At 37.4% G+C, this 104,825-nt stretch overlaps 1 long non-coding RNA gene across 1 annotated transcript; it reads left to right on the top strand.

The window, feature by feature from the left end:
- The first annotated feature begins 2,485 nt into the window (after positions 1-2,485).
- LOC123790425 (uncharacterized) lies at positions 2,486-88,505 on the top strand. The gene is made up of 2 exons (XR_006779083.2): positions 2,486-2,683; positions 87,228-88,505. It is a non-coding gene; the product is annotated as an uncharacterized LOC123790425 (long non-coding RNA).
- The last annotated feature ends 16,320 nt before the right edge of the window (positions 88,506-104,825 follow it).

Below are 104,825 nucleotides of genomic sequence, written 5' to 3'. Positions count from 1 at the left end.
TAGTATGAAATCAGTACTTATGGAGTCTATTTTACACCTTTCTTCTCTGTATGAGCCAAAGATAGGAATATATTTAGAAAACTACACATTTTAGAGGGCTTAAGTGGAGCATTAAAATCTTGTTTTGGTTAATGCAGCATTAAAAAGGGTAATTAATTCCTGAGCCAGAGATCCCTTTAAGGTAAATTTGAAGTGGGGAATATGTGTGTTTTATATATTAGGTGACCTCTCAGAGTTTCTGTGATTCCCTGGGTCAATGTCTATTTCAAAAAGTGAAAGTAAAATTTGATATTAAGTTGTGACAAAACCCAAAAGTTGAATTGTGTGCATTTTCAGAGTATTGCTTAAGTGTTAGTAACGTGCTTAGGTATCAGTAATTCTAAACTGATTACAAATATAAGAATACTACTCTAATTTTAAGACAATAGTTCATTTTCAGTCAGCTGTTATTCAGATTGTTGATGGTATCTTTAAGCTAAAGTATCCAATATAACATTCTGACACTGTCAGAAATCTTATATTCTTATGCCCTTCCTCAGTTTCTAGTTGTCTACAACTCATGTCAATTGTAATAAATTATTTTGATACTTTCCACATGTGCTTTAAACAAACAGTCAAGTGTCTGTTTCATTTTTATGTGAAGGAAGTAGGAGTCAATCTTCAATGTTTAGAAAATATTCTTCATAACTTCTTTGAAAAGTATATATTCTATTAATTATGTTTATCTTTTATAATGAGCTTCTACCTTCCAGAGTAGCTTGAACAAACTTGAAATTTTTCTTTATTCCTTTTTTGTGCTCTTTGGCTAAGGAAGTAAAGGTCGATTTTTTTTTTTTTAATATTCAGGACATAAGTAAGAACATATAATCATTAAAAGTATTAAAATTCTACATTAAATATTAAAGATATTGGGGTACCTGCATGGTTCAGTCGGTTAAGCATCCGGCTCTTGGTTCTGGCTCCAGTCATGATCTCAGGCTCGTGGGATTCAGCCCTGTATTGGGCTCTGCACTCAGTGGGGAGCCTGCTTGAGATTATCTCTCCTTCTGCCCCTCCTGTTCCACTCATTTGCTCTTTCTCTCTCAAGTAAATAAATCTGTTTTAAAAATTATAAAGAAGATATCAACAACTATAAGTAATTCACAATGCTCTTTTCTGATCCTGTGATGATTAATTACTCTTAGAAACAAATATTGCCAGTTAATAAATTTGAACTGAAGCTTGTGATAGGATGATGTCAGTAGAAAATAGTAAAACATCTCAATCCAAAAATATCATTAAATATCCCAACAGAGAAGATCTTGGTATGTCCTTGATTGCTTATTACATAACGGGAGAGGCATCTTTGAGAAAGCAATTTCATTTAAAAATTCACATTGCATCTTTTATTATTCACCATTAACAGTTATGTAGCAAAGTTCAGAGAAATGTGATTAATTAAAGTGAGTATAAAAAATGGCTCTAAACAGTCTTAGGAGTGATCCCAGTGAAAAATCAAAAGAGAGGAGACCATTTTCATATTTATAAAAATCGAACTGAAAGCAACTTGTATTTTATTCTTTCCTAACTCAGAGAGCAACTTGGAAGAAGGACTTCTTCGGTTTAACTCTGGAGCACATTTAGAGTAAAATGTACTTTGAGAATTTACATTTGATATCGCTGAGCCTGTAATCAGCAAGCCCTCTGCTGTGATGACATGATGTTCTTGCTTCATGATTTTATCACTTCCTGAAAACAAAACTTGCAGTTTGGCTGTGGGAACCTATTTGCCCTTTCTGCTTGTGATGTTGATGGCACTGTGTGGAGGCTGGAGACCTTTCCAGTCCTCTGACCAGTAGGTACCTGTCAAGGCCCCTCATTGTTATTGGTGCTAATGTGTGGGCCATTCAAGCCCGTTGAGCAGATGCTGGAAATAGAACTTGCTGTTAGTTTCCTTGACGCTCTTTTTCCACTAAAACACACTCACGGGATTTTTCTTTTTTAAGTTTTTTACACTATCATAACACTATACTGATCTTTGAAAAGAGCCATTTGGGATTTTCAGGGACCTCTGGTCAGAGAAGAATCGTGTGCTTTCAAAGAGAGGGAGAGAGAAGGTAACGTTTATTAAGAAACCACGTGGGGTATCTTACATTCACTGCATTATTTCATCTTTAGAACAACTCTTGTCAAAGAAAAATCGCACTGGATAGGTTCAACAGGCAGGGACGACAGTGCAAGGCAAGTGCAGTAGGGGTCAAGATTCTAGCAATAAGGGAAAAAAGACTGAACTCCCCCCACCCCACCCCAGCTGAAAAGGCAGACAAGCGTTCTGCACTGTGGTGAGCTGGGGGGGGGTGGGCAATGTGATTAGACCATCTGTTTGGGCTGTTTGGTGCTTATTGAAATTAGGTTCCCCAGGCCCCACCCCCCGCCTCCGGAGATGCAAAGTTAGGGGCACAGGTGGTGTCAGTCTTGATTATGGTTCCGGAGGAGGGCTCTAGATTGCGGAAGACGTGCCGCGTGGTAAGACTGGCAGGAGGCAGGGAGAAGATTCCCATCTCAAAGGGCAGAGAACGAGTTTATAACTGAAAGTTGTCTAAAGGACAAGCTCTCCGAAGACGGAGTGCGGTGGTCAGGAAGAAAGCTGTCAATAGTTTGGTCAAGCTGAGGGGAAGCTGCTGCTATCTTGCTCATCTGGAAGGTAAATGTTGCTTCCTCTTGTTACAAGACCCCGGGGCTCTCGGAGGTTGTTTACGTGCCCTAGGTCTCCCAGGTGTTAAGCGTTAAGAGTTGTGACTCGCCCCTAATTCTCATCTCCTCCCAAACCCGTGTATTTCTTTGTAGGCAGTTCAGCGTCATCAGAATGCCAGGCAGGAGAACGCTGGGCATTAGGAATCTTGCATTATTTTCTTAAATAATGGCCTAAAGCTCTCCAGCTCCTATAGGGAAGTGATGATCTCTAAGGAGGTTTGCGTTCATTTAAAACTGTCGTGTGCCAAGTGTTCTGTAGTTTTCACCAGTCTGAATGTTTTACGGGCTTAAAAGCAGACAAACGTTAAGGCAAGAGCCTCCCCGTCTGCCTGCCTGTTGTTCTGCTTTTCTAAGGAAGGCTTCTTACGGCTGCAAGTAATTCTCCCAGGATGTTTGCTAAAGAGCTTGAGGAAGTGTCTAGCGTTGCCTCTTACGTTGCAAACCATGGATAAGACTCAGGAGTAGGCGCCATTTTTGATAAGGGCGAAAACAAAAGGAAAACGAAAGGAAACAGATCTTAATAAAGGGACTTGTCTTCGCTCAAATCATGAGAGAAACAAGGTAAGACACAGTTTTCAGGGGGCTCCCAAGGGTGAGGGGCCATTCTGTGGCATTTCCAAATAAGGCTTGGTGGCTGGGAAATCATCACTAGGCTCCGATTCGAGGGGCAGGTTATAAACCAATGGCCCAGGGAGACTCGTGTCTCCTTCCCAGTTGGCTCCTGATAGGTTTTTGGCTCCTACGAATGGAGGAAAACACTGATGTTTCTCTGCACAGGATCAGCATCCGTGAAAATATTTAACGTTTTCACTTTAATAACTTTAGTCTTGAGTTATAATTTATCCAATGACAGCCGGCTATTTTGTCAGGGTTTTTGGTGACAGTGGAAGACACCTCTTTCCCCCTCAGTGAAATCTCTTTTTGAATTAACTGCCAGGGTCAGACCTTCACTTTTTCCTGGTCATGAATGTACTGTAAGAAAAGGTATTCATTCTTCCTTGGTTTTAATCTTAGAATAGATGAAAGACAAAAATATCCCCCCCCCCCCCCCGCCACCTCCTCCTTTTTTTGGACAATAAATGCATTAAACGCTTAGAAAATTCCAATCAAGTGCTCTAATCATGGCTATCAGTTGTTTATTTCATCTTTTCCATAAAATGGTGATTACTTGCTTTTCTTCTCTGAAAAGGGGTCATTTTCTTTTATAATAGTACTAATGAACTCCTGGTTGGATTCTAATTACCAGGAAATGGTTTCCTTAGGATACTTGGAGAGACATTATCTTAAAAACATCTTTACTTGAATATGCCAATGTTCTGGTAACCCTCAGACAGGAGAAGTTAAAAATGCTATTATTTCAAAAAGTGCTATTATTGTTGTTAAGCAGATAAAATGGAAAGTGTAAAGGAGACACTTGTAATTTTATGAGGTACAAGGAGCCATTTTCAAGGACTGTAAACCCCAAGAGGAAGATGATTGTGGGTTTGTATGAAGCATGTCTATTTCAAAAGAACACCAGAATTAGATGAAATGAACATGCACAGTTAGAATTTTTTAAAAGTTTGGGGAAATAGAACACAGAATTAAAGAAGGTACAGGGGCATTATCAAACGCATTTAGTTTAAATTATCCTGTAGTTATAATGGTATCCTCAGGCCATTCTTAATTGATTATTTGCAAACAATGCTAATACTTTGCAGTGAGATTTTTCAGGGAAGAATTTGATCATTGTCCCAAATATCTTCCGCATTTATTTTCAGTCTCTGGCATTCCTTTAAAAAAATCCCCGTAATTGTATTTCATTAGATATGACCATCTCTTTCTGGCAAAGGTTTTACTACAAAGAAACAGTTTTGATTAACACAAAATATTGAAATAGAACCCTTTGATCTTAGCTTGATATTTCAAAAGGAGAGTAGCCAGCTTTAACCAGCATAAGTTTGGGTAATGGTTTGTTTTCGAATTCACAGTGCTTTGCTACAAGTTGATATACTGAAGGGTTTTGAACTTAGAAAACGTTTGTCATTCTGAGAGCAAATAGAAATTTAGAAATATCAGAGTTATCTTGAAATAAGGACACAGTTTCTCTTGCGTTAGTAGAGTCTGAATTACAAGTTCTTCCAGACATAATGGTATAAGTAACAAAATCTTTCCAATGATATTTTCCATTGTGCGTTTTGGAAGGGAGATTTATAGTTTACATTTCCTTGTACAGCTTTATCCTTTGAGATGATTTCCTCAAATGAACTACAGGATTTCTGAATTTTCAAGGATAAACTTTCAAAAGTAAACAGACTACAATTTGATGATCAACAGAGGGGATGGGATATCACTTACTTGGCTACATGGTTGGGTTTAGTCCTCACTAGCCCATCTGCCTCCCAGATCCGCATGGTTTTCATCTGGCCTCATGTCTTCATAATCACAGAAACGACATAATCACATGAAGTGCAAGACACAGCGCCCACCTTCTCCCAGGTGTGCTCTGTCTCATTAAGAGATGTCTCCGTAGCGCTCATGACTACTATATTCGTTTCCCATTGCTGCTGAGACACATACAAACTTAGTGGCTGAAAACACGAATGTATTGTAATCCCTGTAGTCAGAAATCTGAAATGGGTTTCACTGGTCTAAAATCGAGTCAGCTGGGCTGTGTTCCTTTATGGAGGCTCCAGAGGCAAATTCCTCTGCCTTTCCCAAGTTCTAGAGGTGGCCTACATTCCTTGGTACCTGATCCCTCCACCATCAAAGCCAGCAATGGCTGGGGAAGTCTCTCACCTAGGACGACTTTGACCCTGGCTCTTCTGTCTCTCCTGCATGCATTTAATGGAGTCACATGATTACCTTGGGCCCACCTGCATAATCCAGAATGATTTCCCATCTCAAGGGGCATTGAGGAGCAATTACTATTTCCTCTGAAATCCTGATTCCTCTTTTCCATGTAACCTAACATAGTCACAGATGCCTGCGATCAGGATGTGGATATTTTTGGAGGGCCATTATTCTGCCTACCACAATGACAATTCGTTTACTTACTGCTGACCTGTTTTTCGCTGTTTCCTCTCCCTGGAATATTAACTCAGTGGGTGGTAATCATGTCTGTCTCTTGCTAGCGCTCAACTACTGGTTGCATGAAGACTGAACACATGCATGGAAAAATAAAAAGTATCTAACGTGCTGTTTGTTAGGGTTCAGGGTACACGATGAATACTGCTCCTCTTACCTGTGTTAGGAACCATTTGAGATTTACATGAAGGTCCAGCACAATGATAGCAAGACGTCACCTTTATTACTGATCAAAGCTAGAGGAGAGGTCTGGGCCTATTGTTCTGCGGATCTATCTCTTTGGGATTGAAAAGACTCAGCACCCAAGTCTGCAGCAGTGAGGGACAAAGGGCTGCCTCTGTTTCTGGTGCAGACTCTCTTCTGCTCACGACCTAGTGCATGAGAATACGTGTCTGAGCAGAGAGACCTGCAGAGGGGAGGCAGCTAAGCCAAGTGTGACTGTCCCCTCTTCCAAATTCACATGAAGATCATTCAAACTTCTTCTCTTAGGGAAGAATGAGGGACTGGCAGACTGAGGTCAGGGGTGTCACTGCGTGGAGTCCCTCCCGTGGCTGAAGTGAGAGGAAACATGCTTAATCGTCAACCTTCATTCAACCCCGTGTGCACTCTACTGCTGTTTCTCTCCTCCCCTCTCTTCCCCTCCCCTTTTCTTCTTTTCTTCTTTTCTTTCCTTATCTTTTCTTTTCTCCTGACTCTATGTCAGTGCTCTGTGGATTAGTCCTGACTGGGCTATTTCCAGGGTCCTGAAAATGCATCCTTCTTTTAAAAAATATTTTATTTATTTGGGGGGGGGGAGGGAGAGAGAGAGAGAGCATGTGCAGGGGAGAGGGAGAAAGAAATCGAAGCAAACTCCACACTGAGCTTGGAAGCCTGGCATGGGGCTTGATCTTACGACCCTGAAATCATGACTGGAGCTGAAACTAAGAGTTGGGTGCTTAACTGACTGAGCCACTCAGGCACCCCCTGAAAATACATTCTTTAACCTAGTTTCATAAATGTACCTACAATCTATACATACTTATACATTATAACTTGCCTTTCAATGGCTAGAAAAAGAGTATCTTGACCAATCTAGATATGCTTTCAGATATAGAGTAACGTTTTATAACATAAACAAGAAACATTAAATATAAAAAGACTCAGAATTAATGTCATGACCTTTGTAGCTCTCCATTTAAAAAAAAAACTATATAATCAGGGGTACCTGGGTGGCTCAGTCAGTTGGGCATCTGCCTTTGGCTCAGGTCATAATCCCAGAGTCCCAGAATCAAGTCCCACATTGGGCTCCCTGTTTAGTGGGGAGTCGGCTTCTCCCTCTGCCCCCCACCCTACTCTCATGCTTTCTCTCTCACTCTCAAATAAATAAATACAATCTTTTTTTAAAAAATTAAAAATTTATAAAATCAATACAGTATAATATAATAATATGATATAATTAATATTTTCCTGGAATCGGGATGTGGACATCTTTAGGGAGACATTCTTCTGCCTACCATAGTTACGATTATTTTACTTGTTTGTTCATTTTTATCTGCTTCCTCCCACTGCAGTATCAAGTGAGTGATAGTGTATAAGTGGGAAATGGGAATTCAGAATCACAAATCTTTGGATTTCTGAACTTAAAACCCATATAATTAAACCATTGATATTATGGAAAAAAATTGGAATCCAAAAGACATTCATTGATTTACTCACATTGCCACAGTCCCACAGTGGGTCAGAGCTAGATGCTGGCCTTTCTATTCAATGGTTTTTTTTCTACTTAACTGTGTTGAGTTTCTTTCTATCTCGTCCTCACTCCTCCCTCCCTCTTCCTTCCTTCCCTTCCCTCCTTCCTTTTCTTCTTTCTTTCTTTCTTTCTTTCTTTCTTTCTTTCTTTCTTTCTCTTTTTCATTCTTTTTCTTTCTCTTTCTTTCTTTCTCTCTCTCTCTCTCTCTCTCTCTCTCTCTCCCCCTCCCTCCCTCCCTCCCTCCCTTCCCTTCCCTTCCCATCCCATCCCATCCCTTCCCTTCCCTGTTCTGTTCTTTCTTGCATGTAATATTTGGAGATAAATAATTGAATTCATAGGATATGGATAGTATGAAAATTGTAACATTTATGTATGTACTAGAATACATAGGAGTATACTTAGAGTGATATAGTACCACCTGAACACGCCTTGACTTCCGCAAGTCGTCTTTTTCTAAGCAGTTGTCCTATACAAAAGCCCAGATCCCATGAGAAAACTGCCCTTGGGCCAAACATTTGACATATTTTCAAGATCCATGAATCTTCCTAGTGCCCCAAGGATTTGGTTCATAATTATAAAGAGTAATTTTCTGACTGATAGTCTTGTTTGTTCAGGCAATCACTTTTTTCTTTGTGCTAAATATGTCTAATATTATATTATATCCCAATATTAAGTCCACTGAACAAATGGCCCAAGAAATAAATGGCATGTGTTATTATATTCGATGATGAATATTGAACAACTTGTTAGAATTTTTTTTTTAAGTCAAACACAAGTACAGAATGTAAAATATGTAATTGGAACTGATTTAGTCTCTGAGAAAGGAAATGTTATGATAAAAATACTTATTTTTTGCCTGAATTGACTCGGGCTGTGGGGTATAGCAATTATATTGGTTTACTGTGTCTAATCTTCTGAAAGTCACAGTCTTGTTAAACTTTTGAACCCCGCATTCCCTGCCTTTAAAATAAATTATAGGACTTTATTATGAGTACACAAAGCACCAAGGAAGAGCCCATGGAAGCCGTTTGATTTCAATATTTCATATTTATGTCCTTTGTGGCTCACTGAAAAATACAGAAACATCCACATGCATGTATCCTATTTATGACCTAATTGGGTAATAAGTAAGCTCTAAATGAATGTTTCTCACAGGCATTCATAAGGGAAAATCAAATGAATATATTCATATTTATGATAATACTTCATAGAATATTTCATATGATTGCTATTGAGGAAGGCTGTATATTTGTAAACCCTTTATAGACGTGTTCTACAATTTTATTTCTGAGTGAATACCAGATCATTCTGTGTTATCATGTTGTTCTTACCACGTTAAAAACATAAAGTAAAAAAAAAAAAGCTGAAAACCATGGCTGTGTATGAAAATCAAAGTAAATTAAACGGCTTGGTTTTCTCTTCATGATTCTTTACCTGTCAGCATTCCAGAAAATGCACTATTTTTTGAAATTGACTCCTGTTGACCCTTCTGATCTGTTTTCAGATGAAGAGTAAACAGAGTAACAGGGAAGTGTTTCTAAAGTGCTGCTTGATTCACATAGGCCTTCTTTCTGTCCGGAGAATAGACCCCAGAGCCATCTTGCTCCCCTCCAGCCGCCGTGCACCATGAGAACTTCCCTGCGTGGAGTTCTGAACATTGAACTGGCTCTAGGTCTTAGCAGCAGCAGTCAGCCAGCCTCCAAGACCTTTCATCTGCATCTCTATCACAAATCAAAAAGAAAGAGCAGGAGAACCTAGTAAAAAGCAAATCAGAAAGTATTCCAACATGAAGAAGTGTCCATCACAAATGGAAACCCTTAGAAGCCTTTTTTCCACCTCATATTCTCTCACATCTTTGAGACATTCATTCATTCAAGTATTTGTTGGGCCCCTTTTCATCCAGCTCCTCAAGTTCCTCCCCTTCCCTGACTGTGTGACCGGCAGAGATCTGTCTTCCCACCTATGCGAACAGTCCTCCCAGGCTTCATCATAGACTTCTCTTGATGGTGGAAGCTAAGTGAATTCCTCCATTTTTGCTTTTAACTTTTATCACTTTTCTCTTTATTTCCATTGGTAAAAAACCAACAGCCTGGTTTTCATGGTCTATTCCGAAAACCACCGTCAGACCCCTGCAAAGCATGAGCAATCCTCTCAGCATTTGTGTGTTGTTCCCCCTTCCTTCCCCAACTGCAACACCAACGATAACCTCCTGAAGACAAAACCCCTTCTTACAGTCCCTTGAGTCACCAGTGACTGGCACGATTTGTGGGAGGGATATAAGGCTTGATACCTGATTGTTGAATGAATAAGGAGAATGCCCGAGTGAGTAAATGAATCAAGATTCCTGAGAATTTTCTCTACCCGGCAATGTGCTAAGAGCTGAAGGTGAGCAAGATGGACGTGGTTCATGTCCTCAGAAAATTCACAGTCTAACAGCAATTTCTGTGCCATATCACTCATCATTTGACAATTATTTTGATGGTAAAGTGTTTTATTACGATGCAGTAATGAACATCTAAAAATGGTTTTTCTGCACTAATAATTTTGAATAGCTTTCCTGTTACAGAATCAATGGGTCAAAAGGTATGAACACTTTAAGTTTTAATTATTTGTTGGCTCCTCCACTTTTCATGTAAAATAAGAGAGTTATAACTATTGACAGATTCTTGTTTATACTTTTAGCCAGAGGAAAATGTTTTCTTGAGGGGTATATTGTTGTTGTATATATTTTATTCCTGGTCAAATCATTCTTCCTTTTTCCCCAGTTATCTTTGATCATTTATTTTTGAAAACCTCTGAGGGAACTCATGGGTAACCTGACAAAAATAATGATTTGATTAATAAACTCAGGTGGGACAGATAGATTTGCATAGAAATCAGAAAACTGTTTCTTACACCTGTGTATTTTCAATTTTCTACTTAGCCTCTGGCTGCAAGCAAAATTTCAATGCTGTCTGTCACATAACAGGCTCTTTCTGCTTGGTAATAATCAAGAAAGATGATGACATTTGATAGGAAAAGAACCTGAAATGAGCAGTGTGCAATATTTCCTTTGTGAAGAACTTGGTGTAATATCCTTCCTCACCTGGTCTCCACTACTCTGGGCTCTTTATTTGAAAAATGAACCACACTATTAAGAATCAAGAGAGTATTCATTAAATTTGAATGTCAGGAAGGGAACTTTATAAGCAACTTTTAATGTTTTATCCTTTCATATCTAGATCAAGACAGAAATAGCAAGTTAGATTTCTTTTTATATTTAACTTGTGCCTTACACTCAGTACTGCAAATATGAAGCAGCAGAAATTGAATGTTCTGCTTTTTTCCTTCCCTAATCTAGAAATTTATTGTTAATAAGACAGAAGATAAGTGCCTTGTGGATTTAACCCATCGTCTTTGTAATACATTAGACTTGCTAGAACCTTGAACACTGGAAGTTGATGTTGTAATTGCTTATTCAGAAATCCTATAAAGTGGTTTTCTTATGCATATTTTGTAAATTTTTCACCTTCTGCATTGAAACCAGAGTTAATTATTCACTTAGAATATTTGAGAACTTGCTCGGTAAAGTGGAAAAATCTGTGTTCCGTCAGAGATATTTGACAGCAAATATCAGAAACCTCCAACCAATCAGGTATAAACAACCAAAAAATATCAATTATCTTTCATACCAAGAAGACATAACTCCAGGGATGGTGGTTCAGGAATCAATTAATAAAAGCAAGAAGCCAGTTGTTGTTTTTTGGGGTTTTTTTTTTTTTACCCCCTATCTTTCTTGTGTCTAGCAAACTCTCTTCGTGGTTACTAAAGCATTTCTGCAGTTAGAGGTATCACATGAAACTCAAAAGTTCTCTGAAGAAGGAGTGGTCAACTCCTCCTTGATTCTTGTTTAAAAGCTTAATAAACCTTTTCCAGAAGCCACCCCTTACTTCTCATTAGCCGGTGTTGTGCCTAACCCCTCTGCCTAAAGCAATCACTGGAAACAGAAGGGAATTGTAATGTTCAGCTACAATCCATGGTTCCCCCTGGACCAAGAGAGCTGTCACCTTCCCTTGGATGACACAGTGTATGAGGGGCCACCTGGAATGTAATCAGGACCCTCCCCTCAAGAAATTATAGGGATTCAGCTCTTGTTAGGCAACACACACAATGTCACAAATTAAACTAGGGTCTGGTCCTGGAAGATTTTACAGTCTAGTGCGGGCAACGGATGATAGTAAAGAATTGTGAACCGTATTACAACGTGTATCCCCGAGAGAAGTGTGTCAGTGATGTTATGGAGGTTATGAAGAGAAGCGCCAGAAAGGGGTTTATGATTTTAGTTGGAGGGCAAAATAGAGCTAGTACAGCTAAGAGGCGAAGACCCGAGGACAGATATTAAAACTATGCAGTGATCATTGCATTTTAGAGACTATGTCATGGTTTTCCATTTCTCACTCCATCCAGTTTGGCGGACTGTGAAAGGTGTCATGTAAACTTATTTTCTGTTGCTTCAGTCATATTATCGTTTTGATTTTCCGATGATTTATTGTTCCCTGTTTTCGTGGAATACATATCTACAAGTAAGGGGACTTCCAGAGGTTCGTTATAGCCGTTGACTTGTTATTTCAGATTGCCCAGAGTAGTCGGGACGGCAATGATGGTAGATGATCGCGATGCTATCGTTGGATGTGACAGCGCTGTGCGTTTGACTGTGTGTGGTGCCAGATGGGTTGTGGAACATAGTTTATTCTGGGCTTTTGAATTGGTATACCAAACCTCATTAAGCATCGTAGAGGATTTTAACTTCATTAAGGTAACTGTCAATTATGTTGCCACATACATGCTGGAAAATTTGTTGCCTTTTTCTTTTTTTTTTTTTTTTTTCTGTTAAAGTATCATAAAAGGAGAGAGTAGATCTGATGACATTTTGGATGTGGAGCCGATGGGAACATGATTTACACTCATTAAATCCATTTGCAAGTAGTGCTATGATTTGAGACATACTGTACAACAACCACCAAAAAGCCAATTATTGTCTCATGCAATATGCGTTCACCATTCCAGGTGAGGCGAGGAAGGCAGCGTGACAGTTCTAAGAGAAGAAATTGATGTAGTTTTAATTAATGGCACAGATTCAGTAAGTTTGTTTAAAAATTATTTTATCTTTATCTCCCTTGTGAATTTGTGTTAGGTAAGAATGACCTACCTGCTTTCGAATTGATTTGAAATCCTTAGAGACCGTATAAAATTCATGTACAATGAAGTATTGATCAAGTATGATCTGAATTTGGAAGAAGTCATGGCATGTACTGATTAAAAAGTAAAGGGCCGTATACAGAGCCCTGTATGTGGTGGAGGGTTTGTTTTTTTACCAATTAATTGCTTAGAAATGGGCCCCAAAGGGGAAATACTTATTGTATATTTTATTATTTTATTAGTGTTTCATTTTGCCAACTGGCGGCAGGAATAAAGTAGTGATTTGTAGCAATACACTTAATACTCTCATGTCCTATCTCTTGTTCTATTAAATGGGGCCTCTCTCTCTGTGAGTGTGTGACGCCAGAGCCAGAGAATATTCTCTAGCTTTTCATCCTTGATTGTTTTATGTTTTCCTCTTATCTTTTTTTTTGTATTTCTATCATTCCTTTCCTTTTCTTCACCTTTATTCTGCCATTTTCTTACCCCAAATTCCAGTTTATTAAATTTCCTTTTGATCCATTACTCTCTCTTTATCTCTTCCAAATAAAAAGGCATGCATTGTTCTTCTGCTCATAGAAGACATTTAAATTCTCCCAAGCCTTTCATGGGGTTTGATTAATGAAATAGAGAATCATATAATCATCACACATAGATAACAGCTATGGTCCTAATATCACATAACTGGTTTTAGTGAATGGTCTTGGTCTTGGCCAGATTTTTGTTTGCTTTTATCGATTTGTAGGAGAAATAGTATTCGAGGGGGGGCAGGAAGGTCATCTCTTATTTCTCTTTTCCACTTTTTGATCAAGAGTTAACAAATAATGGACATTTAGAAAATAAGAAATAAGTTTCCTGAATAATTGATTCCAAATCTCTCTCTCTCACACACACACACAGATTAAATATAATGCCTGACACATAGTACTTTTCACAACTATCAGCTATAAAGTTTTACTAAAAATAGCATTTAAAGAAACGTTTAATGTGTGTAATCTGGTCATATTATGGTAAAGGATGGGATACAATTTCAGATTCTACATAAAACACATTTCGAATGGTCACATTCCTTTTTGCAACACTACCCTTCCTTGTAGTTCAACCTGCAAAAGGGTTTTTATAGAGTCATATGATAATCTGAGGACACGGAATCTAAACCTAATCTGTAATTTTTAATGTTGTATTTAACATAGGGCTCAGAGTAATTTAATAGATGGTAGTGCCTAGAATCACGCTCAGTACCTGGCATGGATTTGGCACTGAAGTTCTGTTTGTTGATTCTCTAAATAACCTCATAACAACTTGATTGATGCTATTACTCTCAATGAAATCTCCTTTTATGAAACATAACATTGGAATAATTTCTCTGTCTCTGATTAGTAATTCCAGGAAGGAGTGGATGGAGTAAATCCTTGTATTTTCTATGAGAGATAGTTTTTCTTAGTAAATTAATACTACAAACAAGATTTCAAGAGGTTAATCACAAAAAGAAACATTTTAATAACTTTACCAGCTTGACTAGCAGATAATGTGCCGATGGAAAATATTTTGTTTATTAAATAAAGCAGGTGGGACAGCACTTGTGTTTGTCAATACAAGTCATTTATATTAATATTTGTGCCAGTAAAGTAATAAGATTCCTGGTTTTAACATAGACCTGAAATTCATACCCTATAAATTAATCAAGTAGTTATCACAGTTACTGGTCACTAGTAAATTTCTCTGTGATTTTGATTTCCATGATATTCCAGGTTATGCGATTCTTTAATTTGCCCCTGTGATGTCTGTAGTTTACCCTTGATCACCATGAGTTTAAACTTCACAGATCCACTTAAACATGCTTTATACACACACACACACACACACACACACACACACACACACTGCAGTGCTACAAATGTATTTTCTCTTATCTCTTTCTTATGATTTTCTTCATAACAATTTCTTTTCTCTATTTTATTGTAAGAATACAGTGTATAATACATAAAAGAAACAAGGTATGTGTTAATTGCATGTTTATGTTATCAGTAGGATTTCTGGTCAGCAGTAGGCTATGAATAGTTACGTTTTTGGGGAGTCAAAGTTCTGTGTGGATTTTCAACTGTTCCTCACCCTGCCATTATCAAGGGTCAATTCTAAATTTATTTGTCTAGCACCTTGTCTTTTTATTAAGTTATCGTTTGTAAATGTTCATAGTAGTCTCTCTTTCAAAGTGGAGTTATTTCAGGCTATTAATTTTACTTCATCCTTGAGATCTTAAATTAATTATATTAATTCATTGGTTTTTAAATTTTTTTTGTACATGTGAAATAATTGGGAAATACATAAAAGTGTGGTACAAAGAAGGGCAGGAGTTGAGGTCCTGCTAAGGTCATGACTATCCGATCAATGTCACTCTCATCTTCAGGACCCTGAGCTCTTGGAGTGTTGCAGATTTAATTGATTCATTTTTTGTTTGTTTGTTTGCAAGACTTAGCCCAGAATCTGGCACATACTAAGTCTTCGGTAAATATTTGTTGAATAATAATTTTAAAAAAGGAACAAATCAGAAGCAGGGGTTATGTTTGATCGATTAGAGCAGAATGAACAAAACAGCCCATAATGTTCACAAACTTCCAGAATTTTGATGTGGCTGAAAGAGGGGGTTGGAGGAAGTACCATGAGAGAGAAGCAAAAGCAGCGAGTGGCATGATGAGACCATGAAGGCTCTTGGTACTAATGGGAAAAGCTAGGATTATATTCTATAGGCAAGCACAGAGTTACTGGCAGAAGATAATAGGATCACATTTTAATTTGGGGGAAAAATCCATCTGCTGGTAATGTGAAAGATAAAATCAGGATGTCAGTGGAAGGAGGGGGTCAGATACAAAAGATAGATTAACATGGTAGAATCTACAGGGTTTTGAATACGTCATACACTTGGGTTAAGGAGACAAAGCCCACTTTGCAGCACCCGATGTTAGGATTTAGGACATGATAGGAAAGGCCATTCACTGGCATTGGCATTGAATCAGGGAGATCAGAATCTGTGGCTAGAGAACCACATTATCATTTATTGTTTGAATTGTTACTTGGATGTCTGGTCAACCAGATTCAAACAAGTAGGAAAACGAGTGTGTATTATATCACTCTGTCACCCATTTCCTCTAGGACGATACATTTGCACCTATAATTCTTCATTAAATATTTGTTTAGGATTTCACATATCAGCACATTTTATTAGATGCACATTATAAGCTTGAGGAAAGGGGAAAAGAACTGTGTGATTGAAGTGGTATATAATTTCCTCTCCATTTTCCATGGGAGTAAACAGATGATTACAGCCAAGAGTCTCAGCAGAGAGAAATAAATGGAGTTAACTGTTATCTTTGCCATATTGTCTGTGAAACAAGATGATAGAAAAATCCCCAAGTTCGCTCAAGGGTTTATGGCACCAACAGATGGAAAAATCTTGAAAAAAAAAAAGTGAATTAAGCCGTGTTGCATTAATTATAGTAGAAATCAAAACCCCAGTATAGTGTTTTCAACTTTTCAAAGTATGTGAAAAGGATCAAATAATTTTATTTTGCTAAAGAGGGTGATTTTTATCAGCAACCTCTTTGAAAACATCACTTGATTCCCTAGGCTAGTCTAATATCATATAACGAGCATTTAGTTGCAATTTTTCTGACTGGTTTGTTAAATAAGTCCCTTGTACTCATGCCAAATATCTCCCTTCTGGGGAATTTGTCTTGACGGCTAGGTCATTTCTCCACAATCATGATGTTACTGTACTCTAGTTCACATAGCTGTGAAATGAAAACAAAGAATCGGGAAATTTAAATGGCCAATATTATGCTTTTTAAGTATCATTATGTAACTAATTCATGGATACAGCAACTCTTGTACCAAAAAGCACTGTATTCTTTCATCATGCAATTAAGGGAAATACATAATAACCTGCAATTTTAGTAGATACACAAAATCCTGGACATTTAGTTGCCTGAGACTTTCCAGCAATTTCTCAAATTTCAACAAACCTTAATCAGATGAGTTAACAGCCTGACCTGTGTCTCAGGCACTATCCATGCACTGGAGAAACAAAAACAGATTATCATATGGTTCTACCCTTCAAAGTCTATGTTAAAGATGTTATTTTAATATTTCACACATACTTAACTTTCAATATTGTCAATGCTTTTTTAAAACTAGGAATTTGTATGTTCACTTGAAAATTTACATTTAGAGTTCATCCTGTGGTAAAAGAAAAAACTTACATTTGTACATTGCTAGTAATAGTTTTCACTACCAATTTATTTCATATCCTCATTGATTTTGTACTTACAGATATAGGTCTAGATATAGAGGTTATTTATCATCAGTCTGTGTGGGATGTTGATTAATGTCTTTTACACCTCCAAGAGGAAATGTTCCTTTTTAATTTTTTATTTATTATTTGTTTATAAATTTATTTACTTCGGAGAGAGGTAAAGAGAGAGAGCATGCACCAGCAGGAAGGGCAGAAAGAGAGGGAGAGAGAGAATCCCAAGACTCCCCACTGAGCATGGAGCCCTACGCGGGCTTGATCCCATGACCCATGAGATCATGACCTGAGCCAAAATCATGAGTCCAGTGCTTAGCTAACTCACCTATCCAGGCACCTCTCTTTTTTCTTTTTTCTCTTGTGACCGAATTTGTGTCTTGATGGCAGAAAGTTATATGTAATAAGTTTATAATCAGAAATATCTTGGGGCACCTGGCTCAGTCACTTAAGCATCCGACTTCAGCTCAGGTCATGATCTCAGGTCCTGGGATCAAGCCCTGTGTTGGTGCCTGCACCCAGCAGGGAGTCTGCTTGTCATTCTCCCTCTGTCCCTCCCCCCACTCATGCACACTTTCCCTGTATCTCTCTCTCAAATAAATAAATAAAATATTTAAAAAGAGAAATATCTTGAAGACATGAGCTGCAGAAAACTCCAGCCCAAGTTTCCCCCCACCCCACCCCATCAGGCCTCTGGGAGAGCCCTGGAACACTCCCATGCACCCATCACCCACATCCTGGGTAGCAAAAGCAATTTTTGTCCAAACGGTGGAATTCTCAAGCTGTAGTGACGACCTTCTCCCACTGGGCTGTGATTGCCTTCATGGCAGGAATTATTTTCACTCTTCTGAATGTTCAAGGTCTTAAAAAAAACAGTGTGCAAAGCCGGTGTTCAATTATTTTTTTTCTCAAATGAAGGCCTGAGTGACTATGACGGTGGGTAGGCAGAGGAACACCTGTCATCCAAGGGAGGGAACCAGCAAGCTCCCCCTGCAGCATTTCCTTAATTCAGCCTCTTCAAGACTCCAGAGTTGTAGATGACATCTAGTAATCCAACATTCCGGAATGTCTTGGGAAGGAGGAGAGGTTTATTATGCCAAACACATGTCTTTGTACTTGGTACTAAATTTGTTCATTTCATGGGATTAAAAGTGTTTTTACTCAGTTCAGTATTGAATATCATGTGTAAGAAAATGCCACAGGCTTCTTGTGATCTTGGTAGTTCTGATAACGCTTTGAATATAAAACATAAGGAAAGTTGAGATATAAATAGTTCTTTTTTTGCTCAACAAAAGAAAGTCAGAACAAAGAATTATCTCCTTCAGATTCAAATAGTAGTAGTAATTATCTCTGGGCGTCAAGAAATCACAATTGCACTTTTCCTCTGAATGCCTTATGTGGCGATGCAGCTGGGGGTGAGCGTAAGGGCTGAGTTGTTTAAAGGTCATGTGATTGGGGAGCTGTAATATATGCAGAACTTTCCTTATTACTATGCAATATATGGATTTTTATTAAAAAGATATATAAGAATGATAAAACTTAACCAGTTGTAAACCAAAACCAAAATCCTACCATTTTCTCCTGGCTCTTGGCAGACAGAAATGGCATGCCAGTGGGCTAGAGCATCGGTCGTTGTCCTAAGTAATTGTTTTGTTTCTTATATTTATTAGTAGTTCTTATTTTAGCATGTTTAGTAGTTTTCGCACTTCATAGTTGAGTATGTTTTAGTAGTTAATAATGGCTTGGAGAGGGTAGATGGTATGTGAGTGCTTGGCATTGATTTTAGTCTTTGGTGGGTAGGCTAATGGAGAGGTCTATCAGTTGCCCTTCCTGATTGACATCACATATCCACTCTACAGGAAGGAAGCTTTCTGTGCCTAGTTCTCCTACAATAAGGCTGAATCCAGGGCTGTACAAAGTCCAAGGGCTCCTTTGAGAGTCTCCATGGCAAGCTACCTGGTCCCTCTACCCACCTCTGCAGGAGCTTTGCCACCACTGTTTCTAGGAAAGTAGCAAAATGTCCTTCCCATTTTGCACATTTGTTCTCTAAATTCTTCCTGTTAATTAGGACAGTGGCTCAACAACCCACAAAAACATCTCTTGTGCCCCAGAACACCAGTGAAACTTCTCTTAGGCAAGATCACCAGAGGTATCTTTATTGCTAAACGATCAATGTCCTGGCTTGAAATTGTCTCCTTCCTTGACTTCTTAAAACATCACCCACTGTTCTTTCACTTTTTCCTCCTTTCTTTCTTCACTTTGCTTTTTTCTTGCCAAATTTATCTGCATCTCCAAGATTCTCCACTTGCCCCCTTTTGCCATCGACTGAGGACTTCCAAATTGGTGTCTTCGGTAAAATACTCTCTTCAAAGTTCCACATCTGTGTGCATCTTCTTATTATATGACTGCATCTGGGTATCCTGCAGGCAACGTAAACCCGATGTGTCCAAGATAGAATTCAGTCTCCTGTCCACAAACCTGAACTGTTACTCTTCTTTGATACCTGTCAGATACCCTTGCAGATACCCTTTGTAATAAGCCATGAAAAGATCGCTTAAACACTTTAAATAGTTTATCTGTAACATGAGAACAGTATTTGCCTTGAAGAATTGATGTGAAGATAGGTAGTAGATTTGACAAATGCCATTGTTTAAAAAATAATTGTTATGTTTAATGATCCAAATTAAACAAAGACTTTAGGTGTCCATACATGGTACAATATGGAGACAAATAATAGAATAAGTTGACTAGTAGAGTCTTAGAATATGCTTATTTTAAAGATTGTATTTATTTATTCGAGAGAGAGAGAGCATGAGTAGCGGAAGGGGCAGAAGGACAAGCCAACTCCCCATTGAGCAAGGAGCCTGACGTGGGACTTGATCCCAGGACCGTGAGATCATGACCTGAACCAAAGAGCAGAAATCAGTTGCTTAGACCAACTGAGCCACCCAGGTGCCCTTTTGTAAGTTTATTTTTAGAGTCATTAAGAAAACTTATAAATACATAAAATGTCTCTTAAAGATTAGGCAAGATGGCAATAAGAATACAGAAAAAAACTAAAAATAATCTAAATGTCCCAAAACAAGATTAGGTTATCTTGGGGTGCCTGGGTGGCTTAGTTGGTTAAACGTCTGCCTTCAGATCAGGTCATGACCCTGGGGTCCTGGGATCCAGACCCGCATCGGGCTCCTCGCTCTACAGGAAGCCTGCTTCTCCCTCTCCCTGCCTCTCCCCCTGCTTGTGCTCTCTCTCTCTCTGTCAAATAAATAAATAAAATCTTTAAAAAACAAACAAGCAAACAAACAAAAAAACCCTATAGATTATCCTTTGGTGCCATATGTGGCATATGGTAAATGTGGTAGAAAGATGCTTGTAATTTAACATGTGAAGAAATTATGGTATAGAATTACATATATTGTTTGATCAAATTTGCATAAAAAGAGCATTGCATTAAAAAATTTCAAAATGTGTATTATAAAAATATATGATACCTGAGCTAACTCTTAAAGTTCTTTTTATTGTTACTCGCTTTTAGAATTTAGAAAATCAAGTCAAACTGGTAAAGCAGCAGTCTCTGATCTAAAAACAAAGTAAGTATAAATATTTAAACCGGTTACAGTATTTTGAGATAGTAACAATAAAAATCTTATTTTTTTTCAAAATGACTTTTTCACACAGTAGCCTGGAAACATTTCTATCTATATCTATATCTAAATCTATATATGAAAGAAACAAAACAACAAATGATTTTTCCTGTGTTGTCCTACAAGGAGACCGTTTTTGAGTTGTTAAATTTTAATGAAACAATTAGGAAGCGATCTTAAGGGGATAGTTCTCCATTGATGGCAAATCGTACTTGTCAGATTATACTAAATTCCCAGATAGTCTCCCCATTTAAACAATAAAGAAAAGGGGATAATTTGGAATCAACTCTAATCTTGAGCTTTTCTGGTTTTGTTTTCTCTTGGGAATTCATGATGGCTGGTTCATGATGAGCATTTACCCAGACTCTAAAGGGAAAGTCTTGATCTGTCTGTCACGCTGAGCGGAGTGTTTTGCCACATCTGGGCAGCTGTAACCTGCCGTCCAGGTGTTCAAGTGCCTTATTTTTAATGTGTTTATTCTCACTAAATTCTTATAGCGCCCATCTATTACTGTTAAATCATTTATTAGTGTTTCTGTTTGGAGCCTACGTGTATTATTTGAGGATCTTAGAGCAAAGCTATAAGCATTGTCAGAATGAATAACTGAAGCTTTAATTCAGTGCTTAGAGAGCAGAGAATGCCCTGAATACCAGGTGTTCTGCACATTTATGCTTTTCCTCTACCTCCTCAAAGCCATTTCATTCCAGCAGATGCTGCAGGAGACTGTTCTCTCCTCTTGCTAAAATCAGCGGGGATCCCACAGCGTGTTTTGCAGATTCACTGCTCATGATTAAATCCTTTTGAATTCTAAAGTGCCCCAGTGTAAAGCTTCCTAGAATGTGGAGAAATCCATCCAGGACTGAGAGATTTGAACATGTGAATTGACTTCAGGTACAGATGGCGTCTTTATTTATTTATTTATTTATTTATTAGCACCTGAAAGCCAATGTTATCATGAACATAGTTGGTTTCTGAAATTAGATATTTCTGGATTTCTATTTAGATTCTGACAACTCCAGCTACGTGGCCATAGGTAAATTTGTAAATCTCTCTGAGCCTTTGTCTGCCCATCTACCAAAGTGGCAGAATAACACTGATTTTCCTAACATAATTTTGAGAAATAAAATGAGCAGACATACGAAAGCATTTACTGCTATGCATGACAATTGTAAGATGCTCACCCATGGTTTTTGTGAGTGTGTGGTACACAGCCAACATGGCGCTAATAGGTGGTTCAAGCAGTTCATTCACTGGGGTTTGCATATTTGTTTGCTTATCGTCTGTCTCCCCTCCATAAAATTATGAGCTTCGTGAGAGCAAATATTTTGTTCAAACATTGATGTTTGACTGAATCAATATATGAATGAAATGTCATCTGATTTAAATCTTAAAGCTGCTTAGTAAATGGCCACATGATATAAGTAGAGAGGCTCAAGGGGTGTCCTTTATGAGGAAGTAGCATAAGCAAAGGCAGGAAATGAGAAACAGTACAGTATCCAGGGAGACCGCCCTGAGTTTCCTATGGCTGGGATGTGAAGGATAAGGTGGAGAGGAGCAGTACGTCATGGAGGGGTTCGTGTGCCCTGCGAAGAAATGAACTTTAGTCTTCAGTGACTTTCAACATCTGCTCTGCTGACGCAAATGAGCTCCTCAGACTACCTCACAATTGGCAAGGGGGTGAAGGAGAAGCCCTGTGGCTAGGGCTTTATCCTACAACCCCTATTTTTACCCCCAAGCCCCAGGATAGGGTGCCAGCCATAACTGTTTTTATTTCCTTAACATATTTTGAGTACTATAGGGTTTTGAGGGTTTTTTTAATGATTTTATTTATTTATTAGAGCATAAGCAGGGGGAACAGCAGAGGGAGAAGGAGAAGCGGACTCCCCGCTGAGCAGGGAGCCCAACCCAGGGCTCCACCCCAGGACCCTGGGATCATGACCCGAGCTGAAGGCAGATGCTTAACCTACTGAGCCACCCAGGCACCCCAAGTTACAGTTTCTTTTTTTATAAATAATTTTACTACATTATAATAGGTAGAAAAATAGTATTTTAATGGCAACTATGGAGTATTCCATGCAGGGGAATGGTATGGAAACATTTATATTCTTATTAGCTCACCCTAGCAGCTCTCTGAAGGATACATTTTCAGGCTTCTAAGGTAAATAACAGAGTGAATCATAATACAATGAAGGTGGAAAACACCAGAGGTACACATGCACTGTAGTAGGAAGATAGGGAACATTTAAAGTCCTACAGACTTGGAAGAGCTTGTGGAATATTCAGCTGGTGTGTTCAACTAAAAGTTAGGTAGATGAATCTGAAGCTTGGGGAAGTTTCTGGGTTGAAGACAGAGATTTGAGTGTCATTTACATAAAGGCAAAATTATAAGAGTAGATAAAAATAACCAACAAGGTTCACTAAGAGATCAGTGGGCCTAGGGTGGATCCTTGGAAATCATTGGCTTTTCACAGACCAGGGCAGGATAAGGAGCTCAGCGAGGAGAAGAAGATATTATAACCAGGGCACCTGGGTGGCTCTGTTGGTTAAGCATCCGATCTTGATTTCAGCTCAAGTCATGACCTCGGGGTTGTGAGATCGAGCCCCGCATTGGGTTCCATGCTGATCACACAGCCTGCTTCAGATTCTCTCTCTCTGTCTCCCTCTGTCCCTCCCACACCACTGGCACTCTTTCTCTCTCTCAAAAAGCTTAAGATAAAATAGAAGAAATTGTAATGGATGTACCAAGAAAACTATGACAGTTCCATTCACGGCAATGGAAGCCACGAGCATGATGAGTTTAAGAAAGGATGAGTGAATGTGAAATATAAGATGTTTGTTGGATTTATCCAATAGGGAGTCAATATTACAATCATACATATGAAAAATTTATCTACCCTGAGATGGTCTTTCTAGCACTACTGTATTATCTAAATTTGACATCTCATCATGTTTAGCGGAGGTTTGTTCTTTGATTGCCTCCAGACTCATTCATGTCCTTACCCAGACTGAAAAGTGTTCCTATGGCGATCAGAATTAATCCTTTTCTCTTCTATGAAGATGGAAAGATATCATTAAAACATAAGTTATCCCAGAAAAGAGTAGCCTTAAATGTGAGCCCTTTGGGCAGATGTTTAGAGTGTGGTGTTTGGATTTCACAATATTTGTGGTTAAGTTGAGATAAAAGACATGCTTCATAAATCAGTAGCTCTAAGGACCTAGCAAGAATTCCTATGCTTGCATCTAATAGAACATTTCCCTTGAGAAGAAAGAGAACTGTATTGATAATAGATATGTGTGTTCAGAAGTCTGTAGCAGGTTAAAATGTGTTCTACAGTCTGGATATAGAGACCAAGAATTAGGGATTGGAAATCTTCAGAAATGTTCTTCAAATATTCTTAAGTCGTACGAGAAGCCCTGAGTATAATGATTTGGACTGCCACTCTTGTGAAGTTTGGGGGATGCTGTTTCAGTGGCGGGGTGGATCTGGCTCACACCAACTCATAAAAGCTGATGGTCCCCACCCTTTCTCAACTCCCCATTCAAAGATGTCCTGTTGATCGCTTGAAATCAGCTGTGGTGGGAGTGTTTACCCCTTGGAACATGGCAAAGGCAACACATCTTTTATTTTTTCTTTTTGTTTTTCCTTTTTTGGAGAGCTACTTATTGCAATAAATGTTATCAGTACTTCTCTGATGGAAGAGACAGGTCAATGCAATTGTCATTTATCTGCTCCTTTTGTAGTGTTCTTCTTATGTCCAACTACACTGAAACACAGTTGCTCAGGGCAAGTGTGTACATTCTTAATTTCCGGCCAAGGTGAAGCTGAAAATGAAAGCACATTATGCTGTGAATAGATAGACCCAATTCTGTGGAATGCCCACCCATTCATTATTATACCATATTGATATATATGATCACGTTTGATCCCATGGTTCCGTGGAACTGTTGTTTCCATTATAGAATTTGTGCCAAATTTCTGCCCGTATTACTGAAAATTATTGAATTTTTTTCTTGTAGAAGTTTGAGCAGGTCTGTAATTATGAACAGCTTTGGACCTATGCTCAGATCCCTAAGAAATGACTTCCTTAGTAGCTTTGTACACAGCTGGGAAGCATCTATGACTTTCCCAGCATAACGACCACAAAAACCTTTTGCATCCAGATTACATAGCCTTCCCACAGTTTTCCTGAACTGGTAAAAAGGTTCTGTCAGTTGTTGTTATCAGTTCAGTTCTTTCTTTCTCTCTTTTTATTTTACAGTGTTTTTAATGTTTCCTAGGATTGGGGGGGAAAAATGAAGCCCTTTACCATGTTAAGTGCCTTTACTATAGCTTAAATACATTAAAGTATACTTATAAGTTAAATTTATTTCATTTCAACCTACATCATCCCTTATTTAAAATTGAGTGTGTGGGGGGCACATCGGTTAAATGGCTTACTCTTGATTTCAGCTCAGGTCATGATCGCAGGGTCCTGGAATCGAGCCCCTGTTGGGCTCTGTGCTCAGCATGGAGTCTGCTTGAGATTCTCTCTCCCTCTCCCTCTGTCCCTCCCCCAGCTTGCTCTCTCTCTAAAATAAATAAATCTTTAGAAATAAATAAAATTATGAGCGTGTGTAGCAGGGGTAGATTCTCCTAATTCATTAATAAAGCTGTCAGACTGATTTCCTTTTGTCTTCCAATCTTTTCTTCATTCACCGAATTTTAAAATTACTTCTTTATATTTAGAGCTCTTTTTGTGAACTTCTAAGTAATGTATTAAGGACTAAATAACTTCACTCTTACATTTTCAATTCAAAAGGATTTTATTTTCCTTTTTTAACCACCTGTGCCTCAGTGTCCCTATTTATAAATGTATTCGCCTTTAAATAATGTGAAGTGTTTGAGTTGAGAATCTTCCAAGCACTTGTATATGGATTCTTAGAATAACAATTGAGCACTTATTTGGGGAAATTAGAGTTTGAAAAAAAATAGTTATTTGAGGAAATGAAGGTTTTCTCCAAGTAGCTATTTCTTGACAGTTCATTTGTGACTAACTCATAGAAATCTAAAATTTTAAGTGTTGGAAACCTCATAAAGGTAGTTATTCAGTGGTAAGGCGTGGGTTTATAACCTCTGGGTTTTTTCCTCCCACATTTCAAATCAAGTTCCTTAAGAATTTGTGTTTGTTTAGATTCTGAGACCCACACAAGGGGAAAAAAGAAGGGAAAAAATGACCTCTTCTACCCTCAGAGATAGAATAATTAAAATGCACTGAATTTTAGTATTGGTCTTTGTGCTTTAAAAACCTCTTGTACTTCTAGCTCTCCTTCCCTGGCTTAGCCTAGTTACACAGGGCATTGTGCAGAACTTCATAATTCAGAATAGTTTAGAAAAAGCAGGGTTGGCAGTAAAACAACAGGTAAAAAGAGTAGTTCGGTTTTGTTTTATTTACTTGGAAAGCCAGATTTTTAAAATGATGAGAATACATCCAACCCAGTGTCCCAATCACATCGTTGGGGGCAATTTGAGAAAGTAAGTGCTCAAGGGTCATGTATTTGTCTGGCTTCTGCTGGTTACACACTTACATCTCAAAGGATAGATCTTTCTTTAGGAAGTATGCGGTTGAAGCCCTTTTGACTACCCAAGATAATTCAAATGTGTGTTTTTAAAAGTTTCATCTTCAGAATATCTAGTCAACTAATGATCTTATACATGTATACTAACTTAATATTGATGTTGAGCCATATATTGTAAAAAAAAAAATTTAAAAGAACTATTGGCGATTGATTCAGGAATTAGCAAATACAGGAAGGAAAGAAAAAGCCCAGGAAAATGCCTTTGAGGGCGAACGGTGTAAGAATTGAATATTAGGGAAGTACAGAGAATCACAGAAAAGAAAAAAAAAAATGACTGGAAAGAAAGAAAACATTTTCCATATAGAAAATATAGTATTTGTAATTATTACAATGAACAATTATTGTTATTTTTTTAAAGCATTGGGCATATTAATCGTGTATCTACAAGAGCTCCTGGGAATAGCTGTAGGCTGATCTTCTCTTTGATTTAATAGGCCAGTGAACTCTGCGATCATGTTAGAAGGTGGGTATCAAAATGAGGTTGAAATGGCAAGCCTGGTCTCAGATGCTCCAACCCAGGTATGATCTCCTCAAAATACTTAAAAATATATTCTATTTGGAAATGAGTTTAATATCATTATTTTATACATTCTTTTCTCTATCAGAAGTTTGTTTTTGACTTTTCAGGTCATCATACTGACAAGACTGCTCCCCAGCTTTGTCCACCTAACAAACTTGACCACATCGTCCTTAGGACTGAAAGCAAGGGAATGATTTTGCATAAGTTAGAAAGCCCTTTCAAGCTAGAACTGACCTTTTATGTCTCAACCGAAACCAAACCATGTAAAAAATTCATGGGCGTGCAGCTTATCTTAGGTTTTACTTCTTAAGCACAGAGCTCAGAATTTGGCCTATAATCATGGTAGCTGCATCTGGGTACCAATTTGATTTGACTTTATCAGAGGGTGACTGAGTGATCTGTGTTCAGTATCAATAATTACAGCTTTTAGCAGACATTTCCTTCCTGGAAGAGGCTATTTAGCAAACAGCAATGAGCAGAGAGACAGGGCCACCTCCTGAGACCAGCTAAGATCAAGGAAAAAGCACTGACTGGATCGAATGCTGACCTTTGCAGAGGGGATCTGATTCCCCGAATATTTGTGCAACTTTATTAATACCTGCATCTAAAAATATTATTTCCATACTGCAGGAACACCCCTTCTGGGCACCGGCAAAAAAATAGAAAGACTAATAAGGCATCTTTCATGTCTTCAGAGAACATAAATAGAAATAGAAATAAATAGAGGCAAGCAGTAGCAAGTGGTATAATTAGGCAGGTATAATTTTGGTAAGCCGAACTCACAGAAGTTCGCAAAGGACATTGGAAACTAAAGTTTCTATGGGAAGTGTTACGCTAAGTATGCATCAAGAAGAATTTTTAGTAAGGTGCTTATAAAAAAAACATGCTTTGTTTATTATGAGTTCTTAGATGCCTTTGTAAACATACAAAATGTTGAAATAGGAATATTGATCTGCTCTCCCCAGATGACATGCATCTCCATATGGCTCATCAAGGCTTGTGTGGCCATTAAAAGGCAGGGCCGAAACTGCAAATCACAAGACCACATACAGTTAAGGGAGAAGAGAATGGGTTACGTTTCTTTGTCCAACTCAACGCTGAGAGCAAGTTTTTAAAAATGCAGTTGTCAGGTCTGGGTTGTATGCATAAAAATCAATTTCTTAGAACACTGAAGCATAAAGTTGGCGCCAAAACGAAGTGTACAAGTAACCGAGAGTCTATTTAGATTACTCCCCAAATTGATCTATTTTATATTGTATGTGTGATATCATACAGTGAGTTTAACCTTGTCATTGGAATACTTAGTAAAAAATCTCTTCTGTGTTGGCCATAGGATACAGAGATCTTTGTCTCCCCTCTCATTAGAAAAAAGCAAACAAACCCAAAAAACATTGTAAGAAGTAGGCAATTTAATAAGACAATAATATCTTAATTATGTTTAAAGATATTTGGATATTTCATGTTGTCACCCTTCTGGAAATTCTGAAATTGCTCTCAGTTTTGAGAAAGCAATATTTTCTGCAAAGAAAGCCTCAAATAAATTATTAGAAAAACGAAAATATTCTATGTAATAAAATTGGAAATGGCAGACTCTTGATCTACTCAATTATTTTATAGCAAATATACTGACATGCTTAAATGGCCCTATTATAATTATTTATATTATAATTGTGTTATTATATTATTCTAGAAAAATATCCAGGATTTGAAGTTTTGACTAATTGAATGATAGCCGAATGACTTCATGATTATTACTCTCCAAATTGTGACAAGATCGTTGAATCCTTAGAGGACTTAGATCTGCATTTTTCACTTAGTAAGATGTTGTGTCCATTTGAGCATAAGCGGGAATGGTGCCCTGATTTTCTTTCTTTTCTCTTAGTAGCTCATTTTTTGAGTATTTTGTGTAGTCATATAATGTCTGTGAGGTTTCCCCACTCTCAAGTTAGAGCTTGTCTTTTGGAATTAGTAACACTTCAGATTTATGTGGCTTGGACTTTATAGCTTTTGTATTTTGTCGTCTTGGTTTAAGAGACCACTTCTGTTTGAAGGTTACTAGTAAGTTAACACAGACCACCTTCTGGAACTTTCTGTGTTCATATTTTTACATTTAAAATTGTTATTGGAAAAGATCATACTTTTTCTGTTATACTGCACTGACATCTTGGTTAAAAATCAGTTGACCAAGTGTGTGAGTCCGTTTCTCGCCTCACTATTCTGTGCCTTTGGCCCTATTTCGTAACCCTGTACCAGTGCCACGCTAGCTTAATAACAATGGTTCTGTAAAATGGATTGATACGCAAAAGCGTACGTCGTTGATTGTGTTCTTATCTTGCCTATTCTTAACCTTTTTCATTTTTTTTTTAAAAGATTTTATTTATTTATTTGACAGAGATAGAGACAGCCAGCAAGAGAGGGAACACAAGCAGGGGGAGTGGGAGAGGAAGAAGCAGGCTCACAGCAAAGGAGCCTGATGTGGGGCTCGATCCCATAATGCCGGGATCACGCCCTGAGCCGAAGGCAGACGCCCAACCGCTGTGCCACCCAGGCGCCCCATCCTTTTTCATTTCTGTATAAATCTTAGAGTCAGTATTTTTTTAATCACCTCAAAGAAGACTTCTGGGAGTTGGGGGCAATTTCCTTCAATATATAGGTCAATTTGAGGATAATTGACGTTTTTAATAGGTAGTTTTCCAATCCAAAGCACCAGAACCCCTCCATTTATTTAATTGTTTTAAAAATTTCTTTCATAATATCATGTAGTATTCTGTAGGATCCTTGAAGATTCTTCCCCATCAGATAGATTATGCTGGTAATATAAATGACATATTTTGTAACTAATTTTTTTCTCATTTGTTATTTCTCATATAGAGAAATACAATCATTTTGTATGTTGACAAATTGTCATCTTGCTAAATTATTTTTAATAATTGTTATGTAGATTCTTTTGTTTTTCTGACATACACAGTCGCATCATCTGTGATTTATAAAAGCTTTATTTCTTCCTTCCCCATCCCTATGACTTTTATTTCTTCTTCAGCTCTTGAAAAAGTTTGGCCCTTCAGGACCATCTTGAATAGTAGTGGTGATAGCAAATAGTTTTGTCTCCTTCCAGATCCCAGAGGGAAAGTATTCAGTATTTCATAATTAAGTTTGATGTTTTCTGTGGGGTTTTTGTAGATATTTATCAGACTTGGAAAGTGCCCTTCTCTTCCTTTTTTTTTTTTTTTTTGCTAAGAGTTTCTGTTTGTAGTCATAAGTGAGTGTTAATTTTTTTCAGGTTACATTTTCTTTGTTTATTGAAGTGATCCTCCCTCCTATCTTAGCATTGGTCTGTTTGGTCTTGTTCATTTATGTTGAAGCTTTCTCAATTACTGTGTTTTAATGCATTGCTTTAAAAAAACAGAAAGCTTGAATGTTTTTGATACAATGCACATTTTGTTCAAGCAATGAATAAGTTAATTTACATATGCAATGCATATATTAGTTCGTGATTCTGTTTTTACTGCTGCTTATATTTTCAGTATTTTATTTTTACTTTATTTTCCCCATGAGTGCCTTTTATAGTTTGTGTGTGTGTGTGTGTGTGTGTGTGTGTGTGTGTGTGTGTGTGTGTCTTTTGCCTCAGGTTATTTATATTAAAGACTTTTAATGTACACAATATTACTATTTAATTTCCTTTCATTTTTAATGCTGGCTACCACTTGACCACTGGATTTGCTAATTATTATTTTAATTTTTGGTGGTTTCCTTTTATAATTTGACAAAAAAGATTGAAGCCGTAGTTTCTTCATATATTCAGTGCCTATTGGTTTTCTTTAAAGAAAATTTAAAAAGTGAATGCATCCAAACTGTTTTCCATCTGTATTTGTTTCCTATTGTTGCTTTAACAAATTATCATAAACTTTGTAGCTTAAAACAATGCAAATTTATCTCCAGGCTCTGGGGTCCGCAAGTCCAAAATCAGTCCCACTGAGCTAAAGTCAAGGTGTCCACAGGGCTGGCTCCCTCTGGGCTCTGTGGGAGACACCATTTCCTTGCCTTTTTCAGCTTTAAGATGGTGTCCACAGTCTTTGGGACACGAGCCCTTTCCAGCCAGCAATGGCATGAGTCCAGCCTCTGGTAACGTCAAACCCACCTGCATACCGAGGATAATCTAGTCCGTCAAAGACCCTTAATTTGAACACATCTGCAAATCCCCTGTTTGGTTCGTTGTCATGTAAAGGGATGGTTATTCTATCTATCACACCTACTTTCCTTTTTTCTTCCTTTAATACTTTTTTCTCAAGTATGGGTATGTGGTTTATTTTCAAACATTTACCTGTTGGAGGAGGTCATGGAGAGGGCGTGACCTCTGATTGACCTGAGAGCTGGACCAGGCCATCAGAGGCTCCTCACCCCCTCACGTGTCTTTGGAATGTACATTCTGCCACTGTTTCCACCATGGGAGCCCTTTTCAAGGACACAGCATCGAGAGAGCAGTACGTTATTGAGACCACCTGGACATTATATGCAGGTGAAGCCAGTTAAGTCTTTAAGATTCTGGTTGACAGGTGAGGAGAGCCACTTGTGCGGCCGTTCCAGATGAGCAGGGTAAGGAAGTTGCCTGACTTACTAAACCTGGTTCCTACCAATCTAGAGTGGTCCAACTCTTTCTTCCGTCTCTCCTTGCTCTCTCTGTGCAGAAGCCAGTTTCGTATTTCACCAGGGACACTCCACAGGTTGGGAATGAACACTTTCCTGTAATCCTAGTTCTCTAGTTATTGGATCTCCCCTTTAAGTAAAAAAAAAAAAAAAAAAAATCTGTTTTTTAAAAATATTTTATTTATTTGTGAGAAAGTACAAGCAGGGGGAAGAGGGAGAGGGAGAAGCAGACTCCCCACTGAGCAGGGAGCCCATGACAAGGCAGGGCTGGATCCCAGGACCCCAGGATCATGACCTGAGCCAAAAGCACACACTTAACTGACTGAGCCACCCAGGCACCCCTCTGTGTTTCTTTTTCGTTGTAATTAGTGAAATTGAATTTCGTGAAGTGTTTGTTGGATTGTTTCATCCAAGAAGGTCTCACTAGTGCTCATTTCCTAGGTGATTTCTTTTTGTTTGGGGATGTGGGCTGTAGTTTTTATTGTGACTGTCTGCTTGGTTGGTACCATAGTGTTGAGTCAAACTTTGTTTCCTTTAGAATTTCAGAGTTGCTGCTCTAAGGCGGTCTGCATTTGAATTAGTAGAGAAGTCTGAAGATAGCCTGATCTTTTTACTGTTCTAAGTGACTGCAAAATTTCTTCTTCCTTGAATTTCCATTACTTAACAAAGGCATATTTCATTGTTGATGATTTTGTATCAGAATTTTCTCCTAGAAAATGTTACATGCTTTCATCTTCATTTTCAATTTTTCTAGAATTTCAGGAAATTTTTCCTCTGTTTCTGAAAAGCACTGACTTTTTGTTGATGGATTTGCTCCTTCAGGAAGATCAGCTATCCTTGGGTTGATCATCTCTGACTATCTTCCATACCTCTAGGCTTTTCCTTATTTGCTCTAATTACTTTGTTTTATCTTTGGTGTTCATTCTGAATATATTCCTTTTTCCTGTTTGTCAGTAAAACATTTCTCCCTTGCATGTTCTTTCCCTTTCTGCACTGAATGCATTTACTCATTCAGCAATACTATGACGTTGGCCCTGTATTTGTTTCCTGACTCTTTAAACTCTGTTCTCCTCTCTTCCTATTGTTTTACAATTTTATCTTTGAGGTATTAATTAGAAATATGTTTTCTATTATAATTTTACATGTAGATTACCCCTTCATTTTCTTCTAAAATGGAGCTTATGATATTTTTCACCTGGCTCATTTTTAACGTGAACAATTTGGCCCACACTTTTTCTTCACACTGACGTTGTTTGTATAACTTCATTACACATGTTTGCTTTCTCCCCTTATCTGACTTTACTTATCTCAGAACTGAGCTCCCCTCACTGTGTGTTTTCTGTGTGGTGGAGAGAAGGGGATTGCAAATCGTGGTGGAGTCAGAGTCAGCTGGGATGAGGTAAAACCTAACACTGAGTTGTACTTGTTATCCCATACCTCAGTCATTTTACAGAAGTTGTATCCTAATCCGCACCAGAACATCTTCAGGCTTTCAATAGCACCTATGAATTTAGGGCAGAATCCTACACTCTTGGCATTTGTCGGAGAGAAGCTGCCTATCTAGCTTTAACCTTGTTCCTCCCTGGTTTTTCCAGAAGTCTTTTCAAATCCTCTATAAGCATGAGAGGATGATGACTCTGGCAGTCGGATTTTACTCCCTGTGTTGAGTCTAGAGTGGACTGTAGATACTTTAGCAGGTTTCTGTGCTTCTTACCACACCAGAAATGTCCTTTGTTTTTTTCTTAGGTTTAACTAAATTCTTGCTTATTCAGGGGATCTTACCTCTGGGTGTTTGAAATGTTTCTGCTTTTCTCCCAGCAAGAAAACCAAAACTATAATGTCAACAGTGTTTTCTTTTTCTGAGATTCTTGGTCCTTTTTGAGCAGCCTCCACACTTTCTCATTATGCTCTTTCCAACCATGTATTTCTAGCTGGACTTTTTCAGGATTTTGTGAAGTCATTTCTCTCTCCCAGTGCTTCTTACTGGGCTGTTAAAAGTCACATGGCGCTAAACCAAGATGTGCCTTGGAGAGTATTTTTAAAAGCCTTCTCTTTCTCTGACTCCCACCTCTTGGTTTGATGGCCTCTGTTGTTTTTGTGGAAGTTTGTTTGTTGGCTGGTATGTTTTGTTTTGTGTTTAGCCTATTTGCAGTCAAATTTTTAGGTTTGGAGACAGAGAAATGTTAAGGTTTATCCTAATTCTATTATGTTTAGAAGTTCATATTTAGACTTGTTCAGTCTTTTCTAAAAGTAGTTGTTCTTCTATTCAGTTATATTATTTTTTTGTTCCTTTGGATCATTTCCATATATATTTGGTACAGAAATTAGTTGGTGTTTGTAATTTGCATGGCCCAGGCAACCATAACTATAATTGACTTTGGCTTGAAGGTAAAGTTAGTGAAGCTCATGAGATCTGCTTCCAAGCCCTGGTATTCTAGTTAAGCAGGATTTGAACCCAGGAAATAGCTCTCTTCTGAAGTTAAAATAGATTTTCTGAAATGTACAGTCCATTTCTGAGGAAGATAAGAAATTTGGAGACACAATAGAAGTTCAGAAATACTGTTTGGTGAAGCATATCTTACTAGGACTCCTTGAACAAACTGGGAACTAAATCTGGGACCTCCCAATTTTGATGACCATTTTCCCTTAATTTCTTGGTGTTCATCTTTGACTACTTTCAGATGAAACATTGGATTAATGGTTTGCAGCCTTAACTGTGCACTGGAATCCCCTGGGAAGTTTTGCTGTTTGTTTGTTTGTTTGTTTGTTTGTTTGTTTTTTAAAGATTTTATATATTTTGAGAGAGAGAGCATGCACATGTGTGAGCGGAAGGAAGGGCATAAGCAGAGGGAGAGAAACTCAAGCCAACTCCGTGCTTGGCACAGAGCCCTACACAGGGCTCAATCTCAGGATCTTAAGATCATGACCTGAGCTGAAATCAAGAGTCAGACACTTAACCAACTGAGCCACCCAGGTGCCGTCACCTGGAATGTTTTAAACACAATAGTGCCCAGACCCTAGCACCAGAAATTTGGTTTCAATTTGCCTGGGGTAGAACGTTGATAGTGGTATTTTTAAAAGCTCCTAGGGGTGTTTAATGTGCAGTCAGAGATGAGAACCATGTGACAGAAAGTCAATTAGGAGGAATACCCATTTTCAGGAGTGAAACTATGGGAATACCCACTTAACACTACGATGTTTCCAGATAAATGAAAGTAAATTACTTCCCCTTCACCTGGAGCCACATGAGAAATTACATTGATCTCACCTACTGTCCAGTGTAGTAATTGAATAAAAACACCTTCTTCTGGGAAAAGCAAAGCAAACTATTCTTAGAAATTTGGATGGAAAATATTAAAGTCTTATTTTTACCCTCTGCTCTCTTTGAGGTAATTTATCAGAGTTGCTGAAAGATCAATTTCTTCAGTGACTGTTCCATACAAAGCTTGCTTTGGGGTTTGCTTGAAATTTGCTCTAATAATGCAGAAAGAGTTCAAAGTTAAATTGAATATTTAAAATCCCTATTTTTTTTTTTCCAAAAAAGAAACCAAAAGATATTTAGGCTTATGCTCAGAGACTGTCCATTTGTGTGGGGCTAGAGAGAAGTCTCTAGTCTACATTCACCTGTTAACCTACTGTGCTACTAGAAAGTTTACTTCATGAATGCTCTACCCATTCAAGGTTTTTGTTTGTTTGCTTGTTTGTTTGTTTAAATTAACCCAAGCAGCAAATTAAATATTCCAACATTTGCTATGCTGAGAACCAATGCCCTTTACCAGACTGGAGCAAACAGGCCTGAATTTTCAGTCAGGTTCTATCTCCTGTGGAAAGCTTCATCTTCCAGAAGACACTCCAGTGTTGGTAGACTTTATCAGATCAGTGATTCCCCAAATGTTCTAAGACGGCCAGGGGGATATGTCACTGTAGAAGAAGGACAGCATCACATGCTCACTCAGAAAGCTGCCCACTGGCCACCTGTCCCCACATAGACAATCTCACGTTCAATTCAGCGACATGACTTCACCAAGAAATACAGCAAAATGTAAGCATGGCATCAGGTGGTTTTTGGAGCTAAGGAATTGACTCTGTTTTCAAGAAAGAGAGAAAGCAGGGAGGGAGCAAGGAAGGGAGAAAAATCATTTACTGTATCAGACGTTTTCCAGAGTGCTATTTGTAACTCATATTGTTCCATGGATTATTAGGCCTAACTAATTACAGCCATTATAGGTATATTCAGTTTCAAGAAAAAAATATTGACATTTCATACAACCTGTTCCCCACATTTTAAGAATTATTCATATTTTTGAGTCACCTAGGTGGTTCGGTCATTAAGCGTCTGCCTTTGTCTCAGGGCATGATCCCAGGGTCCTGGGATCCAGCCGCACATCAGGCTCCTCCGCTGGGAGCCTGCTTCTTCCTCTCCCACTCCCCCTGCTGTGTTCCCTCTCTCGCTGGCTGTCTCTCTTCTGTCATATAAATAAATAAAATCTTAAAAAAAAGATTTATTCATATTTTTTAATTAATGTTTAAGAATTACATGAAGTTAAGTGATTTATCATCAGTTGCCATCATATATTTTCTACATATTATCAAGTAATTAAAAAATGTGGATGATCCCCGTACTATCATCTCTTTATGAGGGGTATCTTTGGTTAATATGTTATTGAATGGTTAAACTCTCAGGAAAGATGGAATCATCAAATGCCAATCCATAATGTTTCCCTTAAGAGAGTAAAATATTCAGGGCACCTGGGTGGCTAAGTTGGTCACCTGGGTGGCTAAGTCGATTTAGCCACTGACTCTTGGTTTGGGCTCAGGTCATGATCTCAGGATCATAAGATCAAGCCCTGTGTCAGGCTCTGCGCTCAGTTCGGAGGCTGCTTGAGATTCTCTCTCTCCCTCTGCCCTTTACTCCTGCTCACACATTCTCTCTCTCTCTTTCTGAAAATAAATAAATAAGATTTTCTAAAAGAGTAAAATATTGAAATAGAAAAATATGTTGCTTCTTTCCACATATTTTTAAATCAATCCTGTAAGTTTCACAACACATTGAGACAGGAATGAAGCTGACACTTTTAAAGCAGCCAAGATTGAATCACTTTAATCTCACTGGGCCAAGTGTTGGCAATTCTCTCCCAATATCTGTCTTAGTTTTGGAGAACTCAGGCTAAAATACCATGTACATCTCTTATACCTTTATTCCTGCCACGTAAAATTCATTCTTCCTTGCATTCATTCATTCTCCATATATTTTCTGTGTGCCTGGTACAAACCAGAGACTGTAGTAGAGAGCCAGGAAAGTACCTGTTCAATGTGGAGAACATGGAATAGGGAGGGAAATAGCCACGAATCAAATAAAAGCTCAGATATGTAATGTAAACCTTGAATAATGCTGTGAGAGAAGAATACCAGTTCTTAGGAAGCAGTTGGAAGACCTTATCTCAAGTGGAAGTCTGGGTAAGCTTATATGAGGAAGTGCTATTTGAGCACAGATCAAAGAATTGAAGAAACACTGATGTAATGAGTAGCCTGTCTGGCAGGTAAATGAGATGTGACAAATCCTTGACGTAGATGAGAATGTGAATGGGGAATTACAGGGACTGAAAGAAGGCTCATGTGGCCAGTGGGCAAAGAGCAAGGGAAGGGTGTACTAGGGACCATGAGAGAACAGGTAGCAATCTAGAACTGTCAGAATGGAAAATTTACTTTTATTGAAAGGAGGTGTCTGAAATGAAATAAAAAATGATATTTTGTTGTTAGGGTTGCTTAAATGTTACGATTTTACAGCTTAATTTTTTATCCCAATTTTTAAAAAGTCTAGTACAATTGATCCTTGAACAACGAAGGGGTTAAGGGTACTGACCCCCGTGCAGCCAAAAATTCATGAATAACTTTTGCATCCTTAAAAACTTAACTCTTAATATTGTACTGTGCCTGGAAGCCTTACCAATAACATGAGGAGTTGATTAACACATATTTTGTATGGTATATATATATATATATATATATATATATATATATATATATATATATATATATATATGATATACTGTATTCTTACATAAAGTAAAAGGAAACTAGAGAAAAGAAAATGTTACTAAAAAATGATAAAGAGAAAATACATTGTACTGCACTTATTGAAATAAAATCCAAGTATAAGTGGACCTACATATTTCAAACCCATTTTATCCATAGATCAACTATATTTCTATTGTGTATGCCACTACCAAGTGGCAGTACTGGGCCAAAGCTTTCCTCACACAGGTCACATAGTAAGATATATAGATAAATGTAACTATAGATAAATGTAAGAACAGTTTCCTCTTCGATACATTTTACCTGTATCTATGCAGTATAGCTAAATCAGTGTTCAACAGATTTTCATAGAAAACATCAGAAAAATGATTACATATTTCAATTTAAAGGTCTCATGATATCCTTTATATTATCATAAGCATATTCTAATTTTTCTTTACAACATATACTGATTTAAATATTCTACAGCTCATCCTGTTTCTAGTAATGTAAAAAAAAGTTTTAAGAGTTTGTATTGGCTTTCTATTTATCTCTCCCTGCATTTCATCATGACACTAAAACCAGAAACCTCTACTGACATCTATCTTCTGTAATTTATTGTCTCCAGGATAAACTGTTTTTCAACCAATTAGTGAAATTGCTAAAGAAAAACTAATGTTTGGGCATTAAAATATGGTACTCCCTCAGTGCATGGTAACGTTGGGAAAGCAAAGTTCTAAGTTTTTTTTCTTTTTAAAATTCTCCTCGGATTTTTCTATAAAGTTTATTGAAAGGTGTAGTCTCCTGCTGAAGGTAATTTTTGGGTTCTACCCTTTCTAGGTCTTGAAGGTGTTCGCGAAGAACAGATAAACACATACTCGCTGGACATGTTATTTTAGCCCATTATGGTGTTAGGTGGTGGGAAAAGAGTATCAAGATAGAAGCAAGTTGGGGGGCGCCTGGGTGGCACAGCGGTTAAGCGTCTGCCTTCAGCTCAGGGCATGATCCCGGCGTTATGGGATCGAGCCCCACATCAGGCTCCTCCGCTATGAGCCTGCTTCTTCCTCTCCCACTCCCCCTGCTTGTGTTTCCTCTCTCACTGGTTGTCTCTATCTCTGTCAAATAAATAAATAAATAAATAAATAAATAAATAAATAAATAAATAAATAAAATCTTAAAAGAAAAAAAAAAGCAAGTTGGATATATTAAGAATCATGCATGAGTTTTTTATACTTGAGATAGATCTAGACAGTTGGGCAGACCTTGGCTGGCAGTGAGCAAGGGCAAGAACACAGCAGATCTGTGAGAGAATTTCTCCAGTACAGAGCTGAGGAAACAGAAAGGGGTGTGTGGGGCTGGGTGGGGGGGGAGCAGTGAAAACACTACCGAGACCGGAGGAAGATGCATCCTGAAAGTGACGGGGAACCAGGTTGGGTAAGAGAAGAGTCTGATGATAAGAACATGGGCAGTGCCACCAGCAAACCTGAGCAACGTGTTAAGTACATTACAGATTTTTGGAGAAGGCTGACAAGAAATTGGGACAGGATGAGCATCAGTTTAGAAAATGCAGTTGGTGTTGGATTGCAGAAACCAGAGCATATGCCGGGGCTGAACACTGGGTGTCTGCATATACCGGGCGTTGGCTGCCTATGTATGTACTTGCAGCAGCTGACTGATGGACTCATAGCCGAGCTTTGAGAGCCAGGATTTTATAGTATTTATGCATTTAGTATCTAAAATTAGATCACCTGGGTGTAAATTCTGGCTTGAACCCTTACTGTCTGTGTGATATTAGGCAATGCAGTTTTTTTTATTATTTAAATTCGATTAAATAACATAGAATGTGTTATTAGTTTCAGAGGTAGAGTTCAGTGATTCATTAGTCTTATATAATACCCAGTGCTCATTACGTCACATGCCCACCTTAATGCCCATCACCCAGTTGCCCCATCCCCTCACCCCCTCCCCTCCAGCAACTCTCAGTTTGTTTTCTATGATTAAGAGTCTCTTATGTTTGTCTCCCTCTCTGAGTTTGTCTTGTTTTATTTTTCCTTTCCCCTATGATCCTGTTTTGTTCCTTAATTTCCACATATGAATGAGATCATATGATAATTGTCTTTCTCTGACTGACTTACTTTGCTGAACATAATATCCTCTAGTTCCATCCATGTCATTGCAAATGGCAAGATTCCATTTTTGATGTGTATGTGTGTGTATACGCATGTGTGTGTATGTGTGTGTGTGTGTGTATGTATGTATATCACATCTTCTTTATTCATCTGTCAATGGACATCTGGGCTCTTTCCATAGTTTGGCTATTGTGGACATTGCTGCTATAAACATTGGGGTGTGTGTGCCCCTTCGGATCACTACATTTGTATCTTTGGGGTAAATACCTAGTAGTGAAATTGCTGGCTCATAGGGTAGCTCTATTTTCAACTTTTGAGGAACCCCCATACTGTTTTCCAGAGCAGCTGCACCAGCTTGCATTCCCCCCAACAGTGTAAGAAGGTTCCCCTTTCTCTGCATCCTCACCAACACCTCTTGTTTCTTGTCTTTTTAATTTTAGCCATTCTGGCCGGTGTGAGGTGGTGTCTCATTGTGGTTTTGATTTGTATTCCCCTAATAGGCAAGGCAGTTTTAAATTCTATGTTTGCTGTTGTGAGCACTAATGATAATTATATGTAAACAGGTACAATAATAGCTGGAACACAATGAAGTCTATATAAATATCACCCACTTACTATTAAATCGGCAGCAATGTTTAAGTAAATAGATAAATTTAAGGAAGGAAAAAGTAGATGTAATCGTACAGGTAAGAAAAAATCACCATCTGAGGTAATGACTTTGAGTTTGAAATATTGCGGGTGATAGAAATAACATGATCGACAACTGAATTTTGCTCCAAATTAGCAAGTAATGTAGACAGATGACTTCTGTTACCCACTCCACCTATGAAAGATATAGAACCGCTTTTTAAAAGTTCTTAAAATCCATTACTTTTGAGGTTTGTTGATGGTGGGAGTTAAAAGAGAGCATTTACCTCCTGGGCTTAAAAATATTCCATTCTCGGAGAATTGAGAAAACATCTGAATGACAGATTGTGGGGAATGGGAGAGATGCTGGAATCAGAATATGATGGACAAGTGTTATTCTTGTAATCTCAATGGAAAGTCAAACCAATAAACCCACAAAAAGACCTATGCTTGATGTCACTTGCATCTGAAGTCCAGAAGATATTATCAAAAGGATAATTTCTGGAAATAAAAAATAGAAGAGAAAGCAATGATCACTAGAGCCTAGAAAGGATTGTCTAAAATAACATGTCCATTACAACTGTTTTCTTTGGCATCATCGGGGGGGAAAAAAAAGATACAAGGCATTTTTACAAAGTTTCCTCCCATTCTTTATAGACAAGGTACAGACCTATAATAGAGATATATATGCTGGATTTATGGACTATTAAACGGATCAGTAACTGGCTAAAGTTGCAATTGCTTTCAAATATTTGATAAAGAAGAGGGAAAATTAGTGATTTGAAGAGGTCTCTGGGGTGGCATTCAAAGTGAAAGATGAAAGCCATAAACAAATGGAACTCTTGATTTCAGAGAAACATACGTAACCAAGCGGTCTAACCACGAATGCATTGCCTTTGCTGATCACGGGTTTTGTTGTTGCTCGGGTTTTTTGTTTGTTTGTTTGTTTGTTTCGCATTGCTGATTATGTTTAAATAGAATGGGCAGGCCTGGATCAGGAAATCATAGAGAGTACGGCATGGGTATTTGCTGTTTTTGCCTGCCCAGCATGCATATTCCATATTCTTGCACAGTGACAAAGTTTTGCTTTGAGGAACTAATCTGCTTTCTCGGAGAAGGTCTAGAGAGGCTGCTAATAGAATGTCTTCCAGTCCTGGCTAAGTGGGCAACTCGATGCAGATCAGTCAGAATCTCTTTAGAATTTGGGCTGCCGGAGATGGGATCTTTTCATCCCTTGAGACAAACACAGTGGAAACTGCCCATGAGTTCTCCGAGCTGGATACTCAGAGTTGATCTATTTTTGCTTCTTCACAGGTAGTAGCTTTTCAGTGTCTGTTTCTCAGGGACACTTTTCACTTTTATAATCACTTCACAATACTGCAAAACTGTCCAGATTTGCTTTCAGTTGTTTAAAACCTCAGGATCCTGGTTAATACGCTGGTGTCAAGCGGCACATTCATGATTGAGCTAAATCACTGTTAAAATATCTTTCTGTCCAGACAGCCTGTGATTCTCTGATTTAGAAAAATTTTTGCCTCTTTGCAATAGGAAAACAATGATAGCAAAAGAGGGGAACCAGAAAATTGTTGACAGGTCGAAAAATCCCAGCTGTATTTTCTTCTCACTGTGAAATTTTATGGAATTAATCGTAGTTACCTGCTATCCAAGCTTTTGAGATTTTTATTTATGTAAAACTTCCTCTTGGGTTCCAGTGTCCTGCAGCTGTTCTGAGTTCGATCTTGACATCTGATTTGTACAAATGATCCAAAAGCCTAACACAGTGATTTCATGAAATTTGACATTATCTCTGTCATTGTCGGCTTCAACAAACGAGCAGTCACATTTACACTGCAGGCCAACGGGACCCTGTCACTCAGGAAAACAAGTGGGATTTCCTACCTTGAGACTGAATTGATTGCCTGGACCAAATAGTGAAGGATTCTCCAAACTGGAGGCTGTCATCTCTCCCTCTATCAGATCTGTAAGACGTTGTCTTCCTGTACTTAAATAAGTCATCCGGATGATTATTGGACTTATGTCAATGCAGTAGATGCGAAGCAATGCACTTGGGTTTCACTGTGTTAATATGCCCTTTGTTTCTACTTCTTCTGTCTTCTGCTTGGCTGAACCACACTCTGTTAACGGACCATTGCTGGAAGTTTTATTTTATTTAAGATTTTATTTATTTGAGAGAGAAAACGCACGCACCCATGAGTGAAGGGAGGGGCAGAAGAAGAAGCAGACCCCGCTGAGAGCAGAGCCCAATGTCAGGCTCCATCCCAGGACCCTGAGATCATGACCTGAGCTACAGGTATACACTTAACCTATTGAGCCACCCAGGTGCCCCATTGCTGGAAGTGTTAGCTCTTCAGTTATCTGACTTCATGCATCTGTACAGCTCCTATTTTGTGGGAGTCATCTTGGCTTCTCCCAGTTCTCTCCTTAATCCGTTCTCCATTTTGGTCCCTGTTAGTGATAGATCTTTAGTCATCTATATGATTAACGTATGGATTATATATGAATTGGACCAATCAAGTTTTCTAACTTGGGGAAAAATATATGGAATATATTCTATTTCCTCAGGGTTTTCTTTTTCGATTTGTTTGCTTGCCAGAAAGTTAGATGTCCTTTTCTCTTATAATTCTTATGATGTCTATTAAGTTTTCAATTAATTTTTCTTTCCTATTCCAAGTATGGACTATTTCATTGTCTATTTCATAATCCTAAACTTCTACATACCTTTCTGGGTTGTTTTTTTGTTTGTTTGTTTTTGTTGTTTTGTTTGTTTTTTGGCGTTTTAAAATGAAGCAATATTTAAATGTAGACATTCTGTGTGTGTGTGTGTGTGTGTGTGTGTGTGTGTGTGTGTGTGTGTGTCTTCATATGCAGGCATGTGACTTTTCTATTACATTCATCTCAGATTTTTTTTTCTTTATTAATTCCCTATTTCAGTTCCTTATAGTTTATTTAGTTGATTTTTTTCCAATGAGTATTTTTTTTAAATATTTTTCTTCTTTAGAATTAAAGATTTTTGTGGCCATAAATTTTTCATTGATTTTGCTCTCCTCTATTAGTATTGCCATGAATTATTGATTTTCTTTGGTTTTTATATTGTCTGTGCTTACTATTTTTTTAATGATTTTATTTATTTGGGAGAGAGAGAGAGAGAGCACAGGTAGGGGGAGCAGCAAGCAGAAGGAGAAGCAGACTCCCCCCTGAGCAGGGAGCCCAATGCAGGGATCCATCCATCCCAGGACCCTAGGTTCATGACCTGAGCTGAAGGCAGATGGTTAACTGAGCCACCCAGGCGCCCTGTGCTTACTATTTTAATCTCAGCTTTGAGCTAAGTAATTTTTTTAGCCAAGTAATTTTTATGTTTCTTAATTTCTAAAAAGTTCATTTTTGTAACTGGTTATTTCTAAATTTTTATTTTTTATTTTCCAGTTATCAGAGAATGTGAGATAGAGAAACTTCTATGATAATTTAAAAAAAAAATTTTGTAGCAAATTATGTGACCTATTTTTATAAAGTTTTTTTTTTTTTTAACGTAAGAGTGGTGGACTTTCTTACCTTTCTTCTCAAACTTCTTTGTAATAAACACTTCTGACTTGCATTACATTTTTCCTACTATATCTGTTTAATTCTGGGGAAAAAAAAATGTGTTTTCAGACTCCCAGATAGGGGCTTATCTTTAAGTTTTCTTAAGAGTGTCTTCAGAGAGCAGAAGGTTTTTAATTTTTATTAAGTCCTGTTTATCAACTGGTTCTTTTATGAATTATGGTTTGGGTGTATACCTAAGAAAGCTTTCCCTAACCCAAGGCCACAAAAATATTATCTTACACTTTCTTCTAGAAGTCTTATGGTTTTAGGCTTTGTAATTAGTAATTAGTAATTTCTGTATGTGATACATTGTATGGATTGAAGCTTTTTTTCTTTATTTTTCTTTTTTTGTATTGGCTATCCAAATGTTCCAGCACTAGTCATTAAAAAGACCCTCTTTTGTATCTTTGTGGAAAATCTATTATCCAAGAATGGATCTGCCCCCTATTTTTTATCCCATTGATCTATTTCTCTGTCTTTACACAAATACTACATTGTCTTGATTATTATAACTTTGTAATAAGTCTTGAGATGTGGTAGAGTTAGTCCTGTAACTTGGTGCTTTTTTTCCTCCCAAAGTTATTTTGGCTATTCTAGATCTTGTGCATTTCCATATGGATTTTAGAAAAAGTTTTAAAATTTCTCCCATAAAGAGCTCACTTAGATTTTGATTGGGATGGCATTGAACGTACAGGTCAGTTTGGGGAGAACTGGTATCTAAACAACTTTGAGTCTTTGCAACTCTTGAAAATGGTATGTTACTCTATTTATAGAAGTCTTTTAAATTTCTTTCAGGAATATTTTGTAATTTTCAGCCTGTAAGTCCTGCACCTAATCTGTATGATTTACATCTAAGCGCTTTACTTCCTTTGGTGCACTGTTTGTGTTTGTTTTTTAAAGACTTAATTTTCTTAGGGATGTCTGGGTGGGTCAGTCAGTTAAGCATCTGCCTTCAGCTCAGATCATGATCCTGGGGTCCTGGGATCAAGTCCCAAGTTGGGCTCCTTGCTCAGCGGGGAGCCTGCTTTTCCCTCTGCCTGCCACTCCCCTTGCTTGTGCTCTCTGACAAATAAATAAATAAATAAAATCTTAAAAAAAAAAAAAGACTTAATTTTTTTAGACCAAATTGGGTAAAATTAAGAGGAAGATACACAGATCGCCCCTCCCCCCACTCATGTATAGCTTCACCCACTATGCACATGGCCCTTTGGATGGTATATTTGTTACAGTTGATGGACCTATATTGACCTATATTTACCCAAAGTCCATTGTTAACTTTAGAGTTCAGTCTTGGTATTTTACATTTTAGGAGTTTGGGAAAATGTATTGCAACATATATCAATCATTATGGTATCATACAGAGTATTTTCACTGCCTGAAAACTCCTTTGTGCTCTGCCTTCCTCCTCCTTAACCCCTGTCAACCGCTCATATTCTATGCTCTGCATAGTTTGGCCTTTTCCAGAATGTCACATAGCTGGAATTATATGGTATGTAGCCTTCTCAGATTGGGTCCTTTCATTTAGTAATACGTTTTTAGGTTTCCTCCATGTCTCATGACTTGATAGCTCATCTCTTTTTAGTGCCGCGTAATATTCTGTTGTCTGCTTATATCACCTACTGAAGGAGACCTAGGCAGCTTCCAAGCTTGGGCAATTATGAATGAAGCTGCAATAAGCATCCACGTGCTGGCTTTTTTGTAAACATAAGCTTTCAACTCCGTTGGGTAAATAGCAAGGAGCGCCACCCTTGCTGGATCATATGATAAGAGTATGTTCAGTTTTGTGGGAAATTACCAGACTGTCTTCCGAAGTGGCTGTACTATTTTGCATGCCCACCACCAGTGAATGAGAGTTCCCGTTGCTCCACCTCCTCGCCAGCATTTGGCGTAGCAAGTGGCCCAGACTTTGGCCGTTCTAGTACCACTAGTGTGGTAGTGTCTTAGTGCTGATTTAATATGCATTTCCTTGATGACACATGATGTGGAACATCTTTTCATATGCTAATTTGCTATTTGTTTATCTTCTTGCATGTGGTGCTTGTTAAGGTTTTTGGCCCATTCTTACATCCTGTTGGTTGTTCTCTTATTGTTGAACTTTAAGAATTATTTGTATATTTGAAATAAGAGTCCTTTATCAGGTGTGTCTTTTAAAAATCTTTTCTTCTAGCCTGTGGCTTAGCTTACTTTCTAATTCTCTTGACATTGTCCTATCAGAGCAGAAGTTTTTAATTTTAAGGTAGTTTACCTTATCAATTATTTCCTTCATGGATTATGACTTTGGTGTCATATATGTGATTTCATTGCCAGATTTTTTTTACATTTCATATTTCAACCATTTTAGTGCTGATATATAGGAACATGATTTGAGTTTTGTATATTGGCTTTGTATCCTGAAAACATGCTAACCTCATAAATTAGTCCTGGCAGCTTTTGTGTAGATTCTTTTGAATTTTCTACAAAGACTTTTGTGTCATCTTCAGAGACGGATTTATGTCTCTCTTTCTAATATGTATGCTTTTTATTACTTTTTATTGCATTATCTGGGACTTTCAGTACAGTGTTGAATAGGGGCAATAAAAGACATTCTTACCTTAATCCCAATTTTAGAGGGAAAGTACAGAGTGTTTTGCAATTAAATATAATGTTAGTGGTAGTTTTTGTTCAATGCTGATTAAGAAATTTTTTTCTATTTCTACTTTGCCGAAATATTTTTTATTATAAACGGATGCTGAATTGTCATTTTCTACATCTGTGGACATACTCATATAGCTTTTCTTAGTATGTTAATATGGTAACTATTTATTGATTTTCAAATGTTGATTTTAAATTTGATTTGATTTTTTGTTGAGAAATTTGTGTCTTTGTTTAAGTAAGTCTCTAATCAAAAGCATTTATTAGGTCTTGATATTGAGGTAAAGTTGGCTTCATTAATGATTTAGAAGAGTTTCTATTTCTTCTACTTTTTGGAGAAGTTTGTATTAAGGTGGTATTAGTTTTTCCTTCAGTGTTCCATGAAATTCAGCAGTGAAACCATCTGGGCCTTGAGTTTTCTTTGTAAACTTAGCTAATGGCTACTGCTTCCCTCCAATAGTCACTATTGTGGGTAAACTTCCTCAGATTTTCCTGGTCTTCCCTGGTGCCTTTGTGTAGAGAAGTCCTGTTAGAGTGTTGGAATGCCCTTTGTCTACAGCCCCAGGGACTTCACAGTCTCATGCTAGCCCATACTCACTGTGGCAACATGTTTGAAAGAAAAGAAAGAAGAGGAAGGAGAGGGGAAAGGAGGGGGGAAGGGAGGGGGAAAGGAGGGGGGAAAGGAGAGGGGAAGGGAGGGGGGAGAGGAGAGGGGAAGGGGGGGAAGGAGGGGAAAGGGAGGGGGAAAGGAGGAGGCAGAAAGAACCTCAGTCTTCTTACTGGCTTATGTGTCATCTGGCAGCATGTGTTTTCCTTAGGCGACAGCTCATTTCTTCCTGCAGGTGCCTGTCTCCCTTTCAATTTCAGGATAATCATTCACCCTGTGAGTTCAGTTCTCTGAAGATTTCAAGTATTTAACTTGCTGTTTGTCAATTTTTCTCTCATCGTAGTGGTGCGAGCAATGCTCTTTGCAGCTCTAAACTGAAATGTTTTATGTCTCTGAGCTGAAACTGGTAACCCAATACTATAAGCTGCTGATACTGTTTACTTAGAAGATCATCAGAACATAGAATATTTTTTGGACTCACACATATAAAACTTACTTATTTGGCTCAAGTATCTATTAATACAGAATATTTCTTAGAGGCATTGTTTTCTGCATTAAGAAATTTATTTATTTATTTATTTTTATTTATCTATTTTAATAATATTTATTTTGTTATATTAGTCACCATACAGTACATCCCAGTTCTTGATGCAGAGTTCCATGATTCATTACTTGCATATAACACCCAGTGCACCATGCAATATGTGCCCTCCTTAATACCCATCACCAGCCTATCCCAATCCCCCACCCCCCTCCCCTCTGAAGCCCTCAGTTTGTTTCCCAGAGTACACAGTCTCTCATGGTTCATTCCCCCTTCTGTTTACCCCCCCTTCATTCTTCCTTTCCTTCTCCTACCGATCTCCCTGCTATTTCTTATGTTCCATAAATGAGTTAAACCATATGATAATTGTCTTTCTCTGCTTAACTTATTTCACTTAGCATAATCTCCTCCAGTCCTATCCATGTTGCTGCAAATGTTGGGTAATTGTTCTCTCTGATGGCTGAGTAATATTCCATCGTATATATGGACCACATCTTCTTAATTCAGTCATCTGTTGAAGGGCATCTCGGCTCCTTCCATGATTTAGCTATTGTGGACAATGCTGCTATGAACATTGGGGTGGATATGGCCCTTCTCTTCACTACGTCTGTATCTTTGGGGTAAATACCCAGTAGTGCAATTGCTGAATCATAGGGTAGCTCAATTTTTAACTTTTTAAGGGACCTCCACACTGTTTTCCAAAGTGGCTGTACCAACTTGCATTCCCACCAACAATGTAGGAGGGATTCCCCTTTCTCCACATCCTCTCCAACATTTGTTGTTTCCTGCCTTGTCCATTTTTGCCATTCTAACAGGCGTAAGTTGGTATCTTAGTGTGGTTTTGATTTGAATTTCCCTGATGGCTAATGATTTTGAACATTTTTTCATGTGTCTGTTAGCCATTTGTATGTCTTCATTGGAAAAGTGTTCATATCTTCTGCCCATTTATTGATTTGATTATTTGTTTCACGTGTATTGAGTTTGAGACGTTCTTTGTAGATCTTGGATACCAGTCTTTTATCTGTAGTGTCATTTGCAAATATCTTCTTCCATTCCGTGGGCTGCCTCTTAGTTTTTTTGACTGTTTCCTTGGCTTTGCAGAAGCTTTTTATCTTGATGAAGTCCCACAAGTTCATTTTTTCTTTTGTTTCTCTTGCCTTTGGAGATGTGTCATGAAAAAAGTTGCTGTGGCCGATGTCAAAGAGGTTGCAGCCCATGTTCTCCTCTAGGATTTTGATGGATTCCTGTCAAACATCGAGGTCTTTCAGCCATTTGGAGTTTATCTTTGTGTATGGTGTGAGAGAGTGGTCAAGTTTCATTCTTTTACATATAGCTGTCCAATTTTCCCAGCACCGTTTATTGAAGAGACTGTGTTTTTTCCACTGGATGTTTTTTCCTGCCTTGTCAAAGATTAGTTGTCCAAAGAGCCGAGGGTCCATTTCTGGAGTCTCTATTCTGTTCCATTGGTTTATGTGTCTGTTTTTGTGCCAGTACCATGCTGTCTTTGTGATCACAGCTTTGTAGTATAGCTTGAAGTCCGACAATGTGATGCCCCCAGCTTTGTTTTTTACCTTTTCAACAATTCCTTGGAGATTCGGGGTCTTTTCTGGTTCCACACAAATTTAAGGGCTGTTTGTTCCAGCTCTTTGAAAAATGTCATTGGTATTTTGATCAGGATAGCATTGAAAGTGTAGATTGCTCTGGGGAGCGTGGACATTTTAACTATGTTAATTCTTCCGATCCATGAGCATGGCATATTTTTCCATCTTTTTGTGTCTTCTTCAGTGTCTTTCAAGAGTGATTTGTAGTGTCTAGAATATAGATCCTTTACGTCTCTGGTTAAGTTAATTCTGAGATAACGTATGATTTTTGGTGCTATTGTAAATGGAATGGATTCCCTAATTTCTCTTTCTTCAGTCTCATTGTTCGTGTATAGAAATTCAACTGATTTCTGAGCATTGATTTTGTATCCCGCCACATCACTGAATTGTTCTGTACATTCTATTAGTTTGGGGGTGGAGTCTTCTGGGTTTTCTATATAGAGTATCATGTCATCTGCGAAGAGAGACAGTTTGACTTCTTCTTTGCCGATTTGGATACCTTTTATCCCTTTCTGTTGTCTGATTGCTGTTGCAAGGACTTCTAGTACTATGTTGAATAATAGTGGCGAGAGTGGGCATCCTTGTCGTGTTCCTGATCTTAAGGAAAAGGCTTTCAGCTCTTCCCCATTGAGAATGATATTCTCTGTCGGCTTTTCATAGATGGTTTTTATGAAATTGAGGAATGTACCCTCTATCCCTGTACTCTGAAGGGTTTTAATCAGGAAAGGATGCTGTATTTTGTCAAATGCTTTTTCTGCATCAATTGAGAGGATCATATGGTTCTTGACTCTTTTCTTGTTGATATTATCTATCACACTGATTGATTTGCGAATGTTGAACCACCCTTGCATCCCAGGGATGAATCCCACTTGGTCTTGATGGATAATCCTTTTAATGTACTGTTGGATCCTATTAACTAGGATCTTGTTGAGAATTTTGGCATCCATATTCATCAGGGATATCGGTCTGTAATTCTCCTTTTTGATGGGGTCTTTGCCTGGTTTGGGGATCAAGGTAATACTGGCCTCATAGAATGTATTTGGTAATTTTCCTTCTATTTCTATATTTTGAAACAGCTTCAGGAGAATAGCTATTATTTCCATACCGTGCATTAAGAAATTTATATCCATATCTGTGTTTGCTAATTTAAACTTTTCAAAATCACATAGTGGGTAATCCCTGGATACTTGTATGTATGTTTGATGGTTAAATATAGAAAATCAAGAATTTACAGGAAGAACTAGAGAACTCAAATGAAGTAAAACACAAAATTTAACTTGAAATTAAATAGGACAGATTTTTATATTAGGAGCTTGAATGCTTCAGTATGTCACATATATTATTTTCCAACTCTATGTGGGGAAAATTGTTGATGGTATTGACTTTAAAACATGTGTTTTGGAATAGTTCTAGAATATGATAGAAAAGTCAAACACAAGTCTTAATTTTTTGTTTTTAAACTGTTGATTATTATTCATAATAAGGTACTCTCACACATTTTTTTTGGTTTGATATTTGAAGGAGTGGAAACACAGAAGATATAGATCTTTTACCCAATAGTAGAGTTATTCATGAAGTTCTTGTTCTGAATAGTGCAAAGAAATAACATAATCCTAGTAACATTTAAATCACATTGTAACCATAAGTTTCTTTTATCTTAAAAAGAAAAGTCTAAAAAAAAAAAAAAAGGCATTTTTTAATCAGTTTGACCAGAGATTTGAAACTGAGTTTGGATTATTTTAATTGAGATATAGAAAATTAAGGAAACAATGACACAATTCAGATAATTATAGTCAGTGTAATTAAAGTATTTATTTTAGATTGTCAAACCATGTGTTAAAATTCTCATTAAGCTTTTCCTATCTTGTTCTGGATGTTGTTAAGAATACCACTGATTTCGGGGCGCCTGGGTAGCGCAGTCGTTAAGCGTCTGCCTTCGGCTCAGGGCGTGATCCCGGCGTTATGGGATCCAGCCCCACATCAGGCTCCTCTGCTATGAGCCTGCTTCTTCCTCTCCCACTCCCCCTGCTTGTGTTCCCTCTCTCGCTGGCTGTCTCTGTCACATAAATAAATAAAATCTTAAAAAAAAAAAAAAAAAAACAATACCACTGATTTCATCTGTAATGTAAAATAATTAACATAAATAACTTCGTTTTTTAAAGATTTTTATTTACTTATTTGAGAGAGAGAAAGGGAGAACACAAGCAGGGAGGAGAGGCAGAGGAAGAGGGATAAGCAGACTCCCCGCTGAGCAAGGGAGCTGGATGCAGGACTCGATCCCGGGACCCTGACATCATGACCCGAGCTGAAGGCAGACGCTTAACCAACTGAGCCACCCAGGTGCCCTGCTATTTATGTTTACATTATAAAAATTTATTTTCAAACAGCAACAATAGGTGGAAGGAGCTCTGTTTATGACCAAAAAGTATGTACAAAAAGGAAGCTACATATGCATTATCGCTCTTCAGAATTTTGTTGTTGTGGGAAATAAGTAGTGAAAAATTACCAGAAGGTATTTTCAAGTTCAGATTTTCCAAAGTCTAATTTCAAATCAGATTTTCTTGTATAGTTTTCTATGGACTTGTTGAGAAAAGATCTGAAAAATTTCTCCCCTAACCTTATGATGTAATAAAAATTAGAACATGTTTGAACCCAGAGAAAATGCATACAAATGAACATAGTTCATAGTCTAAATCATTTTTCATTAATTTTTGTTGTGAAAAATTTGAGAACTTTCTATAGCAAAGCATTTAACAGCATGGTTTTGATTGGTTATATATTTTTGTAGGAATTTGAAACAAATTAACCGAGTGGTCAAAGAACATCTGGGAAAAATGTATTCAGCCTTACCTTTTGATTTTTTTCAAAACTTAATGTAAGAGCCTGGTAAGGCAAGTTATTAATTCATCCTGATATAATTTAAACCAAATTACAAACTCTGTAGAATTCAGGGCTACCCATACTTTAAACCTGTAACCATATTCGGTTCCACTTGGTTTAAATTTGTAGTTCAAAATTCACTTTCGTGCAGGTATATTGCCTCTCAAAATCTATAAAAGTAATTTAAAATAGAATATTCTTGATTAGGAATACTCCAAATATGAACATATACTTTATCTCTTTGATCTTAGAAGTTTATGAGAGCTTTAAAAAAGAGAACTAGATAGAACCTAGTGAACAATGGTGTGGAATTACTAATCCCATTTTGCCTTTTTTTAGGGGATGAGTTAGTACCCTACATTAATACAGACCCAGGAGGTGGGCTTTAATTATTTTTTTTTCCATTTACTTGTGAAATATTCATTGAGGTTGACTTCCTCAGAATTGTATGATATTTAACTCCAGTTTCCTTTTTATTCAGGTGACTTAAGGATTTCCCCTCTTTCATCAAAGTTGTTCAGTGCCAGGAAGAACTGAATCTCTTCCTGAAGAAACTTAGATTTTTTAATGTAAAATGGATGTGGAGAAATCAGTGCAAATGAAAGACCGTTAAAATGATCACAGTCATGTATCATTTAGGATTTTGCTATTGGGCAATTAAAGAAAATTCCAGCAAGAGAGTGTATCATTTTGAAGAAGAATTGTCTACTCTGGGGCAAAATTAGACAAGATAAGACCCTTGTGAAAGTGAAATAAGTTAGGAATATATAATTACTTCCAGATTATACCTGGGAAGCCATGAGAAGAAACTGGAAAATAATAGCTGTGGAAATAGGGTTCTTCAAATAATGGAAATCACATAAAATAACAGAAAATCTTGCCTCATAACCTGTGTTTTGTTTTTGATTGGGATGCTGAGAGGGACAGTTAGGTTCTATGGACTTGAGCTTTGAAGACATCTTCCTCTATCTGTCTTTGAACTGACCAGACATGGTTGTGCTTAGATCAAACTAACTTAGACCTAAAACAAAAAAGAAACAACAGTAATATATATATATATATATATATATATATATATATACACACACACACACACACACACACACACACACACACACACACACACCATCTAGGAAATGACAGCTATTTTTGAAACCAATGATGAGCAAGGTGTCCCAGTTGAGATGGAACTCACTCAGCTGCCCAAAGTCATGAATGTGAGATTTCTCTTGTATGTGGTTCAGAATGGTACTTGGTTACAGGTTTGTACTTAATTGTGGCTGTTGGTCAAGTTAGCTCTAGTAGGGGAAACAGTTATTATACAAATACTTAGCTCAGCTCAAAGTAGTCACTGAGAAGCCTCAGTTAGAAAACCAGAGAGGGGAAAAGGAGATTCTAATAATGGGTAATTATGTATTTTGTCAGGGAGAGAACCGGAAACTTGCTGCTAAAATATCCGATCACGATGTGACACTTTTAGTCTCCTTTGTTCTGGAGAATGTTATAAAGATGAGTGCAGATAATATTATGAAGGACGGAGAATGCAGCACCTAGTAAGGAGTTTTTAATGTTTCCATGAATCAATGAGGAAACATGAATGGTTTTCAGCAGAGAAGTGATGTGATGGAAGAACGTTTGTGAGAGGTCAGCCTGCCATACAGGGTGGATTTGGAGATGTTTAAACACAAGAGGTTCAAGAAAAATGGGTTGATGTGCATCCAATGTTCTAAAGAAGTCCAGAAGTAGAGGGAATAAGAAATGGCCTTTGAATCTGTTAATCAGTCACTCAGCTGGGGAAGGATAATTCCAGTAGGGTGATGTGGTTGGAGATAAGGATATAGGGGGTTAAAATTTCCCTTATGTGCTGCATACACACATACACACGTCGGTACACACATAGGCACACATATATATACAGACATACACACGTACCTACATACACACATACCTGTATACACACACTCTTATAAACAAACACACAAACACATGCATGCATACACACATCCACACATACATAGGCATGCATAATACACACATACCTACATACACACATACTTATATACACACATACCTACACAGACATACATATACACACATACATATACACATACATATATGCATAGACATACACACAGCTGACCCTTGAACAATGTGTTTGAACTGCATGGGTCCACTTCTACATGGATTTTTAAAAATAAATATAGTACAGTACTGTTAAGGTATTTTCTTTCTTACGATTTTATTAATACTTCCTTTTTCCTAGCTTACTTTATTGTTAGATTCCAATATATTATACACGTAACACACTAAATATGTGTTGATCAACTTTATGTTATCAGTAATGCTTCTAGTCAACAGTAGGATGATGATAGTTAAGTTTTGGGGGACTCAGAAGTTATATGTGGATTTTTAACTGGGGGAGTTGGCACCACTAACCCCTGCATTGTTCAAGGGTCAACTATGTGTATTATATATACTAATTTACGTGTTAATATAGACATATTAAAAGTAGAAATACTCATTAAAAATTCGACTGGGCCAGACTTCAGCCTAGCATGATGATGGTGATGGTGAGGATGTAAGAGACACTTAAGTGGACCTACTGTGTGACAGTCACTTTGTGGAGTGCATTCATGTGCCTGAATCATGTAATGCTCATAAGTAGGAACTTTGAGTGTTCCCATTTCAGTAACTATTTAGTTACTTAATTAGATGCACTCTGACATGAGGTTTAGGTTTATTTTGGTTTTGTTCTGGTTTTGGTTTTGATTTGTTTGTTTTTTCGAGTTTTTGTTTAAATTCCAGTTAACACACAATGTGATGCTAGTTGAAGGTGAGGTTAATCTTTATTAACCAGAGTATTTTTAGAAATGACCTTATATTTTAGTTGCCTGACATAAGTCAAACTCATGCAAAAGACAAGAGTTTTCTTCCTCAGCAGGAAGACCATATCTTTAATCTTGTTACTAACTCCGTACCACTGGTGATAAAAAGACTAAGGGTGCCATTAAAATATATGAGTCAAAACTTTCTGCTTCAGTAGTGAGATGCCCTGAGCTAGAAAGGAGGGTGAAACTATTTTAGATGGAAATGCTGTAGGAAATTTAGAAACTGAAGAATAGAATGGCATACAGAGTATACTCTGGAGGGAAACCATGGGGTTGAAATCCTGAGTCTGCCATTCCCCAGTGGGGTTAGTAGGGCAGCTTTCTATACTTCCTTAACTTTGCATTTTCTTATCTGCCTAATGAAGTTGTTGAGCTTGCCTCTAAGACCTGACAGGTGATACAATGGCAGGCAGAGAGTACAGCCCTTGTCTTCACTAAGTATTGGCTCTTCAGTTTGTATCATTGGTATCATTGTCTTTATTTTTAAAACAGAAAGACACAAAAATAGAGGAATTCAGTCTTTGTGATAATGAGTTATTGAGGGCTAGCTCTGCCTCTGTTATGCTAATTCCCTTGTGTCCTAATACAATTTACAATAAACCATGTCACTTAAAGCATTCTAAGCATGTGTCTCTTAGAAGAGGTTAAGGCTAGTTAATACTAGGAATTAATGAGCCGATTTCAGGTAATAACAGTTGAATTTCATTTGCTCACAGTTCATTACAATTAAAAAATATTTTGGATAGGCAGAGTTTGCCATGGGTGAAAACTGGTTCCACTAGTGCTCCCCCCCCTCCACCTCTGTAGTACAAGAGAAATAGTAGTGTTTGGAATCTAGGACTTAATTATTTTAACTTAATTTGTTGGTTATCATCATTGGAATGATTATGAAAACTCCTTTGACATGAATATTCTCAAAATGTAAGGTCATGATATTTCTCATCTAAGATTAAATAATAAAGTAATAATTATGAAATGATACCAGATAAATTGAGATCCTAGGTCTTGGGAGTTGATGATGTCTAACTTGCTATAATTATAAGCCTCTTAGAGTTTTGATTTTGAAAACGTTCATGAATCATAGACACAGAATAAAAATGGTATTTCTAGTTTCTGAATTTGAGTAGGAAAAAAAGGAACTGTAGAAAATTATGTTTTCATCCTCATAATCATTCTATGAAGCTTTTGACAGCTGCATTAGAGTAAAAATTTATCTCTAATCTAAAATTTGCTAGTTAAACATGGGGGGAGTAATTTCAAATGAACTTAGAATGAAAAACTGTATTTTAACTATTTTGTTGGTAAGTTCATTGTTAACTTCATTAACCTGTTGCTCTAGTAATGTTTTATAGGGTGGTTATTTGTAGTTATGCAATGAGGTAAGTAACTCTTATTTAGGATCAAATTTGATGCAAAAATAATGAAAATGGTTTCTATTTATTATGAAATGTGTTAAGCCAATTTTTCTATATTCTCAAATTATATTTTGTATGAATATTGGTTTTTGTAAAAAGAAAATAATAAGAGCAAATATTTATCAAGGCTTACTCTTGCTAGGCTCCATGTTACGTGCCTCATGTGCAATAGCTCTTTGATTTTATTATTTATCAGCTTTTACTACTATCATTTCAAGGAATTAAAATGTTTTTTATTCTGTTGTAGAGCATGAGAAATGGCACAGAAAAATGGTAACTTTGTTTTCACTTAGCCAAAAAATATATTTTTCTATAGTGCTATAGCTTTATCATATTTTAAATAATTTAAATTTTGAGCATATTGGTTTTCACACATTTTCGTTAGTACAAGTAGATTGCAGTGATTGAAGAGTTGTCCATTGATTTTTTTTACAGTATTTCTTAAAATTTTCTTTAAAACACACATTAAAATTCATAGCTCCCCAGTAATTTTAGAGCTACTTCAAAGTCTTACTAAAACTTTTATCTCATAAAGGATTTGTATCTAAAATACACTAGCAACTCTTAACAATAAGAAAACAAAAGGTCCAAAGAGCTTACATGCTATATGATTGCAATTATAGAATATTTTGGAAAACATAAAAATAAAGACTTTATAAAAATAGAAGTGATTGCCAGAGGCTCAGAGGAAGGGATTGAGGTTGAATAAGTGAAACAAAGTTTTGGGTTTGTTTTTTTCTTTTTTTAAGATAAAGTATTCAGTATGACACTGTAATGGTCAACACGTGACATCATGCATTTGTCAGAACTCACAGAAATTTAAAGCACAAAGAGTGAACATTAATACATACAAATTTATTTAGAAGACTGGGGTGGGGGGAGTCCCATGAAAGAATGCAGATTTTGACAAGAGACTCTTAACTGTATTACAAATGTGTGAAACAAGCTCTTTTAAGAGGAAGGGTGTAAACGGCGCTGACCAAGTAACTTGGGATACGGATGGAGTATCTAAGACTAAGGTCAAGAGGAACTGCATATATACTCTGAACTACTTAATAGAGTTGTTTCCTACCAAGGTACAAGTAAATTCTGATGCTACTATGCATGTGTAATAGAAATGAACAATTAAGTAAGTAAATGGTGGCTGTTAGGAGCCAGATTTCTAACTGTTGTAATGGATTTTGAGATTAGCAAGGGGAGGAGGGTTGAAAGGTCCATGCGGTAATGGATTAGAGTTGGAGACCTCAATAAGAACTCATAACGAGCTTAATATAAATACAGATGGTTACATGTCAAAATAATCATAAATGGGTGTGTATGCATGGGTCAGAACACACACACCCGTGTTTCTTTGTACTGTCAGCTGGGATAGCCTAAAAACAATGGCAGCTCAGTAGCAATGAGCAGACCTTGGTTTCTAATAAAAAGAACCAAAGATCCCTGGGAATGGCTGATTTTAACACTGGAACAGGGACTATACAAGATGATCTTGGAGCATCTAATAAGTGCCAGAAAGTAAGGAAGTAAAACACACACACACACACACACACACACACACACACACACACAAACACCACATTGATACAGATCTGTCAAAGGTACACAGGAACCAACTGAAAGAACTCCAGTGGCCAAAGGTAGAACAATTTGGATCATAAAATAAATTATTATTGGATTATAGCCCAAGGTATAAAATAAACTTCCACAAGTCCTTACTGATACAACGAAATATTTGAATAAGCAAATAAGTGGGGGAGAAGAGGCAAATCTCCCATGCAGATAATTGTAAATAATTTTGTGTGAATACTATGCCCTCAGGAGGGGAGCATAAGTGTGAGTGATGCACATGGCTTCCTTTCAAAGAGTATAGTGTGAAAAGGAGGATAAACCAGAGTGATATTACAATGGAGAAACCTGACAAAACAACTTCATCCTGCTGATCAAGGTCAACATCAACAGTGATAAATCATGTTGATAGTATATAAATCTCAAGATGCTATGAAGGGATGAAAAAGGCAGTTCACCTCTGTGGTCTTCTTCTGAAAAACTCATTAACGACAGCCTAGCCATTTAAAAAATATCCAACAAATGCTAATAGTGGGGAATCCTACAAAATACCTGGCCATTATTTCTCAAAACAATCAAGGTTAAAAAAAAAAAAAAAAAAAAAGTATGTGAAACTATCACAACCAAGAGGAGCCTTGACATGATAACTAAATGTAATGTGGGATCCAGGAACAGAAAAGGAACATTATGTAAAACTATGAAAACTGAATAAAGTATGGTGTATGAGTCAGCTAGAGCTGCTGTAACAAAGCACCATAACCTGGGTGGTTTAAACAACAGGAATTTGTTTTCTCGCAGTTCTGGAGGCTAGAAGTCCAAGATCAAAGTCCTGGCAGTGTTGGTCCTTTTTGAGCAGTATGAGAGAGATTCTCTACCATGGCTCTCATAGCTTGATGGCAACTTTTGATGTTCCTTGGCTTATTGAAGGATCAGTCTAATCTCTGCTTTGATTTTCATTTGATATTTTCCCTGTGTACATGTCTGTCTCCCTGTTTCCCCTTTTTATAAAGATACTAGTTATGTTGGATTAGGGTTCACTTTAACAACCTCATTTTAACTTCATCGCCTCTGTAAAGATTCTATCTTCCAAGATAGGTAGATAGATTTGAGAAAGATAGAGACTCAAAAATAATACAGTAATGCCTTAATTTTCAAGGACTTATCTAATATCCAATTTAATTAAGAGATAGGGTTATATACTGAAATTTCAAGTGATTTTCTTCCATGTGTTCTGTTTAATTATTGCCCTTATTGCGTGGCTTTATAAACAATATGCATATGTTGAACATTTCAGTAATATGGCAGATTGAGCATTATCCCCTCTAATGAATAGGGCCCCTTAAGAAAAAGTTTGGAGGAGTCAATCTCCTTGCCAGTCATTTAGTAGTAACAGAAATAGAAAATTTAAGCAAAAATGTTTTATGCTTTTTCTTTAGATGAAAACTAAGTATCCTCATGTGTTCCTTTCCCAGAGCCAGAACCAATTACTGACTAATTTTGAAACAACTTTCTAGAACAAAATGTAATTATTCCACCTGGAGTTAGAGGTAATAAAGGCTTTACTGTATCAGCTTCACTTTCAAGAGAGATCTAAGTGGGATTTAGTAGGTGTAAATTCTGGCTAATCGAAAATACCTTTTTGTTTTGTATTAATATTTTCTTCCAGTTTTGTCTCCTAGGCAATTTACTTCAAGGCCCCAGGTTTAAATGATCTAAAGTCTAATTTTAGTTTCTATACTTTCAGTTTTTATTTGTTGTTCATTGGGTGTAAAGAAATGGAGGAAGCAACAAAATTAAGTAGCATAAGTGCCCGCGGGCAGTTTGCATGTCAGCAAAGGCTGGTGGCTGTTTTGTGTGTGCCCGTGTGCCTACAATTCGTTCTTCTTAACCTCTTTGTGCTTTGGATTTCTCCCATCAGCTCTGTGAGAAAAGCTAGACTAGACATTCAAAACCTTGAGAAAATCATAGCTGGGTTGCTTTGTCTGGTAGCACATAGACTCTCTTTGGCTTAAGGAAACATTTCACCATTGGTTTTGGAAAAGTTCATCAAAGAGAACTTTACCAAAGCACTTTATGTTTGAAATGTCTACTTCATGTCATTCTTTGTGCTTATTTATTCTGATTTTGATCATCCTGGTTTAATAAAGAAAATAGTTGATTGGGATACTGGTTTATGTTAATTCTTCAGCTACACGTTAACACTTAAAAGTGATCTGTTTGTGTGTCTGTTAATTTCAGACATAGAGACTTTTAGACTTGATGTTATTCAGTATTAATGTTTGTTTCTTAATTTTTGTTGGGAAGGGAAAAGAAACTGCGTATCTGTAGATAATATTGAAAGAGTGGTGATTTTCTTGTGTCATAATATGTACTTTATTTTTGATATTCCCTGATTGTCTTTTTAAATGTTTCTAGATTTATCATGATACATGTGCTTCTTTTGTTGTGAAGCATATCACGGGAGAAGGTATAAACTCCTACCAAAATTTCTTTCCAGGAACTTGATTTTTATCAATGAGAAAATTTCAAAAGCTTTTATTTCCATTGTTTTTGCTTTTTGTTTGCTTTGCTTTATTTTCCCTTGGTTGGACAGACTCTAAGTGATTTTTCTATGCGCTAAAAACTGCCTCAAGCAATGATGCTCTGTAATTAATGTCCTGTGTAGTTGATGGATTTTCTGATTTAAGGAGAATAGCTGTGAGGGCGCCTGGGTGGCTCAGTCGGTTAAGCGTCGGCCTTCAGCTCAGGTTATGATTCCAGGGTCCTGAGATCAAGCCCCACATTGGGCTCCCTGCTCAATGGAGAGCCAGTTTTTCCCTCTCCCTCTGCTACTCCCCTTGGTTGTGTTCTCAGTCTTTCTGTCAAACAAATAAAAAAATCTTAGAAAAAAAGAAAGAAAGAAATAGCTATGATGGTGTGACTGACTCCGCACTGTCATATATAATGTGGGGAAGTCCAGGCACAACTATATTTCAAAAACCTGTACTCGGGGAAGCAGACTCAAATCTGTACTCCCCAGGAAGCTGCTTGAATGTTAGAGTAACAATGCTGGTCTTGAAGTCCAATAGATTTTAACTCAGGCTCAGGCAGTGTCTCTGATAATTGTGTCAAGGTAATGGCTGGCCTATGTTTGCATGGCAGTGGAGTAGGGACTGATAATAATTTATTTGTTTGGCTGGTGGGATAGAAATAAAAAAAAAAACCCAGGATATATATAGGCAATGTCCTTTTTTTTTTTTTTTTTTAAAGATTTTATTTGTTTGAGAGGGAAGTGGGGAGAGAACATGACAGAGAGAGGAGAGGGACGGAGGGAGAGGGAAAAGCAGACTCCTTGCTGATCAGGGAGCCCAATGTGGGGCTTGATCCCAGGACCCCGGGATTATGACCTGGGCCGAAGGCAGATGTTTAATGGACTGAGCCCCCCAGGTGCCCCTGCACTGTCCTTTCTTTTGGAGTGATGATGTAGAGTAAATATTAGCAGTTGAAATGAGACCTGTTTTAAATTTGTTTTTCTTTTCCCTAACTCCATCATCCTCATAAGTTGTTTCCCTTCTCTGTATTTAAGTTTCCTACTTAGGATATGAGGGAATGTGTGACTACTCTGGCTGTCATGTGGTCTCTTGGACGTCTGCTTTCCTAGTCAAATATTAATTGCATTCAGCAAACAGAAGAGGTGCGCCTGAGTGGCTCAGTCAGTTAAGTGTCTGCCTTTGGCTCAGGTCATGATCCCAGGTTCCTTTTCTCTCTCTCTGTCAAATAAATAAAACCTCAAACAAATAAGCAAACAAAAAAACAACCAGTATGAGGAATCTAACATTTGCTTCAAATTTTCTATTATGAAGAGTTTTAATACAGCCACTGTGGAAGAAAAGTATGGAAATTCCTCAAATAATTAAAAATAGAATGAACACAGTCTCAGTCTCATTTCCTCGGTATAAATCCAAGGAAAGAAATTTATCATCTCAAAAAGATAACCATACTTCCATTTTCATAGCAGTGTTACTCACAATAACCCAGACATGGAAACCAACAAAGTCTTGACAGAAAAATGGATAAAGAAATTGTGGTAGAACTTGGCATCAGCTGACTTTTGCTTTATCTATTTTAATGCACATGTTTGGTATCATATTGTGGGTTTTTTTGCATTACTGTTGCATGATGAAGTTGAGCATTATAAAAAAACATGTCTTTTGGCATCATCTATTCAACTTTTCCTACTTTACTATTCTGTTATCTCTCGTTTTTAAAGTGATGTATGGATGCTTTAAAATATTCTGTATGTTGGGGATGTGTATAATGAAATATTATTCACCATGAAAAAAAGAAGACAGAAAATAGAGAAGAAAATTACATGGTTCTAAAATAAAATAGCAAGTGTTTAAAATATAAATAGTGGGCCATAGACCCTTGCATGACCACCTACTTAAGCAAAATAATCTGAAATATTTTTCCTTAGATATCACACATGGTTCTACTGATGTTCAAAGAGGGAAGATTTAAGCAAATAGACATAAATGAAATTAAACACATCTTTGCCTGTCTTTGATGACTCAAGTGTCCCCTGGAATGACCTTACATATATAAATAAGAGTTGTTGATTTTGGACTGTCATGGTGGTGAAAGGCTGTTTAGAATAGATCAGCTTAAGCAGATTGCATTATATAAACTGTGAAAAAGACCCAGCTCTGGTGACATTTTTAGTGTTTAAATTTCTGTCTTTTCATCTTTATTTTCATTTAAGAAAGCATTTTTTTTCCTGAAAATACTTGACTGTGAAAAGTATCTGTTAATAAAGAAATTAATCTTCTTACTTTTTTCTAAACCTCTTTTGCCCCACTTTTAAAAACCCTTATTGAGTTACAGTATGCATCTATTGTTCATGTATCATCAGGTTACAGCTCAATGGCTTTTCTCAAACTAAGCATACTGTGTAACCAGCACTGAGATCCAGAAATAGACCATTTCCGTCACTTCCAGAGCCCATATGGTCCTAAGTCACTGATCACTCTCTCACACTCAAGGTAACTGCTTTCTTGATCTCTAATGGCACAGGTTAGTTTTATCTGTTTTGTACTGTGTATACATGGGACAGTAAGTACATAGTCTCTGATAACTTCTTGCCATTGACATTATGTCTCTTAGATTCGTTCATGTTGTTGTATGTCATTTCGATTTTTCTTCTTATAGCTATATACTGCTTTTATGAAAATAATACCATAATTTATCATTTCAGTGTCAATAGCCATCATTAATAGTACAGTTTGCAGTTTGGGGCTATTATGAACCGTGGCTCTATAAACATTCTAGTACCTGCACTTTGGTAAACCTGTCTGGGTGCTAAGTATAAACCTAATAATGGAATTGATGAGTTTATCTATCTATATTTTCCCCTTAGTAGATACTTCAGATCATTTTTACAAATTGTCTATATAAATGTATACTTAGACCAGCAGCACATGAGAGTTCTGATTGTACTGCATCCTTCCAAAAATTTGGCATTGCCTGTCTTTTGTTTTATTTCTTCTGATAGACATGTATTTGTATCATTTAGTTGCCTTATCTGCTGCTTAATGAAGTTGAGCATTTTAAAAAACAAGACTCTTTTGGTCATTGGGGTTTCCTCATTTGTGAAGTATCTCCTCAACTCCTTTCCTGCTTTTCTGTTGAGTTATCTCATCTTTTTTTCAACGATACCTAGAAGTTTTAATATATTCTGGACAAGTCTTTCATATGATACATACATCGCAAATATCAGCTATCCATATGGGCTAAGTTTTCATTATATAAGTGGTGTCTTTTATTTTTACTTATTTTTTAATACTCAACTCGATTCCCTGCCCCCCAGCCCACCTTTTTAAAATAAATTCTTCCTTGAACTAATCAGCTTAAACTAATCTTCCATTTCAAAAATTGTCCTAGCATCTTGAATCCTCCAAAAGTGCAGAGGTCTTCTTTCCCCCTAAGACTGTAAACAGCTCAATTCTGGAGATGGGTATACGATAGTTACTAATGAGATATTTGATGAAATGAACTAACTTGAAAGATACTGCTGTGATAATTCACCAAAAGCTGTCCCTGTTTTCTACTAGTAAGATTTAAAAAATGAGTTTAATATTATTCTGGTTAATGGCAAATTTTGATGTGTAGAATGTTTGATTTCAACATGTCATTTCAAAGCATGTAAGTTTTACTCTTTCTTATAAACAGTGACTGTATGAAGACAATATAGTAGTTGCTTTATTCCAAAGATTAGAATACTAAGAGCGATTAAATGTTTTAAAGGTAATGTGAAAGCCACTGATACAACAAAAATGTCTATGTAACTATTCTTCAGTATAATCACCTCACATTGGCTTGAATTTTGGGAATAGGTGATCAAGATTGGATAACAACATTTCGATGTGAAAATAACAAGAATTAACAACAAATCATTGAAAAGGGTTAAAACTGAGCCTTCACTTCTCTAGACTGCTGAAACCCCCTACCCTTAGGTCCCTGACACTTCTGTTGTTACCAGGACAACACACTTGAGTCCAAATTGCTGGTTCTTTGGAGGCATGGTTGACTTATGAGGCCTTATAGTATTGGGGGCATGAGAAACATGTTTTCTCATGCCCAGCTCAAAGAGCGGACTCTCACAAAGTTCTGTGCTGATGATACTCTTCAATAAGATAATGTATTTCACAACTTCTTCACACACAGCTCTTGACAGTCACCAAAACAACATAAGTCCCATTCCTAGGGAAAGGTGGTATCTGAAAGGAATGAAGAATAGGGTTAATAATGCACCATGATCTATCCTCTTGCCCTTGAATATGAAGATTTGAAGATGTTTGTTGTCTGCGTTTTAAATTCAGCAGTCTTACCTCCCTGGATATCCAGAAATTGTTTTGATTTCACAGGGTTTAGAAGTATTCTTCTTTCACAACAGCCAAATCACAAAGGGTGGTTGAAAACAGCCTAAAAATCTTGTGATGTCAGCGGATGCAATTAGTCATCAGAATGGCACTATTCAGAGAAACAGAAGGAAAAGGAATAGTCAATATGGCATCTGAGCCCTGTTCTCATTGTAGCCAATTGTGTCACCCCTCCTATGTATTTTCTTTGCATTAGAAAAATTCACAATTTAGTTCTTGTCACTCTACTTTTTGAAAAGCAACTACATTGAGATATGATTCACATACCATGGAAACCACTGTTTTCAAGTATACAATCAGTAGTTGTTTGTATATTCAGCAAAGTATGCAACCATTACCACAATCTAATTTTAGATAATTTTATTACGCCCAAAAGAAACTCCATACCCATTAAAAGTCCCTTCCCACCCAACCCACTACCATTCCTAACCCTAAACAATCACCAATTTACTTTTGACTTCTATGGATTTCTTTTATTTGGACATTTCTTAGAAATGGAATCATACAATGTGTGATCTCTACTCTATAGGGTAAATTTTCCCATATTTTTGTTTCCATTCAATATAGATGAGCCTTTGCAGAATAGTAAAGTCACACAATACCATTCTAGAAAAAAGTTTTAAAGAAGCAGGGCTAGGTATTGTAAAATTTACTAGATCTTTTCTTAATATTGTTTATTACTCACTTTACTTGCTTGCGTTCTTCTCATACTGGTATTTCTCCAAAATATTTTGGACACCGTTTTCTTCTTCTTGCACTTATTGGAAATTATCAGTAATTTTGCAATAGTATAAATTGAATTTAGTGACCTTCTAATTCTGTCTCTAATTGAACATTTGGAGACGCTGAAGCAAAACCTAACCCACAAGAACTCATAAAGCTGGCTAAATAGGTATGGAGGAAAGAATAAACTTCATCCACCAACTCCACCTGGGATTTTATAAGCAGGAAATCACAAGAAATAAATATTTGCAAAGTTATTTGGAAAAAATGAAATGATTGCTATAAGAGTTATTTGCAAGTTACATTACTTAGGACTTCTTTTTTTTTTTTTTAAGATTTTATTTATTTATTTGACAGAGAGAGAGATAGCCAGCGAGAGAGGGAACACAAGCAGGGGGAGTGGGAGAGGAAGAAGCAGGCTCATAGCGGAGGAGCCTGATGTGGGGCTCGATCCCATAACACCGGGATCACGCCCTGAGCCGAAGGCAGATGCTTAACGACTGAGCCACCCAGGCGCCCCTGCTTAGGACTTCTATTAAATCTCAAGTATGTTTGAAAGAAACACCTATTTAGTGAATTTAACCTAAGAGTAACAAAACAGTTCAAGAACTGTTCAGACGTTGCCTACCACTGTAGTTTTGAGTGGAGATACTTAATTTACATATTGCTGTGAAGCTAATTAAATAATGGAATAGAAATCCTTACACATTGTGGTATCCGAGTAGCATTAAGATATAATAGTATTATTTGGTAGGAGTAGTTATGCTTGGCGGGACAGAGGTGAAGCTGTGATGATAAGATCTGTTAGTCGGGAACTGTAGAATTAGCAAACTAGCATCCAACCTTGAGAAAGACTCACTGTGTGATGGAATGGGTCAGTCTTGCATCTTGTAGTTCATTAGAATCTCAAAATTATGTCCTGCATTATCCTCTATTTATTTCTCTTTGGGTAAAACTCAAAGTCCTTAATGATCTTGTCCTAAGCCTGTCTATCCAAACCCACTCGTGTCCCTCCTCCATGTACCCTGTCTTCCAAAAATAAAATGGTGCTCACTGCACTACAACAAATGGAGAGATCTTAAGTCATAAATTCCCATTAATGTTTTAAGGCACAATTCAGATATCGTCTTCCCTTTGCAGTGATAACTCATTTGCTGCCTCTGCTGAGTTCCTCTACTGCTATTGGAGTATTTGTGGCGTTGAAACACACATGCGCGTGCACACACACACACACACACACTGCATCTTGTCTGCTTATTTGTATTTGTCTTCGTTACACAATTGGTGAGTCCTCTGATGATAACACGAAGCTCATTTCTTCATTTCTGGTAATGCACATAGTTTATGGTACAGACTAAGGATTTTAGAAATGTTTGCTAAGTTAAGAATAAACAAATAGACTCAAATTCTTTTTTGATAATACCTTGCATACACCTTAAATACACCTACAACATTTTAAGGATTATAAGAATGAAATCACGTTTCCAGTTATGGGTTCCAGAATGGAGAGCTTTTAAAACCTATATTCCTCCTTCAAAATCTATTGATGGCCAGTGCTCCCAGTGATGTATCAGCCACAGCCAAACATGCTGTGAGTAGTTCTGGTCACAACTGGAGAATAGCCTGAGAGATGAAATGGCACAACGCATCCATAAAGGAAGACTCACAGTTGTGGCAGTTATCTCATCATCCTTATAGTACGGTGAGGAGATCTGAGCTCTAGGACAGGCCATGACAGCATCGGGAGACATAGGTGTGGAAATTGAATTCAGTCTCACAATTCGGCGGTGAATATGCTGCCGCAGGAGAAACCAAATGAATGTCAGTTTCCGTAGCTGAACCTTCTCTGCCAAGGAGAGTGCTGGGAGTCAAGAGGGATGAACAAAGGAGAGGAAGCATCCATCATCAGGTCTTAATATGAAGGACTTTTGTCTCGAGATTTACAGTGAGTTACGCTAACCCACCACTGCTTCAATGCCAACACTTAGAGGTGTGGAGATGGGGGTAGGTTTGTACCAAAAGGACATAGCAGACTTGGTAAGAGGGTACTCCACACAATACCATTCCAAGCTGGAGCTCATTCCCTTTCTTGTTCCCTTATCGGCCCATTCAACAGTATTTAGTCTACAGGCTGCCATCTCTTAAAGATAACTCATAAGCAGGGGGGATAAAACATGTGGCCTTAAGAATAGAAATTGTAAAAGAAGAAAAAAAGATATTTACAGAACATACATTATGGAAGAATTACCTGTGGAGGCAAAACAGGATTTCAGATAACTCGTTCCTCAAATTGCAAAGAAATGACCAAAAAAATGTGACCTCTCTTTTACAAAGACAGTGATGAGATAAAGATATTATAAAAAATATAATAAAAACAATTGAAAACCCAACTATATAGACTTGAGGAAATTACTTAAAGAGAAAGCAATAAAGACATAAAAATGATGATAGGTGGAAATAGTCAAAGAAAATAAAATGAAGTATAATTGGAGTTTTGAAGTATATGTGGGACACAAAAATATTCAAAGATGTAAAAGGAAATTTTCCCTGAAATAGAGTATGATCTGCACAGACATACTGGTCTCAAGAAAAACTCTTTCCAATACTTTGCAATCTAGTAGAAGTGGAAAGAAGTCTAAGCTAGCTAAATTCTTCATCTTTTATTGCAATTGGGAAATGTATAATATTGAAGTCTAATCATGTAGTTTAAAAAGACTCGAAGCTTTGGGGCACCTGGTTGGCTCAGTTGGTTAAGCATTCCAGCTTCAGTCTTTTAAAAAAATTTTAAAAATTAGTTAATCAACTAATTAATTTTTTCATCTCAGGTCTTGATCTCAGGGTTGTCAGTTTAAGCCCTGTGTTGGGCTCCACAGTGGGTGTGAAGCCTACTTAAAAAGAAAAGAAAAAAAAAAAAAAGACTTGAAACTCTTTTTATATATCAAAATTTGACCTTAACTTTAGAGGGATTATTTATGAAAAAATATTTTATCTGTTGAGGAAAAATTGACTTGCAACTTACCAATTTGTTTAGGTTACACTCAGTTTATATTGCTTCTGTTAAATTTAATATTAGAATACTTCTTAAATATATAACATATAATGCAAAATTTAAATGCCATCTACTTATCTATAACTCTATTATTACTTATTTATCTATCTACCTATCTGCCCTTGTATCTGCATATATGATTTTGGAGATGCTTCATATGGTGTTCCTTACATGTTAATGATGGTGATTTCTTAACGACAGAGCTTAGCATATGTTGAAGAAGTATGATTTTGATTGCTTGTCATATTTGCATTTTTTTTTTTTCGAGAGAGTTGCATGCATGTATGAGCAGTAGGGAGACGGAGAGAGAGAATCTTAAGCAGGCTCCACTCCCCGTACAGAACCTGAGGAGACCCATGCTGGCTTGAGCCAAATCCAAGAGTCGGGTGCTTAATCCACTGAGCCACACAGCACCCGTGTCTTGTTTGCATTTTTTAATGTTAGCATGCATTATTCCTAAAAAAAGCATTGTAAGAAGTCTACAGATTATACTTTTATTGGAATATTTGAATATATTAAGTAATTTTCACCTCATCCTAATTTGCACTGCTTTTTTGATTCTTTAATATGGTATTCTGTAGAGTGTATAACATTTAGATAAATAGGAAGTATATAAAAAGTTTTTGTCATAAAATTATTTAGGGAAAGGCAAAGAAAATCCAACTTGTTTTCTTTAAAGCATGGTTATCGAAATCTCAATGTTGTTTTCTTATGGGACTCTCCATGTGGAAAAAATATTATATGCATTATTTCACAAGCTCATTTGTTATTGGAACATTTCTTATTTTGTTTTTTTCAAAGCATGTCCTGGGACTAATGTCAAACAGCACACTTTGGGGACACCTGGGTGGCTCAGTCAGTGAAGCGACTGCTTTCAGCTCAGGTCATGATCTCAGGGTCCTGGGATCGAGTCCCAAGTTGGGCTCCCTGCTCAGCGGGGAGTCTGCTTCATCCTCTCCCCTCCCTCCCTCCCCCTGCTTCTGCTCTTTCTCTCAAATAAATAAATAAATAAATCTTAAAAAAAAAAAAAGCACACTTTGTGTAGCCCTCTAAGTACATTTACTTTGGTATGGAATCCTATATCCAATATATTTGTTAGTGTTTTTTCTTTTATGTTAAGGAACTATATACATTAATTTTAAAAATGAGCAGGAACATAGCTTTACCTTAACATATTATGTAGCCATTAAATAATGTTATGATAATTTTTTGATATCATGTTACAAAAATATTTTACATTGAAAATTATTTCAAATAAGGAAAAAAATTTAAGAACGGGAACAAGATATGCCAAAGCTGTAATATTGGATATGTCTGTGTGTCAGAAAGTATGATATTTTACTCTTTTTTATGCTGTTCATATATTCCAAGGATTTTTATTAATCATGCATTAGTCCAAAATTAAAGAATGTTAATATTAAAAACAAGCATAGAAACATTTTGTATTGGCCACGTCTTACCTCTCAGATTTGGATGAATCTTTTCAGATTTAAACAAGAGGGAAAATTCACATGTGTCTGCCCTCTTCGTCTTGTGCTCAGTTCTGGCCTTTCCCATTTGTAGAGTCTAAGCTTCAGTCCTACTGTATGATAGAATTTTGCCCCAAATGTAATATTCTCTCATCTTTTGAGACATCAGAGCACTGTCTTTTCTTCCTCCCCTTTAACTGGTCAAACTGCAGAGATTAGTTTTCTTCTCTTCTGAGGAGTATGTTTCTGCCTCCTCCCCTCCTCACCCCTAAAATCGGACTTAGCTCCTTTCCCCATATGATCCCATCATTAAAATGTAAAGACTGCTGTCTCATTTGCTTACTACTCTATCTGGACTATATACAGTATTTCCTGATGTCAGGCATGCACAATGCAATATTGGTCACATATCCTTATGCCTATCAGATTACTTGAAATATACGTATTAGACATGGCCTGTGTGTTTTAAGTAGTATTCCCATGTGCTCAGTAAATTCTATTTGAATTGCACTTAATAACTGAGAATTGAAGATTCTTATTAATGAAACTAATGTTTCCTGGCATTATTATTATTATTATTATTATTATTATTACTTTTTTTTTTTTTTACTTTTTTGATTTTGTTGCACCTTACAAGCTGCTAACTTCTTTATTCTTTTTCTCCCAAACTGGTCAGAAGACATTGTGATTGTGACATTTTGTGCAAGGTACCCAGAAGGACTGGTTGATTGGATGAGTGAAGTTTGTCTACCTCAATGGATAATGTTATTATCCTTTGTCACAAAATGCATCATACAGTTAGGCACCAAATAGCATAGTTTTCTACAAATCATGAATTCCAGAATTTGTTAAACTCACATCAGACAACGTTAATTACAGCTTTCAGTGCCTGCAAAGAGATGTTCATGACTGCTTACATATTTGTTTTAAATCCATAACCCTGACGTTATTCAGTGCCATCCCTTGAAATCATATGCAGTCCTCCCATGAAGGAGGACTTAGCCCCAGGCTCATTTAGAATTTGGTACTTAAACCAAAATATACTAACAGCTTTTGTCAGAATGACAGCATCTTTGTACTTCATTCATCAAATTTTATGGCAAATTCAGTTTCTTGATATAGCTGCAAATATACCATTTTATCTAGAATATTGGTATAGCGCATGGGTCCCTCTGAAACAGAGGAATGTCATCAGCTCTTTGGTTTAGACTTAGGTCATGTGCTCCAACTTAAGCTTAGAATGGACTTTCACCTGTATCCATTAAGATTCAATTCCTATGTGAATAAGAGTCCCCAAATCACAGTGATGTTAAAAAGATACATTATAAGATTTTTTTTAAAGATTTTATTTATTTAAGAGAGAATGAGAGAGAGAAAGCACGAGAGAGGGGAGGGTCAGAGGGAGAAGCAGACTCCTCGCTGAGCAGGGAGCCCAACTCAGGACTCAATCCTGGGACTCCAGGATCATGACCATCCCAGGATCATGACCTGAGCCGAAGGCAGTCGCTTAACCAACTGAGCCACCCAGGCGTCCTGAAGGTTGTTTCTTGCACGAAGGTCTTGAGGCAGATCAGGGCTGATATGGCAGCTCTGGTTTACAAAGAAGTCAGGGACTGAGCATCCTTTGGGCGTCCCTCCTGTCCGTCTCTGACATAGGTGGTTCATACTAATTGTATAAACTGGCAGCCAGAACTCCAGCCATCAAATCTACATTCTTGGCAGCCGGTCGGAGCAAAGGAAGAAAAATTTCAGCCAAGAGTGTGGACGAGCTTTCTGTTTAAAAGTTTTCCAGAAGCTACCACTCGATGCTCTGACTTCAATCCTTTCCTGACGTTGTCACATGTTTACACACACCTTCAAGGTAGTATTTATTCTGCGTGACCATCTGCTTAGTTAAAAATTAGATGTTCCATTTTTAGGGAAAGAAAGGCTCCCTCTATGAGACTGCCTAAAACATGTTAACAAGGAGTTGGGGAGGGAGTGTCCCCCAGAATAAAAATGGAGACTATCCTAAGGAGACAAAGTAATGGATACAGGGAGCAAACACAGATATTAGCACGCTGACAAATAAGAACTATAAATGATGACAAAGGGAGAGACAAAATGCATAGTTTTACAGAGCATGACTAGGGACAAAGAAATGGCAGAGAGGGGAAACACAGTATTTGTACTGAAATTTCAGTATCTCTATGTATGGGTATTAGCAGATTTTTGTATCTGTTGCCAATATATTCCATAACTTGTGCATAACTTGCAGATTTCCCATTACAGAAGTAAACAAAGGTAAGATTTACCATAAGAACACAGACTTGCTCATACTGCAGATGGTAATATATTCAGTTACTAACGAGTTTTTATAACGTTTCATTTATTTTTGAGTTGACGGATTTCTTGTTGCTATGAAAATATCAGTTTCTTGATTGCCTAAGTTGGAGTATTTAATTTCTTAAAGACGAAGTTGTGTATAAAAAAGGAAGAGGGAGGCAAATTGATAAAAGACAGCGGCTCTGCTATGACTATGTTGTGTGATTGTTACCATCTCTGAAGAGGAGATAATTTTTCCTCCACCAGTGATAATAGGAATGTAAGGAAAAGATTACGAGTTGCCCCCCAAAAAGATGGGATCTAAATACCAGCCTTTGTTGCTTACTAACTTTGTGATCTGTTCTAGGAAAGTTTCCCATGGAAATATTTTTCTTCAGAAAGAGAACACCTAACTTTATCTCTTATGTGGGAGTTTTATGAAGATAAAAGTCCTTACCTGTATCAATGGTTTTCAAATGCAGCAGTTTTGCCTCCCAGGAGACATTGTCTAGAGACATCTGTGGTCTTAAGGACACCTTGTGGGTAGAGGTTAAGGGTGCTGCTAACCAGTTTCACCTTCCTGGCCCACAACAAAGAATTGCCCAACCCAAATGTCAACAGTATTGAAATGTAAAACCCTGATCTATAGAAGTTTATTTGGAAAAGAGACTACTTCCTATTAATACTAAAGAGATATCTCTAAATATATATTTGAGCCTTTTTAAAATAATACTGATCTATGATTAAATTTGTCCACTCCGAAACCAAAAACTCTGAAGCTGAGGTCCTTGCAATGCATGGGTGTCTATGGAGAGCCATCTTGAAATCATAAAGGGAATGGTCTTTATGTGTAAATCTGCTTATTTTTAAGGGGTCAAGTCCGTAGCTTTTATCTGACGCTCTAAGGGATTTATGACCTCCCAAAGCCAGCCCCTGAATTTATTTAGAATGCCAAAGAATTCTAGTAAATTAATCAGCCATTATCTTTCCTCCAATGAGCCAAGCTGCCCTTTCAGGCTGGTTCCCTGTGCGTTCTCTAACCTTACTATATTTAAGGCACAATACTTATAGAAATAAAGTTTAAAGATTCCCAATTTGATTCTCTTTAATTAGTAGAAGTCATATTGACAAAGTTCCTTTTGAAGAGCTTGTGATTTAAGAAACCAGATTTCCCATTTTAACCAATATTTCTATAATTTCCACTTGAACGTATAAATATCCTTTGTGATACATGTTGTTTTGGTGTTTGGGGTAATAGTTTTATCCTAGCCAGTCAATTTATTTCCCCCACACCTGTTCTTTGCCTCTTCATTTCTCTCAGGAAGTTGACACTACTATCCAACCAAATCACCACACCAGAAATGATAAAGAAAAATCTCCCTCACCTCTTCATGTCCCACTCCAATTATTTTTCAGGGTCTTTTCATTATCCATCCTAAATACTGAATGAGTCCATTCCCTCGTCTCAACCCCTCATGCAGTTTTTCTCAGTTCAATATCTCATTCTCTTTCAGTTGAAATACTGCATTAATAATAGACCCCTAATTGCTCTCCCTGATTCAAGATCTTCTCTTTTCCATTTTGTTCTTCATGTAACTGCCCGGCCATCTTTCTGTCTTGCACATCTGGCCAGATCACTTTCCAATTAGAGACCCTGACGGTCTCCCCATTACCTATGTGGTAACATTCTCCCTCTCTGGTTTTGTCTCCTGCTACTGCTGCCCAGTCGGAAGGCTAGGCTCTAAGGGCACTGATTTCTCTCTGTCCCTGGATCTGTTCTCTTCTGCCTCTGTCCCTTCTTTGCTTGACGCTTTTCCTTCTTGTTGAAATTCTATTCATCCTTCCTAAGGAAGCTGGCTTCGAAACCTTTTCCAATTCCTTCAGGCAGAGTTCATTTTTCTCCTATGTCTGGTCAAAATTCATTTGGTTCTTTAATATCTTCTTCACCTTTGTTTTCCAAGTGCCTTGAGCAGTTCATGCACGTATGCACATTTCCAATAAATGTTTCTGTAATTGGATTGACAACAACGATGTAAATTCAAGACTTCACTCAGGACTGGACCATCTTGGACAAAAAATTGTCTTTGTTGGTCAGGTTAGATAATAGATCATGAATTCACGGGAGGAATGAAATGAAAAAACTCATTGTCCACTCTACGAATGTAACTTGGGTTTTAGCTTTCTAAAATACTATTATTAGGAGTACAGAACATTGTTTTTGTATCGGACAAGTGTTGCTCTGTTTTTTAAGCACATTTCTTCATATGAATCAAAGGGATATGCAGTAGCTGCATTGCAGATAGTTGCAGAGTTCACAAGTTTTAAGTTGAATGAATGAGCAAAGTAACGCCATTTAAGTTTTTGATTAAGACATTAACTGACCCTAAATCCAGGGATGTGGCTAAAAATGCTACAATGCCCAGGACAGCTCCCTGCCTCTCCAAAAATTATTATATAGAGCAAAATGTTAGTACTGCCAAGAATGAGAAACATTGCCCTATATTTTAATAAAAAGATTTTCCTGAAGGCTATTGAAATGCAAGGGGTTGTTTTTATTTACACCAAATGGCCCTAAGCTTCTAGCTTTTAATTGTGTCTACCACAAGGCTTACTGAGATGAGGCTCCCTTCCCCCAAATCCATTATATCCAGAAGCACTCTGATTTCTGGGGTTATATTAAAGTAATAATTCCACTGATAACGTGTAATTGAAAATGTAGGAATCATAGGGGTTGTTTGCCTATCGTTCATGGAAATAAAAGAGGACGGACCCTAGCTGAACCAAAAGTGCATTGAGAGTTACTGAGGCTTCAGTGGTTTGGCCATGATTGAAGTTACTGAATTCTGAGTATAATCCAATGGTGGGACTTTGAGAGTGTAGTTTGCTTCTTTTAAAGTGATATGTCATGAATTGTATTCAAGAGGTATCATGGCAAATACTGTTAGAAAACCTGAGAGCATCCTCTGATTAACTCCAAGTTTAATGGCGGTAAAAACTGCATGTCTTTCAGTTGTCTTATTTACAAGGGTAACCTGCTTTCTGTTGGTTCTGTGGGTGTATAAATATGGACTCTCATATGTTCTTGTTCATAATGGTGGCAAGATGGAAGAAAAGGTGGTAGGACATTGGGCCTTTCTCAAGTTAAGTGAACAATATCTCGGACGCCTGCCAGTTAAACTCTAAGTATTATCTTACTCCCCTTAAGTAAAACAATACCATTATATGAGACCTTCTCTATGTGGCATTTTACAGACTTTCCAGAAATACCACTCTATTGTAGTCGTTGCAAGACATTTTTCCTATCCTCAAGCTTATAACACTCAGTCATATATGCCTAAAATAAAAAAACATTTTGGAAGAAGAAAAATAAAATTTAGTAGACTGTTTTTTATTTTGTTTTGTTTCTAATTCCTTTTTTAGTACAATGTTTTCGAAAAGGACATGGTGAATAGAGATGGTGTCTTGGCATAGGCAACTGGGTGTTTTTCCAAGTCCAGTTGCTTCGGAGAGTTTAATAACGGAAGAGAATCCTTGATTCCTTTCCAGTCTATAACATAACTTTATTCAGCAGATTTGTCATGGCTGACCTCCTGTCCTCTACTTCTAACCCTGTCTGTGTTTGGAGAGGGAAGACTAGTTAACCTGATTGTATTAGGTTAATAAAAAAGGCAACCCATAAAGTCCAGCTTGCTAATTCACAGAAGGCATCTGATCATTTATTTAAAAGCCAGAGGAAGAAGGAAATGCCATCTCATGAAGATGAGAGCAGCATTTTATTGCTTGTCTACAGAATTTAATCGTTGCAAAACATCGGTGGATGTTAGAGGAGGAAGCATTGTTACCGCTTGTTTCATGTAATAAATTAAAAACCTAAAATGAATGTGGTTTGACAGAAATGTTTAAACAAGGAGGAGGGAGCAATGTTAGCATTTTAATTTTGTTTCGATTGAAGGTACTCTCGTTCCATCATGAAAAAATAATGCATTCTTCTACCATGCCTCATTTCCAGTGAAACTCAGTAGAATGTGCACGTGTTAACATTAGCTTCGGCAGGCTTTCATGCAGTTACACAAAGGAGTGTTGCCAAAAGGAGGGATAGATATCACAGCCATTCATTTCACAGTGCTCTCCAGTTTGGCTGCAACTGTTTCTCTGTGCAGCACACATCAGTGAATAAAAAGGAAATTAAAAGGAGGGGCAGGAAAAGGGGGATTTAGGAAGAACGGGTTGTCAGTGACATGTTTGGCTTTAGACAAGACAATTCACAGTCATTAGCATGAGCTAAATTCCTGCTTGGCTTACAGTAACGAAAACAGAATGAACGCTGAGATTTTTTTTAGAAAATAAATAAAAACAAAAAACTGTTCTCTGAACACCATTAGTGAAGATCAAGGCATCTAGGGTAAGCAAACAGCCACAATTTTATATAACTGAGTGCCCCTCACCCCCGAATTCCTCATATAATGAAGTAAATGTCCTCATTGGGTGTGCTTGTCTGTGTTCATGGGAAAAAAAGCATCCTGGTGACTGTTCTTCTAAATTGGTTCCTTTAGCATTTAATTTACATTTCGGTGCTTTCAACACTATGTGTGATGTTGCTCTCATGTACTTAAATATTAGAAAGTATTTATAACTCTGGTTGAAAAAGTGGCCAATACTGATATTGTTACTAACAGCAGAAGAGAGAGGGCAAGAGAGTTATTTGATTCTGTTTTTATTTCTTGGCAAATCCACTCTGGTGGCCTCCCTCAGTGGTCAGAGACGGGGCACAAGATGTCAACATACACCAATCAGCCTTGAGATCTTTTTAGGAATCAGATTCTCAGGGAGATTGTTCAGCATTCCGGTGGAATTATCTACCCGTCCCCAATGTATTTATATATGTTTCTCTTTGTAAAATGGAACTATATGAGCACCACAAAATCGTTTTTATCTGTTTTCATTTACTTTGTTTATCAAAACCGGGGAGTAGATATTAATGTCTTTTCCTCCTCCTCCTCTTCAACAGATGGGGAAACTGAGTCTTAGAAACTATCTTAGACAGACCTTTATAACAACTGGGGAGTGGAACTTAATTTTGTGCTCCAGACTCTAAAACCATGACATCATAACAGGCACTATACTTAGGATTTGCAGGAATTTGCTAATTGATCAATGGGGATATTTGGCAATAAGAGACTCAGTGTTATCCCATACTGATGAAATACCACAGCATTGCACATAATGTAGGTAAACGAATGGACAGGTGGATGCATGGGTGGATGATGAATGAATGAAGCAAGCAAGCAAGCAAGCATATATTGCATGTATTCTGTGGAAGGAATATTTTATAAGTGCAAATTGGAATTTGTACTTGTTAATAGGGTGGTAGTACTCCTGACAATTTGGTGGGTTTGTGCCCATAATGAGCAGTAGAAAAAGATTTCTGGAAAGTATTCTTCAAAGAAATATTTTCAACTGGGAATCTAAAAGGATAGAAAAGAATGACATATTTTTCTCATCATTTATTCCTTCTCTATGGAACTTTAATTATGATATTTAATCATAAAATTTATTAGTAATAACATTTTTCAAAAGATTGACAAAAATATCCCAAAACAGGTGTGAGCTAGGCTTCTAAGATATGTTTTTAATAGTCTTTTATGATATAAATGTATTGAAATATCAAAATTTATATTGAAATTGAAATAATTATATATTAAAATATATTGAAATAATTATTAATATTTTGAAATAGCACATCATAACTTTACTGTTATAAATATCTTTCATAAAATATAATTTTCATCATTTTTAAAAATTAGGTCATTAAATTTGTTTTAAGCAAATTGAAAAGTACCTTTTTTACAAACTAATGTGATTCTATATGGGCATATAAATATGTAAAAAATAATTATTTTTAATAAATAATAGAGTATTAGTTATTTTTAAATAATAGAGTACTTATTAGAGCTTAAATAATAGAGTACTTTTTTGCTGTGTGAATGCAGATGTTCCATGGATATGAGAAGTTCTATATTTTATTTCCACCTATAAATAATTTTCTTAGCCAATTTCACCAAATTAATTTTTCAAGTGTTTATATATCATAGATGGACTTTACAAACTCTCTTGGAGGGTAAAGTTTGCAGGGCCAATTTGCTAGTAGATATGTACTCTTTTTTGCTGTGTAAAAGTGTCAAAATCTTAACAAGTGGACAGTTGCAATCTACCTACAATAATGAATAAAAATATTGATTGGGCACAGAAATATTTTAAAGCATTCCTTAAACTGATTTTGATGTTACTCCTTATGGTTCATGTACATTGTTCTTCTGTAGTCACTTGTGTCTGACTGAAACATACTTTTGAATGTTCTGAATGAACCAAACACAATATAGCATAGGATGAGGCAAAGCTGGACCTGTGGTTGGGGTTATTTTGAATTCCATTGTAAAGACTTGGGGTGGGACAGATGGAAGTCTATTTGGGACAGACTTGCAGGGTCATTTTCAGGGACATGTGACCCTTACTGTTGCTTAAGACCCTGTCTTCAGAAGTACCCCCCACTGTATCCACACCTGCTTACACTTGGGGTTTAATGCTCTGTAGTGAAGGGCTTCATATTTTTATCGTTAGATTTGTGTTTTGTACATGAAGTCCTGTGGGATAATGAAGAACGCCTTGGGGGGCTTGAAGCTTTTCCTCATGCCTCATTCTACCTTTATCATCCACATAGATGAGCTCTGGGCCACTCACTTATATAAAGAGATCAGTGCTGTACTCCCCCTCCATGGAGGCCAACACTGATGTTGTGTTCTGAGTGGCCAGGCTGAGCCGCGGGGGGTTGTGGGGTCTGCACTCAACCTCTGCCCGAAGGAGCATGACGTTAAAGAGCAAAGAGAAAAACAGAGTCACTAGTAAGAAAGGACAAAGCTTTTTCTCCTGACTTTTGAATAAGTCCCTGCTTTTCCTGCTCCACCGGACCCTCTAAATTTTGTAGCTGGCCTTGATAATGTGGAACTCATGTTGTTGGATGTCGTCTGATGCGCTAGGTCTGGTGAGAGGTGCGTGCTATTTCAAGGTATCAGGTACTTATTTTACAAAATGACCATCTGGCCTTTAACACTTGAGTATCATCTCTGTAGACTGTTGCTTTGTCAGACACACGTACGCTTACTGAATATCCCCCTGTACGTGCGGCGAGCGCTACGTACAGATTTGATCGGTGTGTGTCTTGTTCATGAATATACAGATTCCTCAGACAGAATCTGCACAGCTCCTGGGCTCAGGAAAGCAGGGCAGCTGCCAGGGAGTCTCACTTATATTTTAGAAAGTGTTATCGATAATTCATGAGAAGAAATGAGTTGTGTCAATTTAGAACACCTTGCTAGAATTAGCAGTGTCCTTTTCCTCACATTAAAATGATTATTTTCAAGGTGATTTTCTCAATACTCATGATTTGTGAAGCATGAAGTGATGTTTTCCCAAAGTAGCTAAATGTGTAATAGAACTTCAAGATGACAGTGAAGTGCATCCATAATTGGCTTTTTCCTAATTTGATCATATGTATTAAATTCTATATGTATCAGTATAAGAACTAAAACTTCCTGTAACTTGGAACTGATACATGGGCATATATGATTCACTGAATGGATGAAAGGAAATAACATATGATGTTTTTATTTATTTTCTAAGATTTATTTATTTGAGAGAGACCAAGAGAGACAGGGCGCGTGAATGGGGGGGGGGGGCAGAGGGAGAGAGAGCATCTCAAGCAGACTCTCCATGGAGCTTGGAGCTAGATGTGGGGCTCCTTCTCACAACCCTGAGATTGTGACCTGAGCCAAATTTAATAGTTGGACACTTAACCGACTGAATCACCCAGGAGCCCCACACATGATGTTTTTCAAAATGCACCTAGGCTTTTTTTTATCTGACTACCTAGAGTGCTTTACCTACATTTTTTTTCAAACTGGTAACATATTACCTCCCTATCTTTTAAGAACCAGATTAAATATAATTTTTATCATTGAAAGTTCTTTGAAATTTTCTTTCTCACATCTCAAGGAAACTCTGCCCAAATTCTTCCACTGTCGCGTTTTATGTATTTTTGTTAATTCTTTCTGAAGGAGGGATACTAGGTCTCTTACTTAAAATTTTCTCTCTTGCCAGACTTCCTAGGTGCAGGTAGGATATCACTGGCACCATTTGGAAGGGACTCAGGTGTTACTAACATCTTCAAGTTCCATAACAATTTTCAGGCAATGCACAATCTTCCCATGTACCTACTTCCTGACCAACCTTAGTCCTCTACGCTTCTCAGAATATGAAGCCAATAACATTTTGATAGATGCATAAATAAAAAAAGAATCTCCATATGTTTAACACCAACTCTTAGTAGTTGTAGGCTCAATTGGACAATCAATCTCATGACCCCAATACGTCACACTTGACAGTGGTTTCATTAGAAGGACACACAGCATGCCAGTAGGACGGAATCCAGTGATTTTTCAACATGAGAGTTCCCACAAGGGTCGAGGGTTAGAGTCTTTCTCCAACCTGACAGCTCAGGAGGTCATGGGTAGTTGTGAGATCTACCCTGGCTAACACTTACCATGTCCAGAATAGTAATCAACATCTGTTACAATAATCCGTAAGCAAAGAACATCAGCAGTTACAAGAATGCACCACACTCAAGAAATCCCACGAGATATTTATAGTCATTCACAGTCCCCCCAGACCAGATGCAGTTTACAAATCAGGATTTATTTTTATTATAAGCAATGTTGCCTAGTAATACAGCTGACATCCCACCAGTGTTGGGTTTCTATGGAAACAGAACTAGAAAGTTAACTCAATGTCATTTTTCTTTTCAAAGAAGGAGAAAATGTTTTCCTATCCCCTTATTCACATTAGGAAATATAAATATTTGGGAATGTGGATTATGAAATAGGCTTTCTTCAAATAAATGCAAAAAATGAAAAAAAATCAAAATGACAGCTATACATACAACTCAAAAAACTGAAAAAAAGATAAAATCTTAAGGTAGACAAGGAAAACTAATAAAGACAAAACACTAATATATAAAAATGATCAAACCTATAAAAAAAGGAAAGCTTGATTTTAAAAATTACTTTATTTTGAAAAGAATGTCAAAATAGATTTTCCCCCATGTGTCTAAGTCTGTAGGGCCACTGTAACAAAAATACCACAGACGCGGTGGCTTAAACAACAAACATTGGGGCGCCTGGGTGGCACAGCGGTTGGGCGTCTGCCTTCGGCTCAGGGTGTGGTCCCGGCGTTATGGGATCGAGCCCCACATCAGGCTCCTCCGCTGTGAGCCTGCTTCTTCCTCTCCCACTCCCCCTGCTTGTGTTCCCTCTCTCGCTGGCTGTCTCTATCTCTGTCGAATAAATAAAATCTTTAAAAAAAAAAATAAACAACAAACATTTATCTCTCACAGGTTTGGAGCCTGGAGAGTACAAGATCCAGGCACTGGCAGATTCGGTGTCTGGTGCAAGCCTACTTCCAGCTTCTAGACCGCCTTCTTCTCCTTGTATTCTCTAATGGCAGAGAAAGAGAGAAGGAGATTTCTGGCTTCTCTTTTATAAGGGCACTAATCCCATTCATGAGGTTCTACTCTCATGATGTTTTCACCTCCCAAAGTCCCCCACTTCCAACTACTATAACATCAGGGATTAGGCTTCAACCCATGAATTCTGGGGGCACACAAACATCTATAGCACCATCAAAAATTAAGAAGAAAAAAAAAATAGAGAAGAAACAAATGAGTGACTTTAGGAATCAGAAAGAAGAACACTTAAGACTTCTATGTTTAAGTATGGATAAAATAGTTAAATTTATTTAAAAATGTAAATAACCTAATTTGCTTTAAGAAACATTTAAACAACCAACAGCAAAAGAAGAAAACGAAAAGTAGCCAAAACTTTTCCACTCAAGTAAGGTGTCATATTGAAATGATTTTATGAGCCATTTCTTACCACTGGCACTGTTCAACATGGCACTGGAGAAACTAAACAATGAAGTAAGATAAAGGTCAAAATTATGAAAACAAATGAATAAATGAAAAAATGAAATGAAAAAGTTAAAGATCTAAATTTTGAAAAAAAAATATAGTAACATTTATAGACAATATGATTACTGATCTAGGTAATCCAAGACAAGAGAGAAAAAGGTATTAGACAAAAACCAATAAGAAAGTGGCATAAACTAGTTGAATATAAGGATATTTAAAAATTCAGTATATACCTTAGTATCAGTGATAAAAACATACAAAATAAATTTAAAAACTATTTCATCCAAATACCAATGAAAGCTATAATATAGGAATAATTCAAAAAGGAGTGTTAAAGATGTCTATGAAGAAAATGATAAAATTATCGAGAGCCCTAAAATGAAGGTCTAGGGGCACCTGGTGGCTCAGTCGGTGTCTGAATCTTGCTTTCTGCTCAGGTCATAATCTTATAGACGGAGCCCCAAGCTGGGCTCCGTTTTCAGCAGGGAGTCTTCTTGAAGATTCTCTTCCTCTGCACCCCCCCCCCCACCCCATGTCTCTCTCTCTCTAGAATAAATCATTAAAAAAATAAAACGAAGGTCTAAATAAATGTAACAGTCCACCATATTTCTGATATGATAACTTAATATTGTACAGGTGCCTGTTCTGCCCCAATTATTTCAGAAATTCAGTGCTATCCCACAGAATATTAAAGTTTTGCTACAATAAAAAACCTGAACCTGAAATGAGAGGAAATGAATTTCTAGCATCCAGAAATACACCACATACAACCATGTGGGTATGTGAATTTTACGTGTTAAGAATAGCATATCAAAGTACAGCAAAGTAAAGGTCATTGAATACATGTTGTTAAAATGATTGGCAATCCATTTGGAAAAATAAAAGGTTGGATTGGTAAGTAATTTTATAACAAATTAGATAAATAGATTCAACCAGGATTGACAAACTTTTTCTGTAAAGGGCCAGGTAGTAAATATTTTAGCCTATGAGACCCATACCATTTGTCACAAATACTCATCTCCATGGTTACAGAATCAAATGAATGGTTTGGGGGATAGTGAATTTGGCTTGTGGGTGGTAATATTGACCTTGATTTAATCTCACCAGAGCCAGCATTTCCTCACCCGGTAAATCGTAAGAATATCTACTTCATAGCTTACTATAACGAAGTGTGAAATATTTAGCTCCATGTTTAGATGTAGTAGAAATCTAATTGTCTGTCCTTATATTTGCCGTGCTTGGCGTAATGCCTGACTTACAGTAGGTCTTCCATACATTTTCATTTAACTGAATTAAGTGAACACGTCTTGCTCCGGTTCATTTAATGGGAAATAAGACTGATTTTCTTGAAAATTATTTTGCTTTCTTCATGGTTTCTACCTCTTAAAATGCAGCAGACATGTGACACATTGTCTCATAAAAATATTTTAAATTACATAAATTTTAAGATAATAAATACTTAAACATACATTTTTAATAAAATATTTTATAACAATATGCAATCAATACATACGAATTTTTGTATTTATATTTAATAAATATAGATTATAAAGAAGAGAATTATGAAAATTACATCAAGGTCCAAATAAATATAGAATTATGAGACGCTTCTGTTTGGACAAATTTTTGTAATATTTTTTTAAGCTTTTCCCTAGCTTTGCATGCTGTCTTCGACATTTTAAAATCATGTTGTCCTTACTGCATTGAAATGCTCTCATATAAATTAATTTAAGGTGCTACTTATATAAATTAATTAACTTGACATTTAATGACTCAAAGTCTGAAAATTATCTACTATCACTCATATTTTGTATACCACATTTGGATCTGGAAAAAATTTATTAAAAAAATGACACTTGAATTGCTTGAAAACATGGATCTCTTCCATCCAAAGAAAGTGAAGAAAATTTTAATTAGTTTTAAGCAAAGCTTTTTTGAGCAGAATGAAGCAATTAACCCACTGATCTGAAGAATGGGTCATAAAGCATTTCCTGAGTGCTTCCAATCATTGTTAACTATACAAGATCTTGGTGTGTGTGATTTATGTTTCCTTATGTCAACGCTGAGGAAATGTATTTACCTTGTACAGTTGTAATGGTGTATGACCTGTCTCCGTATTTGAAGCAAGCATACAGTAAAGGGAATGCAGAGGTTTAAAAATGTTTGTACTTTAAAACCTAACATAATGGAAGTTCATGAAATTTTTAAATTTGCAAATTATACATGTAAAGTTATTTGGGGTTTTCTTCTGTAGGAAACAACATTTGAGCCTGAGGTTAAGAGATTGAATGTGATATATGATCCCATACAGGGAGAGGTCTGGAAAACTGTAATAAACCTTCAAAACTCAGTATGACTTCAATGTTTTTTTGCTAATACCCAATCTTAGAATTCAATCAGTGGGTATACACGTCTGCTGGGTAGAAGATTTTAGTCTCTGCTTTTAATCCACGCTCACCGACGACTGCGAGGTGAATATCTGCTTCCATGAGATATTGGCAAAACAGGAAAAGCTTCACAAATAATGTTGCTCTTATCTTAAATAGATGAAAATTGAATGAAAGTCTCTCTTAATTTAATTAAGAAAGAATGGGTTGTTTTGCTCTCTTCAATTTGCCACGAAGGGTGTGTCTGCAATGGGGATTGTAAGTTATTGCTTTCAGCTGAAGGCTTTGCCATTCCTTTGCTGTAAGTATCTGCCATATGTATGCTCTCCCCGCCTTCCCCAATACTCTCCACTCTTCTGCGGCCACTCTTTGTCAATAGTTCCTGTTCTTCAATAGTTCCCCGTTACCTTTGGGATAAAAATCTAAAAACTTTTTTACACAGTAGAAAAGAACACCTTGGCCCCTGCCAGCCTCTCCAGAAGCAACAAAATATAGTTGAAAATATACTCCTTTCAATTTTATGCGGCACAATAATGAAGCCCCCACGCTGTCCTCTACCTCTGCCCACCTGTTTCCCTCTGTTTGAAATACGCTTATTTCATAACTACTAGCAACATATTACTTTTGCAAGCTCCAACCCACTCCTCACTTCTCAGTCAGGCTACTACTCCTACACTCATTCTTTATTTCATATACTATGTCACAAATCTGCTTCTACTATAAATAATTGCGTGTCCCCTTACATTCTTGATACTACTATCCTTGGAGGGCAGATTACATTTTTATATCCATGGTTCCCACAGCAGTATCTGGTATACCGTGGGTACTAAATACATATTTTTGAATGAATGATAGATTGTTTCACCAGCTTTGAAAAATAATGTAGATGACTAGAGACCTCTGAAAATATAATTGGCACATTTAATTATCTTTGCCCCAAGTACATGCATATGTTTCGATATATTTTTAGAAAGTCACCTTTGCATGGTTTTATTCAATAATAAAATAAAAAGAATTGTTACAGGACTGTTGCTTATACGTTAGTAACAGCTTGAATGTCGATTTCCTTTACACACATAGAGGCTTCTATTTCTAGAAGACACAAAAATGGCATAAATAGGCAGATGCTAGTAACGCTGTTAGATTAAGGGGAGCATAAGTCAGTTCATTCCAGCCTTCTGCATTCCTCTGTTGACATACTCTTGCATCTTAAGCAACTCCATGGTGGAAGATTTTCTTATATTACTGTATCTTTCATATGACATCTTCAGTGATGAACCAGAGTAAGCTCTCAACACACACTGATTAATTGTATATGGTGATTTTTCTAGGTTTAATCTTGGAAATGAGAGAGAGGATTATTTTTTTCATTTTCATAGCTTAAGTTATTTCATACTAGGACTTTGTTTTGGTAGTTGAGAATAATGTAATGAAAAATAGTTACAATTAATAGAATGGTAATGACTGAGTTTGTCACAAAAGGACTAAATGATTTATTCTGTTGTCCGTGTGTATGTTTGTGGTTTTGTACTGGAGAAATCACACATTTGGGGGTCACCTACCCCCCAATGAAAAGGTTAAGAGAAGGGGTTCTCAGGCTTTAAGAGATTAAAAATATACTTAGAGCTGTTACTCTCAGTCTCTGACTTTTTAAATAATTTGTAATCGATTATGGTACCAGGTTTATTTTAATAATTTTCTGGACTTATTAATAGTCATTGCATAAATATTCTCTATTACATTGGAACTTAAAGAGAAGACCATAGACACACATGTAGTGATGGTAAGCATCTTTGATAGCAGGTGGGCAGGGTGAGACTTATAGTTACATTTCTTTCTTTTTGTTTTCCAAAAAATATATTCATTAATCACAAATATGGATTTAAATGATTTTTAGGTGCTAGTTTAAAAGTATTGTAGCTATCCATAAAGTAAAAAAAAAAGACTAGTTCTTTGGCAGCTCTTTTGCATCAAGGAAAAGGACATTGTTTTGGCAATCTGTTAATACATTTAGACTACACAGATGGCATGAAAGATGACCTTAAAGTGATGTCTTGATAAAATAGTTTTTGAGAGTGGTATATATAAAAAGTTTATAGTCTGAAAAATTTAATATCTTGAGAACTTAGTACATTTATAAGTGGACAAATTTATCTGAAGTTTAACAAACAGCCAGAGATAAGAGAAAATCTTTTAATTGAAATATAAGCATGCTACTGCAAAACTTTTGATGACTAAGTTATCATATATTTTCATATACAAAATATAAGTAGACTATATGTTCAGGCACTTAAAATCCTTGATAAATAATTTTAAATTTTGCATACACTTAACAAATGATTGCCTCATTAATAATTTTAATGTGTTTTTGTTAAACTGTGTTTAATATTTCAACTAATCTTTTGTTTTTTGTTTTCCTTCTTTTGACAGGTCCTTCGGATTGGGAGGAATATCTTTATTTGGAGGCATGTCAGCTCATTTTTCTCACTTCAGATTCATCATTATGACTTCTTGAGGCCAGATCTAATTTTGAAGTAACCAGGAACCTGTCCATCATAGAGCAGCAAATCCCTCAATTTTGGAGCACAAAAGATCACTGATACGGTCTGCATAAAATCATCTGCCTCTAGTCTGACAGCCATGAGCAGAGCCCTGGGGGCAAAAAAAAAAAAAAAAAAAAAGCCACAGCCTTAAATCTCTTCACTCTGAAATTGCCAAGAAAATAAAAAAAAAATAAAAAAAGAAAGAAAGAAAAAGACTAAACAAGCAAGGCAACAATGTCAAAAACAACAAAACCAAACATTTTATTTTACCTTGGAAAAAAATAAATATTCCCAGATGTGAGCCCAAGAAAATTTAGATTCAGCAATTAAACTAGAAAATTGATTTATCATTTGAGGAGGTGAAAGTATAGAGATAGGAGGTATCTCTAGCCCGATTTATTCAGCATTTCAAAATATGTAGACAAAAAGAAAGCTGAACAGAGGAGCGTTCAGTATTCATTTCAGCAATGAACAGTATTAGGACAGAATGCTGCTGTTTGCAGAGAGGATGTTTGCCTTCTTGTGCACACCCTCAAAGCCATAAGGAATAACAGCATTGTCGTTGATTGCTTGAAAAATTTCTGCATTCAGTCCTTCACCCCATATTGGTTAAGGGCAGGGGCAGGGGGAGTCCAGTTTTTACTGATTACTTCTCAATGCACTTCTAATATTTGCACTGTCACTTCCATTCAGGGTAATGACGTGTGCTGTTATTTGCACAGATGGTCCCATGAGTTTTGAGACCACGAGCAGTTACATGCGAGAGTCCAGAAAGGAAACATGTAAGAATTCTGCAGACATTGCTTTCTCTTTCTTCTGTAAAACTCAGTTATCTTCTAAAAAAAATGGACTTGTCTCAGATTAAAAAACAACTACAGAATAATAAGGAAAGAGCATAAGTATGGTCAAAGAATGAAGAAGGGATCCAAAGTTTGTTTTAGTGAAGATCATTTTGTATCATCTAACAGCCAAGAAGTCAGATACAATGAACTGTATACTATACATTTGTGTTGAACATCTATTTGTTCTCTTAATTAAAGAAATCATTTGTAATTTGTATTTGACATATAACAGTTTTTTATAGCCATTTATCTATGCTTCATGGGAAATTGTACCTAACAGCATTTTCAGTTTATTTTTCTAAATAAATGTGTTGTTTGTATTATTTGTAGTTGCTTATGCAATTTGTTTTTCATTACCTGGAAGATAAGTTTCCTGTGGCTAATTAGAACACCTTTGCCATATTAATTCAAAACAAATGGAAGGCCAAAATTTAAAATATTTGGATGGTAGAAAATTATGCTATTTCCTAAACTCTGAAGAAGAAATTATTTTTCACCATGACTTTCTTTTCAAGGGTTTATGTTAATATTCTAGTTAGACTAGCTATCCAGAGTCAGTTTTTTTTTTTTTTTTATGGGGACATGGCTGGAAACCAGAAAGTGTGGGTACTGTATCGGTAAGGATTTTCCCTAAGTTCTCTTTCTAGAAATCTCCAGAAGAAGATGAAAATTAGATTTTTTTTAAAAGACCATTAATCATGCTAAGGAATTTTCAGTAATGCCCCCCCCCCCCGAGTTCTGCTTAGAATTTTCATCAGTGCATATAAAAATGACTGACTAGGCAATCATACTGGAGCAAAAATGAAATCCTCTATCAATAAGGATTCAGTAAGTACCTACATGTGTTCATCCTTGACACTCATCAGCCAGAGTCAGTATTTATGGTCCTTGGTACCACCATTATGCAGTGTGCAGCTCAAATTTTTTTCTCTTTTTAAAATTGAAATATATATTAATTTCAGGTGTGCAATGTAATAATTCAATATTTGTGTGTGTTGCAAAATGATTGCAGTAAGTTCAGTTAACGTCCATCACCATGCATAGCTACACATTTTTTTTTTCTTGTGAGAACTTTCAAAATTCACTCTTCCTCTCTACTTCCAAATATGCAATACGGTATTATTAACTATAGTTATAGTTATGCTCGTGGTACCCTGGAATGCGGCAAAGGGAACGCAAAGATAGTTCCAGCCCTCTGAGGTCTTTGGAAAGGGTTACAGTGAGCCCTTAGATGTGTGTTGCATTAGAAGCCTGCCTCTCAGGCTGCAGCTATGGTGATGAGCCCATGGGCTTCTTTCATACAATCACTGAACTCCTCGGTCTGTTGCCTCCGGCTGTCCTTGGGGGGGGGGGGGTGCCAGCTATTTAAAAACTCTCCCCATTGATTGCAGTTGTGTGGAATGCACAAGCCTAAATCCCACTGGCCAGCAGAGCCATGTAGGGGCGTCCCTAGGCATTAGCCACAAAAATTGGGGCACCAGTCAAAGGTATAAGCTCCTTTCTGGGACAGACGGGCAAGATGGGGCAAGGCAGAGGGATAGCAACACGATGGTGTCCATTGGCCTGTTTCATGCGAGCTCATCCGTAGCTGGTAAATGCGCCAGATCAGAAGCCTGTCCCTGAGGCCAAAGCTCCAGGACAAGCAAATAGGCCTCTTTCTCATAAAGACTGGGGATATGTTTCGGTCTGATATCAGTGGAGGGCTGGGTAAGTAGTCAGCCCGGAAACTTTCTCTCGTTGCTGCAGTCTCGCGAGACCAAGGAACTCGAGATCCCGGGCCCTCCAGAGTCAGGCGGTCAAGGGACGGCGTCTCGGCAGCAGTAGCAAAACCCGGGCACCAGAACTGCGTAGAAAATGCGCTCTGGGAGATACACTTTGGAGTGTGGTAGAGGAAACATGTATAGGTGTCGCCCACCATGAAAAAGAAAGAAAAAAAGCCTAGAATTAAATTAAAAAAAAAAAAAATGGCGCCTGCCAGCCGGAATTAAGGCAGAGAGGGGGAGAGCTGCAGATGGTGGCTGCCAGCCGCTGGTGCCTAGATGTGTCCCAGATTAGGTGCTTGACCCTCAGGCTGAGACTTTAAGAGCAGTAAATGAGCCTCACGCAGGCCAACTTGGGAGATTCCGGATTGGCTGTCTCTGCGCTGAGCCCTGGGGCAGGTGAGTCCTTGCGAGAACCTTTCCTCGGTTTGTTGTAGTCTTGTGGGTCTTGCGGAAGTTTGATTTTCAAAGCCGGATGTTTTGGGGGTGTGTTTCTCCTAGTGTGGGTGCCTACTGTGGGGTTCAAAGCCTTCGCTCCTCAGGGAGGACCTCAGTTCCCTCCTGACTGGATCACCGTGCACACGGGATTGGGGTTTATGGCAAGATTGTGTCCCAGCCTCTTACTTGCTTGGATGCGGTCCTTCTCTCCTTAGCCTGTTAGTAAGAGTTGCTTAGTTCTTAGGTGTTGTCAGAGGAACTTGTTCTATATGTGGCTTTAGATTCAGTTTGTCTGACGGAGGAGGTGAACCTGGGATCGTCCTGTGTTACCATCTTGAACTGGAACTCCCAAAAACCTAAAATAAATTATTTTTAATAATTAAAAGAATAGGTCATTAGGTTTATTCCCAAACTATGATCCGAAACCAGTTCCCATTTTGTTCTGCACACTTAAATTGATTTACTGTCTGCAGTCTCTCTTGGTAGTCCTCAAAGTCTCCTGTAACATAATGAAGAAAATTACTTTGTCACGCATGATTTCAACCCCTGAAAATTAAGATGTTGTACATGAAAATAGTCCAGCTGGGAATCAAATTGCTAGTTCCTGTGAGACGTTGGGCATTGAAGTATGGCTGCCTGGACTCATTCAAATTCTTTCAAAATCCATGCTGATTGCTTCAAGCTGTGAATTACTTTAAATCATAAATAGGAAAATCAACTTTCCCCCAAACATCTAACAGTAAAATCCATCAGGAATAAATGATAAAAAAAAATTATAGGTCTTTATTTTTTTGAGTATACTCACCAGTGAGCAGTGCTGTTTCGGCTGTCATCTGTGGTGAACCCCTGAAGGATTTTGCAAAGATGTGACATTATCAAACTTTCTCTTGGGCAAGATAACTCCACTGGTGATTTATAAAGTGAATTAGAGTGAGGCTGGCAGTTGGGGGGGGGGTTCATATAGAAAAAAATGTCTATATTTTCTTGAATTAAGTTTATTCTCTTCAACTTTAATTACACTTACTTTTTAAGTTATTTCACTTGTCTATCACCTTCTCTTGTTTTGTTTTCTTCGAATTTTAAGCTTATCCTTTGCTGTCTTTGCAATTCACTATTACTTTCACGAAATCGATTAAACACGTCTTCAGTCCCCGTTTAGAATTATTGCTTACAGATTTTTAGAATTGAGAATGCCATTGTAGGTAATCTCCACTTCTTGACATTGGCTTTCTGAGTGTGGGTTTGTTACACTCACACGCAGCTCCAGCTGTTCTCCTGGCCCCAAATCACATAATTACCAGGTGTATCTACATGGGTAAGATGATTCTCTTTATTTCCTGAGTGCCTGCTCTGCAACATGAACTGTGCTGGGCACCAGGAAGAAACAGGTCCTATTCTGATGCAGTTTAAAATCTAGAAGATTGGAGAGAGAAATACATTAAACATGTGACTTCACTACTTAACAACAACAACAACAAAATTGCAACTGTGTGCTAAGTTCTATGAAGAAAGGTAGATGTTATGCTGAGACCATGTATCCATATCCAGTGGATGTAACTCTTCGGGGAAAGTAAACTTTGAGCTGAGATCTGAAGGGTGACTGCTAGTCATTGGGGCAAACTCATGTGCAAAGCCATGCAAAGGGGAAAGAAAATAGGATGTCAGAAGACCTGAAAACAAGGCTAATTAGATTGTTGCAAAGAGACTAAAGACGATAACACAGAGAAAAAAAGTATATTGCATTCAATATATCTGATTGAATGCAAACCATAAGAAAAAGGGGAAGAGGTTAAAAAGATTATCAAAAAGAGCAGAATTACAAAGAAAAAATTAAGAATGGCTTTGGGAGCATTTTTTATTTATATAAGGTATACTTCTCAATGAAGATGAAAAAAATGCATTCAGTAGTTATCTTTTTAAATTCATAAAGGCTTGAGCAGGTATAGTGAACTAACAACAGACATTTAAAAATATGTTGAAACCAATTTCTGTAGAAATTAGGTTGCCTATATGTGCCAGAAAAGACAAAGTAACAAGAGGCTGTTCAGACCTGATACGACAACTCTTCAGAATCATCAGGGATCCAGTCTTCTTCCAGTTTTTTGCTCTGTTATCCTTGGAAGATGACTTTTGTCCTTATGGTGCAAAATAGTTGCTAGAGCTCCAGATGTCACATTCATATTCCAGGCAGCACAAGGAAGAGAAAGCTTACCTCCTGTTTTGTAAGAAAACTTACTAAAAAATGTTCACACAACATTTATTTGTCATTGTTCAACTGGCCACAGCAGCATTAGAACTAAGGAATGTGGTCCTTTGGCTGGGTACATTGCCACTTTGAATATACTTGATGTTTTGACACTGAAGAGGCTGGTGGTGGGGCGCCTGGGTGGTACAGCGGTTAAGCATCTGCCTTCGGTTCAGGGCGCGATCCTGGCGTTGTGGGATCGAGCCCCACATCAGGCTCCTCTCCTGTGAGCCTGCTTCTTCCTCTCCCACTCCTCCTGCTTGTGTTCCCTCTCTCGCTGGCTGTCTCTATCTCTGTCGAATAAATAAATAAAATCTTTAAAAAAAAAAAAAAGAGGCTGGTGGAAAGAATGATGGTATACAAAAGTATCTAATTCTGCCATTGGGACTTTAAAAATATAGCACCAGTTCATCATGCCCTGGGTTAAGTATTGGAAATGTTAAACACAAATTATATGCAGACTTGAGGGAACAAAACTTTCAGCGCATATATTCAAGAGGAAAAGAACAAGTGGAATCAAATCATGGGAGCATTTAATCTTCTGTGAATTCTGCTGCACTCACATGTATCCCTTTTTATGAACATATACCCAAGATTAACAATGATTTCTGGAAAACTTCTCTATGTCTCCTGTTACAGACATCTCATCACACTGTGATTCTGATTCAGAAAGAACAGTGCACTTTATAGATATAAGGGATTTTTACAGGACGTTTTGGCTTTCTGGACTTCGTACCTCATTGTTAATGACATTCTAATGTATTGGTAAATGGAATTTATCAATAACTCACTAGTGCATACTTTAGTAGGGGGTTTTATAAATTGTTTGTGGGAAAAAAGTACTGAAATGGCCTAACATCTTTTAAATGAACGGTACTTAAGTTTGCAGACACATTTTATGCTGGCTTTATGCAAGCATCCCTCACATTTTTTGGTTTGGGCGTAGCTAAAGACAGGATTGTTCTTTGGGAATAGTGACAAGATCCAAGTTTTCCAGAGGCTAAGATAGAGGAACTCGGCATACACATAAAATTCGTGAATAACTAATTTAACCAGCCATTATGATCAAATGAGCTGTCTACAGCATGGGAGCATATGCTCTGTAAGCTTATTTCCGTTTCTCTGGGGAAGTGTCTAAATCTTCCAAAAGTGTTTATGCTTTATTATCTGATATACACATCAAACCCACAATATGCTACCCTGATAAATTTTTGAATGATTTCTGTGTTTCTATAGTGCATGCTAATATAGAGTAAACTTCTTCATGAAACATTAAAGTGAGACCAAACGTGAATAGCACTTAGGGCATCAACGACGATTCCTTCGGAAGAAGGAAATACTCAGTATTTTACCGTAATCCAAAGAAATACTCTTAACACTTTGACTTAGGGTACTTAGAAATTGAGGGCCAGGAGCTCGGGCATAAAAAGAGGAAGGTATACAGCAAATCATATTACTTAAAATTCACATTTTCACTTCTGTTTATATTTATTTTTAATCTATATTATAAGTTAATATAATTTATTCATTTAATTATATAAATTATAAAATTTACCGCTTTACCACCATTTGTTTACCCTACCCCTTCTCCAAAGGGAAACTTTGGCACAGATACAAATACCAATAGAAAAAGGGAGTATTGGTGTATATGTGTGTGATCGAGTGTGTGCTCTGCATTAATGGGATCATAATTTATATAGTGTTCTGCCACTGGAATTTGTTCTACTGAAGAATACATCTTAGAGGTCTTTCTACCCTGTTACTTGTGTCTCTTAGTAATTCCCTGTAGAATATACTCATTTCTCTGGGTTTGAATGTTCAGGTTATTTATTTTTTTAGTCTTACAATCACTACCAGTGTAGGTGATTTCCTGAGCACATGTGCACACTCTCAGGTGGAAATTGAGATCAGTTTTTTCTTTATGAATATATGTGGCCAGTGCTGTAGCATTTAGAAATGTTACAGATTTCGAAATTTTATTATTATTTTTTGACGCTGTGGTAATGGTGTGTGAAAAGTCTCTTTTTCATATAAAGAAATTCTACTCAATTAACAGGATATGAAAGAGAGGGGAAGGCCTAGATTTGGGAGGTAATAGGAGATTTCACTGGGGAAGTGTTGTTCGGCACAGTAATTATTATTTTCCAAAAGTACAGATGCAACCGTTAGTTTAGGAAGCATGAGGATAGAAGATAGGTGTATTTCAAAAAGCAAAACATTGCTCCCGAGTTATGCTTACACAACACTGAAAACTAGTGTGTTTGCTAAATGGTACTCGCTGTGTGGTTTCAGTTAATGTTGAGGCTTCTTTTTTAAAGATGCCATTAAATTTCTCTTTTCTGGAATGAAGTAATGCTTTTGAGATAAAAACACTTATTCAATTACAGTATAAAATGTGAGATGTGTTCTCCCCGTGACAGTTTATGATCACTGTGCTTTAGTCACAAAATTGCCTCCCTTGGAAATCCACATTTTCAGCAGGATAATGTACATAGTAATTAATGAAGAGCAAACATTCACTTAGGTAGCCTAACCCTTCTTTTAAATGAAAATGTGTATCTATTTGAATTTCCAATGCCCCAGGATTTGATACATTTAAAATATTAATGTTCTTGCCATAATCGCTGCATACATAGGCTTTAACATAATATTATAATGAGCAATAAACAGGTGGTTCAGAAATGAAAACCATCTAATTCTCTCAGACAGAAATCCACCCTAACTGCTTCGCCTACAAAAATAAATAAAATAAAATAAAATAAAATAAAATAAATAAAAATAAAGGAAAACGAAAGCTCTCAACTGGCCTTTCAAAGCAGAAGTCCATTTGCAAGGAGACCAAGAAGCATGCCGAAGTAGAAATGGCCTTTGCCACTAGATTTTCCTTTGCATATCTATTTTCTCCAGCCTGTGTGATATAAACCGGACACCTAAATGCTTTCCTGAGTAAAATAATGGAACTTTTCTGAGGAAATTACAATAACTGGAGCAAAGGAAAAGAGAGAAGGGGGAAATAGGTTGCTTTCAATCAAGATTTAAGAAGCTGCCTCCCTTTTTGTGAGAAGGCTCTTTTAGATTTATATCTTTAAGAGCAAAAAACATTTGTCAACATTACCTGCTGGGAATAGTGGTTGAGAAAACCTAGGTATTAAATTACTAAATGTCCTCAGGCATTAGCCCTCTGTCTCTTCTGGAGTCATAGTATCCCAGCCTGAGAGAAGTTTCAACCCTATCATGCAGAACTTGTAGGCCATTAGTTCTTTTTTCGTGCGAACCCATAATTCTTGAATTTAGGATTTGTCCAGTTTAATGTCTTGCTATTGACTATTGTCCTTTACTCATTCAACAAATATGGAGAGGCTATTATGTTCCAAATTTGCATTGCTGAAGCATAGAATTTAACTTGGAGCTTCCTGGAATTCAGGAAAAACACTACAAATAACTGAAAAATATAGAGCTGTATAATTTGTTAGAAAGAAGAAGACAAAGTGTCAAGAAGTTAAATAAAAGCCAAGAGCTTAACAATGTAGTACTGTGCATTTCAGTGAAAGAAGTTTTGTGAGCTGGTAAGCTAATGCAGTCTGTTTGTTGTTTCTTATTTTTCCAAGACCACAATTTGGAATAACTGGAAGACTGGATGTGAAAGCCTGTCTTCTGTATAAGCCAAGTTTGTGTTGCTTGAGAGTTTCCAAATCCTCTAGATTTCTGTGTTTTCACCCTAAATAACCTCACTCTTGCCCCGCACACGCTGTGGAATAAACCGGTTCCTTCCCAGAGTCTCTGTGGAGTGTCTGTCCATTTCTCCCTGTTCCCACAGATCTCGTGGTTCTGCGTCTTGCCCATTGGAGCAGATGTCCTCCTTCACACCTTTTCTCCTCAGGTGAACACCACCCCTGTTCTCCTCTTGCCAAAGCACAAACAACACAAGACTTTTCCGTGTCTAGCATGTTTCACTGAAACTAAGAAGAAAGAGTTGAGGATTATAGTCTCGCTCAAATGCCAGCACTCAGTTTGTACATTAGATAGTATTAACCAAAAATGTCATGTTTTGTATTGCATGAAGAGGGATTTCTCTTTGGTCACAGCCTACTCTTCCTTTCCTTTCCCTATCCAAATCATAGCCATCTCTGTAGCCCATCCCGCTTTAAGGCCGATATTCTTCCTTTTAGCTGCCTTCAACCCCCAGTTACTGTCATTTTCTTACACAGAACAGTTTACTCTTAGGACCTCTTTTTGTGAAATCCAGAATATTATTTGAGATACTTTCTTCAATAAAGACCTGCCTCCCAAGGATGGCAGTAGAACTATTTATCTTCTGTTTGTTCTGAGAAACTGCTTGTAAGTTATGGGGCTAGAAGTGATGATTTTGTTGTTGATGTTTTGCTTTGTTTGTGTGTTTTGTTTTCTTCCAATTATATCAGCACTCTCCTGAATAGATTTTTATGAATGAACTTAAATCCTCTTGTAGTAAGATGATTACCCAGCCATTAACATTTTTTTTTCATTCCTGTGTTTTAATCTTAATGTATTTAGAGATCTGTGTTCTGTTCTGTTCACAATAATGGCTTAAATTTTGATGTTTATTAGGAATGACAAAAACACAATAGCCAAATGTTTATATAATTCTATTAATTTGGTGGGGCAGAAATTGTTTGCGAAAATACAAGATGTTCTATTACTTTAGGAGTATATTAATTACACAGGAAATAACTAATCTGTTAGAATTCTGGGAATTCAGGCTGCCATTGCTACAAAATTAATGAATGGGTTCAACAAAAATTTAATCACTATCTCTTCTGGGCCAAGGTACCTTTCCATTCTAAGAGCCAGGATACAGTTATGCACAGAGACAATAGTGCTTGCATTCTAATGAGAGTAGGCAGATGATAAGTAAATACAAATTTAATAACAAATATATAATATGTATGATGTTCTTTAGAAATTTGGAGAATAATATAGCAGTGCAGGGGGAATAGGAAATGATGGAGAATGGGAAAATCGTTGTAAAAATGCTATTTTATATACAGCATTTAGGCAAGACTTCTTTGGTATGGTGACATTTGAACAGAGACCCAAAAGAACATTGGGAGTCAGTGTTAATGCAATTTTAAGGAGAGCATTTTAGGAACAGAAAGAACATGAGTGAAGGGTCTGGATCAGAAATGTGCTCAGAGCGACTGAGGAAAATCACTTATCTTAGAGCGTAGTGACTGAGAAGAGAGAGAGAAGAGGTGAGGTAAAGATGTAGCAGGGTGGTGTCAGACTTTGTAGAATCTTACAGTGATTTTGGGACTATGGATTTTACTCTGGGTAAAATGAGAAGGCATAGGGCATATAATTTGAGAGGTGGTAAGATCTAAGGAGCAAGACGATTTATCCTTTAAAAGAAACACTCATGTGCAGATGAGACTTAGGACAGAGTTTGAAGCCAAGAGACAGGAAGCCTACTGAAGTAATCCTGAAGAGAGAAGAAACTGGCTTAGACCAAATGGATTGCAATAAAGGTGGTAAAAGGTACTCAGTGTTGGGATATATTTTGAAAGTTTACCTAACAGTAATTATTGATAAACTATAAACATGTAACATGTAAACAATACTTACTGATAAACTATGAGTTGTGAGGGAAGGGCATCAAGAATAACTTCAGGTATTTTGTTTTTTGGGCTTCTGAGCAAATAGAGTAACGAAGTTGCTCTTTCTTTAGGTGGGTAACTCTGAAGTAGATGGAACAGCAGATTAAGGAGGGAGACTCAGGATTTGGGTTAGGATATGTTAAGGCTGAGGTACATCATAGATCTCCAAATGGACATGTCAAGAGGGGCAGCTAGAGTTGCAAGTCAGACGTAGGATGGGGATACACACTTCTGACGCATCAGCATGTAGATGATGAGTAAATCCATAGGACTGGATGAGATCCTCTAGGGAGGGATTAGAAATAGAGAAGTTCAAAGATGGAGCCCTGGGCACTCCAGTATTTTGAGTCAAGGAGATGAAGAGGGAACAACAAGGGAATATATAGAAGTTGGACTAGCAAAGTGGAAGAAAACTAAGAGAAATGAAAAGTGACAAAGAAATAAATTCTAAGGGTTCAAATCCCAAATGACGTGAAAATGACTATACTTATTTTAGCACAAAGCATAGTGGTCAATCAAAAGGAAATCTACTTGTGTCCTTTAGGCTTACTTATGTATTAGGAGGAAGTTAGACAAACTTTCATATGCAAGACCACAAGAGTGAACTGTGTGTGGTGGTCATGATGGCCCATATTCCATCTGGCTGTGGGACAGTGATGATGACCTGGGACTACGATCTATTAAAAAAATCACCTTCAAGTTCCTCAGCTTCTCCAAACCCCAGCCAGTTCAATTCATGTGACATTTAAGAGCTACTCTGAGTCATACTATGCCCACTTTCGAAGAGTAACAAGGCAGACATCCAGGTTGCTCATACCACTGTTAAATCTTAAGCAGAGACTATATTATTCTACTTAAAAGAAGCGATAAACATGATATATTATAAAAGGCAAACTAAGAAGAAGCAAAAGAAGGTCCCAAAGGAACGTTTGTCTTAGTGATTTGAATAAACATGTGAACAGCATGTGAGTGGAGTGGGTTGTAAGGATCCTTTCCTAGACTAGGATTTTTTTATTATTATGTTATGTTAGTCACCTTACAGTATATCCTTAGTTTTTGATGTACTGTTCCATGATTCATTACTTGCATATAACACCCAGTGCACCATACAATATGTGCCCTCCTTAATACCCATCACCAGCCTATCTCAATCCCCCACCCCCCTCTACTCTGAAGCCCTCAGTTTGTTTCCCAGAGTCCACAGTCTCTCGTGGTTCATTCCCCCTTCTGTTTACCTCCCTTTCATTCTTCCCTTCCTTCTCCTACCGATCTCACTGCTATTTCTTATGTTCCATAAATGAGTGAAACCATATAATTGTCTTTCTCTGCTTGACTTATTTCACTTAGCATAATCTCCTCCAGTCCCATCCATGCTGCTGCAAATGTTGGGTAATCATTCTTCCTGATGGCTAAGTAATATTCCATTGTATATATGGACCACATCTTCTCTATCCATTCGTCTGCTGAAGGGCATCTTGGCTCCTTCCACAATTTAGCTATTGTGGACAACGTTGCTATGAACATTAGGGTGCATATGGCCCTTCTCTTTACTATGTCTGTAACTTTGGGGTAAATACCGAGTAGTGCACTTGCTGGGTCATAGGGTAGCTCTATTTTTAACTTTTTGAGGGACCTCCACACTGTTTTCCAAAATGGCTGTACCAACTTGCATTCTCACCAACAATGTAAGAGGGTTCCCCTTTCTCCACATCCTCTCCAACATTTGTTGTTTCTTGCCTTGTCAATTTTTGCCATTCTAACTGGCATAAGGTGGTATCTTAAGGTGGCTTTGATTTGAATTTCCCTGATGGCTAATGATTGTGAGCATTTTTTCATGTGTCTGTTAGCCATTTGTATGTCTTCATTGGAAAAGTGTTCATATTCTCTGCCCATTTTTTGATTTGATTATTTGTTTCTCGTGTATTGAGTTTGAGAAGTTCTTTATAGATCTTGGATATCAGTCTTTTATCTGTAGTATCATTTGCAAATATCTACTCCCATTCCGTGGGCTGCCTCTTAGGTTTTTTTTTGCTGTTTCCTTGGCTGTGCAGAAGCTTTTTATCTTTTTTTTTTTTTAAAGATTTTATTTATTTATTTGACAGAGATAGAGACAGCCAGCGAGAGAGGGAACACAAGCAGGGGGAGTGGGAGAGGAAGAAGCAGGCTCATAGCGGAGGAGCCTGATGTGGGGCTCGATCCTAGAACGCCGGGATCACGCCCTGAGCCGAAGGCAGACGCTTAACCGCTGTGCCACCCAGGCGCCCCAGAAGCTTTTTATCTTGATGAAGTCCGACAAGTTCATTTTTTCTTTTGTTTCTCTTGCCTTTGGAGATGTGTCATGAAAGAAGTTGCTGTGGCTGATGTCAAAGAGGTTGCAGCCTATGCTCTCCTCTAGGATTTTGATGGATTCCTATCTCACATTGAGGTCTTTCATCCATTTGGAGTTTATCTTTGTTAATGGTGTGAGAGAGTGGTCAAGTTTCATTCTTTTACATATAGCTGTCCAATTTTCCCAGCACCATTTATTGAAGAGACTGTGTTTTTTCCACTGGATGTTTTTTCCTGCCTTGTCAAAGATTAGTTGCCCAAAGAGCCGAGGGTCCATTTCTGGAGTCTCTATTCTGTCGCATTGGTCTGTGTGTCTGTTTTGGTGCCAGTACCGTGCTGTCTTTGTGATCACAGCTTTGTAGTACAGCTCAAAATCCAGCAACTTGATGCCCCCAGCTTTGTTTTTCCTTTTCAACAATTCCTTGGAGATTCGGGGTCTTTTCTGGTTCCACACAAATTTAAGGGCTGTTTGTTCCAGCTCTTTGAAAAATGTCATTGTTATTTTGATCAGGATAGCATTGAAAGTGTAGATTGCTCTGGGGAGCATAGACATTTTAACTGTGTTTCTTCTTCCAATCCATGAGCATGAAATGTTTTTCCATCTTTTTATGTCTTCTTCAATGTCTTTCAGGAGTGATCTGTAGTTTCTAGAATATAGATTCTTTACCTCTCTGGTTAAGTTAATTCTAAGATATCATATGATTTTTGGTGCTATTGTAAATGGAATGGATTCCCTAATTTCTCTTTCTTCAGTCTCATTGTTCGTGTATAGAAATTCAACTGATTTCTAAGCATTGATTTTGTATCCTGCCACATTACTGAATTGCTCTATAAGTTCTAGTAGTTTGGGGGTGGAGTCTTTTGGGTTTTCCATATTGAGTATCATGTCATCTGTGAAGAGAGACAGTTTGACTTCTTCTCTGCCGATTTGAATACCTTTTATCCCTTTTTGTTGTCTGATTGCTGTTGCAAGGACTTCTAGTACTATGTTGAATAATAGTGCTGAGAGTGGGCATCCTTGTCCTGTTCCTGATCTTAAGGAAAAGGCTTTCAGCTTTTCCCCGTTGAAAATGATATTCACTGTAGGCTTTTCATAGATGGTTTTTATGAAATTGAGGAATGTACCCTCTATCCCTGCACTCTGAAGGGTTTTAATCAGGAAAGGATGCTGTGTTTTGTCAAATGCTTTTTCTGCATCAATTGAGAGGATCATATGGTTCTTGACTCTTTTCTCGTTGATATTATCTATCACACTGATTGATTTGCGAATGTTGAACCACCCCTGTATCCCCGGGATGAATCCCACTTGGTCGTGATGGATAATCCTTTTAATGTACTGTTGGATCCTATTAGCTAGGATCTTGTTCAGAATTTTGGCGTCCATATTCATCAGGGATATCGGTCTGTAATTCTCCTTTTTGATGGGGTCTTTGCCTGGTTTGGGGAATACTGACCTCATAGAATGAGTTTGGTAGTTTTCCTACTTTTCTATTTTTTGAAACAGCTTCAGGAGAATAGGTATTATTTCTTCTTAGAATGTTTGGTAGAATTCCCCGGCCAGACTCTTGTTTTTGGGGAGGTTTTTGATCACTGCTTCAATCTCTTCATAATTAATTGGTCTGTTTAGATAATCAATTTCTTCCTGTTTCAGACTTGGTAGTTTATAGGTTTCCAGGAAGGATTCCATTTCTTCCAGGTTGTTTAATTTATTGGCATGTAGTTGTTGATAATAGTTTCTAATGATCCTTCCTATTTCTTTGGTGTTGGTCGTGATCTCTCCTCTTTCATTTGTAATTTTATTAATTTGGTCCTTTCTCTATTCTTTTGAATAAGTCTGGCCAGTGGCTTATCGATCTTATTTATTCTTTCAAAGAACCAGCTTCTAGTTCTGTTGATGTGCTCTACTGTGCTCCTGGTTTCTAATTCATTGATCTCTGCTCTAATCTTGATCAACTGCTTTCTCGTGCATGGGTTATGCCTGTTCTTCTCTTCCAGCTCCAGCTTCTTGAGGTGAGAGTATAAAAACTGCATTTTAGATTTTTCTATTCTTTTGAGTGAGGCTTGGATGGCTATGCATTTTCCCCTTAGGACTGCCTTTCTGGTGTCCCACAGGTTTTGGACTGATGTGTTTTCATTCTCATTGGTCTCCAAAAATTGTTTAATTTGATTTTTTTAAATTTTTTAATTATTTATTTATTTATTTGACAGAGAGAGAGACAGCCAGCGAGAGAGGGAACACAAGCAGGGGGAGTGGGAGAGGAAGAAGCAGGCTCCCAGCCAAGGGGTCTGATGTGGGGCTCGATCCTGGAGTGCCAGGATCACGCCCTGAGCCAAAGGCAGACGCTTAACGACTGAGCCACCCAGGCGCCCCGTTTAATCTGATTTTTAATTTCCTGGTTTACCCAATCATTCTTGAGCAGAATGGTTCTCAGTTTCCGAGTGTTTGAGTTTCTTCCAAATTTTTCCTTGTGATTGAGTTCCAGTTTCAAAGCATTGTGGTCTGAGAATATGCAGGGAATAATTTCAGTCTTTTGGTATCGGTTGAGACCTGTTTTGTGACCCAATATATGGTCTATTCTGGAGAAAGTTCCATGTGCATTCGAAAAGAATGAGTATTCTGTTGTTCTGGGGTGTAGTGTTCTGTATATATCCATGAGGTCCATCTGGTCTAGTATATCATTGGAGCTCTTGTTTCTTTGTTGATTTTCTGCTTAGGTGATCTGTCTGTTGCTGAGAGTGGAGTGTTAAGGTCTCCTACTATTAATGTATTATTATCTATATGTCTCTTTATTCTGGTTAAGAGTTGGCTTGTGTATCTAGCTGCTCCCCTGTTGGGGGCATAGATATTTATAATTGTCATATCCACTTGTTGGATACATCCTTTAAGAATAATATAGTGTCCTGTATCTCTAACTACAGTCTTTAGTTTAAAATCTCATCTGTCTGATATGAGAATTGCTACCCCAGCTTTCATTTGAGGTTCACTTTCAGTCTGGATGTATCTTTAGGTTCAAAATGAGTCTCTTGTAGACAGCAAATGGATGGGTCATGTCTTTTTATCCAGTCTGCAACCCTGTGGTGTTTTATGGGAGCATTTAGACCATTCACATTGAGAGTGATTATTGAGAGATACGATCTTAATGATGTTATGTTTCCTATGAAGTCTTTGTTTCTATAGATTATAAATTTCTGTTCTGTATCACTCTTGGGGTCTTTTTACTTTTATAGAACCCCCCTTAATATTTCTTGTAATGCTGGCTTGGTGGTCACATATTCTTTCAGTTTCTGCTGGTTTTGGAAGGTCCTTGTCTCTCCATCTATTCTGAATGACAGCCTTGCTGAGTAAAGGATCCTTGGCTGCACGTTCTTCTCACTTAGTGCTCTGAATATGTCTTGCCAGCTTTTCCTGGCTTGCCAGGTCTCTGTAGACAGGTCTGAGGTTATTCTGATGTTCCTCCCTCTGTAGGTGAGGATTCTTTTCCCCCTGGCCACTTTCAAGATTGTATCCTTGGATGTAATATTTGTGAACTGTACTATTATATGACCTGGTGTAGGTCTGTTCTTACTGATCTTGGGAGAGGTCCTCTCTGCCTTTTGGACACGAATGCTTGTTTCTTTTGCCAGATTAGGTAAGTTCTCAGCTACAGTTTGTTCAAATATCTCTTCTAGACCTCTCTCTTTCTCCACCCCCTTGGGGATGCTGATGATTCTGACATTGGAATGTTTCATTGAGTCAGTAATCTCCCATAATCTACATTCTTGAGATTGGATTTTTGTGAGCCAAGTTTCCATTTTTTCCTTCTTTTCTGTCATCCCATCTTCCAAATCACTAATTCATTCTTCTGCCTCATTTACCCTGGCCGTCAGAGCATCCAGTGTTGACTGCATTTGATTCGTGGCATTTTTAATTTCTGCCAGATTCGCTCTCATTTCCGCTCTTAGAGATTCTATATTCTCATTAATATTTTTGTTAATATTTTTTTCAAGCCTACACATCATCTTGACCATTGCTACTCTGAACTCCATTTCTGACAATTTGGTTATATCCATATCCATCAGTTCTGTGGCAGAGGGCACAGTCTCTGTCTCCTCTCTTTGGTGGGGAGTCCTCCTCCTTGTCATTCTGATGAGGGGAGGTTGTGGGGATGCACAGAGCCCAAGTTATTAACCAGGACACAGGCAATGTGCACTTGTTTTATAGGGACCCTTAGGGATGTGGGCTTCTTGATTTTTCAGCCT

This window comes from Ursus americanus, chromosome 5 (assembly GCF_024610735.1).
Source record: "Ursus americanus isolate L20-20 chromosome 5, mUrsAme1.1.p, whole genome shotgun sequence".
In the NCBI taxonomy this organism is placed as follows: domain Eukaryota; kingdom Metazoa; phylum Chordata; class Mammalia; order Carnivora; family Ursidae; genus Ursus; species Ursus americanus.
Note: the sequence above shows the minus strand (reverse complement) of the source record. Positions and strands in the feature narration are given on the sequence as shown.